The sequence below is a fragment of the Heteronotia binoei genome, chromosome 5, assembly GCF_032191835.1.
Source record: "Heteronotia binoei isolate CCM8104 ecotype False Entrance Well chromosome 5, APGP_CSIRO_Hbin_v1, whole genome shotgun sequence".
Classification (NCBI taxonomy): domain Eukaryota; kingdom Metazoa; phylum Chordata; class Lepidosauria; order Squamata; family Gekkonidae; genus Heteronotia; species Heteronotia binoei.
The window spans coordinates 3,662,436-3,769,529 of NC_083227.1; the positions used below are offsets into that span (position 1 = coordinate 3,662,436).

Consider the following 107,094-nt stretch of genomic DNA (forward strand, 5'->3'; position numbering starts at 1 on the left):
AGATTCCGGAGAGCGTTAAAAACGACTTGAAAGAAAAAGTCAGGAATCAAGGCAGCCCTACCAGAACGAAAGGGAGTCGTATAGTTGAGAAGAGAGATGGAAGACTGAGTAAGGAATATTTGCCAAAGGACAGGATAATGAATGCGAATAAATTGGTTCCGTGTGGAAAGTACATCAGAAATAGATCACACCTCGTCATGCACCAAAAAAAGCATAGAAATGAGGAACCATTTGGATGCTTGGTGTGTGGAAAGAAATTCAGTTGGAACGGCAATCTTAGGGAGCATCTAAAAATCCACACCGGGGAGAAACCTTTTGAATGCATGGAGTGCGGAAAGAGATTCAGTCAGAGTGGGAAGCTTCAACTCCATCAAAGAAACCACACAGGGGAGAAACCTTTTGAATGTTCTGAGTGTGGAAAGAGCTTCAGTCAGAGTTGGAGTCTTCAAATGCATCAGAGAACCCACACAGGGGAGAAACCATTTGAATGTTCAGAGTGTGGAAAGAGATTCACTCAGAGTTGGAGTCTTCAAATGCATCAGAGAACCCACACAGGGGAGAAACCATTTGAATGTTCAGAGTGTGGAAAGAGATTCAGTCAGAGTGGCAGTCTTCAAATGCATCAGAGAACCCACACAGGGGAGAAACCTTTTGAATGTTCAGAGTGCGGAAAGAGATTCAGTCAGAGTGTCAGTCTTCAAATGCATCAGAGAACCCATACAGGGGAGAAACCATTTGAATGTTCAGAGTGTGGAAAGAGATTCAGTCAGATTGGCGGTCTTCAACAGCATCGAAGAAATCACACAGGGGAGAGACCTTTTGAATGCTCAGAGTGTGGGAAAAGATTCAGTCGGAAAGTCACCCTTCAATATCATCAGAGAACCCACACAGGGGAGAAACCATTTGAATGTTCAGAGTGTGGAAAGAGATTCCGTCGAAGTGACAATCTTAAACTACATCAGAGCAACCACACAGGGGAAAAAGGTTTTGAATGCATGGAGTGTGGAAAGAGATTCAGTCAGAGTGGCAATCTTCTACAACATCAGAGAACACATGCTGGGGAGAAACCTTTTGAGTGCTCAGAGTGTGGAAAGAGATTCAGTCAAAGTGGCCATCTCCAGCATCATCAGAGAAACCACACTGGGGAGAAACCTTTTGAATGCTTAGAGTGTGGAAAGAGATTCAGTCGGAATGACAGTCTTCAAGAGCATCAGAGAACCCACACAGGGGAGAAACCTTTTGTGTGCTCAGAGTGTGGAAAGCGATTCAGTCAGCGTAAGACACTTAAACGCCATCGAAGAACCCACACAGGGGAGAAACCATTTGAATGTTCAGAGTGTGGAAAGAGATTCATTCATAGAGGCACTCTTCAACATCATCAGAGAACCCACACAGGGGAGAAGCCTTTTGAATGCTCAGAGTGTGGGAAGAGATTCAGTATGAGTGGCCATCTTCAGAATCATCAGAGAACCCACACAGGGGAGAAACTTTTTGAATGCTCAGAGTGTGGAAAGAGATTCAGTAGGAGTGGCCATCTTCAATATCATCAGAGAACCCACATGGGGGAGAAACCATTTGAATGCTCAGAGTGTGGAAAGAGATTTACTCCGAGTAGCAATCTTCAACATCATCAGAGAGTTCACATGGGAGAAACATTTTGAATGTTCATAGTGTGGAAAGAGATTCAGTTGGCGTGGCCAGCTTCAAATAAATCAATGTACCCACACAGGGGAGAAACTGTTTGTTTGTGTGCTCAGAGTATGGAGAGAGATTCAGTACACGTTATAGTCTTCAAAGACATCATAGAACCCACACAGACAAGAAACCTTTTGAGTGCTCAGAGTGTGGAAAGAGATTCAAGTTGTAGTGGTTATCTTCAACTCCATTGAAGAACGCACACTGAGGAGAAACTTTCTGAATGGAGAATCTTTTGAACTCTGAGTGTTCAGGTTCAGCTTGTCAGTGGCCCGAAGAAAAGCTTTTTGGCACAAATTTTAATGAAACCTCAAAAAGATTCCACAGAGAAGGAAACAAGGGTGGGCAGTGGTATCTCCAGGTCAAAGATTCTGCTGATCTCTCTATTAGAATCGAAGAGTCCACCCAAGGGAGGAATCTCATCAATTCTCTGTATGTGGGAAGAGCCGTAGGTGCAAATCTAACTTCCATGTTCTTCAGAGAATCCATTGAAGGGTGAAACTTCCTTATATCTGGTTCTGATGAGGTTCTTCAAAGGATCTGGCGTTGGAAGTTCAGAAAAGCTGAGAACATAGTTAAACAAGAAGGACACTTTAATGCTTGTCCCCCTCTGTGAAACTTGCTACTTCAGGTTATCTGCCAGCTTGTCTGACATCTTCAAAACTGACAAAAGGAATAGTGAAGCAAGGAATAGTGAAGCAATTGTGACAAACAACTACAACCTCTCTACTGCTGGCATATATATGTCATGACCAGTGTTCCCTCTAATTGAGTTAGTGTGAGCTAGCTCACAGATTTTTAGCCTCCAGCTCACACATTTTTGTCCTAGCTCAGGAAGGATGACCCCAGAGCAAACTAATTTATGCGGTAGCTCACAGCTTTAATGCCAGTAGTGTCAGCAAAGGGTTCATTGAAGTTTCAAAAATGATCAGACTTGTCTTTGTTCAAAAAACTAAGTTTCATTTATTGATTACAACAATGTTACTCTCTACATGGATTCATTGAAACTGATAACGGATAGCTCAAACCATTGGTATTTATGAATACACTTCAAAGACAGGAGCTTTAAACTATTTCTCATAATAAAACTACAATCGGCCCTGCAAGTGATACTTTCACACGCTGCTTATCTCCCACCGGGGACGGCTACATTTCCCTCCTGGTGATGTCCTTGCTCTTGCCTGGGAGTCACCAGAGCGGCTGGCTGAGTGCTTTGCACTTCAAAGACTTCACGGGCCTTTGGAGTTTTGGCAACCTCCATTCCCACCCCTCCTTCCTCTGCTGCAGGGCACAGGTATTAGTACACTAGCATATTATTCAGCAATGGGGTTGGTAGGCATGGATTAAACACAATTACAAATCATAACTGACTTCAATGAAACATTGCCTGACAAGTAGCTCACAACTTTAATGCCAGTAGCTCACAGCTTTAATCAGTAGCGCACAAAGGAGAATTTTTGCTCGTGACTAGCCAGCATCCTTAATTCACAAACATTTTTATCTGAGAAGCAGTTCTAGAGAGGCAGTTCTCAACCCTGATCCCTCCCTAGTCCAGCCTGCTGTGAGCCTTTTGGCCCTGCAGCGCTTTCTGGCAGTAGGATTAATTGGGCTGGAAGGAAAAGGTTGTGTCCCCTAGCCCAACAGGTCAGTAAGTTCTAAGGGGTCAGGGCACCCCTCCCCCACAACATCCAGTATCGTGGAAATGGACCAGTATTCATGGGGTTGGCAGGGGGAACTTGATCTCGCTTGTCCTCCTCACCCCACCTGATTCTCCCAGAGAAAGGGAGAAGTAAGATTCCCTCCTCCTGTTCTGAACACCACCACCTCTGCCGCCACCCCTTTCTGTGAGTTGGAAATGACCAAGACTAAGATCTGGAAGAAGCCTTACTCCACACATCTTCCTTGATTATTAAGTATCACAATGCCCCTGTATAAATCGATGGTGCGGTCTCATTTGGAACACTGTGCACAATTCTGGTCACCGCACCTCAAAAAAGGATATTATAGCATTGGAAAAAGTCCAGAAAAGGGCAACTAGAATGATTAAAGGGTTGGAACACTTTCCCTATGAAGAAAGGGAAAGAGCTTGGGGCTCTTTAGCTTGGAGAAACACCTACTGTGGGGTGACATGATAGAGGTTTACAAGATTATGCATGGGATGGAGAAGGTAGAGAAAGAAGTACTTTTCTCCCTTTCTCACAATACAAGAACTTGTGGGCATTCAATGAAATTGCTGAGCAGTCAGGTTAAAACGGATAAAAGGAAGTCCTTCTTCACCCAAAGGGTGATTAACATGTGGAATTCACTGCCACAGGAGGTGGTGGTGGCTACAAGCATAGCCAGCTTCAAGAGGGGTTTGGATAAAAATATGGAGCAGAGGTCCATCAGTGGCTATTAGCCACAGTGTGTGTGTGTGTGTGTATACACACACACACACACATATTGGCCACTGTGTGACACAGAGTGTTGGACTGGATGGGCCATTGGCCTGGTCCAACATGGCTTCTCTTATGTTCCTCCACAGAGCCCCTTTTAAACTCCTCTATTGAGAGTGTGTCTTTATGACTCAAACTGAGAATATTCTCCCTTTCATCTCCCATGTATCTGCATTAGAGTTGGTAACAACAGGCCCAAAATATCCTGTCTCATTCCCAGACAGTGTGTTGAAATGTGGATCTGAAGAGATGCAAAGCATCCCATAATGCCCCTGTTGAAAGGACAGCACACTTTTTCCCACCAGGTGCTTGGCAACCCTAGATTAAGTATTTATGAGTCAGACAAAACAAAACTTAGCTGAGGAAGATTCATAGCTCATTCAAGCTATTATTGTTTGTATCAGGTAAATCAGTCTTTGTGTTTTCTGTGCTTTCAGGGGTTTTTAATGAGTTGGGCTTCATTAAATGTGTCAAAGGTTAGCGCAGCGTGTATTTTTTAATTAAACATTTTTATTGAAAGATATATTGCAATATTACAAAGCAGAATCCTGGCCACAGTTTGTTTAAAATTAGAGACCATCTTTCTAACAAATTGGCTTGTGTCTGATTGTTCTCGGTTCTTGCAATGCAAACTGAAATCTTATCCAGAATACATTATTCTTTGAATTTGTGAAGCCACAGTTTTAAGGCACTATAGTAGAAAGCCAAAAGAACACTAAGTAAAAACCATCAAGCAGCATTAATTTAGTTAAACTAGCAACATTACAGAGTTTTTAGTAATCAGTTTGGTGTAGTGATTAAGTGCACGGACTCTTATCTGGGAGAACCGGGTTTGATTCCCAACTCCTCCACTTGCAGCTGCTCGAATGGCCTTGGGTCAGCCAGAGCTCTTATCTGGGAGAACCGGGTTTGATTCCTCACTCCTACGTTTGCAGCTGCTAGAATGTCCTTGGGTCAGCCATAGCTCTCTTATCTGGGAGAACCAGGGTTGATTCCCCACTCCTCCACTGGTACCTGCTGGAATGCCCTTGGGTCAGCCATAGCTCTCTTATCTGGGAGAACCGGGTTTGATTCTCCACTCCTCCGCTTGCAGCTGCTGGAATGGCCTTGGGTCAGCAAGAGCTCTCTTATCTGGGAGAACCGGGTATGATTCCCCACTCCTCCACTTGCAGCTGCTGGAATGGCCTTGGGTCAGCCAGAGCTCTCTTATCTGGGAGAACCGGGTTTGATTCCCCACTCCTCCACTTGCAGCTGCTGGAATGGCCTTGGGTCAGCCATAGCTCTCTTATCTGGGAGAACCGGGTTCGATTCCCCACTCCTCCTCTTGCAGCTGCTGCAATGGCCTTGGGTCAGCCATAGCTCTCTTATCTGGGAGAACCGGGTTTGATTCCCCTCTCCTCCACTTGCAGCTGCTGGAATGGCCTTGGGTCAGCCATAGCTCTCTTATCTGGGAGAACCGGGTTCGATTCCCCACTCCTGCACTTGCAGCTGCTGGAATGGCCTTGGGTCAGCCATAGCTCTTTTGTCTGGGAGAACCGGGTTCGATTCCCCACTCCTCCACTTGCAGCTGCTGGAATGGCCTTGGGTCAGCCAGAGTTCTCTTATCTGGGAGAACCGGGTTTGATTCCCCACTCCTCCACTTGCAGCTGCTGGAATGGCCTTGGGTCAGCCAGAGCTCTCTTATTTGGGAGAACCGGGATTGATTCCCCACTCGTCCCCTTGCAGCTGCTAGCATGGCCTTGGGTCAGCCATAGCTCTGGCAGAGGTCATCCTTGAAAGGGTAGCTGCTGTGAGAGCTCTCAGCCCCACCCACCTCACAGGGTGTCTGTTGTGGGGGGGGGGAGGGAACAGAGATTGTGAGCCGCTCTGAGACTCTTTGGAGGGGAGGGCGGGATATAAATCCAATATCTTCATCTACCTCACAGGGTGTCTGTTGTGGGGGAGGAAGGGGAAGGAGATTGTGAGCCACTGTGAAACTCTTTGGAGTGGAGGGCGGGATATAAATCCAATATCTTCATCTACCTCACAGGGTCTCTGTTGTGGGGGAGGAAGGGAAAGGAGATTGTGAGCCGCTCTGAGACTCTTCGGAGTGGAGGGCGGGATTTAAATCCAATATCTTCATCTACCTCACAGGGTGTCTGTGGTGGGGGAGGAAGGGAAAGGAGATTGTGAGCCGCTCTGAGACTCTTCGGAGTGGAGGGCGGGATATAAATCCAATATCTTCATCTACCTCACAGGGTGTCTGTGGTGGGGGAGGAAGGGAAAGGAGATTGTGAGCCGCTCTGAGACTCTTTGGAGTGGAGGGTGGGATATAAATCCAATATCTTCATCTACCTCACAGGGTGTCTGTTGTGGGGGAGGAAGGGAAAGGAGATTGTAGGCCGCTCTGAGCCTCTGTCCTTGAAAAGGCAGCTGCTGTGAGAGCCCTCTCCAGCCCCACCCACCTCACAGGGTGTCTGTTGTGGGGGAGGAAGGGAAAGGAGATTGTGAGCCACTGTGAAACTCTTTGGAGTGGAGGGCGGGATATAAATCCAATATCTTCTTATTTTCTTTTTTCCCCGGGGCCAGCCCTTCCACGCAGGACAGATCTACATGTTTTTTGAGGGGGGGGGGGCAAAATTAAAAAATTACGCCCCCTTATGGGCCCATTCTCTCTTATGGGCCCATAGACTAGAATGGACTCCATGACCAATTTGGCAACCCCCCTCTGCCTCCCACCCCTAGATTTGGCCCCGCTTCCACTGGGAAGTGTGGGGGGAGAGACACAGAGCAGCAAATGCAACTTTGGAGAGGCGAGCAAAATAGCAAGCCCACACCCACCCCGCCTTTGCCTAAAGTAGACAAAAGCCACAGCAACCCGCAACTCCCCCCCCCCCCCTTTCCCGCTCCAGGACGCTGCAGGCTCCTATAGCCCCCCCTCCCCTTTGGACTGAAGTCTCGCCCCCCCTGGATCACGTGTCGGGGAGTGCAGCGAATAGCATTGCTCTTCCGTACACGTGTCTTCCCTCTGCGTGCAATCTGCAGCCGGGCTCCCTTCCTTGGAGCGCGTCATTTCTGGCCCCTCGGCTGAGTAAGGTGGGGGGGGGCGGGGATCGCCATGGGGGGAGGAGGGGGGAGAGTTTGCATGCCGCCTCCTGGGCTGGGAGGAGCCAGGGAAGCCCCGCCTAGATTGCTTGGGGCGGGGATTTGGGTTCCCTTCGCCCCTTTGCTGGCGCTTCTTTGCAGCATTTGGGCAGCGCTGGGGGTGCGCTTCTTGCAGGGGCTGGGCTGGAGACCCGGGAGGGGGGGGATGGCTGGAGGAGGAGGGTTGGGGGACTTACCACTGTTTTCTTCTGCCTCGGTCGGGACAGGATTGCCAACCTTCAGGGAGGGCCTGGAGACCTGCCCTAGCAACGGTGCATCTCCAGACTGCAGAGATCAGCCCCCCACCCCGTAGGAAAGGGCGACTTCAGAGAGGGGGACTCAGGGGGCATCGATATCCCCACTGGAAAAAAAGGAAAGGTCCCCTGTGCAAGCACCAGTCGTTTCAGACTCTGGGGTGACGTTGCTTTCACAACGTTTTCAAGGCAGACTTTATACGGGGTGGTTTGCCGTTGCCTTCCCCAGTCATTTACGCTTTCCCTCCAGCTAGCTGGGTCGTCATTTTACCGACCTCGGACGGATGGAAGGCTGCGTCAACCTGGAGCCGGCTACCTGGAAACCCAGCTTCCGCCGGGGATCGAACTCAGGTCGTGAGCAGAGCTTAGGACTGCAGTACTGCAGCTTTAACACTCTGAGCCACGGGGCTCTTCTTTCCCCACTGACCCCTTCCCAAAATCCCACCCCTTCTACTGCTCCATCCCCCAGATCTTCAGGATGTTCCCAGCTGCAGCAGAGGGAGATCTTCAGAAGGGCCCTGAGAATACCTGTCCGTGTGTGTGTGTGTGTGTGTGTGTGTGACTGGTCCACCTTGCAAGGTGGGTGGTTGGTTGAGAGAAGACGGAAGGGCCCCAAGTGAACCTCTTGGTAGATGGGTGGGGTGGAAATGGGAATGGCTAGAAGATATTGGATTTATACCCCGCCCTATACTCCGAATCTCAGAGTCTCAGAGCAGCTCACAATCTCCTTTACCTTCCCCCCCACAGAAGGCACCCTGTGTGGTGGGTGGGGCTGAGAGAGCTCTCACAGAAGCTGCCCTTTCAAGGACAACTCCTACAAAAGCTATGGCTGACCCAAGGCCATTCCAGCAAGTGCAAGTGTGGAGGAGTGGGGAATCAAACCCAGTTCTTCCAGATAAGAGCCCATGTACTTAATCACTACACCAAACTGGGTCTCCTGAGTTAACTCTGAGTTGGGATATTTCTGAGCAGGGGAGGTAGATCTCCAGGCCCCGCCAGGAAGTTGGCAAGCCTAGCAGAGATCCTGCAGGAGGAGAACCACTATCCAGCCAGCCTGTGGTTCCTTGGCAGGGATAATCCTTAACCTTTGGTCACACTGTCCCCTCCCAGTTGAAAGCAAAATGTTAGCACATCCCAGTAGCATTCCAGACTGTACTTCTGGACCATTCCTTAAGGTTTTGAGGAATTCATTTTCAGACTTTAGAAAATGGAGGAAAGGAAAAGGGAAAGGTCCCCTGTGCAGGTGCAAGTGGAGGAGTGGGGAATCAAACCCGTTTCCAACTCTGGGGTGACATTGCTTTCACAACGTTTTCACGGCAGACTTTTTATGGGGTGGTTTGCCGTTGCCTTCCCCAGGAAGGGTCCCGGAAGTAGAGTGTCCAGATCACGTGATGTGATGGTATCGCTTTACTCTGCTCTGGTAAGACCTCACCTGGGGTCTTGTGTTCAGTTTTGGGTACCACATTTTAAGAAGGATATAGACAAGCTGGAACGGGTCCAGAGGAGGGCGACGAAGATGGTGAGGAGTCTGGAGACCGAGTCCTGTGAGGAAAGGTTGAAGGAGCTGGGGATGTTTATCCTGTAGAGGAGGCGGCTGAGAGGTGATAGGATCACCATCTTCAAGTACTTGAAGGGCTGTCCTATAGAGGATGGTGTGGAATTGTTTTTCTGTGGCCCCGGAAGGTAGGACCAGAACCAGTGGGTTGAAATTAAATCAGAAGAGTTTCCGGCTCAACATTAGGAAGAACTTCCTGATCGTTAGACCAATTCCTCAGTGGGACAGGCTTCCTTGGGGGGCGGTGGGCTCTCCTTCCTTGGAGGTTTTTCAACAGAGGCTAGATGGCCACCTGCCAGCAATGAAGATCTGTGAATTTAGGGGGAGTTTCCTGCACTGTGCAGGGGGTTGGACTAGATGACCAGGGAGCCCCATGGATATGAGTTCGAGCACCCACCTGCAACAGCGTTTTGCAAAGTGGACTCAGAGGGAGAGAACAGGGCCATTCCAACCGCATCACCCCTGCCCCATCCCTCCGCAGCTTGCTTGGCAGAGGCAGCCATAAGACAAGTATTCTTATCCACTTTATTTCCTCTCTTAAATCTTCGTTCGCGAAGTCAAGCCGAGAGAGAGAGAGAGAGAGAGAGAGAGATTTCCTCTCTGACCCGCTGCTGTTCCTCTGTGTCACCTCAGGGAGAAGCTTTGCTTCATGGCCAAGTGAATGAAGGCAACTTTTGAAAGACAAAGGTGGCCCAAGAGAAGGGGAAGGAGGTGGAAGAGCAGGGCCTAGAAGGACCTGGAAGAGAGCAAGGAAGAGCCCCCATCCCATCCAACCTGGAAGTGGTGTTGCATTCTGGGAAAGGGCTGTGCCAGAGTCCCTAGAAAAGGACAGCATGACCTCAGACTTACATTACCAATGTTTCCGGCAGTTCCGCTACCATGAGGCTGATGGGCCCCGAGAGGTTTGCAGCCGGCTCCATGGACTTTGCAGCCAGTGGCTGAAGCCGGAGAGGCACACCAAGAAGCAGATCCTGGACCTGGTGATCCTGGAGCAGTTCCTGACTCTCCTGCCCCAGGAAATGCAGGGCTGGGTCAGAGGATGCAGGCCGGAGACCAGTTCCCAGGCGGTGGCCCTGGCCGAAGGTTTCCTCCTGAGTCAGGCAGAGGAGAAGAGGCAGGCAACACAGGTGAGGTGATTCTCTCTGTATGTCTAATTCAAGCAACTAAATCTGACCTTATCTTAAAGTTTCCTTGCCAGATAATTGCACAGAGCTTCTTCTGCTAGAGGATTTCTGATCCCTGCAGGTACCTCACCATCTCTGCTGAGAGAAGGGTGCAGAATCTGGGAGTGGGGCAGGATCCATTCCTTGGTCTTTTTTCCATTCCATCTCTTACCCCTCTCCCTTGCTGCTGTTTCAGATGCAGGGACCACCTTTGGAGATGGAAGCTGCAATCCCTGAGGCGGAAGGGACTTCCTTGGAGCAGGGGCAGAGGGTGCAGGCGGTGGAGCGTGCCCAAGATGCCCTCCCCTGTGGTAAGGACTCCTTGTGCCTGGGTGCAGTTGGGGCAGCCTGTGAATGTGGTGGGTAGAGAGTTCGGGGGGGGGGGGGGAATATGTATTTCTACAGACAAAACTGGTGGCACTCAATGTCTACAAGCTGTGATGCCTCCAAAAGGAGATTAGTCAAATTCCTGGAGGTCAGTTTCTCTCATTATATTAAAAAAAAATCACATCTCACCTTCCTTCCATCAGAGTCTCAACTTGCCAAGGTGGGGCAGGGGGTAGATCAGTCTCAGCAGATCTCTTCAGCCTGGTGAATAAAGGGAACCTCCACCTTCTGGGGCAGCCGAACTCTGAAAACTTGTCCCTGGGGGCAAATAATAATGGGGAACTGTGGCTTCTGTGCTTGTGCTTGAAGGGTCACCTGGGGGGCTGCTGTGGGCAGCAGGGGGGTGGCAGGCGATGGCCCAGCACTGCCAGGGACTTTGGCGAGGGTCTTGGGGTGGGACTTGGGACAGATGTAATATCATTGGAGTCACATCTGGCTGCAAACCTGGTTGTGAAGTTAGCATGCCCAGAGGACGCTCTGAAAACTCATTCATGCTACCCTCAAGTCTCCAAAATTCCTCGAGTCACATCTCGTCCAAAGTGACAGTTAGCTTTCATGCTTATTGCATTTCTACTCCGTATTTCCCTCCCTGTAGAGCAAATGCAAGTCTCACAGCCGTCTGAAACACATTGGCAGCATTTGGAATCCCTGAGGCTCATCGGTCCCTGGTGCTTCTCTTCTGCCTCTCCTAGAATGTAGTTAAAAGTGTTTTAAAAATGTGTTGAATGTACATAGGGCAAGGTTTCACAACCCTGGGAAGAGTGCATATGTGAAGCAGGGAATAAATAAGTAGTAGAAGAAGAAGAAATTGGATTTATATCCCGCCCTCCACTCTGAAGAGTCTCAGAGCGCCCTACAGTCTCCTTTCCCTTCCTCCCCCACAACAGACACCCTGTGAGGTAGATGCAGATATTGGATTTATATCCCGCCCTCCACTCCGAAGAGTCTCAGAGCAGCTCACAATCTCCTTTGCCTTCCTCCCCCACAACAGACACCCTGTGAGGTAGATGAAGATATTGGATTTATATCCCACCCTCCACTCCGAAGAGTCTCAGAGCGCCCTACAATCTCCTTTCCCTTCCTCTCCCACAACAGACACCCTGTGAGGTGGGTGGGGCTGGAGAGGGCTCTCCCAGAAGCTGCCCTTTCAAGGACAGAGTCCCAGAGCGGCTCACAATCTCCTTTACCTTCCTCCCCCACAACAGACACCCTGTGAAATAGATGAAGATATTGGATTTATATCTCGCCCTCCACTCTGAAGAGTCTCAGAGCGCCCTACAATCTCCTTTCCCTTCCTCCCCCACAACAGACACCCTGTGAAATAGATGAAGATATTGGATTTATATCCCGCCCTCCACTCCGAAGAGTCTCAGAACGGCTCACAATCTCCTTTACCTTCCTCCCCCCCCACAACAGACACCTTGTGAGGTAGATGAAGATATTGGAATTATATCCCGCCCTCCACTCCGAAGAGTCTCAGCAGCTCACAATCTCCTTTGCCTTCCTCCCCCACAACAGACACCCTGTGAGGTAGATGAAGATATTGGATTTATATCCCGCCCTCCACTCCGAAGAGTCTCAGAGCGCCCTACAATCTCCTTTCCCTTCCTCTCCCACAACAGACACCCTGTGAGGTGGGTGGGGCTGGAGAGGGCTCTCCCAGAAGCTGCCCTTTCAAGGACAGAGTCCCAGAGCGGCTCACGATCTCCTTTACCTTCCTCCCCCACAGCAGACACCTGTGAGGTGGGTGGGGCTGGAGAGGGCTCTCCCAGAAGCTGCCCTTTCAAGGACAGAGTCCCAGAGCGGCTCACAATCTCCTTTACCTTCCTCCCCCACAACAGACACCCTGTGAAATAGATGAAGATATTGGATTTATATCCCGCCCTCCACTCTGAAGAGTCTCAGAGCAGCTCACAATCTCCTTTGCCTTCTTCCCCCACAACAGACACCCTGTGAGGTAGATGAAGATATTGGATTTATATCCCGCCCTCCACTCCGAAGAGTCTCAGAGCAACCTACAATCTCCTTTCCCTTCCTCCCCCACAACAGACCCGCCCTGTGAGGTGGGTGGGGCTGAGAGGGCTCTCACAGGAGCTGCGCTTTCAAGGACAACCTCTGCCAGAGCTATGGCTGACCCAAGGCCATTCCAGCAGCTGCAAGTGGAGGAGTGGGGAATCAAACCCGGTTCTCCCAGATAAGACAGCTCTGGCTGACCCAGGGCCTTTCCAGCAGCTGCAAGTGGAAGAGTGGGGAATCAAACCCGGTTCTCCCAGATAAGAGAGCTCTGGCTGACCCAAGGCCATTCCAGCAGCTGAAAGTGGAAGAGTGGGGAATCAAACCCGGTTCTCCCAGATAAGAGAGCTGTGGCTGACCCAAGGCCATTCCAGCATCTGCAAGTGGAGGAGTGGGGAATCAAACCCAGTTCTCCCAGATAAGAGAGCTATGGCTGACCCAAGGCCATTCCAGCAGGTGCAAGTGAAGGAGTGGGAATCAAACCCGGTTCTCCCAGATAAGAGAGCTCTGGCTGACCCAAGGCCATTCCAGCAGCTGCAAGTGGAAGAGTGGGGAATCAAACCCGGTTCTCCCAGATAAGAGAGCTATGGCTGACCCAGGGCCATTCCAGCAGCTGCAAGTGAAGGAGTGGGAATCAAACCCGGTTCTCCCAGATAAGAGAGCTCTGGCTGACCCAAGGCCATTCCAGCAGCTGCAAGTGGAAGAGTGGGGAATCAAACCCGGTTCTCCCAGATAAGAGAGCTATGGCTGACCCAAGGCCATTCCAGCAGGTGCAAGTGGAGGAGTGGGGAATCAAACCCAGTTCTCCCAGATAAGAGAGCTATGGCTGACCCAAGGCCATTCCAGCAGGTGCAAGCGGAGGAGTGGGGAATCAAACCCAGTTCTCCCATATAAGAGAGCTATGGCTGACCCAAGGCCATTCCAGCAGGTGCAAGTGGAGGAGTGGGGAATCAAACCCAGTTCTCCCAGATAAGAGAGCTATGGCTGACCCAAGGCCATTCCAGCAGCTGCAAGTGGAGGAGTGGGGAATCAAACCCAGTTCTCCCAGATAAGAGAGCTATGGCTGACCCAAGGCCATTGCAGCAGGTGCAAGTGGAGGAGTGGAGAATCAAACCCAGTTCTCCCAGATAAGGGAGCTATGGCTGACCCAAGGCCATTCCAGCAGCTGCAAGTGGAGGAGTGGGGAATCAAACCCAGTTCTCCCAGATAAGAGAGCTCTGGCTGACCCAAGGCCATTCCAGCAGGTGCAAGTGGAGGAGTGGAGAATCAAACCCAGTTCTCCCAGATAAGGGAGCTCTGGCTGACGCAAGGCCATTCCAGCAGCTGCAAGTGGAGGAGTGGGGAATCCAACCCGGTTCTCCCAGAGAAGAGAGCTCTGGCTGACCCAAGGCCATTCCAGCAGGTGCAAGTGGAGGAGTGGAGAATCAAACCCAGTTCTCCCAGATAAGAGAGCTATGGCTGACCCAAGGCCATTCCAGCAGCTGCAAGTGGAGGAGTGGGGAATCAAAACCAGTTCTCCCAGATAAGAGAGCTATGGCTGACCTAAGGCCATTCCAGCAGGTGCAAGTGGAGGAGTGGAGAATCAAACCCAGTTCTCCCAGATAAGAGAGCTATGGCTGACCCAAGGCCATTCCAGCAGCTGCAAGTGGAGGAGTGGGGAATCAAAACCAGTTCTCCCAGATAAGAGAGCTATGGCTGACCCAAGGCCATTCCAGCAGGTGCAAGTGGAGGAGTGGGGGGAATCAAACCCAGTTCTCCCAGATAAGGGAGCTCTGGCTGATGCAAGGCCATTCCAGCAGCTGCAAGTGGAGGAGTGGGGAATCCAACCCGGTTCTCCCAGAGAAGAGAGCTCTGGCTGACCCAAGGCCATTCCAGCAGGTGCAAGTGGAGGAGTGGAGAATCAAACCCAGTTCTCCCAGATAAGAGAGCTATGGCTGACCCAAGGCCATTCCAGCAGCTGCAAGTGGAGGAGTGGGGAATCAAGCCCGGTTCTCCCAGAAAAGAGAGCTATGGCTGACCCAAGGCCATTCCAGCAGGTGCAAGTGGAGGAGTGGGGAATCAAGCCCGGTTCTCCCAGAAAAGAGAGCTATGGCTGACCCAAGGCCATTCCAGCAGCTGCAAGTGGAGGAGTGGGCGAATCAAACCCGGTTCTCCCAGATAAGAGTCCACACAATTCACCACTACACCAAACTAAACACCTTTCTTTCCTCCCTTGTCTCAGGAACAGGCCGTGAAGAGATGCTGTTCAGCTGTTGCCTTTTCCAAGGTGTGGGAACAACTGCAGCACCTCCAGTCCAGGTAGGAAAGATGAGCAGAGGGGGCACAGCCTGGGTCCCTCCTCCTTTCTCAGGAGAGATTTCGCTCCTTCAGTTTCTACAAGGGGTCCTTGGGAGAGATCCTTTGAATGCTTTTCCATTTGCCTATCCCAAGCCTAAAATTTTGTACTTTCCCAGATTACTCCCTTCCTCTGCCTGGCATGATATCTGAAGAGGGGGGAATCTGCTTTTTATTTCAGGGTCCCTTTTCCTTTGAGGAGGTGTCCATCTCTTTCACGGAAGCAGAGTGGGCCTTGCTGGATCCGGGACAAAGAGCTCTGCACAGGGAAGTCATGCTGGAGAACTATGAGAATGTGGCCTTTCTGGGTAAGGACCCTAGGTGCCAAAGATGAAAATTGCTGCCAAATATTGAACGGCAATGCATCATTTTGAGGCCTTTCCCATCACTAGGAGAGGGGCTGTGGCTCCCTGGCAGAGCATCTCCTTGGCATTCAGAAGGTCCCAGGTTCAATCCCCAGCATCTCCAAAAAAAGGATCAGGTAGGAGGTGAAGGGAAAGACTGCCTGAGATCCTGGAGAGCCGGTGCTGGACTGAGTAGACCAAGGGACCAAGGGTCTGGTTTAATATAAGGAAACTTCACATGTTCATAGAATCATAGAATTGGAACTGACCTCCAGGGTCATCTACTCCAACCCCCTGCAAAATGCAAGGAATTCAGGACTACCCTTGTTGCATGCCCAGAGGATGGCAAAACAAACCCCTCCAGAAACCTTGACTAAAGTTTCCTGGAGGAAGCTGCTTCCTGACCCCAAAGTGGCAATCACATTTCCTCGGGCATGTAAGAAAGCAGCACGAGAACAAAGCACTGATTCAACCCTTCCTTTCTACCCTCGCGTTGTCCACCCTCGGAGTTCACAGAATCAGCGTCGGTGTCAGATGGCCATCCAGCCGCTGTTAGAATAATGGGATCACAGAGTTGGAAGGGGCCACATCTAGTCCAACCCCCTGCTCAATGCAGGATCACCCTGAACGTAGAATCCCTAACACAAACAGGCATAAGAAAAGGCCTGCATGGTTAACAAACAAAGTAATGGATGATGTAAAAGGTAAGAAGGACTCCTTTAAGCGGTGGAAAACCAGTCCAAGTGAGATTAGTAACAGGGAACACAGGCTGTGGCAAATCAAATGCAAGACTGTGATCAGGCAGGCAAAAAGGGACTATGAGGAGCATATTGCAAAAAACATAAAGACCAACAATAAAAATTTCTTCAAATATATTAGAAGTAGGAAACCAGCCAGGGAGGCAGTAGGGCCGTTGGATGACCATGGTGTAAAAGGATTACTGAAGGAGGATAGGGAAATGGCTGAGAAGCTGAATGCATTTTTTGCCTCCGTCTTCACTGTGGAAGATGAGAACTTTTTGCCCGCCCCTGAACCACTAATTTTGGAAGGGGTGTTGAAAGACCTGAGACTGACCAAGAGAGAGATCTTGGGGTCGTGGTAGATAACTCACTGAAAATGTCAAGACAGTGTGCGTTTGCAATAACAAAGGCCAACGCCATGCTGGGAATTATTAGGAAGGGAATTGAAAACAAATCAGCCAGTATCATAATGCCCCTGTATAAATCGATGGTGCGGTCTCATTTGGAGTGCTGTGTGCAGTTCTGGTCGCCACACCTCAAAAAGGATATTATAGCACTGGAGAAAGTCCAGAAAAGGGCAACTAGAATGATTAAAGGGCTGGAACACTTTCCCTATGAAGAAAGGTTGAAACGCTTGGGACTCTTTAGCTTGGAGAAACGTCGACTGCGGGGTGACATGATAGAGGTTTACAAGATAATGCATGGGATGGAGAAAGTAGAGAAAGAAGTACTTTTCTCCCTTTCTCACAATACAAGAACTCGTGGGCATTCGTTGAAATTGCTGAGCAGCCAGGTTAAAACGGATAAAAGGAAGTACTTCTTCACCCAAAGGGTGATTAACATGTGGAATTCACTGCCACAGGAGGTGGTGGCAGCCACAAGCATAGCCACCTTCAAGAGGGGTTTAGATAAAAATATGGAGCAGAGGTCCATCAGTGGCTATTAGCCACAGTGTGTTTATGTATAAAAAATTTTGCCACTGTGTGACACAGAGTGTTGGACTGGATGGGCCATTGGCCTGATCCAACATGCCTTCTCTTATGTTCTTATGTTATGTTCTTATGCTTCAAGACGGCCGGGGAGGGGAAACTCACCACATCTTCCCTAGGGAGCTGGTTCCACAGTAGAACAAATCTTTGGGGAGGGATGGTGGCTCAGTGGTAGAGCATCTGCTTGGTAAGCAGAAGGTCCCAGGTTCAATCCTCGGCATCTCCAACTAAAAAGGGTCCAGGCAACTAGGGGTGAAAAACTTCAGCTTGAGACCCTGGAGAGCCATGAATGGGTCTGTGGCTCAGGGGTAGAGCATCTGCTTGGTAAGGTTCAATCCCCAGCATCTCCAACTAAAAAGAGTTCAGGCAAGTAGGCTTGAAGAACCTCAGCTGGAGACCCTGGAGAGCCATGAATAGGGCTGTGGCTCAGGGGTAGTGCATCTGCTTGGTAAGCAGAAGGTCCCAGGTTCAATCCCCAGCATCTCCAACTAAAAAGGGTCCAGGCAACTAGGGGTGAAAAACTTCAGCTTGAGACCCTGGAGAGCCATGAATGGGGCTGTGGCTCAGTGGTAGAGCCTCTGCTTGGGAAGCAGAAGGTCCCAGGTTCAATCCTTGGCATCTCCAAAAAAGGGTCCAGGCAAATAGGTGTGAAAAGCCTCTGACCGTTAGAGCGATTCCTCAGTGGAACAGGCTTCCTCCTTGGGAGGTGGTGGGCTCTCCTTCCTTGGAGGTTTTTCAACAGAGGCTAGATGGACATCTGACAGCAGTGAAGATCCTGCAAATTGAGGGGGAGGCGTTTGTGAGTTTCCTGCATTGCGCAGGGGGTTGGACTAGATGACCCTGGAGGACCCTTCCAACTCTATGATTCTATCTGCTCTGCCTGTGATCTGGAAATGATCCTCTCAAGAACCAAAGCCCGGGTCCCCCTGAGTCACTGCTCTTTGTTCTTCAGCAACACCCAGTTCACTGGGTTCTTACAAATAAAGCAGACCCCTTTTAAAAAATAAAGTATATTAAGGATTTAGACATAAGACATCACAAAACAGCACGGATTCTGCAGCTCAGCAACAGTAAAACAAGAAAACGTGACTGTTCTCCTTAAGATAGGAAGCACCCAAATGGTATTGCGGCTATAGCCTACGTTACTCTAGAGAGAAGGATTCATCGTGATGCAGCAAGGAAATATCAAAGCGCGCTAGCGTGGCACGAGCAATAAAGCCTGTCTTCCTTCTCGTCCATACCCGTATTATAGTTTCTGCCTCTCTAGGGTCAGGTGGTCCGAATGACCCAATCAAGGGTCCTGCTGGATGGAATTTTCCAGAGACTCTCAGCAGCATCCTCATCCCCTCCCCCTCCTGTTTGCAGAACCGGATAAAGGTTCTCACAGTTAACCAGGGACCACATTCTGGGATCTGGCCTTGAAAGAAATGATGATGTTAGCTGCAGGCAGACTCAAATTACGAACACCCACAAGTCCCACCAGACCACTTCATAATCCATGTAACCCTTGGAGGAACTAGGGTTCTTTGCCTCACAGATCCATTCCGCATATACTGGTTCAGATTCTGGGCTTTGATCTGGACTGTGGTGCTGACCTTCCAGCTGATTTTTTTTAGTCTTTTATTTATTTCTTTTCCCATGCAGGATTGATCACTATCTCTTTCTCTCCCTCTCTCTCTCTGCAAAAGAAGCCAGAAGTACAAGAGAGACTATGGTGGAGACAGAGAACGGCCTTGCATTCGAAGAAAGGTTGCAGAGTTCTCCTAGAGGATCCCAAGACTATATGTCCTTCCCAAATGAGTTGGTTCTAAGTGAGTGACCTTCACTGTTATGTCAAAAGAACAGGCCACAAATAACCATACGAGATTCCTGATTCCCTTCTGAGTCACATTTGGTTTGGTACAATCATACAGGCTGGTGGGTAAGGAGGGAGGGAGGCCTTAATCTGGCAGCTCAGAAGCTCCTTCTGGGCGAGAGTTAAGCTGAAGTTCTTCATGGGTGGGGGAGGTATCCTTAAATACTAGATATTCTTGGGGAAAGGTGGAGGGGTGGTTAAGATCAGTCCAGCTGGATGAAGCCAAAGGGCCATCAATCCTTTCTTCCTGCAGTCACATAGATGCCTTTGGATCATACCAGCCAAGTGCTGAGAGTCTCTCTCTCTTTATTCCAGCAGAGGATGATCAGAGGAATGAGGAGGGAGAGAAACTTCATCCGCAAATGCCAGATAGAGTTAAAAATGGAGACTTGAATGAAAACGTGCAGAATCAAAGCAGAAGGAAGAGAAGGAAAGGCGGCTGTACGGTTCAGAAGCGTGATGGAAGACAGAAGAATATACATATTCCAAAGCACAGGAAAACGAAAGCAAGTAAATCCATTCACTGCGGAAAGTATTTCAGAAATAGATCACAGCTTCTTGTGCACCAAAGAATAAAGAGAGAGGAGAAACCTGAATACTCAAAGGCCATACATAGATTCAGTCTCAGTGGTAATCTTCAACAGTATCAGAAAACCCACACAGGGGAGAAGCCTTTTGAATGCTCAGAGTGTGGAAAGAGATTCAGTCAGAGTGGCACTCTTCAACTTCATCAGAGGACCCACACAGGGGAAAAACCTTTTGAATGCTCAGAGTGTGGAAAGAGATTCAGCCGGAGTGCCAATCTTCAATATCATCAGAGAACCCACACAGGGGAGAAACCTTTTGAATGCTCAGAGTGTGGAAAGAGATTCAGTCAGAGTGGCATTCTTCAAAACCATCATAAAACCCACACAGGGGAAAGACCTTTTGAATGCTTGGAGTGTGGAAAAAGATTCAGTCAGAGAGGCACTCTTCAGAAGCATCAGAGAACCCACACAGGAGAGAAACCTTTTGGATGCTCAGAGTGTGGAAGGAGATTCAGTCTGAGGGAGAATCTTCAAAGGCATCAGAGAACCCACACAAGGGAGAAGCCTTTTGACTGCTCAGAGTGTGGAAAGAGATTCAGTCAGAGTGGCAGTCTTCAAAGGCATCAGAGAACCCACACAAGGGAGAAGCCTTTTGAATGCTCAGAGTGTGGAAAGAGATATAGTGAGAGGGGGAGTCTTCAATATCATCAGAGAACCCACACAGGAGAGAAGCATTTTGAATGCTCAGAATGTGGAAAGAGATTCAGTCTTTGGGGGAATCTTCAAAGGCATCAGAGAGACCACACAAGGCAGATGCATTTTGAATGCTCCGAGTGTGGAAAGAGATTCAGTAACAGGGGTAATCTTCAAAGGCATCAGAGAATCCACACAGGGGAAAAACCATTTGAATGTTCAGAGTGCGGAAAGAGATTCAATCGGAGTGGCAACCTTCAACTGCATCAAAGGACCCACACAGGGGAGAAGCCTTTTGAATGCTCAGAGTGTGGAAAGAGATACAGTGAGAGAGGGAGTCTTCAGAATCATCAGAGAACCCACAGAGGGGAGAAGTCTTTTGAATGCTCAGAGTGTGGAAAGACATTCATGTTGAGAAGCAATCTTCAAAAGCATCAGAGAATCCATACAAGGGAGAAGCCATTTGAATGCTTGGAGTGTGGAAAGAGATTAAGTCACAGTGGCAGTCTTCAGGTGCACCGAAGAACCCACACAGGGGAGAAGCCTTTTGATTGCTCCGACTGTGGAAAGAGATTCAGTGAGAGTGCCCATCTTCAACAGCACCAGAGAACCCACACAGGGGAGAAGCCTTTTGAATGCTCAGAGTGTGGAAAGAGATTCCGTACAAGTGGCCATCTTCAAAAGCACCAGAGAACCCACACAGGGGAGAAGCCTTTTGAATGCTCAGAGTGTGGAAAGAGATTCAGTGAGAGGGGAAATCTTCAGTATCATCAGAGAACCCACACAGGGGAGAAGCCTTTTGAATGCTCAGATTGTGAAAAGAGATTTCTGTTGAGCAGCTATCTGCAAAGGCATCAGAAAACCCACACAGGGGAGAAGCCTTTTGAATGCTTGGAGTGTAGAAAGAGATTCAGGGACAGTGGCAGTCTTCAAAAGCATCAGAGAACCCACACAGGGGAGAGACCTTTTGAATGCTCAGAGTGTGGAAAGAAATTCAGTCAGAGTGGCCATCTTCAACAGCACCAGAGAACCCACACAGGGGAGAAGCCTTTTGAATGCTCCGAGTGTGGAAAGGGATTCCGTTTGAGTGGCTATCTTCAACAGCACCAGAGAACCTGTCAGTATCCCTTGCCATGATGTATATATCGTTCAATACTTTTTGTACACTTTGTTATGCTTGCTCCTGTACACCTTATCAAACCGAAACTTATGCTCCCTCTGAGAAGAGGCTGGCCTCGAAGGCCATCCGTTTTCTCTTGGGAGTGTTTTGCTAATGGCTGCTAGAGTGTGAGAATCTTTTTACTCTGTAATGATTTCTGTTTAAACTAACCTCACGCCAAAGACTTAGGCGCGCCTATAACAGCCAAGGTAATCGTATCTAGCTAACCCACCTGCTTTAGTTTCGACACTGGCCAATCCAGTGTCTCGTCTGTTTTACAATAAAATGTTAACACTGATCAACGGGAGAGTTGCTATTATTGAAGATTATCCTAGACCTGACAGAACCTACACAGAAACCTTTTGAATGCTCTGGCCCAGCTCAACACACCTAAACTTGTATATGGCCCTTTGTCATGACACAAAGACACCATCCCGATGAATGAGACCACTCCCCCTTCCTCATTGTACTCACTGATGAGGTGTTGGCCCATCAACCTCTTTTACTGCAGTGGCAGCTGTCATCCCAGAGGACCCAATTTTTTATTTTTTATTTATTTACTTTCCATTTATATGCCGCCCATTCCAAACGGACTCAGGGCGGCTAACAATCATATAAAAACCAGCATCTCAATTTCAAATATAAAACAATAAGACAGTCAATTATAATTTAAAACAATGTAAAACAAAGTATTGGTGCTATACAGAGTATACAGTTTATCTGTTGGTGGCCCTTCTGGTGGAGTTGCCCAATAGCATAAAAGCGGCAGCCTTAAGAACATAAGAACATAAGAGAAGCCATGTTGGATCAGGCCAACGGCCCATCAATTCCAACACTCTGTGTCACACAGTGGCAAAAAATGTTATATACACACATACACTGTGGCTAATAGCCACTGATGGACCTCTGCTCCATATTTTTATCTAAACCCCTCTTGAAGGTGGCTATACTTGTGGCCGCCGCCACCTCCTGTGGCAGTGAATTCCACATGTTAATCACCCTTTGGGTGAAGAAGGACTTCCTTTTATCCGTTTTAACCTGGCTGCTCAGCAATTTCATCGAATGCCCACGAGTTCTTGTATTGTGAGAAAGGGAGAAAAGTACTTCTTTCTCTACTTTCTCCATCCCATGCATTATCTTGTAAACCTCTATCATGTCACCCCGCAGTCGACGTTTCTCCAAGCTAAAGAGTCCCAAGCGTTTCAACCTTTCTTCATAGGGAAAGTGCTCCAGCCCTTTAATCATTCTAGTTGCCCTTCTCTGCACCTTCTCTAAAGCTATAATATCCTTTTTGAGGTGCCTTCTCCCCTGGTTGTTATAAGCCTGTTTAAAAAGTTCAGTTTTAGAAGCTCTGCGGAATTGGGAGGGATCTTATGGCCTCAGGGAGCGCACTCCACACAGCATTTGTGCTGCCATTGAGAAGGCCCTAGCCCGTGTAACGCCCAGTCAGGCCTCCCTTGGTCTGGGGATGGAAAATAGATTTCTAGTTCCTGAACACGGTGATGGTAAGGGGAGCAGGTGATGGGACAGAACCCAGATGAAGCGAGGACAGACTAATGCATCGGAGAATCCAAACAGGAGAAACCTCTTGAGTGCTCAGAGTGCGGGAAAGGGCACTCTTCAACTGCATCGAAAAACCCACACACGGGGTGAAACTGTTTGAGTGCTCAGACTGCGAAAAGAGATTCTGACAGTGTGACAATTTTCAAATTGTCATGAACTCATACAGGGGAGAAGCCTTTTGAATTCTCAGACTGTGGAAAGAGATGCTTTGCAGACGTACTCTTTGATGGCAACTGAGATCCCGCACAGAGAAGACACAATATTAATGTTTGGAGCGTTGAAAGAGATTCAGTCAGTGGTATTCTTTTACTGTAGAATCATGGAGTTGAAAGGGACCTCCAGGGTTATCAAGTCCAACCCCCTACACAATTCAGGAAATGCACAAAGACCTCCCCCTAAATTCACAGAATCCTCATTGCTGTCAGATGGCCATCTAGCCTCTGCTTAAAAACCTCCAAGGAAGGAGAGCCCACCACCGCCCAAGGAGGAAGCCTGTTCCACTGTGTGTCAAGGAACCCACTTGAGGATCCATGTAACTGCTTAGCCCATAAAAAGAGCTTTCCCCCTAACGCACACCTAAAAGACAACCACAAATCATAAAAAGTATTGAAAATATGCCAACTCCTGTAAAAGGCTCAAATCTACAGAAGAGACCTTACCTTAATCAGAAAGAAATGTTATAAGTGCTCAAACTGTGCAAAGAGCATTAGCCGTATTGAAAATCCCAAAAAAGATCCCACAGAGAAGAAAACAAGGATGGGCAGTGGGATCTCCAGGTTAGAAAAACCAGCTGATCTATCTTTTAGTATCAAAGAATCCACCCAAGGGAGGAGTCTCATCAATGCTCTGTATGTGGAAAGAGCCTGGGGCACAAATCTAACCTTCATGTTCCTCAGAGAATCCATAAAAGGGTGAAACTTTCTTATAGCTGGTTCTGATGAGGTTCTTCAAAGGATCTGGTGTTGTTGGTTCAGGAAGGCTGAGAATGTAGTTACACAAAGAAGGGCGCTTTTTTCCGGTTCTCCTCCTCTGTGACACTCACGACTTCAAGTTGTCTGCCAGTCTGACCTCTTCAAAACTGGTGATAACAGTTCCTTTCCCAGATCCAATGAAGGAATAGATAGCTTGAGGGTACCAGACATCTACAGCCTCTCTGCTGCTGGAATAACCATAGTTTGACCAGCTGGCATCCTTAATTCAAGAAGAAGAAGAAGAAGATACTGGATTTATATCCCGCCCTCCACTCCGAAGAGTCTCAGAGCGGCTCACAATCTCCTTTCCCTTCCCCCCTTCCACAAAACAGACACCCTGTGAGTTAGATGAAGATATTGTATTTATATCCCGCCCTCCACTCAGAAGAGTCTCAAAGTGGCTCACAATCTCCTTTCCCTTCCTCCCCCACAACAGACACCCTGTGAGGTAGATGAAGATATTGGATTTATATCCCGCCCTCCACTCCGAAGAGTCTCAGAGCGGCTCACAATCTCCTTTCCCTTCCCCCCCCCCACAACAGACACCCTGTGAGGTAGATGAATATATTGGATTTATATACCGCCCTCCACTCCGAAGAAACTCAGAGCAGCTCACAATCTCCTTTCCCTTCCTCCCCCACAACAGACACCCTGTGAGGTAGATGAAGATATTGGATTTATATCCCGCCCTCCACTCCGAAGAGTCTCAGAGCGGCTCACCATCTCCTTTCCCTTCCTCCCCCATAACAGACACCCTGTGAGGTAGATGAAGATATTGGATTTATATCCCGCCCTCCACTCCGAAGAGTCTCAGAGCAGCTCACAATCTCCTTTCCCTTCCTCCCCCACAACAGACACCCTGTGAGGTAGATGAAGATATTGGATTTATATCCCGCCCTCCACTCTGAAGAGTCTCAGAGCAGCTCACAATCTCCTTTACCTTCCTCCCCCACAACAGACACCCTGTGAGGTGGGTGAGGCTGGAGAGAGCTCTCCCAGAAGCTGCCCTTTCAAGGACAACCTCTGCCAGAGCTATGGCTGACCCAAGGCCATGCTAGCAGGTGCAAGTGGAGGAGTGGGGAATCAAACCCAGTTCTCCCAGATAAGAGTACGCACACTTAACCACTACACAAACATTTCATCTGACAAGAAGCTCTGGAGAGGCATATCTGAACCCTAATGCCTCCCTAGTCCAGCCGGCTGTGAGCTTTTAGAGGTTTCACCTCTTTGAAGCCAAAAAACATTCCAGCACTATGATTAATTTGGGCTGAAAGAAACAAGTTGTGTTCCATAACCCAACAATTCATAGGGTACGGTGAAGGGGTTGTTTTTTAAGGCATTGGTACCATATTTGCTCCATCATGTGCCTTTCCTCAACCCCCCTCCCCTAATTTTATGAAAAGTTGAACCAGGAGTCCAGACTATGGAACCTAAAGAAAGAAGTGCCCTCTTCCTCCATTTTTCCCTATGGGGGAAGGGGAGGCACTGGAAGGGACTGTCCCTCTAAATCCTTTCCTTCTTCAAGCTGCACAACTCCGTGGCAAGGGAACTCTGAAGGCACAGTTCACTCACCCCAGAGACACATGGTTTGCAGAAGGCAGGCAGTAAGAGGAACAGTCCCTTTAAATTTGGATAACTGAATAAGCAGTTACATGGATCCTCCTTATGTGGGTTCCTCGACACACAATGGAACAGGCTTCCTCAGGAGATGGTGGGCTCTCCTTCCTTGGAGGTTTTTAAGCAGAGGATAGATGACCATCTGACAGCAATGAAGATCCTGTGAATTTAGGGGGAGGGGTTTGTGAGTTTCCTGCATGGTGCAGGGGTTGGACTAGATGACCCCAGAGGTCCCTTCCAACTCTAGAATTCTATTAGGAAGAATTTCCTAACAGAGCGATTCCTCGGTGGAACAGGCTTCCTCGGAAGGTGGTGAGCTCTCCTTCCTTGGAAGTTTTTAAACAGAGGCTAGATGGCCATCTGACAGCAATGAAGATCCTGTGAATTTAGGGGGAGGTATTTGTGAGTATCCTGCATTGTGCTTGGGGTTGGACTAGATGACCCTGGAGGTCCCTTCCAACTCTATGATTCTTCAGGAGGTGATGGGCTCTCCTTCCTTGGAGGTTTTTAAACAGAGGCTAGATGGCCATCTGACAGCAATGAAGATCCTGTAAATTTAGGGGGAGGTATCTGTGAGTTTCCTGCATTGTGCAGGGGGTTGGACTAGATGACCCTAGAGGTCCCTTCCAACTCTATGATTCTACAGTAAAAGAATACCATTGGCTGATTCAGCTGAATCAGAAGCATTCTCACAAGACCCACAAAGCTGATATTTAGGAACACTCAGCCTGATCCAACACTTTGGCCTGATCCAACAGATCATTGGACACAGAGAGTTGGACTGGATGGGCCACTGGTCTGATCCAACATGGCTTCTCTTATGTTCTTATGTGACACAGAGTGTTGGACTGGATGGGCCATTGGCCTGATCCAACATGGCTTCTCTTATGTTCTAATGTGACACAGAGTGTTGGACTGGATGGGCCATTGACCTGATCCAACATGGCTTCTCTTATGTTTTTATGTGACACAGAGAGTTGGACTGGATGGGCCACTGGCCTGATCTAACATGGCTTCTCTTATGTTCTTATGTGACACAGAGTGTTGGACTGGAGGGGCCATTGGCCTGATCCAACATGGCTTCTCTTATGTTCTTATGTGACACAGAGTGTTGGACTGGAGGGGCCATTGGCCTGATCCAACAGGGCTTCTCTTATGTTCTTATTTGACACAGAGTGTTGGACTGGAGGGGCCATTGGCCTGATCCAACGTGGCTTCTCTTATGTTCTTATGTGACTCAGAGTGTTGGACTGGATGGGCCTTTGGCCTGATCCAACATGGCTTCTCTTATGCTCTTATGTGACACAGAGAGTTGGACTGGATGGGCCACTGGCCTGATCCAACATGGCTTCTCTTATGTTTTTATGTGACACATGGAGTTGGACTGGATGGGCCACTGGTCTGATCCAACATGGCTTCTCTTATGTGACACAGAGTGTTGGACTGGATGGGCCATTGGCCTGATCCAACATGGCTTCTCTTATGTTCTTATGTGACTCAGAGTATTGGACTGGATGGGCCATTGGCCTGATCCAACATGGCTTCTCTTATGTTTTTATGTGACACAGAGAGTTGGACTGGATGGGCCACTGGCCTGATCTAACATGGCTTCTCTTATGTTCTTTTGTGACACAGAGTGTTGGACTGGAGGGGCCACTGGCCTGTTCCAACATGGCTTCTCTTATGTTCTTCTGTGACACAGAGTGTTGGACTGGATGGGCCATTGGCCTGATCCAACATGGCTTCTCTTATGTTCTTTTGTGACACAGAGTGTTGGACTCGAGGGGCCACTGGCCTGTTCCAACATGGCTTCTCTTATGTTCTTCTGTGACACAGAGTGTTGGACTGGATGGGCCATTGGCCTGATCCAACATGGCTTCTCTTAAGTTCTTATGTCCCTAGATCCACCCTTGAAAGTGGCCATTTACTCTGGGTAAATTCTGGAGATCAGTTCTTTCCCAGAGGACTCCAGCTCCCTGACAGCGGCCTTAATTCAGCACTGTGAGTTTCCTCCCAATCATTACTTCCTGTAATATATATATACCCTGCCGCCTTTCTCCCCAGTGGGGATTCAAACTGGCTCACAACGTTGTTCTCCCCTCCTTCATTTTTATCTTCACAACTTGTGAAGGTCAGTTAAGCTGACAGTGATTCTGGGTCTTAAGCATGTCTACTCAGAATCCTACTCTGGTCTATTCAATGGGACTTACTCCCAGGAAGGCTGGCACCATCAATGCACATATTCTCCATAGCAGCTGAAAGCCCTGCCTGTCTTTGTGCATTCTTCCCTCCTTTATTTATTTTTATTTACTGCAAGTGTGGAGTGGTGGTTAAGAGCGTCAAGCTAGGTTCTGGGAGGCCTGGGTTCAAATCTCTGCTCTTGCTGGGTGACTTTGGCTTGGCCCAGTTACACACACGTTCTCAGCCTAACCTACTTCACAAGATTGTTGTAAAGATAAAATGAAGAGAAGAATGATGTAAGTTGCTTTGGGTCTGTACTGGGGAGAAAGATGGGATAGAACTTAAGTAAACGGATGATACCAAAAATGTGTGAGCTTTTGAGGTTCACTGATGAAGAATTCTGGAGAAAGCTTGAGCAATATTGAGAGTCCTTCGGGTTGAACCTAATAAAAAGTATAATGTGGCTATTGTTTTTTGCATCCTAGATGAAGACTGTCACCTAGTTCAAAGATTCCTCCCTTCCTTCCTTCTTTTCTGTCTTGCAGCTCCCAACATCTGACATTCATGTCTTGTGGCTCTCAGACATCTGCCATTTATTCTATGTGGCTCTTCTGTTAAACAAGTTTGGCCACCCCTGCTTTATAGTCGTTAGTAGACCATGTTAAAAGGCTAGGAGTCCTGGTTAGCAGTGTGATGCTGAATATCTGAAAGACATCAGTCTCTGAATCCACATGCCATCAGTGTGCTTCTAAGATCAATATTGGTTAGTGTTGCCTTCCCTGAAAGTGACAGAGCTGGTAACCAGATGCTCATGAACTTTATCTGCACTGGCTCCGCTTCTGCGGAATAATAATAATAATACTTTTTATTTATATCCCGCCCTCCCCACTGAAGCAGGCTCAGGGTGGCTCACAACATATTAGTTCAATACAATACAATTCAATACAATAAAATATAATTCAACAAATACTACATTATAAAACCATCATTTAAATCGACGTTCCAAATAAAATTAACAGTTATGGTGCTAAATTACAGGTCTTTAATAAATTGATGGCTGAATACAACAGCAGCGAATCTATCATTTGCTCAGCATTCAGCGAAGGCCATCTTAAAGAGAGTGGTCTTGCAGGCCCTGCGGAATTGGTCAAGACTCCACAGGGCCCGCACTTCGTCCGGAAGTTGATTCCACAGGTGTGGAGCTGCGATAGATAAGGCTCATTCCCTTGTGTTCTTCAATAAGCTCTCTGTGGAGCTAATAAGGATCACATTGCTGTTGGTCTTCAGAAGGACAAAATTGTTTTGTTTCTGTGGACAATTTAAACAATGTTCAGTGCAGTTTCAGAGCACCTCCTTCCTAGAATATGTATACATGCTTACTTTTAAATAGTATGCATATTTGTTGAAAGTTATTTCTGCTTACAGTTGCAATCAGGGTAGTTAAAGAGTCACAAAATAGTTGATGCCCCCTCATCCACATTTACTTTCCAGTGCATGCCAGATATTTGGGTGAAGAAGGACTTCCTTTTATCCGTTTTAACCTGACTGCTCAGCAATTTCATCGAATGCCCACGAGTTCTTGCATTGTGAGAAAGGGAGAAAAGTACTTCTTTGTCCACCTTCTCTATCCCAGGCAGAATCTTGTAAACCTCTATCATGTCATCCCGCAGTCGACGTTTCTCCGAGCTAAAGAGCCCCAAGCGTTTCAACCTTTCTTCATAGCGTTCCAGCCCTTTAATCATTCTAGTTGCCCTTTTCTGGACTTTCTCCAATGCTATAATATCCTTTTTGAGGTGCAGCGACCAGAACTGCACACAGTACTCCAAATGAGACCGCACCATCGATTTATACAGGGGCATTATGATACTGGCTGATTTGTTATCAATTCCCTTCCTAATAATTCCCAGCATGGCGTTGGCCTTCTTTATTGCAATCGCACACTGTCTTGACATTTTCAGTGAGTTATCTACCACGACCCCAAGATCTCTCTCTTGGTCAGTCTCTGCCAGTTCACACCCCATCAACTTGTATTTGTAGCTAGGATTCTTAACCCCAATGTGCATTACTTTGCACTTGGCCACATCGAACCTCGTCTGCCACGTTGACGCCCACTCACCCAGCCTCAACAGATCCCTTTGGAGTGCCTCACAATCCTCTCTGGTTCTCACCACCCTGAACAATTTAGTGTCATCTGCAAATTTGGCCACTTCACTGCTTCCTCCCAACTCGAAATCATTTATGAAGAAGTTAAAGAGCATGGGACCCAGTACCGAGCCCTGCGGCACCCCACTGCTTACCGTCCTCCACTGCGAAGACTGCCCATTTATACTAAATCTCTGCTTCCTGTTAATTAGCCAGTTTTTGATCCACAAGAGGACCTGTCCTTTTACTCCATGACTCTTGAGCTTTCTAAGGAGCCTTTGATGAGGAACTTTATCAAAAGCTTTCTGGAAGTCAAGGTAAACAACATCTATTGGGTCTCCTTTGTCCACAAGTTTGTTCACCACCTCAAAGAAATGTAATATCTTAGTGAGACAAGATCTTCCCTTACAGAACCCATGCTGAGTCTTCCTCAATAACCCGTGTTCATCAATATGCCTACTCATTCTGTCCTTGATAATGGTTTCTACCAACTTTCCCGGTATTGAAGTCAGACTGACTGACCTGTAATTTCCCGCATCTCCTCTGGAACCCTTTTTAAAAATGGGGGTGACATTTGCTACGTTGCAGTCCTCAGGAACGGAGGCAGATTTCAATGAAAGATTACAGATTTTTGTCAGAAGATCCACAAGTTCAACTTTGAGCTCTTTCAGAACTCTCAGATGTATGCCATCCGGACCCAGTGACTTATTAGTTTTTAATTCGTCTATCAGTTGTAGGACCTCTTCTGTCACCTCGATCTGACTCAGGTCTTTCAACACCCCTTCCAAAATTAGTGTTCTGGAGCGGGCAAACACTTCTCATCTTCCACAGTGAAGACGGAGGCAAAAAATGCATTCAGCTTCTCAGCCATTTCCCTATCCTCCTTCAGTAATCCTTTGACCCCTTGGTCATCCAAGGGCCCCACTTCCTCCCTATCTGATTTCCTGCTTCTAATATATTTGAAGAAATATGTCATCCAAGGTCATCTAGTCCAACCCCCTGCACAAGGCAGGAAACTCACAAATACCTCCCCCTAAATTCACAGGATCCGCATTGCTGTCAGATGGCCATCTAGCCTCTGTTTAAAAACCTTCAAGGAAGGAGAGCCCACCACCTCCTGAGAAAGCCTGTTCCACTGAAGAACTGCTTTGTTAGGAAGTTCTTCCTAATGTTGAGATGGAAACTCTTTTGATTTAATTTCAACCCATTGGTTCTGGTCCTACCTTCTGGGGCCACAGAAAACAATTCTGCACCATCCTCTTTATGACAGGCCTTCATAAGAACATAAGAGAAGCCATGTTGGATCAGGCCAATGGCCCATCTAGTCCAACACTCTGTGTCACACAGTGGCCAATGTATACACACACACACACACTGTGGCTAATAGCTACTGATGGACCTCTGCTCCATATTTTTATCCAATCCCCTCTTGAAGCTGGCTATGCTTGTAGCTGCCACCACCTCCTGTGGCAGAGAATTCCACGTGTTAATCACCCTTTGGGTGAAGAAGGACTTCCTTTTATCCGTTTTAGCCCGACTGCTCAGCGATTTCATCAAATGCCCACGGGTTCTTGTATCCTATCACCTCTCAGCCGCCTCCTCTCCAGGCTAAACATCCCCAGCTCCTTCAGCCTTTCCTCATAGGACTTGGTCTCCGGACCCCTCACCATCTCCGTCGCCCTCCTCTGGACCTGTTCCAGCTTGCCTATATCCTTCTTAAAATGTAGTGCCCAAAACTGAACACAATACTCCAGGTGAGGTTTTCCCATAGCAGAGTAAAGCGATAACATCACATCACGTGATCTGGACACTATACTTCTGTTGATACAGCCCAAAATTGCATTTGCCTTTTTAGCCACTGGTCCCTGCAGGCTGCAATGGGATGGGTACTCCAACTCTTGAGATAACTTGAAAGGCCCCCCCCCCCAAGATTTCAACTGCCTAAGGGCCTCCGCAGGGTTTAATCCGGCACTTAGGCAGGGGGGGGAGCTCTGTGGAATCAAAGCTAAAGCCCACCTCCGCCCCCCCCCCAATCTCCAGGCATTTCCAACCTGGAGTTGGCAACCCCTGCAGAGGGAGGAGGTCTTCAGAAGGGCCCTGAGACGAGGTGGAGGTGAAGAATTCAGGTTTGCCCACAGCCTGGGGGAAGGTCTTTCGAACTTGACTCTCCTTTGGCCCAGCCTTCCCTCTGGGACTGGTCTACCTTGCAGGGTGGCTGGGCGGTGGAGAGAAGGGGGAAGGGCCCAATGGAGCTCCTGGAAGAAGGGTGGAGTGGAAAGGGCTGACTCTGAGTTGGGGAATTTCAGAGAAGGGCAGGATCCTCAGGGAGGTATAATGCACTAGAGACACGCCCCCCCATCCATTTCCTGCAAGGGAGCTGATCTCTGTAGCCTGGGGTAAATTGCAATCTGGAGAAATCTCCAGGCCCCGCCAGGAGGTTGGCCAGCCTAGCAGAGATCCTGCAGGAGGAGAACCCCTCCTTCCTCCAGCCTGGGGTCCCTGGGCAGGGATAATGGGTGTGTGTGTGTGTTAACCTTCACGCCCCACCAACTCTGCACCAAGGCCTGCCTGACCCCAAAGTGGCCGTCAGCATCTCCCTGGACATGCAAAGAAGGGCCAGGAGGCCCCACCAGGTTTTCTCTCCAGGGGAGCAACAGAAATGCTCAATGGTCTGTTGAAAGAACAGACTGATCTCGCCCGCCTTGAGTTTTAGGGTCCTTATTCTAGGAGAGGGAAGACTGTGGGGGGGGGGGGGGACCCAGCTGCAGCCCCCTGTTTGTGAGCTGGCTGAACAACGCGGGAGGAGCGCAGCCCCCTGCAGCAGAATTACTCCCGAGCAGCCCCTTTGAGCAGCACAAGGCGTGGCTGGCAGCTCCTCCAGGATATGTTTCTCCTTCCTCTGCAGCACGGAAAGGGTTAAAACCTCCGAGCTGCTTGCTAGAGAGGCCGAGCAAGGAGGGGGGGCAGGAGAGGAAAAGCGCTTTTCTTGGGGAGGGGTTTGCTTTTGCAGAACTAAAGAGCAGAGAAGCAGCAGGAGGGAAAAGGCCTGCAGCACCCGGATCCTGGGAAAGTTTACTTGGAAGTAAGTCTTAGAAGAGGGGAGGGGGGGGGAAATAAAATTTTAGGTGTTGGAGGGGAGGAAGGCGGGGATCATGCCAAACCGTGGCTGTCCTTGGTCAGCCAGCTCCCTGCCGTGCAACCATTTTCTCCCCGGAACTCATCTCTGTCTGCTGGAGGTGAGTTCTAATTCTGGGAGAACTTCAGGCCCCACCTGGAGGATACACACGGAGACAGCTGAAGCCACCGTAATCAGCTACTGTGTATACAAAACTAGCAAATATTGCTACAGTTCCAAATATCCCCGTATCTTTCATGAATATAACCGTTGAAGTTCCCAATATAATATACAGTGCCCGGAATGTCTCTTAAAGTGCAAGCAACTTCTCAGCCTCTCACAACAGCAAGCAAAAAGTGCTTGGGCTGATCCAGTGTTTCTTGAACAAAGAGCTTGCAAAAAGTATTGTCAGTTTCACATGTGGATTTCAGTGCAAAGTGGGGGCCTTCTGAGGATGGCCTGGATCAGTCTCTCAGGGATTTCTTTGGCACTTGTAGTGAAGTTTCTTGGCTATTTATTCAGGGTAGTTGATTCATTATTTTGGCTTCACCCCCTAGAGGTTGGTTACTCTGTTAGGCACCAGTTTTGTTCAGCTTTGTAAGCGGAGTTTGTCCGGGATAAGCGATAAGAAAAGTTAACTGTATGAAACTGACGTTCTCTTGCTGCTCTTTTTCATTCTGCAAACCAACAACCGAAGCAGGCCTTTTGGGGAGTGGGGTGAGTTAAGAAAGGGGTGGGGGCTGAGGGAACGGAAGTCCAGCCTGCACCAGAACCCACTGCAGCTCCATCCTAAGGCCCTGATGTGGGGCTAGTGTGGAGATGGGGGTGCCAGTCAGTGCCCAAGGCCCCCCAGCAGAGGAGATGATCATTTTAAATGCCTCTGTTGCCAAGGTGGAGAGCCCTTAGCAACCCCAAGGGTGCTCATGCAAACACCACCCACACCCACCAATGAGAGTATCAGGCGGCACCCCTGACAAGCACAGAGGGGTGGAGCTTGCTGATGTGGCCACGCCCCCAATGGATACAGGGTCTGGAGGAACAAAGGCCACACAAGAATCCACCACTGTAAACACACGGAGGAACTGCGCCTGCTCCAAACGCTGCGGCTCACTTTGGGGTGGGAGGACGGGCATCCTTTTGCCAGGCGAGAGAGGCACAGACCCCCAGGCAGCACAACAGGGAGGAACACCAGAGCACAGTCCCAGGAGGGGAGGGTTCAGATCTCCTTGAGGGAGATGCCGACAAGACTATGAAGCCTGCCTTTGGGGGCCCAGTAAGGAATCCCAGATGGGATCACATGTATGAATAATTCATGCTGATTGGCTTCTCACAATGGCAGGTATTTTGGCTGATCCTCCCCCCAACTTCCATCTCCACCACTGAGATAATTAGTAGCCATGCAAAGGTCTTCAGAGTCTTGGCATAGGCTTTATTCCAAATAGTCTGAATGGCAGGTATTTTGGCTGATCCTCCCCCCAACTTCCATCTCCACCACTGAGATAATTAGTAGCCATGCAAAGGTCTTCAGAGTCTTGGCATAGGCTTTATTCCAAATAGTCTGGACTCTGGAAAATGGCCCTTCTTTCAGGGTGAGCGGGAATACTGGGGCCGGGAGAGAACTGCGATAATTCTCTGGATGAAGGACATGTTATATTTCCTGCTTCTCTTGGGGAATGGAGGTTGTACTTATATGTGCATTTACGTGTCTGCAGGTTTGTGTGTGTGTATATTCCTTCTGACACACTCCTGTCTGTCTCTCTCCATCCCCTCAGGCAGAAGTCTCCCTTCATAGCCAAGTTAATAAAGGCAGCTTTTCAGAGACGGAGGTAATTCAAGAGAAGGGGAAGGAGATGGAAGAGCAAGACTCAGAAGGACCTGGAGCTGGCAAGAGAGCAAGGAAGAGTCCCCATCCCATCCCACCTGGAAATGGTGCTGAATTCTGGGAAAGAGCTGTACCAGAGGTCTTGTCTAAAGACACCACGACCTCAGATGTACACTGCCAACACTTCCGGCAGTTCTGCTACCATGAGGCCGATGGGCCCCGAGAGGTTTGCAGCCAGCTCCATGGACTTTGCAGCCAGTGGCTGAAGCCGGAGAGGCACACCAAGAAGCAGATCCTGGACCTGGTGATCCTGGAGCAGTTCCTGACTCTCCTGCCCCAGGAAATGCAGGGCTGGGTCAGAGGATGTGGGCCCGAGACCAGTTCCCAGGCAGTGGCCCTGGCCGAAGGTTTCCTCCTGAGCCAGGCAGAGGAGAAGAAGCAGCCAGAACAGGTGAGGGGATTTCCTCCAGATGTGTCCAATTTAAGCGACAATATCTGACCTTATCTTAAAGTTTCCTTGCCAGATAATTGCCCAGAGCTTCTTCTGCTACAGAATTTCTGACCCCTGCAGATAACTCACCAAATCTGCTGACAGAAGGGTGCAGAATCTGGGAGTGGGGCAGGATCCCTTCCTTGGTCTCTTTTCCATTCCATCTCTTACCCCTCTCCCTGGCTGCTGTTTCAGATGCGGGGACCACCTTTGGAGATGGAAGCTGCAATCCCTGAGGCGGAAGGAGCTTCCTTGGAGCAGGGGCAGAGGGTGCAGGCGGTGGAGCGTGCCCAAGATGCCCTCTCCTGTGGTAAGGACTCCTTGTGCCTGGGTGCAGTTGGGGCAGCCCGTGAATGTGGTGGGTAGAGAGTTCAGGTCGGGAATACGTATTTCTAGAGACAACACAGAGTTACTTGGTGGCACTGAATGTCCACAAACTGTGATGCCTCCAAAAGGAGACTAAAATAATTCCTGGAGGTGAGCGTCTCTCATATTTAAAAAAATCACATCTCACCTTCCTTCCATCAGAGTCTCACTCTCAACTTGCCAAGGATGGGGGGGGGGAGGTAGATCAGCCTCAGCAGAGCTCTTCAGCCTGGTCAATAAAGGGAACTTCCACCTTCTGGAGCAGCCAAACTCTGAAAACGTGTCCCTGGGGGCAAAGAATAATGTGGAACTGTGGCTTCTGTGCTTGTGCTTGAAGGGTCACCTGGGGGGCTGCTGTGGGCAGCAGGGGGTGGAGGAGGGTTAGCAGGTGATGGCCCAGCACTGCCAGGAACTTTGGGGAGGGTCTTGGGGTGGGACTTGGGACAGATGTGATATCTTGTTGAAGTTGCATCTGGCTGAAAATCTGGTTGTGAACTTAACATGCCCAGAGACACTCTGAAAACTCATTCTTATTTCCTTCAACTCTCCAGAACTGCTTGATTCACATCTGTTACATTGTGACGGTGAAGTTTCATGCTATGGCTTTTCCACCAACCCCTTTCCCTCTCCATAGAGCAGAGGTGGCCAACGTTAGCTCTCCATATGTTTTTTTGCCTACAACTCCCATCAGCCCCAGCCAGCATGGCCAATAGCTGGGGCTGATGGGAGTTGTAGGCAAAAAACATCTGGAGAGCTACCCTTGGCCACCCCTGCCATAGAGGAAACCCAAGTCTCACAGAAGTCTGAAATATTCTGGCAGCATTTATAATCCCTGAGGCTCATAGGTCTCTGCTGCTTCTCTTCTGCCTCTCCCAGAATGTAATAAATAGTATTTTAAAACTCTGAAGTCTGAAATATTTTGGCAGCATTTATAAGAACATAAGAGAAGCCATGTTGGATCAGGCCAACGGCCCATCAAGTCCAACACTCTGTGTCACACAGTGGCAAAAAATTTTATATACACACATACACTGTGGCTAATAGCCACCGATGGACCTGTGCTCCATATTTCTATCTAAACCCCTCTTGAAGGTGGCCATACTTGTGGCCGCCACCACCTCCTGTGACAGTGAATTCCACATGTTAATCACCCTTTGGGTGAAGAAGTACTTCCTTTTATCCGTTTTAACCTGTCTGCTCAGCACTTTCATCGAATCCCCACAAGTTCTTGTATTGTGAGAAAGGGAGAAAAGTACTTCTTTCTCTACTTTCTCCATCCCATGCATTATCTTGTAAACCTCTATCATGTCACCCCGCAGTCGACGTTTCTCCAAGCTAAAGAGTCCCAAGCGTTTCAACCTTTCTTCATAGGGAAAGTGCTCCAGCCCTTTAATCATTCTAGTTGCCCTTCTCTGGACTTTCTCCAATGCTATAATATCCTTTTTGAGGTGCGGCGACCAGAACTGCACACAGTACTCCAAATGAGACCGCACCACCGATTTATACAGGGGCATTATGATACTGGCTGATTTGTTTTCAATTCCCTTCCTAATAATTCCCAGCATGGCGTTGGCCTTTTTTATTGCAACCGCACACTGTCTTGACATTTTCAGTGAGTTATCTACCACGACCCCAAGATCTCTCTCTTGGTCAGTCTCTGCCAGTTCACACCCCATCAACTTGTATTTGTAGCTGGGATTCTTGGCCCCAATGTGCATTACTTTGCACTTGGCCACATTGAACCGCATCTTTATCAAAAGCTTTCTGGAAGTCAAGGGAAACAAAATCTATCAGGTCTCCTTTGTCCATATGTTTGTTCACCCCCTCAAAGAAATGTAACAGGTTAGTGAGGCAAGATCTTCCCTTGCAGAACCCATGCTGAGTCTTCCTCAATAACCCGTGTTCATCAATGTGCTTACTCATTCTGTCCTTGATAATGGTTTCTACCAACTTTCCCGGTATTGAAGTCAGACTGACTGGCCTGTAATTTCCCGGGTCTCCTCTGGAACCTTTTTTAAAGATGGGGGTGACATTTGCTACCTTCCAGTCCTTCAGTTGTAGGACCTCCTCTTTTTTCACCTCAATCTGACTCAGGTCTTTCAACACCCCTTCCAACATTAGTGGTTCAGGGGTGGGCAAAAAGTTCTCATCTTCCACAGTGAAGACGGAGGCAAAAAATTCATTTAGCTTCTCAGCCATTTCCCTATCCTCCTTCAGTAATCCTTTTACCCCATGGTCATCCAAGGGCCCCACTGCCTCCCTGGCTGGTTTCCTACTTTTAATATATTTGAAAAAAGTTTTATTGTTGGTCTTTATGTTTTTTGCAATATGCTCCTCATAGTCCCTTTTTGCCTGCCTGATCACAGTCTTGCATTTGATTTGCCACAGCCTGTGTTCCCTTTTACTAATCTCACTTGGACTGGTTTTCCACTGCTTAAAGGAGTCCTTCTTACCTTTTACAGCTTCCATTACTTTGTTTGTTAAACACGCAAACCTTTTCTTATGCCTGTTTGTGCCTTTCCTAACTTGTGGTATGTATTTTATCTGAGCTTCTAGCCTCTCTCTCTCTCGGCTTGGCTTCGCGAACGAAGATTTAAGAAGGGTGCAATAGTCCACGTTTGCTGCAGGCTCGCTGGTGGCTGACAAGACCAATGTGGGACAGGCAGGTCCGGCCACAGCGGCTGCAGGGAAAAGACTGATTTAGGGTTGGTCCTGTAGCAGTGCGATTCTTCCTCAATCTCCTTTTGTCCTCAAGACCAGCTATGCGTGTGTTCTCAAAGGAAGAGACAGCCTGGTGGATGGTGTGCCTCCATGCTTTGCGATCTGAGGCTAGGTCAGACCACTGGTGATGGTTGGTGTGACAGGTGCTAAGGGATTTCTTCAAGGAGTCCTTGTACCTCTTCTTTGGTGCCCCTCTATTTCGATGGCCGGTGGAGAGTTCGCCATACAGGGCAATCTTGGGAAGGCGGTGGTTTTCCATCCTAGAAATATGCCCTGCCCAGCGCAGCTGCGTCTTCAACAGCAGTGCCTCGATGCTGGTAACCTCTGCCCGCTTGAGGACTTCAGTGTTGGTCACAAAGTCACTCCAGTGGATGTTGAGGATGGTGCGAAGGCAGCGCTGATGAAAGCGCTCAAGGAGTCGCAGGTGATGACGGTATAAAACCCACGATTCGGAGCCATAGATGAGGGTTGTCATCACAAGCGCTTTGTAAACATTGATCTTTGTGCCTTTTTTCAGATGCTTGTTGCTCCACACTCTTTTGTGCAGTCGGCCAAATGCACGGTTTGCCTTTGCCAGCCTGTTGTCAATCTCCTTGTCGATCTTGGCATCTGAGGAGATGATGCACCCCAGGTAGCTGAACTGCTGGACTGTCTTCAGAACTGATTCACCCACAGTGATGCAGGGAGGGTGATAATCTTCCTGGGGTGCAGGCTGGTGGAGAACTTCTGTCTTCTTCAGACTAACTTCTAGGCCGAATAGCTTGGCAGCCTCTGCAAAGCAGGACGTCATATGCTGCAGAGCTGATACCGAGTGGGAGACAAGTGCAGCATCATCAGCAAACAGTAGCTCTCGGATGAGTTTTTCCATTGTCTTGGAGTGTGCCTTTAGTCGCCTCAGGTTGAACAGGCTGCCATCGGTGCGATAGCGGATGTAGACACCATCGTCCTCATCTAGATCTACTGCGGCTCTTTGAAGCATCATGCTAAAGAAGATTGTAAAGAGAGTTGGCGCGAGAACGCAGCCTTGCTTTACACCTGTGCCTATTGGGAAGGGCTCCGAGAGGTCGTTGCAGTGTCTGACTTGGCCTCGCTGGTCTTCGTGTAGCTGGATGATCATGCTGAGGAACCTTGGGGGACATCCTAAACGTTCCAAGATTTGCCACAGGCCTTTCCTGCTAACGGTATCGAAAGCTTTGGTAAGGTCGACAAAAGTCACATACAGACCCTTGTTCTGTTCCCTGCATTTCTCTTGGAGCTGCCTGAGAACAAATACCATGTCGGTGGTGCTCCTGTTAGCTCTGAAGCCGCACTGGCTCTCTGGGAGGAGTTCTTCTGCAATGGTGGGCACCAGTCTGTTCAGGAGTATTCTGGCAAGGATTTTGCCTGCGATGGAGAGCAGGGTTATCCCCCGGTAGTTGGAGCAGTCTGACTTTTCCCCTTTGTTCTTGTATAGGGTGATGATGATTGCATCGCGAAAGTCCTGTGGTAATTTGCCTTGTTCCCAGCAGGTGACAAGTACTTTGTGAAGTGAGCTATGTAGTACTGTGCCCCCATGCTTCCAGATCTCTGGTGGAATTCCATCAACTCCTGCTGCCTTGCCACTTTTCAGTTGCTTGATGGCTTTAACAGTCTCTTCTAGGGTGGGGATCTCATCCAACTCTGTTTTCACCGGTTGAAGTGGGGTGAGGTGGATTGCTGAATCTTGAACTACGCGGTTGGCACTGAAGAGAACCTGAAAATACTCCGACCACCGGTTCAGTATGGATGCCTTGTCTGTGAGGAGCACTTGGCCGTCTGCACTACGCAAGGGACTCTGAGCCTGATATGATGGACCATATACTGCCTTCAGGGCTTCGTAGAACCCTCTTAAATCACCAGTGTCTGCACACAGCTGGGTTCTCTCTGCAAGCTTGGTCCACCACTCGTTCTGAATGTCTCGAAGCTTGCGCTGGAGGTTGCTACATGCAGCGCGAAAGGTTGCTTTTTTCCCAGGACAGGAGGGCTGAGCAAGATGTGCTTGGTAGGCAGATCTCTTTTTTGCCAGTAATTCTTGGATCTCTTGATTGTTCTCATCAAACCAGTCCTTGTTCTTCCTTGTGGAGAACCCGAGGACTTCTTCAGAGATCTGTAGGACGGTAGTTTTTAGGTGTTCCCAGAGTGCTTCTGGAGAAGGGTCTGTGGGGCAACTGAGGTCCTCAATTCTTGACTGGAGTTTTGCCTGGAAGGCAGCTTTAACTTCGGCTGACTGGAGGCTGCCAACCTGAAACTTCCTCCAAGGGATACCTCCTCTCCTGGGTGTGGGTTTAAAGTGAAGACGGAGATTGCAGCGTACAAGACGATGATCCGTATGACATTCTGCGCTGGGCATTACTCGGGTGTGAGCTTCTAGCATTATAGTTTTAAATAGCATCCAAGCTTCCCCAAGGGTTTTGACCGTATGTACCTTTCCTTTCAGTTTCCTCCTCACATGCCTCCTCATCTCAGTGTATTTACCCCTTTTAAAGTTAAATGTGGTTGTGGCGGTCTTTTTGGACAACTCCCTATTTATACAAACGGTGAAATCAATAACATTATGGTCACTGCTCCCAAGTGGCGCAATCACTTTTACATCTCTCACCAAGTCTTGGGTATTACTTAGGACCAAATCCAGGATCGCCCCACCCCTCGTAGGTTCTGAGACCATCTGCTCCATAGCACAGTCATTGAGAGCATCAAGAAACTCAATCTCTTTCTCTCGACCAGAACACATATTGACCCAATCAATCTCTGGGTAGTTAAAATCACCTATTACGACACAGTTTTTACGTTTAGCTGCTATCTTTAAGCCTTCCATCATATTATAATCATCCTCTCTCTTTTGATTTGGTGGGCGATAACAAACTCCCATAGTTAAATTTCCTTTTGGGCCCTCTATTTCAACCCAAAGCGTTTCTAAAAGTGAATCTAATTCTCTGATCTCAGTCTTACTGGACTGTATATCCTCTCTGACATACAGAGCCACCCCACCTCCAACCCTTCCCTCCCTATCCTTCCGATATAGCTTATATCCAGGAATCACCGTGTCCCACTGATTCTCCTCATTCCACCAAGTTTCTGAAATGCCCACAATGTCTATGTTTTCTCCCAACACTAAACATTCCAATTCCCCAATTTTACTTCGGACACTTCTAGCATTTGCATACAAATATCTACAATTTCCCAGGCGAGCTAGGCCCACCACCTTCCTCCTGCCACCTCGAGACTCTGGCAGACAGTCCATATTGTTTGTCACCTTCACAGTGGACAACTCTGGTCCGTTACCCAGTAGAAAAATAGCAGCTAACCCTTCATCTCTTTGAGGCGAGTCCTCCCGAACCAGAGAGGCTCATAGGTCTCTGCTGCTTCTCTTCTGCCTCTCCCAGAATGTAATAAATAGTATTTTAAAACTCTGTAGAACAAAGGTAAGGATTCACAACCCCTGAAAGGAGGGGGTATCAAGGACAGAATGAGTAGGCACATTGATGAACACGGGTTATTGAGGAAGACTCAGCATGGGTTCTGTAAGGGAAGATCTTGCCTCACTAACCTGTTACATTTCTTTGAGGGGGTGAACAAACATGTGAACAAAGGAGACCCGATAGATGTTGTTTACCTTGACTTCCAGAAAGCTTTTGATAAAGTTCCTCATCAAAGGCTCCTTAGAAAGCTTGAGAGTCATGGTGTAAAAGGACAGGTCCTCTTGTGGATCAAAAACTAGCTGAGTAATAGGAAGCAGAGAGTGAGTATAAATGGGCAGTCTTCGCAGTGGAGGATGGTAAGCAGTGGGGTGCCACAGGGCTCGGTACTGGGTCCCATGCTCTTTAACTTCTTCATAAATGATTAAGAGTTGGGAGTGAGCAGTGAAGTGGCCAAGTTTGCGGATGACACTAAATTGTTCAGGGTGGTGAGAACCGGAGAGGATTGTGAGGAACTCCAAAGGGACCTGTTGAGGCTGGGTGAGTGGGCGTCAACGTAGCAGATGCAATTCAATGTGGCCAAGTACAAAGTAATGCACATTGGGGCCAAGAATCCCAGCTAAAAATACAAGTTGATGGGGTGTGAACTGGCAGAGACTGACCAAGACAAAGATATTGGGGTCGTGGTAGATAACTCACTGAAAATGTCAAGGCAGTGTGTGATTGCAATAAAAAAGGCCAACGCCCTGCTGGGAATTATTAGGAAGGGAATTGAAAACAAATCAGCCAGGATCATAATGCCCCTGTATAAATCAATGGTGCGGTCTCATTTGGAGTCCTGTGTGCAGTTCTGGTCGCCGCACCTCAAAAAGGATATTATAGCATTGGAGAAAGTCCAGAAAAGGGCAACTAGAATGATTAAAGGGCTGGAGCACTTTCCCTATGAAGAAAGGTTGAAACGCTTGGGGCTCTTTAGCTTGGAGAAACGTCAACTGCGGGGTGACATGATAGAGGTTTACAAGATAATGCATGGAATGGAGAAAGTAGAGAAAGAAGTACTTTTCTCTCTTCTTCACAATACAAGAACTTGTGGGCATTCGATGAAATTGCTGAGCAGACAGGTTAAAACAGATTAAAGGAAGTACTTCTTCACCCAAAGGGTGATTAACATGTGGAATTCACTGCCACAGGAGGTGGTGGCGGCCACAAGCATAGCCACCTTCAAGAGGGGTTTAGATAAAAGTATGGAGAGGTCTATCAGTGGCTATTAGCCACAGTGTGTGTATGTGTGTGTGTGTGTATATATATATATATATATAAAACCTTCCTTCCTCCCTTGTCTAAGGAACAGGTAGTGAAGAGATGTTGTTGAGCCTTCATCTTTTCAGAGGGGTGGAATCGGCTGCTGCACCTGCAATCCAGGTAGGAGAGATGGGGGGGGGGGGGGCGGGGAGAGGACAGCCAGAATCCCTCCTATTTTCTCAGAGGAGTTTTTGCTCCTTCTGTTTCTACAAGGAGTCTGTGTGAGAGATCCCTTGAATACTGTTCCATTTACCCATCCCAAGCCTTACTTTCCATACCTTCCCAGATGACTCCCTTTCAGTGTGCAACCTCTGCAAGGTGTGATCTCTGAAGAGGAGGGAATCTGCTTTTTCTTCCAGGGTCCCTTTTCCTTTGAGGAGGTGTCCGTCTCTTTCACGGAGGCAGAGTGGGCCCTGCTGGATCCGGGACAAAGAGCTCTGTACAGGGAAGTCATGCTGGAGAACTATGAGAATGTGGCCTCTTTGGGTAAGGATCTTTCATGGGTGCCATTCCGTTGTGATGAGGAATGAATCCAAATACTGAATAGCACTGCATCATTTTGAGGCACGTCCTACTACTAGGGGAAGGGCTGTGGCTCCCTGGCAGAGGACCTGTGTGGAATGAAAAGGTCCCCAGTTCAACCGGCAGCATCTCCAGAGAAAAGGATCAGGTAGGAGGTGAAATGAAAGACTCTGCCTGAGACCCTGGAGAGCCGATGCTGGACTGAGCAGATGATACTGACTCCAAGGGATCAAGGGTCTGATTCAGGATAAGGAAACTTCATGTATTCATAGCATTGGAACTGACCTCTGGGGTCATCTGGGGGACAGGGCAGAGATGCCCGTATGCAGCATGCAGCAACGCAAGGTGAGAGAACTGCCAACAGCATCCTAAAATTCTATCATGCAAAAGGGGCTCTTGATGTTCCAGGCACCCAAAAGGTATTTCAAGTGAAGGCAGTTGCAGAAGGGCTCTGTGGCGCTCTGATCGGCCCTTCCTCTTCCAGCTCTGCTGCTCTTCAGAGGGTTCAGACCAAATTCCTTAGAGCGAACTTCAGGTCCCCAGATGTGTCCCGAATGTACTGACATGACTAGAAACTGGCACTTTGAAAATGGAAGTCAAAATGGCTTCACTCCATTACTGGCTGGAAAGGGACTTTCAACCTGAGGGACTAGTCCGGGGTGGCCAAACCGTGGCTCTTTCACACAGATTGTGTGGCTCTCAAAGCTCCCACTGCCTTGTCGGCCAGCTTGGAGGAGGCAGTTTTCTTTAAATCACTTGTCCAAGCCAAGCCAGCTGGGAGCTTGGAGAATGCAGTAAAAGTTGATTTCTTTTCACCTCTCTCTCCCTCCTCCCTCCCCATCTATTTTCCTCCCTCCCTTCCTTCCACCCTTCCTCCCTTCCACCTTTCCTTCCTCCCTCCCTTCCTTCCTCCCACCCTTTCTTCCTTCCTCCCTTCCAACCTCCCTCCCTCCCTTCCTTTCTCCCTCCCTCCCTCTTTCCCTTCCTTCCTCCCTCCCTCCCTTCCAACCTCCCTCCTTTCCTTCCACCCGCCTTCCCTCCCTTCCACCATCCCTCCCTCCCTCCCTTCCTCCCTCCCTCCTTTCCTTCTTTCCTATCACCCTCCCTTCATCCCATCCTTTCTCCCTCCCTCCATTCCTTATTTATTTATTTCTTGAATTTATATCCCGCCCTCCCTGCCGAAGCAGGCTCAGGGCGGCTTCCTTCCCTTCCTCCCTCCCTCCCTCCTTCCTTTCCTCCCTCCCTTCCTCCCTCCCTCCCTTCCTCTTTTCCTTCCTCCCCTCCTTCCTTCTTTCCTCCCTTCCTCCCTCCCTCCCTTCCTCCCTCCCTTCCTTCTATCCTTCCTTTCATCGCTTCCTCCCTCCCTTCTTCCTTTTCCTCCCTCTCTTCCTTCCCTCCCTCCCTCCCTTCCTTCCACCATCCCTCCCTCCCTCGCACCCTCCCTCTCTTGCACCCTCTCTCCCTCCTTTCCTTCCTTCCACCCTCCCTCCCTCCTTTCCTCCCTCCCTTCCTTCCTTCCCTCCACCCTTCCTCCCTCCCTCCCACCCACCACCCCTCCCTTAATTCCACCCTCCCTCCTTTCCTCCCTTAATTCCACCCTCCCTTCATCCCATCCTTCCCCCCTCTCTCCCTCCCATCCACCCTCTCTTCCTTATTTATTTATTTCTCGAATTTATATCCTGCCCTCCCTGACGAAGCAGGCTCAGGGCGGCTTCCTTCCCTCCCTCCCTCCCTTCCTTCCTTCCTTCCTTCCTTCCTTCCTTCCTTCCTTCCTTCCTTCCTTCCTTCCTTCCTTCCTTCCTTCCTTCCTTCCTTCCTTCCTTAATAATAATAATAATAATAACTTTTAATTTCTATCCCGCCCTCCCCGCCAAAGCAGGCTCAGGGCGGCTTACAACATAAAATACATTATACATCAGATTACATGAATTGCAAATAAAATCCAAGTTAAGACAAATTACAAGTTAAAATTTACAAATTACAATGGTGCTAAAACATTCGATCTTCAATAATTCCATAAAATTCAGTAACCAAGAGCAATTTTTTAGAGGCATTTCCTAGTTTAACATTGGTTGAAGGCTAGTTTATAGAGGTGGGTCTTACAGGCCCCACGGAACTGTTCCAAACTCCGCAGGGCCCGCACCTCTACCGGGAGTTGATTCCACAGCAGTGGAGCAGCAATAGAGAAGGCCCTATCTCGGGTGGCCTTCAATCTGGCCTCCCTTGGCCCAGGGACGGTCAGCTGGTTTTTTCCAGCCGACCGCAATGCTCTTTGGGGCTTCCTTCCTTCCTTCCTTTCATCGCTTTCTTTCTCCCTCCCTTCCTTCATCCCTTCTTTCTTTTCCTGCCTCCCTCACTTCTTTTCCTCTTTTGCTTCCTCCCGCCTTCCCTTCCTTTCTTCTCTCAAACATCTGACATTCATTTCTTGCAACTCTCAAAACCCTAAAGTTTATTCTGTGTGGCTTTTACATTAAGCAAGTTTGGCAACTGCTGGACTAATCCATTTGCTATTATCTGATACTTTTCAAGCTAAATGGTTGAAATTGATGCATAACAAATCACAGTTACTTCAATTTTCCCCTCCCCAGGTGATTCTAGCCATGAGCTGGGCTCAGGCCAAGGTCGTTCTTAAACTGAGGATATAGAAAAACAAGCAGATCTTCATAGAATTCCAAATGCAGAGTGCACAGTCAAATTGGATATGGTTCAGTCTGAACAGCATATCGAACACACCTTGATGTAAAGAAAAATCAGAAAAGCCTTAACAGTGGCTAGATGTGAGGCTCTCCCCTCCATGGTGCTTGAGGGCAAATTCAGAATAGAAGAAGAAGAAGAAGATATTGGATTTATATCCTGCCCTCCCCTCCGAAGAGTCTCAGAGCAGCTCACAATCTCCTTTACCTTCCTCCCCCACAACAGACACCCTGTGAGGTGGGTGGGGCTGGAGAGGGCTCTCACAGCAGCTGCCCTTTCAAGGACTGCTCTGCCAGAGCTATGGCTTACCCAAGGCCATCTCAGCAGGTGCAAGTGGAGGAGTGGGGAATCAAACCCGGTTCTCCCAGATAAGAGTCCGCACACTTAACCACTACACCAAACTGGCTCTCCAGAATAGATCCTTTTGCACAGAGATTTTGTGAATGTGAGTCTAGGGAGACAGAAAATATTGAGCATCTGATGCTGAGATGTAAGTGGTATCATGAGGTTCGAGTTAGATTAATTCAACCTCTTATAAAAGAGATGCCTGGGCAGACAGACGGGTGGGGGAGGTATCCTTAAATATTAATTATTCTTGGGGAAAGGTGGATGTGTGGTTCAGATCAGCCAAACTTTCCTCGTATTGTCATATAGATGCTGTTAGATCTTACTCCCTTTCCAAGTGCTAAAAGCTTCTCTCTCTCTATTCCAGCAGAAGATGAGCAGAGGAATGTGGAGGGTGAGGAACTTCATCAGAAAATGCCACATAGAGTTAAAAATGAAAACATGAACAAAATTGTCAGGAATCAAGGCAAACCTAAGAGAAAGAAAGGTGGTGGTATGGTTGAGAAGCGTAATGGAAGAAAGCAGAATGTACATTTTCCAAAGCACAGGATAATGAAGTATTTCAGAAATACATCACAGCTCCTTGTTCACCAAACAATACAAAGAGAGGAGAAAACTTCTGAATTCTCAGAAATGAGTAATAAATTCAGTCAGAGTAGAATCTTTCAGCTGCACAAAAAAAGCCACAGAAGAGAGAGAACTTCTACGTGCCCAGAGACTGGAAAGAGATTAATTAAGAGTGGCAGTCTTCAACATCATCAGAGAACCCACACAGGGGAAAAACCTTATGAATGCTCAGAGTGTGGAAAGAGATTCAGTCAGAGTGGCCATCTTCAACATCATCAGAGAACCCACACAGGGGAGAAACCTTTTGAATGCTCAGAGTGTGGAAAGAAATTCAGTCGGAGTAGCACTCTTCAACGTCATCAGAGAACCCACACAGGGGAGAAACCTTTTGATTGCTCAGAGTGTGGAAAGAGATTCAGTCGGAATGGCCATCTTCAACTTCATCAGAGAACCCACACAGGGGAGAAACCTTTTGAATGCTCAGAGTGTGGAAAGAGATTCAGTCAGAGTAGCACTCTTCAACATCATCAGAGAACCCACACAGGGGAGAAACCTTTTGAATGCTCAGAGTGTGGAAAGAGATTCAGTCGGAGTAGCACTCTTCAACATCATCAGAGAACCCACACAGGGGAGAAACCTTTTGAATGCTCAGAGTGTGGAAAGAGATTCAATCGGAGTGCCTATCTTCAACATCATCAGAGAACCCACACAGGGGAGAAACCTTTTGAATGCTCAGAGTGTGGAAAGAGATTCAGTCGGAGTGGCCATCTTCAACGTCATCAGAGAACCCACACAGGGGAGAAACTTTATGAGTGCTCAGAGTGTGGAAAGAGATTCAGTCAGAGTAGCACTCTTCAACATCATCAGAGAACCCACACAGGGGAAAAACCTTTTGAATGCTCAGAGTGTGGAAAGAAATTCAGTCGGAGTAGCACTCTTCAACATCATCAGAGAACCCACACAGGGGAGAAACCTTTTGATTGCTCAGAGTGTGGAAAGAGATTCAGTCAAAGTGGCAGTCTTCAACATCATCAGAGAACCCACACAGGGGAGAAACCTTTTGATTGCTCAGAGTGTGGAAAGAGATTCAGTCAGAATGGCCATCTTCAACTTCATCAGAGAACCCACACAGGGGAGAAACCTTTTGAATGCTCAGAGTGTGGCAAGAAATTCAGTGAGAGTGGCACTCTTCAACGTTATCAGAGAACCCATACAGGGGAGAAACCTTTTGAATGCTCAGAGTGTGGAAAGAGATTCAGTCGGAGTGGCAGTCTTCAACTTCATCAGAGAACCCACACAGGGGAGAAACCTTTTGAATGCTCAGAGTGTGGAAAGAGATTCAGTCAGAGTGGCCATCTTCAACGTCATCAGAGAACCCACACAGGGGAGAAACTTTATGAGTGCTCAGAGTGTGGAAAGAGATTCAGTCAGAGTGGCACTCTTCAACATCATCAGAGAACCCACACAGGGGAGAAACCTTTTGATTGCTCAGAGTGTGGAAAGAGATTCAGTCACAGTGGCAGTCTTCAACATCATCAGAGAACCCACACAGGGGAGAAACCTTTTGAATGCTCAGAGTGTGGAAAGAAATTCAGTCGGAGTAGCACTCTTCAACATCATCAGAGAACCCACACAGGGGAGAAACCTTTTGATTGCTCAGAGTGTGGAAAGAGATTCAGTCACAGTGGCAGTCTTCAACATCATCAGAGAACCCACACAGGGGAGAAACCTTTTGATTGCTCAGAGTGTGGAAAGAGATTCAGTCAGAATGGCCATCTTCAACTTCATCAGAGAACCCACGCAGGGGAGAAACCTTTTGAATGCTCAGAGTGTGGCAAGAAATTCAGGGTGAGTGGCAGTCTTCAACGTTATCAAAGAACCCATACAGGGGAGAAACCTTTTGAATGCTCAGAGTGTGGAAAGAAATTCAGTGTGAGTGGCACTCTTCAACAACATCAGAGAACCCACACAGGGGAGAAACCTTTTGAATGCTCAGAGTTTGGAAAGAGATTCAGTGTGAGTGGCACTCTTCAATATCATCAGCAAACCCATACAGGGGAGAAACCTTTTGAATGCTCAGAGTGTGGGAAGAGATTCAGTCAGAGTAGCCATCTTCAATATCATCAGAGAACCCACACAGGGGAGAAACCTTTTGAGTGCTCAGAATGTGGAAAGAGATTCAATGAGAGGAGGAATCTTCAACGGCATCAGAGAATACACATAGGGGAGAATCTTTAGAATTCTTAATGTCCATCCCAATGAATGAGTGCACTCCCCCCACTTTGAACTTGCTGATAAGTCGTTTGTCCATCACCCTCCGTTACTGCAATGGCAGCTCTCATCCTGTAGGTTCCAATGAACGTAAGGGGAGCAGGAAATGGGAGAACAGAGTCATGCATCAGTGAATCCAAACAGGAGATACATTTCAGTGCTTAGAGTGTGAGAGAAGATTCAGTTAGAGTGGCACTCTTCAGCTGCATCGAAGATCCCACACATGGGGGAGGAAACTTTTGAGTGTGCAGATTATGAAAAGAGATTCAGTCAGCGTGACAATTCTCAAAAGCATATATGAACTCATAGAAGGGAGAAACCTTCTGAATTTGGAAAGAGATTCTGTTGCAGAAGCATTCTTCGATGGCAACTGAGAACCCGCACAGGGAAGACAAAATTTTAATGTTGGGCTCTTTGAAAGTGATTCAGTCAAAGCAGTTCTCTTCTGCTGTGTCAAGGAACCCACACAAGAGGGAACCATGCAACCTCTTAGCCCATAAAAGAGGATCCCCTCTATTTCATATTTAAAACAGAACCAAAGAGCACAAAAAGTATTAAAAAGATGCCAATTGCTGTAAAAGGCTGAAATTTACAAAAGAAACCTTATTCTAATCAGAAAGAAATGTTATAAGTGCTCGGGTAGGGTATAAATCTGCATTCTTTTTCTTCTTTTAGGGTTGTGTCCAGTGTCAGCTTGAGAACGAACAAAGTTTCATTTTGAGCTTTACCTTCCATGTGCAAGCACACTTCTTCAGATAGCGAAAGAGAACTTCCTCAAGCCTTCCATCTAGATAGGAACAGGTTGGGCGGAGGGTTAGTTGCCAGGAAAGGCTAGTTAGAGTCAAGATGCAGAATGAACTGGGCCCTGACTTGGATAGCCCTGGCAAGCCTGATCGTGTTATATCTCAGAACAAGTTGACTATCCCTGGGCCAAAGGAGGCGAAATTGCAGAACACCTGCACACGGGCCTTCTCCATCGTAGCTCCATGCCTATGGAACCAGCTCCCGGAAGAGGTGCCGGCCCTGCGGAGCCTTGACCAATTCTGCAGGGCCTGCAAGACCATCCTTTTTAGGTTGGCCTTTGCAGATGGCTGATCAAGGATCGCTTATTAATGGATCCGCCAAAGTGATTTGCCTCAGTGATCTTCGCCATCACACAAACTAACAGAATGGCGCCAGGAACATCATTGTTATAGTTAATTTATGTTAAATGTGAACTAGTATAGTTTTACGATTTTAAAGTTTTATATAATTATTGTGTTGTATAACTTTGTATGGATGTTGTTAGCCGCCCTGAGCCTGCCTCGGCGGGGAGGGCGGGATACAGCCTGGTAGGTGTCTGCCTTTGATTTAAGAAGAAAACAGAAACTGTACCTGCTATAATGGTCTTCTATACATAAACAGTATTTGGCCCCTCCGAGGCTTTTGGGAAATGGCCCGATCAGGTAAAAAAATACCACATCCAGGATTTCCTTAGTCTGGAAATTGCCAGGAGTTTTCACAGCGGTGGATTTAGACTTCACAGCCTTACAGATTTTACAGTCAATGTAGCATTTGCATGGCTTCAGCTTTACACCTGCTGACAGCAAAGTTTTCTTCACAGCCTGAAAATTTGCATGTCCAAGCCGTCTATGCCACATGTGGATGCATTCGTCATGGGGTGGTATGTCTGCATTCACTGCCTGCACACTCTTCTCCGTTCCTAGGAGATACAGGTCTCCTTGCCGTTTTGCTTTTACAGACAGTCCTTTAGCACTTATAATGCATTCAGTTGCTGTAAAAGAAACTGTTGCTGTAGTTTAGTCAAGGATGATACAGAGAGTAGGTTATAGTTTAGATTTGGTACATATAATATATTCAGTTCTTTTTCAAGGCTTGCTATATTAACAGTTCCTTTGCCAGTCACTTCTGCACAGACACCATCAGCTAGTGACACGCATTGGTTCTTCTCAGGAGTAAATGTCTCAAATATTTGCTTCTCCTTGGCAATATGCATAGTCGCGCCACTATCAGGAACTGGTGAGCACTACGGGAGGAATGTTCATTAATAATTACCTTCACATACCCACCTCCTGGGTAAGTGGGAGACTTCTTGCCCTTTTTTACAGTGCACTGTTTCCTTAAGTGCTTAGTGCTGCCACACGTGTAGCACTTTCTTACTGCATACACCCTTGCAGGGTCATGCTCATCCTTGGCCCCTTTAAAGCTCTCCAGGGCATTGTTATTACTTGCAGAATGAGCGGGAGTCTCCTGGAGTTGGGCGTTTTCCTTTCTCCTCATGGCCTCATTCAGCAAATATGCACACAGTTAATTCAGCCTTAGGTACGACACCCAAGTTCGAGACAAACTGATCATAACTGGCATCTAACGAGCACAAAACGATGTAGGCTTGCTGTAAGGGAGAAAATATTACCTCCTCCTGGAGCTCAGCCATAGTTCGTTTCATGAATTCCAAGTGAGTTTGCATATCTCCATGTGGCTGCAGACGGGCTCTTAATAGCTTTTTCATCAGGTAAATCTGGGAACCGACACTTTCCCACACATAAATTGCCTTTAAAGCGTCCCAGCAACCTTTGGCACTTTTGGCACCTTTAATGTGGACAAGTTGGGAATCTTCCAAGGTAAGCCCTATTAGAGAAAAGGCTTTATCATCGTCCCTGCGGAGTTTAATAATCCGTTCAGCGTCATCCACAGCATTAAGAGCTGCTATATCAGGCGGGTTAGCCACCGACTCCCACAGGCCTTGGAATTTTAATAACATGGTGACTTTCTCAGACCACGTACCATAATTGCCTCCATTCAGCCTGGTTATTAGAAAACCAGAGGCTTGAACACTGGACTCCATCGTGTAGACCTAGACAAGGATAAACTGCCACACCCACAGCTGCTGCTGCCTTAGTCACGAGTAAGCTTTCTCCACAGAACACTGAAGCACTGGAATAGCCAGGTATTACACCCAGGTAGGACACTCTGGGCCCATAACCGATGACAGAGTAGTAGTGGAAGCGTCCCTCAGCGCCACTCTGGTCAGACCAGTCTTAGTTGTTGCTCTAATGAAGACACTCAAAAAGACAGCCAGTTCAACAAAGTTGTATTAGGGTCAGGCAGATATCATAGTCAAGAATCAGTCCAAGAATCATACACTTACAATCAGTCCAGCCAGACAAAGGTACGGATACACAGTCCAAATAGAATAGTCAAGTCACAGTCCATCAATCATCAATCCCTTATCAGTCCAACAGTATTCCACGTTCTATCCGTCTGTTCCTACCACACACAGCACAGATGTTAGGCTACTGTATTTGTATTCCTCTTAACTAATCCCATACTTCATTGGTTAATGACATTCACATGCTATCACATGCTAACTCTTAAACACCTGTATGCAAGGGTTACACAATCCTTTGGCAGTTCCAATATGTCTTAAAGATATAAGGTACTGACAAGTGTTACTTGTATCCTAGCAGTGTGAGAATGTAGAATTGTTTAGAAATCCTTTGATGTATACTGTTTAAAGCATTCCTTTTCCCGCCAACGGGCATCAGTTCCAATGCTCCTTTGTCCAGAACCTTGAGATATCAAACGCCTTAACATTGTAACAAATGGAAGTACATTTACTTTGAGCCTCCATCATCTGACAGGTACTATCCATAATGGCTTTCTTTCATCACCATATCTCTTATATTTCACCCAAGTATTTAACAAATTGTTCCTTATATAATGGTAAGAAAAAAGACCATTCAACTTTTTCTTCTCATAATACATGTACGCGTGCCAGCCAAATTTATTTCCATAACTTTCCAACGTTTGTTTATTTATTTATTTATTTATTTATTCTATAACTTATATCCCGCCCTTCCATAAAATGGCTCAGGGCGGCTCATAGCAAACGATAAAACAATAAACAAAGTGCAGAGTTATTACATTCAAAAGTCAAAGCATTTAAAAAACCTAAAAACCTTAAAATCTTAACATTAAAACTATACAGTATAATTCACAGAGATCTAATAAGCTACATTTATCCAGTCAGGCGTAGGCTAAAACGTTATAAGTTTTTTATTCAACAGCATCATCCAATCTTTTATCCACAATAAGCAAACTGCATCATGATACAGTCTTAAGTCTGGTAGTTGAAAACCACCTCTTTCTTTAGCATCCGTTAATACTTTCATTTTGATCCTTGGTTTCTTCCCAGCCCATACAAATTCAGAAATCTTCCTTGCCATTTACTAAATTGTTTACTATCCTTCACAATCGGAATAGTTTGAAACAAGTACATTATTCTCGGCAAAATATTCATCTTAATTGCAGCTATTCTTCCAAGCAATGACAAATTAAGATTATTCCATTTTATCATGTCCTCATCCATTTTACGCCACAGCTTCTCATAATTATTTTTGAACAGATCAACATTTTTCATTGTAATTTCCACCTTCAAATATTTTACTTTAGGGGTTACTTCACATCCAGTTAATTTCTGCAGCTACTTTTGTTTATTCACTGGCATATTTTTACATAAAAGCTTTGATTTCTCTTTATTAATATAAAGTCCCGCCAGTTCTCCATATTCTTGTATTTTATCTAGCAACAAAGGTGTTACTTGCAAAGGATTTTCATTTATGAACATAATATCATCTGCAAATGCTCTGTATTTATAAGAAAGTCCTTTAACTCTCAGTCCTTCTATCTGTTTATCATCTTGTATTTGCATCAAAAGAATTTCAAGTCATTATAAACAACAGTGGCGACAATGGACATCTTTGTCTTGTATCTTTGCTAATTATCATTTCATCTGTAAGATCTGCATTTACACATAATCTCGCACGTTGCTCAGTATATACTGCTTTTATCATTCTTATGAAGTCTTCCCCTAATTTTATTTTCTCCATTACTGCAAACATAAAGTCCCAGTTCAAATTATCAAAGGCTTTCTCTGCATCCACAAAGAATAATGCAACTTCTTTCTCTGGACATCTCTCATAATATTCTACAACATTTACAACAGTTCAAATATTGTCTCTAATTTGCCTTTTTGGGAGAAATCCTGTTTGGTCTTCTTTTATGAAGTTGATCAGATATTGTTTAAGTCTTTCTGCTAAAATTCTTGTATATATCTTATAATCATTATTTAGAAATGAAATTGGTCTGTAATTCTTTACATTCGTGACATCTCTGTCTTCTTTAGGAATCAACAAAATCACAGCTTCCTTCCATGTATTTGGTATTTTCCCTTCCGTTCTTATCATATTCATCAATTTTTGAAGTCTCGGTACTAATTCTGTTTTAAAGGTTTTAAAAATTTTTGCTGTATATCCATCTGGCCCCTGTGCTTTCCCAATTTTCATTGCATTAATTGCTGCCTCTATTTCTGTCTGTTCAAATGGATCATTGTTCAATTGGGGAGGGACGGTGGCTCAGTGGTAGAGCATCTCCTTGGGAAGCATAAGGTCCCAGGTTCAATCCCCGGCATCTCCCAAAAAGGGTCCAGGCAAATAGGCGTGAAAAACCTCAGCTTGAGACCCTGGAGAGCCGCTGCCAGTCTGAGTAGACAATACTGACTTTGATGGACCAAAGGTCTGATTCAGTATAAGGCAGCTTCATATGTTCATCATTCAAAATTTTCTTCATATATTCCGTTAAGGGTGCTATTTTGACCTTTTGCAAATATGCTTCCATCTTTCCTTTATCTACATTCACACTCTTAAATAGTTTGGCATAACATTTGAAAAATTATCTCTTTATTCCTTCTTGATCTACTTTCTCTCCTCCTTCCACCACAATTTTATTAATTATTTTACTTTCTCTCCTTTTCTTCAGTTGCCAAGCTAAAAATTTTCCAGGTTTGTTCGCACCTTCAAAGGATTTCTGTTGTAGTTTTTTCAAGTTCCATTCCAACTCCTTGTTTAACAAATGTCTCATTTGTGCTTGCATTATTGCAATCTCTCTTATAATTTTCTTTTTCCCTGGTCTTTTCCTCAGTTCCCCTTCTTTTTTCTTTATTTCATTTTGAATGTCCAACATCTGCTTTTCTTTTCGTTTTTTATCTTTATTATTTAGTGTAATCAGTATCCCTCTCATTACAGCTTTGTACGTATCCCACACCGTCTGGAAAGCTATATCACACTTATCATTTATTTGAAAGAAAGCTTTAGTTTCATTTTCCAGAGATGTCACTGTCTCTTTTTTTTTTTAGTAAATCTTCATTTAATCTCCATCTTTTTAGTTTTCTAGATAGTTTTGTAATCCACAATATTGGGTTGTGATCTGCACCTACCTTCAGCAAGATCTCCATTTTCTTTGTTATAAGGCTTAAGTCTTTAGTGCCCCATATCATATCAATTCTGGAAAAAGTATTATGTCTTGCAGAAAAGAAGGTATAGTCTCTTACAACTGGATTGAGCTTCCTCCATATATCTTCTAAGTTTTCTTGTTTTATCAGTTCAAAAAACGATTTTGGCAATTTCCCTTCTTTATTGTTGTTCTTCTTCCCAGATCTATCTAATGAGTTCTGGATTGTTCCATTAAAGTCTCCCATCATCAAAATTTGCTCATAGGTCACTTCATCGAGATGATGTAAAATATTTTTTTTAAAAAATGTCTTTAGCCCCATTAGGAGCATATCTTCCCAACAATAAAGTTTTTTTAGTGTTCAATGTAATTTCCACCACTATATATCTTCCATCTTTGTCTTTAAATACCAATTTCGGTTCTAATTCTTGTTTAATATAAAAAATTACACCTCTCTTCTGCTCAGCCAATGCACAAAATTCTAGTCCCAATTGTTTATTCCATAAAAATTTGTAATCCTTTTGTCTAATATGCACTTCTTGTAAACAAACTATATGACAATTTTGTTTTTTAAGCCAATGAAACGTTGCCCTTTTTTGTGGTGAATTTAGTCTGTTCACATTCCAAGAAATCAATTTGTAATCCATCATGGTGCAAATTCCTTATTCTCTCTATAAAATTTATGCAGTTATTCTGTACTTGTAATTGTGAATCTTTTCCCTTGAAATTCAAAGCTCAAGCCTTCAGGTATTATCCATCTATATCTCATTCCCTTGTCACGCAGTTTTTCTGTTAATTTTTTGTATTCCTTCCTTGCAGTCAGAACTTGTCTTGGCAGTTCTTTCATCATTCTGACTCTGCTGCCTCCTACAATCAAATTTTTCCTGTAACCTTTATTCAAAATCCTCCCCACCATTTCTCTTGTATTGAACCTTATAACCACATCTCTTGGCAGATTATTCTTTTGTGCATAGAGCGAATTTACTCTATACATAGAGTCATACATATTTCTATTTTCTTCGGGATCCTCCTCCAAGAATTCTGCAATTATTCTTATTATATATCCTTTTAGGTCATTTTCTTCATCTTCAGGTACACCTCTCAAACGAATCTGTGTCTCCATCAATCTGCAGTCATGCATAATCACCTTTTCTTGTAGTTTTAGCAAGGTGGAATCATGTATTTTCACTTTCTCCTCCACGTCATGCACAATTTTTGTTATTGCCACAGTCTCATTTCTAATACTCTCCATTTCTTTTTTCAATTCTTGTTTAGAGTCCTCAATATCTTTCTTTATTTCTTTTTTAGAAGCATTAATCACCTTCATTATCCTGGCTTCCATCGCCTCTAATTGAGCCTGCATTTTATCTGTTGAAGCAGCATGGGTTAATCTTGGCTCTGACATGAAAAAAAACTCAAAAAAAATGTTTATCACCCCAATTTAATCCTGAACCATCAAACTCAATACAATAGAGCGTGCTCTTCACAATAAGCCCAGTTTCACCATTCTACAAGCCTCCCAGGCTCAGATATTAATTTTTAAAAATTTTATTCTCCCCAAAAAGGCAATTGTGACTTACTTCTTCTCCTTTGAGTATTTCCAGCTCTCTCTGCCACAGTCTAACTTGCAATGTTTTAGAATGTCCACTCCCCCAGTTCCTACTATTTGTAATGCTCCTATCACTTTAAAAACTTAATTGAAATTTAGTCCTCCCAGCAATGTCCACCAATGTTTCTTCATGGTATTAAATCCTAGAGTAGGCTTTTTTAAAGAGTCTGTAGTTCCCTTCTTCTTCCTCCAATACTTCCTGCTTATCTGGCCACCAACTCCTGTTTCACTGGTAAGAAGTTCTAACGATGTCTGACGTACTTCCTGTGATAATTGGGTGTTTTGCATCTCCATGGATCTGGCACAGCTTCAGTGACCACCGATAGACTAAACAAAAAATTCCTTTCTCATTTCCACTCTCTCTTCCAGATTTACAAAGTTCACATTTCACCCCTTCTGTTCTTCTCCTTTTAAACTTACAGTCTTTACAACTCCCACCTTTTTCTTCCTTTTAATCAGCTTTAATTAGCTCTGGAGTGAATAGATAGTGATCAGTACCTTCATTTTGTAGCTTACTTCAATCCGCATCAGCCTTTTGAAGTTTAGTTGTTTATAGTTGTCAAAGAGGGTTCGGATCCTGCCAAGGTGCCCTCTCCAGGACTCTTTTTCAGCCAAGGTAAATCTTCTAAAAGCTTCTATGCTAGTCTTGGACTTTTCTCTGACTGAGAAAAGTAGGCAGAAGGCATTGATTTGCCTTTTACTACTCTGAACAGATGTGCCAGCCTGCCCTCATTAAGGAAGGCACTTCAGCTCGCCATTTCCGATCCCTGGAAATCCCCAAAAGAGAAAGGAGTACTTTTCTCCCTTTCTCACAGTACAAGAACTTGTGGGCATTCAATGAAATTGCTCTGGTTAGAACGGATAAAAGGAGGTACTTCTTCACCCAAAGTGTGATTAACATGTGGAATTCACTGCCACAGGAGGTGGCGGCGGCTACAAGCATAGCCAGCTTCAAGAGGGGATTAGATGAAAATATGGAGCAGAGGTCCATCAGTGGCTATTAGCCACAGAGTGTGTGTGTGTGTGTGTGTATATATATATATATATATTAAAAAAAATTGGCCACTGTGTGATACAGAGTGTTGGACTGGATGGGCCATTGGTCTTACTCTCAAGTAAGCTTACTTAGCACTGGGACCACAGTCAGCCTCTGAGCACTTGCCCATAGATAGGTAGATATTTCCACAGAGTGTGAAGGGGGGAAGGAGGGGGAAATAGGCAGGCTTCCAAGCGCTTTTCCTCCACCACACAGGTCACCCAGGGACCTAGAGCTGGGTTCCCCCCTTAGTTTCATAGCTCTTGGAGGAGCTGTATTTAGGAACATAGGATTCATGGCAAAGAGAGATACATAATGATGCAAACGGAGGTTAGAGATTTATGTAATGCTTGTGTGTTTCCTTCTCCCACTGGTGCCAAAAAATAATTCCCTAACCTTTTCCTATGATGTTCTTATGGGGACTGTTAAACAGAACTTTGACAATATCACTGCGTTTAGCATACATCTATTCAAATGGAGATCTTAGTAACAAATTTTGCACAACATTCCCAAAGGAGTCCCTGCACAGCAAACTTCAGAAGAGCAGATGCCATGCTATGGCTTTCATCAGTATGAAGCAGAATCCTTGTCTGGGCCGGCCCTAGAAGCGCTGCACCCCCGGCAGGCCTGCACCCCATCGCCTGCACAGCAAGGGAGGAGAGACGGAGGTGGGGAGGGCGGCAGGAGAGTGGGGAAGCTGGAGTGAGAGCAGGGAAGGGGGCAGGAGAGCAAGAAAGCCAGCCTAGAGTGGGGAAGGCAGTGCAAGAGCAGGGAAGGCAGCCTAAGAGTGAAAAAGCTGGAGTGAGAGCAGGGAAGGGTGCAGGCGAGCAAGAAGCCAGCCAAGAATGGGGAAGGCAGTGCGAGAGCAGGGAAGGCGGCCTGAGAGTGAGAAAGCTGGAGTGAAAGCAAGAAAGCTGGCGTGAGAGCAGGGAAGGCCTCTGTGAGTTACCGGGCGGGGGGGGGGGCTCCACTTGGGCACCCCCCCGGGGCTGCGCCCTAGGCAAATGCTTAATGCCTCATGGAAGGGCCGACCCTGATCCGTGTTCCTTCTAGATAGTTTCTGATGTACGTGAAAAATCCATTCATATGATATTCCTACAATATTCATAATGCCATAATTTGGAAAAAAGTAAAAGTTGGATCTACACGGATCATTATCAGTTCTTATGATTTTTACATTGAAATGAAAGAGAACCACCATTATACAATAGACCATGTCTTAGACTATAGGCAGCACCACCAAAATCGCTCCTCCGTGGATTCGTGGCGACACCATGCTGCAAAAACATGGTTCCAAAGCCTGGATCCTCGTGAATTCATTTGATTTTTTTTTTTTTTGCCGAAATGAAATAAAGCTGCCAGCACAGTGTAGGGCAGGTGTTAGAGCAGAGGTGTCAAACTCATTCGTTACGAGGGCTGGATCCGACATAAAGGAGACGTTGCTGGGCCGGGCCATGTCAGACTGGGTCATGCGTGCGCCTATTTCAGATTAAATGGCATAGATGTAAATTTTATAAAGGACACAGACAAACACAATTAAAGATTATATGTTGTTGAAGGCTTTCACCGCTGGAGTCCATTGGTGGTTGCAGATTTTTCAGGCTGTGCGGTCACGGTTTTGGCATTGTGAGAGGTGATGGTTCTCCAGCAACTGTGACAGGCATCCTCAGAGGTATAACCCAGAAAAATGGATTTCTTCCTGACCCAGAGAGAAGTTGTTTTCTGAGTTATACTTCTGAGGATGCCTGTCACGGCTGCTGGCGAAATGTCAGATCTTGCAATGCCAAGACCATGGCTACACATTTATTATATTTTTTAAAAAAGCATAAAACATGCATAAAACATTCACACTCTGGTTTTAAAGGTGCTTTCTTTGTTTTTCTCCAATGGGATCCAGGGAACTGGCCAAAGGAAGCTCTGGAGAGCCAGTTTGGTGTAGTGGTTAAGTGTGCAGACTCTTATCTGGGAAAACCGGGTTTGATTCCCTACTCCTTCACTTGCAGCTGCTGGAATGGCCTTGGGTCAGCCATAGCTCTGGCAGAGGTTGTCCTTGAAAGGGCAGCTGCTGTGAGAGCCCTCTCCAGCCCCACCCACCTCACAGGGTGTCTGTTGTGGGGGAGGAAGGTAAAGGAGATTGTGAGCCGCTCTGAGACTCTTCGGAGTGAAGGGCGGGATATAAATCCAATATCTTCTTCTTCTTCTTCTTCTTTACTTCCTTCCCCAGGGGACCAGGAAGGGTGGAGCCTCAGCCAACAGAAGTAAGAGAGGCTTAGCTCAGTAGCTCTGCTGTGCGATTGAGAGAGCTTGGCAAAGCAAACTCCTCCTCCCCCCCCCTCCCACCCCAAGGGAGCCTCAGTCAATGGCGAAAATAGAGGGTTTGCTCTCTAGCTCCTGTGCGATTGAGCAAGCCTTGCAAAGCATGCAGAAGGAATTAAGAGAGCAGGAGAAGGAAGCAGATGACATGGGGGGGGCTAATAGGAGCCCTCCGCAGCCTGATTCGGCCCTTGGGACGCATGTCTGACACCCCTGTGTTAGACTATCAGCAACACCACAAACTCATGCATCCATGAATTTGTGGCGCCACAACAGAGCCAGTTTGGTGTAGTGGTTAAGTGTGCGGACTCTTTTTTTTTTTTTTTTTTGTAGAGACAATTTTATTTGGAGGGAGGTGGTCTTCAGAAGGGCCCGGAGAAGAGGCGGAGGTGAAGAGTTCAGGTTTGCCCAGAGCCTGGAGGAAGGTCTGAGTTCGAACTTGACTCTCCTTTGGCCCAGCCTTCGCTCTGGGACTGGTCTACCTTGCAGGGTGGGTGGGCGGTGGAGAGGAGAGGGAAGGGCCGGTGGGGCTCCTGGAAGATGGGTGGAGTGGAAAGGGCTAACTCTGAGTTGGGGAATTTCGGAGGAGGAGAGAGTCCTCGGGAAGCTATATTGCCCTAGAGATTGCCCTCGGGAAGCTATATTGCCCCCCCCTCTAAAACAGCCATTTCCTGCAAGGGAACTGACCTCTATAGCCTGGGAATAAATTGTAATCTGGAGAGATCTCCAGGCCCCGCCTGGAGGTTGGCCAGCCTAGCAGAGACCCTGCGGGAGGAGAACCCCCCTTCCTCCAGCCTGGGGTCCCTGGGCAGGGATAATCCAGGGCGGGGGTCCTTCCCCTTCAGCCCCCTGCCCCCCCACCAGCTGTGCACCACTGCCTGCCTGACCCCCAAGTGGCCGTCAGCATCTCCCTGGACGTGCAAGGAAGGGCCAAGAAGTCCCACCAGGTTTTCTCTACAGGGGGGCAACAAAAGCGCTCAGTGATTTCTTGAAAGAAGACCCTGATCTCATCAGCACTAAACGCCCCTTTTGCCCCCGCCTTGAGTTTGACGGTCCTCATTCTAGGAGGGGGAGGACTCAGGAGGGGGGGGCACCCCGGGAGGAGCGCAGCCTGTTGCAAAGTTACTCCCGAGCAGCCCTATTGAGCAGCGCAAGGCGTGGCTGACGGCAGCCTACATGAAGCTCCTGTGCAGCACTGGAAGGGTTAAGACCGCCGAGCTGCTTGCTAGAGAGGCCGATCAAGTGGGCGGGGCAGGAGAGGAAGGGGTCTTTTCCTGGGGGAGGGGTTTGCTCTTGCAGGGCAGAAGAGGAAGGCATATATCTATTGCACAGTTCACAGCATACGGTGCCCTAAACGTCTGTGCAATCGTCTGCTCAGCCTCTCTCAAGAGAATGCAAAAAGTGCTTCTGCTGAGCCTGAGGTTTGCAGCCGGCTCCATGGACTTTGCAGCCAGTGGCTGAAGCCGGAGAGGCACACCAAGAAGCAGATCGTGGACCTGGTGATCCTGGAGCAGTTCCTGACTCTCCTGCCCCAGGAAATGCAGGGCTGGGTCAGAGGATGTGGGCCGGAGACCAGTTCCCAGGCGGTGGCCCTGGCCGAAGGTTTCCTCCTGAGCCAGGCAGAGAAGAGGCAGGCAGAACAGGTGAGGGGATTCCCTCCAGGTGTGTCAAATTCAAGCAACAATATCTCACCTTATCTTAAAGTTTCCTTGCCAGATAATTGCCTAGAGCTTCTTCTGCTAGAGAATTTCTGACCCCTGCAGATAACTCCCCAAATCTGCTGAGAGAAGGGTGCAGAATCTGGGAGTGGGGCAGGAGCCCTTCCTTGGTCTCTTTTCCATTCCATCTCTTACCCCTCTCCCTGGCTGCTGTTTCAGATGCGGGGACCACCTTTGGAGACGGAAGCTGCAATCCCTGAGGCAGAAGGAGCTTCCTTGGAGCAGGGGCAGAGGGTGCAGGCTGTGGAGCGTGCCCAAGATGCCCTCTCCTGTGGTAAGGACTCCTTGTGCCTGGGTGCAGTTGGGGCAGCCTGTGAATGTGTTGGGTAGAGAGTTCAGGTTAGGGACAAATGAAGCAACTCAGAGTTAATTGGTGGCATTCAATGTCCACAAATTGTGATGCCTCTAAAATGAGACTAGACAAATTCCTTGGGTCAGTTTCTGTCATTAATTAAAATATATATATATATATATTCCTATCACCTTCTTTCCATGAAGGTCTTGAATTGCCGAGGGGGGAGGGGAATGCAGACAAGCCTCAGCAGAGCCCTTCAGCCTGGGGAATCAAGGGAGCCTCCACCTTCTGGGGCAGCAGAGCTCTGGAAAGCACTTCCTAGGGGCCAATAATCCTGGGGAAATGTGGCTTCGGTGCTTGTGCTTGAAGGGTCATCTGGGGGGCTGCTGTGGGCAGCAGGGGGTGGGGGGCTGCAGCTTGGCCCACCCAGGAGCTGTGGGGAGGGTCTTGGGGTGGGGGTTGGGACAGATGTGATGCCATGTTGAAGTTGCTTCTGGCTGAAAACCTGACTGTGAAGTTAGCATGCCCCGAGACACTCTGGAAACTCATTCTTATGACCTTCAAGTCCCCATAGAGGACTTGCAGAAATGCACTGTGGCACTCTGATTGGCCCTTCCTCTTCCAGCTCTGCCCCTCATTGGCCCTTCCTCTTCCAGCTCTGCCCCTCAGACCAAATTCCTTAGAGCAGTCTTTCAGGTCCCCAGATGTGTCCCGAATGTACTAACATGACAAGAAATTGGCACACTGAAGATGGAAGCCAAACGTTATTTTAGCTTCACTCCATTACTGGCTTAAAAGGAACTTTCAACCTGAGGGACCAGTCCATCTGTTATTATCGGATGCTTTTCAAACTAAATGGTTGAAATGGGTGCATAACAAATTACAATTACTTGGATTCTCCCACCAGTGATTCAGGCCAAGGTAGGTCTTAATAATAATAATAATAATAATTTTTTATTTCTATCCCGCCCTCCCCGCCAAAGCAGGCTCAGGGCGGCTCACAGCATAAAATACACATTACATCAGTTTACATTATAAAAACATGGTTAAAACAGTTATAAATTATTAAAATTAACATAACAATATGCCGTTAGAAACATTAGATTTCATAAACATCAGATAATAAAAACATTTCCAGCAGCATACCTAGCTTTGTTACTAATTCTATCGCTAGTTGAAGGCCACCTTGAAAAGGTGGGTCTTACAGGCCCTACGAAATTGATCTAAACATCTTAGGGCCCTCACCTCCTCGGGGAGTTGATTCCACAATAATGGAGCGACGACAGAGAAGGCCCGATCCCGGGTGGCCTTCAGTCTGGCCTCCCTTGGCCCAGGGATATTCAACTGCTTTTTCCCAGATGACCTCAGTGCCCTCTGGGGCTCATATGGGGAGAGACGGTCCCTCAGGTAGGTAGGTCCTCGGCCATATAGGGCTTTAAAGGTGATAACCAGCACTTTGTAGCGAACTTGGTATACCACTGGCAGCCAGTGCAGCCCGCGCAGCCCCGGCTGCATGTGCTCCCACCTTAAGCAGAGGATATAGAGAGACAAACAGATCTTGAGCGATATCCCAAATGCAGAGTGCCCAGTCAAATTAGATACTGTTTGATCCCAATGGCACATCTAACACACCTTGATGTAAATAAACTCAGGAAAGCCTTCACACTAGCTAGATGTGAGGCTTTCCCCTATGCGGTGCTAGAGGGCAGATTCAAAAGAGTTCCTTTTGCGCAGAGACTTTGTGAATGTGAGTCTGGGGAGACAGAATCTATCGAGCATTCTGATGCTGAGATGTTAGTGGTATAATGAGGTTCAAGTTAGATTAATTCAGCCTCGTATAAAAGAGATGGCTGGGCAGACAGACTTGGAGTGGTGTAATAAGCAGTTATCCGATGGAAATCATTTTATTATTAAGACTGTGGCTAAATTTGGGGTGGCACAGGGTTGCATTCAAAAGGTACAGTTTAATTTGTAAAGCTGTAAATCTTTTTTTGTTTTCTCAGTTTCTTATATATTTCCTATTTGTATACTGTATATTCATTTTGGTACCCCTTGTTGAAGCGTGGAATTGTTAGAATTGTTCTTGCTGGTGGCTGTAATAAAATTCGATTCCTATTACCTTTGCTGCATGCCCAGAAGATGGCAAAAAAACCCAGGCCTGGAGGAACCTTTTCTAAACTGGCCTGGAAGAATTTGTTTCCTGATCCCAAAGCGGGAGTCGCATTTCCCAGGGCATGTAAGAAAGTGTCACAAGACCTAAGCACCAATGCAACCCTTCCTTTCCACCCTCTCATTGTCTACCTAACTTCACAGAATCACCATTGGTGTCAGATGGCCTCAGTTGCCCTTCTGCAAGTACACACACATGAACAACGCAAGAAGGTGCTATGTAATGAATCAGTCCCTTGGTCCTCTATTAGAATAATCGGATCACAGAGCTGGAAGGCGCCACAGAGGCCATCTAGTCCAACCCCCTGCTCAATGCAGGATGAACCTAGAGCACCCCTGACAAGTGTTTGTCCGGCTGCTGCTTACAGACCGCCAGGGAGGGAGAACTCTCCTCTTCCCTAGATAGCTGATTCCACAATAGAACAACTCTTACTATAGAAAGTTTTTCCTAATATGTAGCTGGTATCTTCCTGCCCTTAATGTAAAGCCATTATTACGAGTCTTCTCCCCTTTTTAAAAACCTCCAAAGAAGGAGAGCTCAGCACCTCCCAAGGAAGGTCCCAGGCCCAACCCCCAGAATCTCCAGGGAAAAGGATCAGGTAGGAGGTGGTTGAAAAACATCTGCCTGAGACCCTGGAAAACCACTGCTGGACTGAGCAGACTGACCCCAGCGGTTCAAAGATCGGATTCAGTATAAGAGAGGCAGTTTGGTGTGGCGGTTAAGTGTGCAGACTCTTATCTGGGAGCACGGGGTTTGATTCCCCACTCCTCCACTTGCAGCTGCTGGAATGGCCTTGGGTCAGCCATAGCTCTCTTATGTGGGAGAACCGGGTTTGATTCACCACTCCTCCACTTGCAGCTGCTGGAATGGCCTTGGGTCAGCCATAGCTCTCTTATGTGGGAGAGCCGGGTTTGATTCACCACTCCTCCACTTGCAGCTGCTGGAATGGCGGGTCAGCCATAGCTCTCTTATCTGGGATAACCACGTTTGATTCCCCACTCCTCCACTTGCACCTGCTGGCATGGCCTTGGGTCAGCCATAGCTCTCTTATTTGGGAGAACCGGGTTTGATTCCCCACTCCTCCCCTTTCAGCTGTTGGAATGGCCTTGGGTCAGCCAGAGCTCTCTTATCTGGGAGAACTGGGTTTGATTCACCACTCCTCCACTTGTGGCTGCTGGAATGGCCTTGGGTCAGCCAGAGCTCTCTTATCTGGGAGAATGGGGTTTGATTCCCCACTCTTCCCCTTTCAGCTGTTGGAATGGCCTTGGGTCAGCCAGAGCTCTCTTATCTGGGAGAACCGGGTTTGATTTCCCACTCCTCCACTTGCAGCTGCTGGAACGGCTTTGGGTCAGCCATAGCTCTGGCAGAGGTTGTCCTTGAAAGGGCAGCTGCTGGGAGAGCCCTCTCAGCCCCACCCACCTCAGAGGGTGTCTGTTGTGGGGGGAGAAGATATGGGAGATTGTAAGTTTCTCTGTGTCTCTGATTCAGAGAGAAGGGTGGGGTACAAATCTGCAGTTCTTCTTCTTTCAGGGTCCGTTTTCCTTTGAGGAGGTGTCCGTCTCTGTTAGGTCTTACCAGCTTTCCCAAGTGCTAACAGTTTCTCTCTCTCTATTCCAGCAGAGGATGATCGAAGGGATGAGGAGGGGGAGGAACTTCATCAGCAAATGCCTGAAGACTTGAATGAAAATATCAGGAATCGAGGCAGACCTAAAAGAAAGAAAGGCGGTGAGAAGCGTGATGGAAGAAAGCGGAATGTACATTTTTTAAAGCAAAGGATAATGAAGGCAAGGAAATCCATTCAGTGTGGAAAGTATTTAAGAAATAGATCACAGCTCTTTGTAAACCAAAGAATACACAAAAAAGAGACACCTTTTGAATATTTAGAGATGAGAAATGAATTCAGTAGCTTTCTTCGGGTTCAGCAAAAAACTCACAAACGAGAGAAACCTTTTAACTGCCAAGAGGGTGGAAAGAGATTCAGTCAGAGAGGCAGTCTTCAACATCATCAGAGAACCCACACAGGCGAGAAACCTTTTAACTGCTCAGAGTGTGGAAAGAGATTCAGCACAAGTGGCAGTCTTCAATGTCATCAGAGAACCCACAGAGGGGAGAAGCCTTTTGAATGCTCAGAGTGTGGAAAGAGATTTAATACAAGTGGCCATCTTCAATATCATCAGAGAATCCACACAGGGGAGAAGCCTTTTGAATGCTCAGAGTGTGGAAAGAGATTCAGTATGAGTGGCAGTCTTAAGTGTCATCAGAGAACCCACACAGGGGAGAGACCTTTTGAATGCTCAGAGTGTGGAAAGAGATTTAATGTGAATGACAGTCTTCAAAAGCATCAGAGAACCCACACAGGGGAGAAACCTTTTGAATGCTCAGAGTGCGGAAAGAGATTTAGCATGATTAGCAGTCTTCAACGTCATCAGAGAATCCACACAGGGGAGAAGCCTTTTGAATGCTCAGAGTGTGGAAAGAGATTCAGTACAAGTGGCAGTCTTCAAAGGCATCAGAGAACCCACAGAGGGGATAAGCCTTTTGAATGCTCAGAGTGTGGAAAGAGATTCAGTACAAGTGGCAGTCTTCAAAGGCATCAGAGAACCCACAGAGGGGATAAGCCTTTTGAATGCTCAGAGTGTGGAAAGAGATTCAGTCAGAGTAGTCAACTTCAGTATCATCAGAGAAGCCACACAGGAGAGAAACCTTTTGAATGCTCAGAATGTGGAAAGAGATTTAATGTGAATGACAGTCTTCAAAAGCACCAGAGAAAACACACAGGGGAGAAACCTTTTGAATGCTCAGAATGTGGAAAGAGTTTTAATGTGAATGACAGTCTTCAAAAGCATCAGAGAACCCACACAGGGGAGAAGCCTTTTGAATGCTCTGAGTGTGGAAAGAGATTCAGTACAAGTGGCAGTCTTCAGCGTCATCAGAGAACCCACACAGGGGAGAAACCTTTTGAATGCTCACAGTGTGGAAAGAGATTCAGTCAGAGTAGCCAACTTAAATATCATCAGAGAATCCACACAGGGGAGAAACCTTTTGAATGCTCAGAGTGTGGAAAGAGATTCAGACAGAGTGGCCATTTTCAAGATCATCAGAGAACCCACACAGGGGAGAAACCTTTTGAATGCTCAGAGTGTGGAAAGAGGTTTAGTATGAGTCGCAGTCTTCAACGTCATCAGAGAGTCCACACAGGGGAGAAACCTTTTGAATGCTCAGAATGTGGAAAGAGATTTAATGTGAATGACAGTCTTCAAAAGCATCAGAGAACCCACACAAGGGAGAAGCCTTTTGAATGCTCCGAGTGTGGAAAGAGATTCAGTACAAGTGGCAGTCTTCAACGTCATCAGAGAACCCAGACAGGGGAGAGACCTTTTGAATGCTGAGTGTCAAAAGAGATTCAGTCAAAGTAGCCAACTTATCATCAGAGAACCCACACAAGGGAGAAACTTTTTGAATGCTCAGTGTGTGCAAAGAGAGTTATTGTGAATTTCAGTCTTCAGCATCATCAGAGAATCCACACAGGGGAGAAAGGTTTTGAATGCTCAGAGTGTGGAAAGAGATTCAGTTAAGGGGGAATCTTTAGGAGCATCAGAGGGGAGACCCTTTTGAAGGGTCAGTGTCCTGCCCTGCTTGCCATACGCAGACTCATGAATGGCTGCAAGGGGGGCTTTCATGACAGAGGGACACCATCCCGATGATTGGGAGCCGTCCCCCTCCCCATTGAACCCACTGATGAGGTGTTGACCCCTCACCCTCTGTTACCGCGGTAGCAGCTCTTATCCCAAAGCGCCCAATGAGGGTACGGGGAGCAGGTGATGGGACAGGCCCCAGATGAAGCAGAGACAGACTAATGCATCAGAGAATCCAAATGGGAGAAACCATGTTGCATGCCCAGAGGATGGCAAAAAAAAAAAACCCCTCCACAAACTTTGGCTAAAGTTGCCTGGAGGAAGTTTCTTCCTGACCCCAAAGTGGCAGTCGCATTTTTTTGGGGATGTGTCATGATCCTGGGCCTAGTGAGGCCTGCAGGCCCCAGGGAAGCCTGCTTAGGAGTTACTGGGAAGAGCCTATATTTCCCAGGATCCCTCCTATCCTTCTGATTGGGTGGCCAGCTTTTAGAGGGAAACAGGCTCAGAGAGGGGTGGGGCCTGCGAGGACAAGATAAAAGGGCCAAGTCCATGCAGGGGGTGTTCTTTTCCTGGAAAGCTGAGCTGGAGGCAGACTGTAGCCTGGTGAGCTTGAAGCAGGGGAAAGACCCTTACCCAGGGGGTGAGTGTTGGCATTAGTTTAGGGACTGTATAGATAGACGTGTTAGGACATTTGTTTATTTTCCCTTCACCCTTTTACTGGTTAATGCACCTTTACTTTATTTGATTTATATCCCTCCCTCCCTGCCGAAGCAGGCTCAGGGCTGCTCACAACACAAAAACAAAACAACAAATTAAAAGTTGTTAATTTATATTGCAATAAAAGTAACCTTTTTGTTGTTGTTCACTCTGCCGTGTCTTCACGCCTATTGTTTGGCCTAAGCTACAGGAGGCCTGAAGGGCTTGGGAGGGGACTCTGGGCCTTCTCAAGGGGAACCTTTAACCCAGAGTGGTGGCAGCAATTGCTAAGACCCCCGAGTCGTGACAGCATGCAAGAAAGCACCATGAGAACTAAGTACTGATGCAACCGTTCCTTTCCACCTTCTCGTTGTCTACCTTATGTTCTTACCTAAGTTCACAGAATCAGCATTGTTGTCAAATGGCCCTCTAGCCACTGTTAAAACCAGGAATCACGGAAGGGGCCATAGAGGCCATCTAGTCCAGTGTTTCCCAAAGTGGGCAATATTGCCCCCTGGGGAGTGCTGGCATGACCCAGGTGGGTGGTAGTGGCTTTGGGAGCAATTGGGGGGCGGTGAATAAAAATAAGGGGGCGGTGGAAGCATAAAAGAAGAAGAGAAGAGCAGAGGGTGGTAGGTGTCAAAAAATCACGTTTCTGAGAGGTATCCAGAATTTCTAATTTAGAGAAAAATTCCCATTAACAAAAATAGAGGGATCGTTTTTGTCTGCTAAAAAGGTGAAAGTAGTCCCCTGTGCGAGCACTAGTTGTTTTCGGCTCTGAGGTGACGTTGCTTTCACAACGTTTTCACAGCAGACTTTTTACGGGGTGGTTTGTCATTGCCTTCCCCAGTCATCTACACTTTCCCCACAGCAAGCTGGGTACTCATTTTACCGACCTCAGAAGGATGGAAGGCTGAGTCAACCTGGAGCCAGCTACCTGAACCAGCTTCCCCTGGAATCGAACTCAGGTTGTGAGCAGAGAGTTCCAACTGCAGTACTGCAGCTTTACCACTCTGCACCGTGGGGCTGTAGTAAAGGTAGTCCCCAGTGCAAGCACCAGTTGTGTCCGACTCTGGGGTGACGTTGCTTTCACAACGTTTTCACGGCAGACTTTTGATGGGGTGGTTTGCCATTGCTTTCCCCAGTCATCTACACTTTCCCCCCAGCAAGCTGGGGACTCATTTGACCGACCTCGGAAGGATGGAAGGCTGAGTCAACCTGAGCCGGCTACCTGAACCCAGTTTCCGCTGCGATCGAACTCAGGTCATCAGCAGAGAGTTCAGACTGCAGTACTGCAGCTTTACCACTCTGCGCCACGGGGCTTGCTGGGGGGAAAGTGTAGATGACTAGGGAAGTCAATGGCAAACCACCCCGTAAGAAGTCTGCTGTGAAAATGTTGTGAAAGCAATGTCACCCCAGAGTCGGAAACGACTGGCGCTTGCACAGGGGACCTTTCCTTTGTCTGCTACTTAGTGCAAATTCACTCAATTAGACTAGTAATGAGGACCAGAACTTCTTCCACTTAAAATATAAGAAGAATGCAGTTTATTTACAAGACAGAATAAAAAAACAGAGGTGTTCAGGCAAACAAGAAACACATAAACAAAAAAACATTACTAGCTATCCTAGCCAATGTTTGCTACAGCTAGCAGTTTCTCAAGGTTGCTTGCAGTTTCTCTCTCAGCAATATAGCTCAAGTCAAGACAGTGGAAGCACTGAGGCAATTGCACAAACTTCTCCGAAGAGTTCCAACTTGCAGCTTTCTCCTCGCAGGGTTTTCTGCATAGTATCGTGTCTCTTACAGCCCTCTGGTTACCAGGTGGTTGCTTCTGTTGATCTTAGCCAACCGCAATGCCCCAGACACAAGAGTGTCTTCTGCAGGGGCAGCGCGTGGGAGTAGGCAGGGTAGGCGACCACCTAGGGTGCCACCCTCCCAGGGGATGCTGCTGGGTGCCCCCTTACTCCCCCTTCACATGTGGCATGATCTCACCAGCCAGCAGGCAAGCCTCCAAAGAGAGCCCCATTTTACTGCTGCCAACCCTCCCCGCCCCCACTGAACTTGCTGAAGAGCTTTTGGCCCATCAGCCTCCCTTACTGCAGTGGCAGGTGTTGTCCCCAAGGGTCTGAGGAGGGTACGAAGAGCAGGCTATGGGGCAGGCCCCAGAAGGCCAGATTACTGCATTGAAGAATCCAAGTGCTTTTAAGTGCAAGGAGGGTGACAGAAGTTTCAGTTAGAGTGGCACTTTTCAACTGCATTAATGATCCCACACTGTAATAGACTCAGGCAGTTAGCCTGGAGGCTGGGAACAGCTTGCAACGATTGGCTGGGCTGCAGCCATGGTAACAGAGAATGTATCGAATTGAAAGAGGCTTGCAGGAGGGAAAAACGCCTCAGAGTTTTCAGTTTTCAGTTGGAGCTTGAGTACTGGAGCAGTGGAGTGAAGACTGTCCTGAAGCTCATCAGGTGTTGTGTGAAGCAACTGGAAAGGAGCTGAGAATACCAGCAGTGGGGAAGCAGAGGCAGGCTTTATTTAGCTACCTCCCTGAATATACTCCTGGCACCCACCAGGGGACAGTCACTAGAGGTCATCATGGCCTTCAGATGCACACACACGCACAAACACACACGAAAATACAAAAGAAGAAGAAGATGCATCTTTCACTGGCCATAAATACAGCTGAGATTGGACTAAAACAGCTGGTAAAACCTAAGCCAGGGGTGTCCAAACTGTGGCTAAGGAGCCACATGTGGCTCTTTCACGCATATTGTGCAGCTCCTGGAGGTCAAGGAGGAACTTAATGCAGGTTTATTCTCAAGTAAGCTTACTTAGCACTGGGACCACAGCTTCTGAGCACTTCCCATAGATAGGCAGATATTTCCACAGTGTGTGAAGGGGGGAAGAAGGGGGAAATAGGGAGGCTTGCAAGCACTTCACCACCACACAGGTCACGCAGGGACTTAAGAGTGGGGAAGGCCAGTGCAAGAGCTGACAGAGCCCCTGGAAGAAGGGATGGGGCAGTGCCGGGTTCCCCCCTTAGTTTCATAGTTCTTGGAGGAGCTGCATTTACTAACCTAAATTTCATGGCAAAGAGATACATAATGATGCCAACGGAGATGAGAGATTTATATAGTGCCTGTTGTGGGGAGAGAAAAAAAAAATAGAATTGAGGTTTGGGTCAAACATCAAACCATCAGAGTCATATTAATTTGCTATTCACCTGTTGCAGTAAAAAGGCCGAGGCCATGAAGCATTTTTTTCTTTCTGCTTGACGAAACGGCCAGGAAGCTCCTTTCCACTCACCCCCCCCCCCCATATCACATAGTCTGGTCCCAACGCCAGAAGACAAAAGGGGGAGGCATCGACACAGATAAAAATCTGCAATTCACAGAAAATGACCTTAGAATGATGGAATTGGAAGGGACCTCCAGGGTCATCTAGTCCAACCCCCTGCAGAAATACCTCCCCCTAAATTCACAGGATCTTCATTGCTATCAGATGGCCATCTAGCCTCTGTTTAAAAACCTCCAAGGAAGGAGAGCCCACCACCTACCGAGAAAGCCTGTTCCACTGAGGAACTGCTCAGTTTGATGTAGCCAGTTTGATGGAGTGGTTAAGTGTGTGGACTCTTATCTGGGAGAACCAGGTTCGATTCCCCACTCCTTTACTTGCAGCTGCTGGAATGGCCTTGAATCAGCCATAGCTCTGACCGAGGTTGTCCTTGAAAGAGCAGCTGCTGTGAGAGCCCTCTCAGATCCACCCACCTCACAGGGTGTCTGTTGTGGGGAAGGAAGGTAAAGGAGATTGTGAGCCGCTCTGAGACTCTGAGATTTGGAGTGGAGGGCAGGATATAAATCCAGTATCATCTTCTTCTAACAGTCAGGACGTTCTTCCTAATGTTGAGCTGGAAACTCTTGTTGTAATTGCAGCACATTAGTTCTGGTCCTACCTTCTCAGGCCACAGAAAACAATTCCACATCATCCTCTATATGACAGCCCTTCAAGTACTTGAAGGTGGTGATCATATCACCTCTCAGCCGCCGCCTCTCCAGGCTAAACATGCCCAGCTCCTTCAACCTTTCTTCATAGGAATTGGTCTCCAGACCCCTCACCATCTTTGTTGCTCTCCTCTGGACCCGTTCCAGCTTGTCTATATCCTTCTTAAAATGTGGCGCCCAAAACTATATAATAATAATAAACTTTCATTTATATCCTGCCCTCCCCGCCGAGGCAGGCTCAGGGCGGCTCACAAGACATGGAGTGTACCATGATTATAATAAATACAATTATACAATAAAATACAGTTAAAACACATTAGATAAATTAATTAATTAATTAAAACCACTACAAATTAAAGGTGCTATAGTACAGTACATATATATATATCACTTTCAGGATTCCATCTTATAAGCCAGTTGAAAAAGGACAGTTTTACAAGCCCTGCGGAACTGATTGAAGTCCCGCAGAGCTCTCACCTCCTCTGGTAATTGAATCCACCAATGGGGAGCCATTATTGAGAAGGCCTGCTCCCTCGTTGTTTTCAGTTTGGCCTCCCTTGGTCCAGGGATTTTTAGAAGATTTTGAGAACTAGATCTCAGTGCTCTCTGGGGGATATATGGAGAGAGGCGGTCCCTAAGGTAGGCAGGTCCTCGGCCATATAGGGCTTTAAAGGTAAAAACCAGCACCTTGTAATGAACTCGGAACACAATTGGCAGCCAGTGCAGCTCCCACAGCCTAGGCTGTACATGTTCCCACCGAGGAAATCCCACTAACAGCCTGGCTGCCGCATTCTGCACTAGCTGCAGTTTCTGAGTTTGGTACAGGGGCAGCCCCATGTAGAGGGCATTACAGTAGTCCAACCTCGAGGTGATAGTTGCATGGATCACTGTTGCCAGGTCTCTACGTTCCAGGAAGGGGGCCAACTGCTTCCATCTCCTAAGGTGGAAAAAGGCGGATTTAGCAGTGGCTGCTATCTGTGCCTCCATTGTCAAGGAAGGCTCCAGTAGCACTCCCAGGCTCCTGACCCTGCGCACTGGTATCAGCGACGCACCGTCAAAGGCTGGTAGGGAGATCTCCTCTCCTAGCCCGCCGCAACCCACGCAAAGGACCTCTGTCTTCGCTGGATTCAGCTTCAGCCCACTCCGCTTGATCTGCCACGGCTTGCCAACCTGCCATGGCTTGCAGCGCCCGGTCCAGATTTACAGGGATGTCGCCAGTCCGGCCGCCCATCAATAGATAGAGCTGGGTGTCATCAGCGTACTGGTGGCAACCCAGCCCATGCCTTCGGGCAATCTGGGCAAGGGGTCGCATGTAGATGTTAAACAACATTGGGGAGAGAAGTGCCCCCTGAGGCACCCCACAATTAAGTAAGCGCCTCTGGGACAGCTCTCCTCCAATTGCCACCCTTTGTCCCCAACCCTCAAGGAAGGAGGAGAGCCACTGTAAGGCTAGCCCCCAAATTCCTGCATCAGCGAGGCGGTTGGTCAGCAGCCGATGGTCGACCATATCGAACGCAGCTGATAGGTCTAACAACAGCAATACTGCCGAGCCGCCTCGATCCAGATGTCGCCGGAGGTCATCCATGAGGGCGACCAACACTGTCTCCATCCCGTGGCCTGGGTGGAAGCCGGACTGGTATGGGTCTAAGGTGGAAGCGTCATCCAGAAAGCCCTGTAACTGCAGCGCCACAGCTCTCTCAATGATTTTGCCCAAAAAGGGCAAATTTGACACCGGCCGATAGTGAGCCAATTCGGCCGGATCAGATGTAACCTTTTTCAAGAGAGGGCAGACCACTGCCTCCTTCAGGGGCATTGGAAAAGAGCCCTCCGAAAGAGATCTATTTATGATGTCCCATATAGGACATTTTAGCTCCTCCCGATAGGCCTTGATAAGCCAGGAGGGGCATGGGTCCAGATCACAAGTAGTTGGGTGTGCAGTGACAAGGATTCTGTCGACTTCCTCCAAGCTGAGTGGGTTGAAGAAGTCCAGGATCAAACCAGAAGACACGCACGGGGCCTTGAGTTCACTTACTGTATCTAATATGGCAGGGCAGTCGTGGCGGAGCGACTGGACCTTGTCTGCAAAAAAATTCTCAAAAGCCTCACAGCCTATCTCCAATTCCTTAACATTTGGCTTGCCTTGTGGCAATGTGGTAAAATTCTGAATTATCCTAAATAATTGTGCCGGGCGCGAATTTGCAGACGCAATCTTAGCTGCAAAGTATGTTTTCTTTGTGGCCTTGACTGCCATCTCATAGGACCTCATAAGCTCCCTATATGATGTTCTAGTCGCTTCGTCACGGGTATGCCGCCATTGCCTCTCTAGCCGTCTGAGACCTTGTTTCAGCTGGTGTAGCATCGGGGTGTACCATGGAGCCAGCCTAGTCCGAGGTCGTAGAGGGCGTCGAGGTGCGATCTCATCAATGGCCCTAGAGAGCCGGCTATTCCAGGTCTCAACCAGGCCATCGAGGGGGTCGCCAGAGGATCAGGGATCCCACAGAGCCGTTTGGAACCGTTCCGGGTCCATCTGGCTCCGCGGGCGAGCCATAATAGGCTCGTCGCCTAAACAGGTTTGGGGTGGCATATCTACACTAGCCTTAAGGGCAAGGTGGTCCGACCATGGCACCACTTCGGTGGTTATATCGTCCACCATAACCCCGGCCGCAAAGATCAAGTCTAACATGTGTCCGGCCTGGTGAGTGGGGGCTGTGACAAATTGAGAGAGTCCTAGTGTCGCCATGGATGACACTAGGTCTGCCGCCTGACTAGAGGCTGGGTCATCAGCATGGACGTTGAAGTCACCCAGGATTATCAGCCTTGGGTGCTCCAGTGCCCAGCCTGTCGCCGCCTCAAGTAGGAATGGTAAGGCGCTGGCTGTTGCGTTAGGCGTACGGTATACCAGCCAGACCGCCAACCCCTCTCCAGCCTCCCATGCCAGACCGGCACATTTAATATCCTCAATCCTTGGGGCTGGGAGCGCCCTAAAGGAGTAAGCCTCTCGTATAAATAACACCACTCCTCCCCCCCATCCGCTAGTCCGCGATTGGTGAAAGACCGAATAACCTGGGGGAGCTGTTTGTGAGAGGGCCACTGTATCTCCCTCTCGAACCCAGATTTTGGTCACGCATGCCAGGTCCATGTCCTGTTCGAGTATAAACTCTCAAAGGACTGAGGTCTTATTGTTAATGGACCTGGCATTGCATAACACCAATGACGGAGACGAGTTGTTCAACCTGACCCTACTACCTGTCACCGTTGGGATGGGACACAGATTGGAGGGTGAACGAGCACTAACTTGTCTCGGTCTCCCTCCCTTATGTCGTCTGCTCCCACCGCCATACCTCCCCCTCCACAGGAGCACTGGAATCCCTAGACCAGCCATTCCCCACTGGTAGTAGCTGCTATCTTAGCCACTACCAGTACACAGCAATCACTAATACTCTCCAGTCCACTCCGCCCTACTAGGTCCCAACAATCAAATCAATCCAATAAAACCCAACCCTCAATTTCTCTTATATATTAATTCATCAAATAAATAATTTAAATCTGATGGCAGTAATTAATTGTAAATCCCACCCTATTGATTATCTTCAATTTAATTCGCCAATAATATTTATATAAATTCAGACCCAATAAATACAATAAACAAATAAAATGAGTTAATTAAAAATCAATTTACACTAGTAGTTCATGAATGTGGAGGTAAGATGTTGTTAAAGTGCAGTGTAAGTTCTTCCAGATTAAAGTAAGTGCAAGGAAGGGTGCTGAGTGTGGTATAATGTGAGGTAGGATGTTAAGAGTGGTAAAGTGCAAGTCAGTGGCGTCGAGGCAGAGCCGTGCCAAGAGCTGGCGTCGAGGCAGTGCCGTGCCAGATGTGACGCTGAGAGCTGCAGTCGCCCTACCAGGTGCAGGATCCCACAGCCAAGGGTCCAGGTCTGGTGCTCTCCACGTAACCTGGCGAGCCCGGGGATGGCAGAGACCCCCCTCATGTTTCCCTGTCACGTAGCGAAGCTCCACTGTTCTTCTTGTGGAGATAACCAGTCCACTCAAAGCCCCTGCTTTGTCCGTGCACCTGGCTGCTTTCGTCATAGGCTCTCCTCTTCGGCAGCGGCACCCCGGCTTCGACTGCCGACACCCCCGAGCTTCCTCCGGCGGTGCGCCTCTCCTGGCGCCTGGCCACGTCAGCAGCTCAGCGCCTCGGTCGCTGCGTCCGCCTTGCAAACATCTCTGGCCCCACTCGTCTCCGGCCCCACTCGCCCTGCAGGCGTCGATTCCACCGCCCGGCCGCCTCACTCCACCCAGCGACGCCAGCCCTGTTCGTCGTCTGATCGGCCGCCTCCCAGTCCACGCCACTGCCTCGGCCACTTCCGCGCCCGCGGCAGGCCCCACTCGTAGTTCGGTGGCAAGCCCAGCTGCGTCCACACCAACGGACACCACAAGACCCTCCAGTGCCTCACCTCCCTCTCTATGACGAGGGGTTAACCCGTCCGGATTTTGTATCATTTTTAGGTGGCTAGTGAGCAAAACTGAACACAATGCTCCAGGTGAGGTCTTACCAGAGCAGAGTAAAGCGTGATCTGGACACTATACTTCTGCTGATACAGCCCAAAATTGCATTTGCCTTTTTAGCCACTGCATCACACTGTTGACTCATGTTCAGCATATGGTCCACCTTATGGCTCCAAAGTGCCTAATTGAGATTGGAAGAGAGCATCCTTCTCTTGATTGTCTGAATAGATTACAGGAAGAACGAGTTATCAGAGCCAAGCAAGTTGGAACAGTAAATAAATTGTGTGCATCATAAATCGTTTTATTACACTCTATACCGGTAAGAGTAAACATTCTTCTAAGCACATCCTCTACGCACAGGATTACATCTGTCTGAAGTCATCAAAGGTGGAAATTATGACAATGTAAAAATGTTGGAGCCATTGATCTCAAGAGTATAATTTGTTTGTAAGCCGAAAACTCAGGTCTCTCTGCCATGTCCTGAAGACACAGCTTGTCACAGTAGATCACTGAGAGATCAGAAGTCTCTAGTGGGGGGTGGGAAAGAAACGTGGACTTTAGCTATTGTTATGAATACTTACAAACGGGGTATTTAATCATTGTAACTGTTATGATTATATATGTCTCCAGAGAACGATGCTCTGTTGGCTGCCGTCCGAGAGTTTAGTTGGTTCTTTGTTATCATTATTTTTAAATAAAGGAAGTTTTGGGTTTTCACGCTTATCGTGTTCTTGGGTAACTTATTTCATATTGTTAGTTAGGTTTGTATTTCAAGGATTCCAGCACAGGCCCTTGGTAAAGGCCTACAGGGAGGAAAAGAACTGACACCCCCATGGGTGCAAGGGGCCCCTGTGTTGGCTCCCCCCCCCAAGGAATTCCAACATCCGTGTGTTTCCTTCTCCCACAGGTGCCAAAAAATAATTCCCTAACCTTTCCCTATGATGGTTTTACGAGGACTGTTAATCCCAGGTTTTGTTTTTTAAGACGTGTATAATGTTTCTTCATGTATTGCATCTCTCAAACATCTGACATATAATCTATTTGGCTCTTATCTTAAGTTCGGCCACCTTTGACCTAAGCAGTTAAAGTGGCAGTTCCAAACAACAACAGAATAGTAAAAAGGCTCTTGAGTTGTGCCTATGAAACAACGGAACAGAGATTATTTTTCCACCTGTGAAACTGAAATGCTGCCATCTGACCCAGAGAGAACTTCAGTTTTCTGGGTTATACCTCTGAGGATGCCTGTCACAGTTGCTGGTGAAACGTCAGGTCTCGCAGTGCCAAGACCACGGCTACACAGCCTGGGAAATCTACAACAAACAGGGTTTTTTTTAAAAAAAATGCTTAGAACATTAGCATTCATTAGTCTTAAATGTGCTCTCTTTGTATTTCTCCCATGGGATCCAGAGAACTGGACAAAGGAAGCTCTGGCCTTTTCCTTCCTTCCTTCCTTCCTTCCTTCCTTCCTTCCTTCCTTCCTTCCTTCCTTCCTTCCTTCCTTCCTTCCTTCCTTCCTTCCTAATAATAATATAATAATAATAAATTTATTCTTATATCCCGCCCTCCCCCGCCAAAGCGGGCTCAGGGCGGCTTCCTTCCTTCCTTCCTTCCTTCCTTCCTTCCTTCCTTCCTTCCTTCCTTCCTTCCTTCCTTCCTTCCTTCCTTCCTTCCTTCCCCAGGGACCGGGAAGTGGTGGAGTCTCAGCTAATAGAAGGAAGAGAGGCTTGACTCAGTAGCTCTGCTGTGTGATTGAGAGAGCCTGGCAAAGCAAGTTCTTCCTCCCCAAGGAAGGAGCCTCAGCAAATGGCGAAAATAGAGGGTTTGCTCTCCAGCTCCTGTGCAATTGAGCAAGCCTTGCAAAGCATGCAGAAGGAATTAAGAGAGAAGGAAGCAGATGGCAGCCATCTGCTGGAGGGCCTGATTCGACCCCTGGGCTGCATGTTTGACACCCTTGTGTTAGACTATCAGCAACACCGCAAAAATCATGCATCCACGTATTTGTGGCACCACTACACAGCCCATTTGGTGTAACCGTTAAGTGTGCAGACTCTTATCTGGAAGAACTGGGTTTGATTCCCCACTCCTCCACTTGCAGCTGCTGGAATGGCTTTGGGTCAGCCATAGCTCTTGTAGGAGTTGTCCTTGAAAGGGCAGCTTCTGGGAGAGCTATCTCGGCCCCACCTACCTCACAGGGTGTCTGTTGTGGGGGAGAAAGATAAGGAGATTGTGAGCCTCTCTGAGACTAATTCGGAGAGAAGGACGGGGTATACATCTACTTAAAAAGCATGAATCCAGGGCACGGACCCACATGGATCGTCAGGGTTTTTGCTTGGGGTCCCCCCAACATCACCACATATCATGTCCAGAGACACTGCTTGCACGAGAAAAATCGCGCATCCATGGCTTCATGACAACACCATGCTGCAATAATAGGGTTCAAAACCATGAATCCTCACGGCTCCTCATAGTTTTTGCGTCTGATCCCCCCAAATGCAGCATCAAATCGCACATGATATACCAGGCCACAGGTGACACCACAGAAGTAATGTATCCACAGCTTCATGGCAACACCATGCAGTAAAATTCTAATAGAGGCTGCCAAAAGCTCTGATCAGAAGATGGCAAACGGATCGCTCTCTTTAATATGCAAATAGTGACTGTAAAATCCATTCCAGCTATTTCTTAAAGAGAGTTTCCATCGAAACTACATATCTGAAGACCCTAAACTTTGCAAAAACTTGATTTTGCAAAATCAAGAAAAGGCCAGCCTAATTTGGCGGGGGGAGTCCAGCTCACCCCCCCCCTCTCTTTTTGGTGCTGGTTTGCTTTTGTGCACTGCTGGGGTTGTGTCCCCGGCAGGGCCTGGGCAGGAGACCAGGGAAGGAGGGGAACTGGAAAAGACTGAGGTGGGAGGATTGGGGGTGGCGGCTGGGGATTTGTGCCTCACTTGGTACAGGATTGCCAACCTCTAGGGAGGGCCTGGGGCTCTGGAAGAGAATTAAGAAGGGAATTGAGAACAAATCAGCCAGTATCATAATGCCCCTGTATAAATCAATGGTACGGTCTTATTTGGAATACTGTGTACAATTCTGGTTACTGCGCCTCAAAAAAGATATTATAGCATTGGAAAAAGTCCAGAAAAGGGAACGAGAATGATTAAAGGGTTGGAACACTTTCCCTACGAAGAAAGGTTAACAGGCTTGGGGCTCTTTAGCTTGGAGAAACGTCGACTGCAGGATGACATGAGAGAGGTTTACAAGATCATGATTGGGATGGAGAAGGTAGAGAAAGAAGTTCTTTTCTCATAAGAACATAAGAGAAGCCATGTTGGATCAGGCCAACGGCCCATCAAGTCCAACACTCTGTGTCACACAGTGGCAAAAAATGTTATATACACACATACACTGTGGCTAATAGCCACTGATGGACCTGTGCTCCATATTTTTATCTAAACCCCTCTTGAAGGTGGCTATACTTGTGGCCGCCACCACCTCCTGTGGCAGTGAATTCCACATGTTAATCACCCTTTGGGTGAAGAAGTACTTCCTTTTATCCGTTTTAACCTGTCTGCTCAGCAATTTCATCGAATGCCCACGAGTTCTTGTATTGTGAGAAAGGGAGAAAAGTACTTCTTTCTCTACTTTCTCCATTCCATGCATTATCTTGTAAACCTCTATCATGTCACCCCGCAGTCGACGTTTCTCCAAGCTAAAGAGTCCCAAGTGTTTCAACCTTTCTTCATAGGGAAAGTGCTCCAGCCCTTTAATCATTCTAGTTGCCCTTCTCTGCACCTTCTCTAATGCTATAATATCCTTTTTGAGGTGCGGCGACCAGAACTGCACACAGTACTCCAAATGAGACCGCACCATCGATTTATACAGGGGCATTATGATACTGGCTGATTTGTTTTCAATTCCCTTCCTAATAATTCCCAGCATGGCGTTGGCCTTTTTTATTGCAAACGCACACTGTCTTGACACTTTCAGTGAGTTATCTATCATGACCCCAAGATCTCTCTCTTGGTCAGTCTCTGCCAGTTCACACCCCATCAACTTGTATTTGTAGCTGGGATTCTTAGCCCCAATGTGCATTACTTTGCACTTGGCCACATTGAACCGCATCTGCCACGTTGACACCCACTCACCCAGCCTCAACAGATCCCTTTGGAGTTCCTCACAATCCTCTCTGGTTCTCCCTTTCTCACAGTGCAAGAACTCGTGGGCATTCAATGGAATTGCTGAGCAGTTGGGTTAGAATGTATAAAAGCAAGTCCTTCTTCACCCAAAGGGTGATTAACTCATGGAATTCACTGCCACAGGAGGTGGTGGAAGCTACAAGCATAGCCAGCTTCAAGAGGGGATTGGATCAACATATGGAGCAGGGGTTCATCAGTGGCTATTAGTCACAGCGTTTTGTTGGAACTCTCTGTCTGGGGCAGTGATGCTCTGTATTCTTGGTACTTGGCGGGGGGGCACAGTGGAAGGGCTTCTAGCCCCACTTGTGAACCTCCTTATGGCACCTTGGGGGGGGGCACTGTGTGACACAGAGTGTTGGACTGGATTGGCCATTGACCTGATCCAACAGGGCTTCTCTTATGTTCTTATGGAATACCAGTGCTTGTCTCCAGAAACCACAGAGATCAGCTCCCCCCCCCCCCCCCGCCCCATTTGGGAAAGGGCAACTGCAGAGTGTGGCTCAGAGAGGCTCTCCAATCTCCTATCAAAGCCCTATTGGTCCCACCAGTTTTTCTCGGGGGGGGGGGGCACAGAAACGCTCAATGGTCTTTTTAAAAAAGACTCATCTCATCATCAAAAAAACCCCTTTCGCCCCTCATTGAATTTTAGATCTTTATTCTAGGAGGGGGATGAGTAAGGGGTGGGGGGACCCAGCTTCAGTCTTCTTTCCTGAGCTGGCTGAACAGCACTGAATGGCCTTGGGTCAGCTGTAGCTCTGGCAGAGGTTGTCCTTGAAACGGCAGCTTCTGGGAGAGTCCTCTCAGCCCCACCCACCTCACAGGGTGTCTGTTGTGGGGGAGGAAGGGAAAGGCGATTGTGGGCAGCTCTGAGCCTCTGTCCTTGAAAGGGCAGCTGCTGTGAGAGCCCTCTCAGCCCCACCCACCTCACAGGGTGTCTGTTGTGGGGGAGGAAGGGAAAGGAGATTGTGAGCCGCTCCGAGATTCGGAGTGGAGGGCGGGATATAAATGCAGTATCTTCTTCTTTCACAACGTTTTCACGGCAGACTGGGGAGAGCGATGAATTCTTGATACTGAATCAGCATCAGAAATAAATCATTTCATATTTAAACACTTGAATATAGATTACTGATCATGTGAACCCGAGCAGCCCCATTGAGCAGCACAAGGCGTGGCTGGCGGCAGCAAGACACGTTTCTGCTTCCTCTGCAGCACGGAAGGGGTTAAAACCACGGAGCTGCTTGCTAGACAGGCCGAGCAAGAGGGTGGGGGCAGGAGAGGAAAAGGGCTTTTCCTGGGGAGGGGTTTGCTTTTGCAGAACTCAGGAGAACTGGGGTGGGGCTTGCAGAGAAGCTGCAGCAGGAGGGAAAAGGCCTGCAGCAGCCGGATCCCGAGAAAGTTTACTTGCAAGTAAGTCTTGGAGGAGGAGGAGGAGAAGGGGGGGGGGGGGGAGGGAATTAAACTTTTAGGTTCTGGAGGGGAGGAAGGCGGGGATCCTGGCAATCCGTGGCTGTCCTTGGTCAGCCAGCTCCCTCCCGTGCAGCCATTGTCTCCCCCGGAACTCATCTCTGCCTGCTGGACGTGGGTTCTAATTCTGGGAGAACTTCAGGCCCCACCGGGAGGTTACACACGGAAACAGCTGAAGCCACCGCAATCGACTTCTGTGAATTCATCACTAACACATTTTGCTACAGTTCCAAATATTATTTCTTATGTTCAGTGATTAATACAACGGTTCCCATCTCTTTCTTGCATATAGCCGTTGCACAGTTCCCAGTATAATATACAGTGCTCGAAATGTCTCTTAAATTGCAAGCGTCTTCTCAACTTCTCCCAAGAGCAGGGGAAAAGTGCTTGGGCTGATCCTGTCTCTCTCGGCTTGGCTTCGCGAACGAAGATTTAAGAAGGGTGCAATAGTCCACGTTTGCTGCAGGCTCGCTGGTGGCTGACAAGACCAATGTGGGACAGGCAGGTCCGGCCACAGCGGCTGCAGGGAAAAGTCTGATTTAGGGTTGGTCCTGTAGCAGTGCGATTCTTCCTCAGTCTCCGTTTGTCCTCAAGACCAGCTATGCGTGCGTTCTCAAAGGAAGAGACAGCCTGGTGGATGGTGTGCCTCCATGCTTTGCGATCTGAGGCTAGGTCAGACCACTGGTGATGGTTGATGTGACAGGTGCTAAGGGATTTCTTCAAGGAGCTGATCCTGTATTTCTTGAATAAAGGGCTTGCAAAGTGGGAGCCTTCTGAGGATGGCCTGGATCAATCTCTCAGGGATTTCTTTGGTACTGTAGTAAACTTTCTTCCTTATCTATTCAAAGTAGTTGATTGATTATTTTGGCTTCAGCCCCCTAGAGGTTGGTTATTCTGTCAGGCACCAGTTTTGTTCAGCTTTGTAAGCGGAGTTTGTCGGGGATAAGCGATAATCAGTGTAAGAAAAGTTAACTGTATGAAACTGATATGAAAACGAAGCTGGTCATTTTCATTCTGCAAACCAACAACCCAAGCTGGCCTTTTGGGGAGTGGGATGAGTTAAGAAAGGGGTGTGGGCTGGGGGAAGGGAAGTCCAGCCTGCACTGGCTGCAACCCCATCCTAATCTCCCTATGTGGGGCCAGTGTGGGGCTGGGGCTGCCCAGCAGAGGAGAGGAACATTTGAAATACCCCTGTTGCCAAGGAGGAGAGCGCTTAGCAACCCCATTGGTGCTCATGCAAACACAACCCATGCCCACCAATCAGAGCATTAGGCGACTCCCCTGACAGGCAGAGAGGGGTGGAGCTTGCTGATGTGGCCACGCCCCCAATATATGCAGGGCCTGGAGGAACAAAGGCCACACAAAAATCCACCCCTGTGAGGAACATGGCATGTAAACACACGGAGGAACCGCGCCTGCTCCAAACGCATCGCCCTGCCCCATTTCACCTGTGGGGAAGGAAAGGGATCTCTTTGCCAGGTGAGAGAGGCACAGACCCCCAGGCAGCACAACAGGGAGGAACGCCAGGGCACAGTCCCAGGAGGGGAGGGTTCAGATCTCGTTAAGGGAGATGCCAACAAGACTATGAAGCCTGCCTTTGGGGGGCCCAGTAAGGAATCCCAGATGGGATCACATGTATGAATCATTCATGCTGATTGGCTTCTCGCAATGGCAGGTATTTTGGCTGACCCTCCCCACAACTACCATCTCCACCACTGAGATAATTAGTAGCCATGCAAAGGTCTTCAGAGTCTTGGCATAGAATTTATTCCAAATAGTCTGGCTCTGGAAAATGGCCCTTCTTTCAGGGTGAGCGGGAATACTGGGGCCGGGAGAGAACTGCAATAATTCTCTGGATGAAGGACTTGTGTTTTATTGCCTGCTTCTTTTGGGGAACGGAGGTTGTACTTATATGTGCATCTCTGTGTCTGCAGGTTTGTGTGTGTGTATATTCCTTTTGACACATTCCTGTCTGTCTCTCTCTTTCCCCTCAGGGAGAAGCCTCCCTTCATAGCCAAGTTAATAAAGGCAGCTTTTCATAGACGGAGGTGACTCAAGAGAAGGAGATGGAAGAGGAGGACCCAGAAGGACCTGGAGCTGGCAAGAGAGCAAAGAAGATTCCCCATCCCATCTCAGCTGGAAGTGGTGCTGAATTCTGGGAAAGAGCTGTGCCAGAGGCCCTGGCTAAAGACACCACGACCTCAGATGTACACTGCCAACACTTCCGGCAGTTCCGCTACCATGAGGCCAATGGGCCCCGAGAGGTTTGCAGCCGGCTCCATGGACTTTGCAGCCAGTGGCTGAAGCCAGAGAGGCACACCAAGAAGCAGATCCTGGACCTGGTGATCCTGGAGCAGTTCCTGACTCTCCTGCCCCAGGAAATGCAGGGCTGGGTGAGAGGATGTGGGCCGGAGACCAGTTCCCAGGCGGTGGCCCTGGCCGAAGGTTTCCTCCTGAGTCAGGCAGAGGTGAAGAGGCAGGCAGAACACGTGAGGGGATTCTCTCCTGTATGTCTAATTCAAGCAACTAAATCATAAGAACATAAGAGAAACCATGTTGGATCAGGCCAATGGCCCATCCAGTCCTACACTCTGTCACACAGTGGCCAATATATATATACACACACACACACGCACATATATACACAGTGTGGCTAATACCCATTGATGGACCTCTGCTCCATATTTTTATCTAACCCCCTCTTGAAGCTGTCTATGCTTGTAGATGCCACCACCTCCTGTGGTGACCTTAAATCTGACCTTATCTTAAAGTTTCCTTGCCAGATAATAGCCCAGAGCTTCTTCTGCTAGAAGATTTCTGATCCCTGCAGGTACCTTACCATCTCTGCTGAGAGAAGGGTGCAGAGTCTGGGAGTGGGGCAGGATCCCTTCCTTGGTCTCTTTTCCATTCCATCTCTTACCCCTCTCCCTTGCTGCTGTTTCAGATGCGGGGACCACCTTTGGAGATGGAAGCTGCAATCCCTGAGGCAGAAGGAGCTTCCTTGGAGCAGGGGCAGAGGGTGCCGGCGATGGAGCGTGCCCAAGATGCCCTCTCCTGTGGTAAGGACTCCTTGTGCCTGGGTGCAGTTGGGGCAGCCTGTGATTGTGGAGGGTAGAGAGTTCAGGTCAGGGGGGTGGGGATACGTATTCCTACAGACAACACAGAGTTAATTGGTGGCACTCAATGTCCGCAAACTGTGATGCCTCCAAAAGGAGATTAGACAAATTCCTGGAGGTCAGTGTCTCACATTATATTAAAAAAAAAATCACATCTCACCTTCCTTCCATCAGAGTCTCAACTTGCCAAGGTGGGGGGGAAGGTAGATCAGCCTCAGCAGAGCTCTTCAGCCTGGTGAATAAAGGGAACCTCCACCTTCTGGGGCAGCCGAACTCTGAAAATGTGTCCCTAGGGGCAAATAAGAATGGGGAACTGTGGCTTCTGTGCTTGGCTTGAAGGGTCACCTGGGGGGGGCTGCTTGAATATATATCCAAGAAAGTTCACTACAGTGCCAAAGAAATCCCTGAGAGATTGATCCAGGCCTTCCTCAGAATACTCCCACTTTGCACTGAAATCGACATGTGAAACTGGCAATATTTTTTGCAAGCACTTTTTCCCTGCTCTTGTGAGAGGCTGAGAAGATGTTTGCGCTTTAAGAGACATTTCGGGCACTGTATATTATATCGGGAACTGTGCAACGGATATATTCATGAAAGATACGGGGACCAATTTATTGATCACTGAAGATAAGAAATAATATTTGGAACCGGTTGTGAACTTAGCATGCCCAGAGACACTCTGGAAAATCATTCTTGTTACCTTCAACTCTCCAGAACTTCTTGATTCACATCTGGTACATAGAGCAGGGGTGGCCAATGGTAGATCTCCAGATGTTTTTACCTACAACTCCCATCAGCCCCAGCAAGCATGGCCAATAGCTGGGGCTGATGGGAGCTGTAGGCAAAAAACATCTGGAGAGCTACCGTTGGCCACCCCTGACATAGAGAAAACCCAAGTCTCACAGAAGTCTGAAATATTCTGGCAGCATTTATAATCCCCGAGGCTCATAGGTCCCTGGTGCTTCTCTTCTGCCTCTCCAGAATGTAATAAAAAGGGTAAGGTTTCACAACCCCAGAAAGGAGGTGTGTGAAGCAGGGAACAAATAAGCCAGCAAACTTCCTTCCTCCCTTGTCTCAGGAACAGGCAGTGAAGAGATGCTGTTGAGCCTTCATCTTTTCAGAGGGGTGGAAACGGCTGCTGAACCTGTAATCCAGGTAGGAGAGATGGGGGGGGGGGCACAGCCCAAGTCCCTCCTATTTTCTCAGAGGCGTTTTTGCTCCTTCTGTTTCTACAAAGGGTCTGTGTGAGAGATCCCTTGAATACTATTCCATTTACCCATCCCAAGCCTTCCTTTCCATATCTTCCCAGACAACTCCCTTCCAGCGTGCCATCTCTGCCTGGCGTGATCTCTGAAGAGGAGGGAATCTGTTTTTTCTTCCAGGGTCCCTTTTCCTTGGAGGAGGTGTCCGTCTCTTTCACGGAGGCAGAGTGGGCCCTGTTGAATCCAGGCCAAAGAGCTCTGTACAGGGAAGTCATGCTGGAGAACTATGAGAATGTGGCCTCTCTGGGTAAGGATCTTTCATGGGTGCCATTCCGTTGTGATGAGGAATGAATCCAAATGCTGAATAGCACTGCATCATTCTGAGGCACGTCCTACCACTAGGGGAGGGGCTGTGGCTCCCTGGCAGAGGATCTGTGGGGAATGAAACGGTCCCCAGTTCAATTGGCAGCATCTCCAGAGAAAAGGATCAGGTAGGAGGTGAAATGAAAGACTCTGCCTGGACCCTGGAGAGCCGATGCTGGACTGAGCAGATGATACTGACTCCAAGGGATCAAGGGTCTGATTCAGGATAAGGAAACTTCACGTATTCCTAGAATTGGAACTGACCTCTGGGGTCATCTGGGGGAGCGGGCAGAGATGCCCGTATGCAGCAACGCAAGGTGAAAGAACTGCCAACAGCATCCTTAAATTCTATCATGCAAAAGCGGCTCTTGATGTTCTAGCCACCCAAAAGTTATTTCACGTGAAGGCAGTTGCAGAAAGGCTCCGTTGCGCTCTGATCGGCTGTTCCTCTTCCAGATCTGCTCCTCTTCAGAGGGTTCAGACCAAATTCCTTAGAGCGAACCTGCAGGTCCCCAGATGTGTCCCAAATGTACTGACATGACCAGAAACTGGCACTTTGAAAATGGAAGCCAAAATGGCTTCACTCCATTACTGGCTGGAAAAGGACTTTCAACCTGAGGGACTAGTCCAGGGTGGCCAAACCGTGGCTATTTCACATAGCTTGGAGGAGGCAGTTCTCATTAAATCACTTTTCCAAGCCAAGCCAGCTGGGAGCTTGGAGAATGCAGTAAAAGTTAATTTCTTTTCACCTTTCTTTCCCTCCTCCATCCCCATGTTTTCGTTCCTTCCTTCCTCCCTCCTTTCCTTCCTCCTTCCCTCCCTTTCTTCCTTCCTCCCTCCCTTTCTTCCTTCCACCCTCCTTTCCATCCTTGCACCCACCCTCCATTTTTCCCTCCCTTCCTCTCTTCCTTCCACCCTCCCTCCATCGCTTCCTTCCTTGCACCCTCCTTCCGTTCCTCCCTTCCTTGCACCCTCCCTCCGTTCCTCCCTTCCATCCTCCCTCCCTTCCATCCTCCCTCCCTCCCTTCCTTCCTTCCTCCCTCCCTCCTTTCCTTCCTTCCTTCCACCCTCTCTCGCTTCCTTCCTCCCTCCTTTCCAGCTTCCCTCCCTCCTTTCCTTCCTTGCTTCCACCCTCCCTCGCTTCCTTCCTCCCTTCCACCATCTGTCCCTCCTTTCCTTCCTTCCTTCCTTCCTTCCTTCCTTCCTTCCTTCCTTCCTTCCTTCCTTCCTTCCTTCCTTCCTTCCTTCCTTCCTTCCCTCCCTCCCACCCTCCCTATCAGCTTTCCTCCCTCCCTTCCACCTTCCTTCCTTCCTTCCTTCCTTCCTTCCTTCCTTCCTTCCTTCCTTCCTTCCTTCCTTCCTTCCTTCCTTCCTTCCTTCCTTCCCTCCTTCCCTCCTTCCTCCCTCCCTCCCTCCCTCCCTTCCACCATCCCTCCCTCCCTCCCTCCCTTCTTTCCTTCCTTCCTTCCTTCCTTCCTTCCTTCCTTCCTTCCTTCCTTCCTTCCTTCCTTCCTTCCTTCCTTCCTTCCTTCCTTCCTTCCTTCCTTCCTTCCTTCCTTCCTTCCTTCCTTCCTTCCTTCCTTCCTTCCTTCATCCCATCCTTCCTCCCTTCCACCCTCCCTCCCTCAAACATCTGACATTCATGTCTTGCAGATCCCAAAATTCCATGTGGCTTTTACGTGAAGCAATCTTGGCCACCCCTGGACTAATCCATTTGCTATTATCCTTTTGAAGCTAAATGGTTGAAATTGGTGCATAACAAATCACAGTTACTTGGATTTCCCCCTCCCCAGGTGATTCTAGCCATGAGCTGGGCTCAGGCCAAGGTCGTTCTTAAACTGAGGATGTAGAGAGACAAGCAGATCTTCATAGATATCCCAAATGCAGAGTGCCCAGTCAAATTGGACATGGTTCAGTATGAATAGCATATCGAACACACCTTGATGTAAAGAAAAACCAGATAAGCCTTCACAGTGGCTAGATGTGAGGCTCTCCTCTCTGTGGTGCTTGAGGCAAATTCAGAAGAGATCCAAATTCTGAAGAGAGACTTTGTGAATGTGAGTCTGGGGAGACAGAAAATATTGAGCATCTGATGCTGAGAAGTTAGTGGTATCATGAGGTTCGAGTTAGATTAATTCAGCCTCTTATAAAAGCGATGCCTGGGCAGACAGATGGGAGGGGGACGTATTTTTAAATATGAATTATTCTTGTGGAAAGGTGGATGTGTCGTTCAGATGAGCCAAACTTTCCTCCTATAGTCATATAGATGCTGTTAGATCTTACTCCCTTTCCAAGTGCTAACAGTTTCTTTCTCTCTATCCCAGCAGAAGATGAGCAGAGGAATGTGGAGGGTGAGGAACTTTATCAGAAAATGCCACATAGAGTTAAAAATGAAAACTTGAACAAAATTGTCAGGAATCAAGGCAAAACTAAAATAAAGAAAGATGGTGGTATGGTTGAGAAGCATTATAGAAAAAAGCAGAATGTACATTTTCCAAAGCACAGGATAATGAAGGCAAGAAAATCCATTCAGTGTGGAAAGTATTTCAGAAATACATCACAGCTCCTTGTACACCAAACAATACAGAGAGAGGAGAAACCTTCTGAATTCTCAGAAATGAGTAATAAATTCAGTCAGAGTAGAATCTTTCAGCTGCAGCAAAAAACCCACAGAGGAGAGAGAACTTTTACATGCCCAGAGAGTGCAAAGAGATTAATTAAGAGTGTCAGTCTTCAACGTCATCAGAGAACCCACACAGGGGAGAAACCTTTTGAATGCTCAGAGTGTGGAAAGAGATTCAGTCGGAGTGGCCATCTTCAATGTCATCAGAGAACCCACACAGGGGAGAAACCTTTTGAATGCTCAAAGCGTGGAAAGAGATTCAGTCGGAGTGGCCATCTTCAATGTCATCAGAGAACCCACACAGGGGAGAAACCTTTTGAATGCTCAGAGTGTGGAAAGAGATTCAGTTGTACTGGCAATCTTCAACGTCATCAGAGAACCCACACAGGGGAGAAACCTTTTGAATGCTCAGTGTGTGGAAAGAGATTCCGTTGGAGTGACAATCTTCAATATCATCGTAGAACTCACACAGGGGGAAAAACTTTCGAATGCTCAGTATGTGGGAAGAGATTCATTCAGAGTAGCGATCTTAAAAAGCATCAGAGAACTCATACAGGGGAGAAACCTTTTGAATGCTCAGTGTGTGGAAAGAAATTCAGTGAGAGTGGCAATCTTCAACATCATCAGAGAACCCACACAGGGGAGAAACCTTTTGAATGCTCAGAGTGTGGAAAGAGATTCATTCAGAGTAGCGATCTTAAAAAGCATCAGAGAACTCATACAGGGGAGAAACCTTTTGAATGCTCAGAGTGTGGAAAGAGATTCAGTGCGAGTGGCCATCTTCAACGTCATCAGAGAACCCACACAGGGGAGAAACCTTTTGAATGCTCAGAGTGTGGAAAGAGATTCAGTCAGAGTGGCCATCTTCAACGTCATCAGAGAACCCACACAGAGGAGAAACCTTTTGAATGCTCAGAGTGTGGAAAGAGATTCAGTCAGAGTGGCACTCTTCAACATCATCAGAGAACCCACACAGGGGAAAAACCTTTTGAATGCTCAGAGTGTGGAAAGAGATTCAGTCGGAGTGGCCATCTTCAATGTCATCAGAGAACCCACACAGGGGAGAAACCTTTTGAATGCTCAAAGCGTGGAAAGAGATTCAGTCGGAGTGGCCATCTTCAATGTCATCAGAGAACCCACACAGGGGAGAAACCTTTTGAATGCTCAGAGTGTGGAAAGAGATTCAGTTGTACTGGCAATCTTCAACGTCATCAGAGAACCCACACAGGGGAGAAACCTTTTGAATGCTCAGTGTGTGGAAAGAGATTCCGTCGGAGTGACAATCTTCAATATCATCGTAGAACTCACACAGGGGGAAAAACTTTCGAATGCTCAGTATGTGGGAAGAGATTCATTCAGAGTAGCGATCTTAAAAAGCATCAGAGAACTCATACAGGGGAGAAACCTTTTGAATGCTCAGTGTGTGGAAAGAAATTCAGTGAGAGTGCCAATCTTCAACATCATCAGAGAACCCACACAGGGGAGAAACCTTTTGAATGCTCAGAGTGTGGAAAGAGATTCATTCAGAGTAGCGATCTTAAAAAGCATCAGAGAACTCATACAGGGGAGAAACCTTTTGAATGCTCAGAGTGTGGAAAGAGATTCAGTGCGAGTGGCCATCTTCAACGTCATCAGAGAACCCACACAGGGGAGAAACCTTTTGAATGCTCAGAGTGTGGAAAGAGATTCAGTCAGAGTGGCCATCTTCAATGTCATCAGAGAACCCACACAGAGGAGAAACCTTTTGAATGCTCAGAGTGTGGAAAGAGATTCAGTCAGAGTGGCACTCTTCAACATCATCAGAGAACCCACACAGGGGAAAAACCTTTTGAATGCTCAGAGTGTGGAAAGAGATTCAGTCGGAGTGGCCATCTTCAATGTCATCAGAGAACCCACACAGGGGAGAAGCCTTTTGAATGCTCAAAGCGTGGAAAGAGATTCAGTCGGAGTGGCCATCTTCAATGTCATCAGAGAACCCACACAGGGGAGAAACCTTTTGAATGCTCAGAGTGTGGAAAGAGATTCAGTCGGAATGGCAGTCTTCAACTTCATCAGAGAACCCACACAGAGGAGAAACCTTTTGAATGCTCAGAGTGTGGAAAGAAATTCATTGACAGTGGCACTCTTCAGTGTCATCAGAGAACCCACACAGGGGAGAAACCTTTTGAATGCTCAGAGTGTGGAAAGAGATTCAGTCAGAGTGGCACTCTTCAACGTCATCAGAAAACCCACACAGGGGAAAAAGCTTTCGAATGCTCAGTATGTGGGAAGAGATTCATTCAGAGTAGCGATCTTAAAAAGCATCAGAGAACTCACACAGGGGAGAAACCTTTTGAATGGTCATAGTGTGGAAAGAGATTCAGTGAGAGGAGGAGTCTTGAACAGCATCAGAGAACACACATAGGGGGGAATTGTTAGAATTCTCAATGTCCATCCGCGGCTTACCACACCTGGACTCGTTAATGACCCCAACGGATGCTTTGATGTTGGAGAGACAGCATCCCAATGAATGAGACCACTCCCCACCCCCCCTTGAACTTGCTGATAAACTCCAAACACGAGAAACCTTTTCAGTGCTTAGAGTGTGAGAGAAGATTCAGTTTGAGTGGCACTCTTCAGGTGCATCAAAGTACCCACACATGGGGAGAAATGTCACTATTATGTGTAAAGAGACAGCTTATAGCATGTGCTGCAGAACTGCAAGTAGATCTGAAGGCTTAGATGATCTACATGACAGCAGGTGGCTGGCTGCCAGAAGTCTTGCATCAGCCAGCAGAGTCAGCATGACAAGTTGCTGATTGGCTGTCCCATGTATAAATGTACAGAGCAATTGTGGTGATTGTGGGTTAAAGGAGTTGGAGTGCAGCGGAGCATATTGTCAGTCAGGAGAGTGAGTGGTATTGTAAATAAATGTATATAGTGGTTTTACAGATACTGTGTACAGCCTTCATTCTTGCGTCGCTAAGAATCACCCTCTTGGTCTCTGAGCGCATCGACAAGAAAACCTTTGAGTGTGCAGATTCAGTCAGTGTGACAATTTTCAAAAGCATATATGAACTCTTATAAGGGAGAAGCCTTTTGGCTTTTCAGACTGTGGAAAGAGATTCTGTTGAAGAAGCACTCCTTGATGGCAACTGAGACCCCACACAGGGAAGACACAATTTTAATGTTGGGAGCTTTGAAAGTGATTCAGTCGAAGAAGTTCTCTGCTACTGTGTCGAGGAACCCGCACAAGAAGGATCCATGTAACCTCTTAGCCCATAAAAAGAGCTTTCCCCCTTTTTCATATGTAAAAGACAACCACAGACCACCAAAAGTATTGATGCCACTTGCTTATAAGGCTCTAATCTGCAGAAGAAACCTTACTCTAATCAGAAAGAAATGTTATAAAGTGCGTGGGCAGGGTTTTTGTTGTTCATTCACACAGTTGACGCCAACTCTTTGTGACCCCACAGACAAAATCACGCCAGGCCCTCCTGTCTTCCACCAACCTCCAAAGTCTGCTCAAATTAATGTTAGTTACATAAATAACGCTGCCCAGCCGTCTCATCCTTTGCCATCCCCTTCTTCTTTTGCCTTCTGTCTTTCCCAGCATCAGGGTCTTCTCCAGGGAGTGCTCCCTTCTCATTTGGTAGCCAAAGTATTTGAGCTTTAGCTTCAGCGCCCGACCTTGCAGGGAACAGTCTGGGTGGATTTCCCTTAGGACTGACTGATTGGATCTTCCTGCACTTCAAGGGACTCTCAAGATTCTTCTCTAGCACCACAGCTCAAAAGCATCTATTCTTCTGTGCTCGGCCTTCCTTATGGTCCAGCTCTCACAGCCATACATTACTACTGGGAATACTGTCGCTTTGACTGTACAGACTTTTGTTGGCAGGGTGATGTCTCTGCCTTTTATTACACTGCTCAGGTTTGCCATAGCTGTCCTCCCAAGGAGCAAACATCTTTTAATTTCATGGCTACAGTCACCATCTGCAGTGATCTTGGATCCCAGAAATGTGAAGTCTGTCGCTACTTCTATGTGTTCCCCTTCTATTTGCCAAGGTGTGATGGGGCCGGATGCCATAATCTTAGTTTTTTTGATGTTGAGTTTCAAGCCTACTTTTGTGTTCTCCTCTTCCACCCTCAACAAGAAGTCCTTTAGGTCCTCCTCACTTTCTGCCATTACAGTGGTGTCATCTGAATATCTGAGGTTGTTGCTGTTTTTACTGGCAATCTTAATTCCGGCTTGTGCTTTATTCAGGCCAGCATTCCGCACGATGTACTCTGCATATAAATTAAATAAGCAGGGTGACAATATCCATCCTTGTCAAACCCCCTTTCCTAGTCTAAACCAATCAGTTGCTCCATATCCCATTCTGACAGTTGCTTCTTGACCCTTATACAGGTTTCTCAGGAGACGTGGGAGGTGGGCTGGTACTCCCATCTCTTTAAGGACTTGCCACACATCTGCATTGTTTTTTTCCTTCTTCTTTTAGGGAAAAGGTTGTGTCCAATGTCAGCTTGAGGACCAACAAAGTTTTATTCTGAGTAGAAGCTTCGTTGTGGAAGCACACTTCTTCAGAGACAGGGAAAGAGAACTTCCTCAAGCCCCCTGCCATCTAGGTAGGAAGAGGGTGGGCGGAGGGTTAGTTGCCAGGCAGGGCTAGTTAGAGTCAAGATGCAGAAGCAACTGGGCCCTGACTGGGAGAGACCAGGCAAGCCTGATCTTGTCATATCTCAGAAGCTGCGCAGGGTGGACTCTGGCAAGAGCTTGGATGGGAGATCTCCTTGGAATACCAGCCGTGGGGAAGCAGAGGCAGGCTTTATTTAGCTGCCTCCCTGAAGACCCTTCCAGGCCCCCAGCAGGGGTCAGTCACCAGAGGTCGTTATGGCCTTCAGATGCACACACACACCAAAAAACAAAAAAGATGATGCATCAGTCACTGGTCATAAGTACAGCTGAGACTGGACTAAAGCAGCTGGTAAAACCTAAGCCAGTGAGAGTGGCCATCTTCAACGTCATCAGAGAACCCACACAGGGGAGAAACCTTTTGAATGCTCAGAGTGTGGAAAGAGATTCAGTGAGAGTGGCAGTCTTCAACGTAATCAGAGAACCAACACAGGGGAGAAACCTTTTGAATGTTCAGAGTATGGAAAGAGATTCAGTCGGAGTAGCACTCTTCAACAGCACCAAAGAACCCACACAGGGGAGAAACCTTTTGAATGCTCAGTGTGTCAAAAGAAATTCAGTGAGAGTGTCCATCTTCAACATCATCAGAGAACCCACACAGGGGAGAAACCTTTTGAATGCTCAGAGTGTGGAAAGAGATTCAGTGAGAGTGGCAATCTTCAACGTCATCAGAGAACCCACACAGGGGAGAAACCTTTTGAATGCTAAGTGTGTCAAAAGAAATTCAGTGAGAGTGGCCCTCTTCAACGTCATCAGAGAACCCACACAGGGGAGAAACCTTTTGAATGCTCAGAGTGTGGAAAGAGATTCAGTCAGAGTGGCCATCTTCAATGTCATCAGAGAACCCACACAGGGGAGAAACCTTTTGAATGCTCAGAGTGTGGAAAGAGATTCAGTCGGAGTGGCCATCTTCAATGTCATCAGAGAACCCACACAGGGGAGAAACCTTTTGAATGCTCAGAGTGTGGAAAGATATTCAGTCGGAGCGGCAGTCTTCAACTTCATTACAGAACTCACACAGGGGAGAAACCTTTTGAATGGTCATAGTGTGGAAAGAGATTCAGTGAAAGGAGGAGTCTTGAACAGCATCAGAGAACACACAGAGGGGGGAATTGTTAGAATTCTCAATGTCCGGCCGCGGCTTGCCACACCTGAACTCGTTAATGACCCCAACGGATGCTTTGATGTTGGATGTATGGCCCTTGGCAGAAAAAAGGTTCCCCACCCCTGCTCTATGCACAGGATTACATCTGTCTGAAGTCATCAAAGGTGTAAATTATGACAATGCAAAAATGTTGTTGCCATTGATCTCAAGAGTATAAATTGGTTGTAAGCCGAAGACTCGGAGTCTCTCTAGCCATGTCCTAAAGACGCAGCTTTTGTCTCTGGAGTTTGCTGAGAGATCCGAGAGCTCTAGTGGGGGGTGGGGAAGAAACGTGGGCTTTAGCTATTGTTATGAATACTTACAAATGGGGGATTTAATTGTTGTAACTGTTATGCTTTTATGTCTCCTGAGAACTGTGCCCCGTTGGCTGCCGTCCCAGAGCTTAGAAGGCGATTCGTTACCATTATTGATAAATAAAGGAAGTTTTTGGTTTTCACGCTTAGAGTGTACTTGGGTAGGTAATTTTATATTATTAGATAAGTTTTTATTTCAAGGACTCCAGCGCAGACCCTTGGTAAAGACCTACAAGGAGGAAAAGAACCACGCCCTCTGTGAGTGCGAGGGGGCCCCATGTTGGATCCCCCCCACAAGGAATTCCACCAACATCTGTGTGTTTCCTTCTACCACTAGTGCCAAAAAATAATTCCCTAATCTTTCCCTACGATGGTTTTACGAGGACTGTTATTCCCAGGTTTTGTTTTTTTAAGACATGTGTATTATGTTTGGTCATGTCTTGCGCCTCTCAAACTTCTGACATATAACCTATTTGGCTCTTATGTTTAGCAAGTTTGGCCACCTTTGACCTAAGCAGTTAAAGTGGCAGTTCCAAACAACAACAGAATAGTAAAAAGGCTCTTGACTTGTGCCTATGAAACAACGAAACAGAGATTATTTTTCCACCTGTGAAACTGAAATGCGCAATTCCTGCAAAGGACACAAACACGCAGGCAGACACATAAGAATGTAAAAATACAAAAAGGGGGGGGGGTTGAATAAGCCCGTCCTTAGGCCAAAGTACACAATAGTCGCAATATCCTTCCCACAAGACCCCCCATTTTCCCTCCAGGATGCTCCAGGCTTCTATGGTCTCCTCCTCCCAAGGAACGAACCCCCTCCTCTTTCTACAGAAGGTCTCCCCCACCAGCAATCCCATGTCAGAGAGTGCAGCCAATGCCATTGCTCTTCCACACATATTTTTCCCACCCACCCCCTCCCGCAAATGCATCTATGGGAGGGGTATATTTATTGATTGATTTGAGTTTTAGCCCGCACTTCCCGTAGAACAGGCTCAGGGTGGATTGCATCATAGAAACAACCTAATAGAAGGAAGAGAGGCTTGACTCAGTAGCTCTGCTGTGCGATTGAGAGAGCCTGGCAAAGCAAGCTCTTCCCCCCCCAAGGAAGGAGCCTCAGCCAATGGTGAAAATAGAGGATTTGCTCTCCAGCTCCTGTGCAATTGAGCAAGCCTTGCAAAGCATGCAGAAGGAATTAAGAGAGGAGAAAGAAACAGATGGCAGCCATCTGCTGGGGGGCCTAATAGGAGTCCTCTGGGGGCCGGATTTGGCCCCTGGGCTGCATGTTTGACACCCTTGTGTTAAACTATCAGCAACAATCATGCATCCATGTATTTGTGGCACCACTACACAGCCCATTTGGTGTAGCGGTTAAGTGTGCAGACTCTTATATTTGATTTCCCACTCGTTCACTTGCAGCTGCTGGAATGGCCTTGGGTCAGCCATAGCTCTCACAGAGCTGTCCTTGAAAGAGCAGCTTCTGGGAGAGCTCTCTCAGCCCCACCCACCTCACAGGGTGTCTGTTGTGGGGAAAGAAGTTAAAGGAGATTGTGAGCTGTTCTGAGACTCTTGATTCAGAGAGAAGGGCAGGGTATAAATCTATGGTCGTCTTCTTCAAAAACATGAATCCAAGGCACAGATCCACATGGATCGTCAGGGTTTTTGCTTGGGGTCCCCTCAACATCACCGTCAATCACATATCATTTCCAGGGACACTGCTTGCACCACAAAAATCAGGCATCCATGGCTTCGTGGCAACGCCATGCTGCAAAGATATGGTTGAAAACCACAAATTCTCATGGATCCTCATAGTTTTTGCATCAGATCATCCCAAATTCAGCATCAAATCCCACATTATTAACATGGCCACAGGTGACGCCACAGAAATCATACATCCACAGCTTCATGGCAACACCATGCAACAGAAACATGATTCCGAAGCACGGAGCTTCATAAATTCATATGTTTTTGTTTTGTTTGTTTGTTGCTGAAATGAAATCAAAGCACCATCACACTGTAGGGCATCTCTTGGTCTGTAGGAAGCACCACAAAAATCATTCATCCGTGGAGTTGTGGTGCCACATGAGCACAAAATCATGGTTTGGAAGCACAGCCGCATGGATCCTCAGGGTTTTTGACTTGGATCACCCTGAATTCACCATCAAATCCCATATTATGTCCATGGCCACAAAAGTCAGTTGTCAACAGCTTTGTGGCAACATCATGCTTCAAAAAACATGGGTTTGAGGGACGGATCCTCAGGGTTTCTGCTTGGGGTCACAACAATATCGCCGTCAATTCACTAATCATGCCCATGGGAAGAATTTGCAGCCCAGCAATCATGGGTCCATGACTTTGTGGCAACACCATGCAAGAAAAATGTGATTCCAAAGCACGGATCCTCATGGATCCTTATGAGTTATGCTTTGGATTTCCCCAAACTCATCATCAAATCATATATCATGTCCTTGGACAGAGTTTACAGCACAGAAATCGTGGATCCATGGCTTTGTGGCAACACCATAATGAAAAAACATGGTATTGAAGGGGGAGCTTAGGGTGATCCAAAACAAGAACCAAAAGATCCTTTTGGATCGGTGGTCTGGAGCCATGTTTTCGCTGCATGGTGATGCCAGAAAGGTGTGGAACTGTGATTTCCAGGGTGCAAGCCCTGCCCATGGACATGACAGATGATCTTTCTTCATGGTGAGCTTGAGCGGATCCAAAGCAAAGAAATCATGAAGCTTCATGAGGATACCTGCTTTGGAGTCATCGTTTTCTTGCATGGTGTTTCCACAGGGCCGTGAATCCGCGATTTCTGGGGTGCAAGCTCTGCCCAGGGACATGATATCTGATTTGATGATGAGCTTGGGGTGACTCAATGCAGAAATCATGAAGGTCCATGGGGATTCCTGCTTCAAAAGCATGTTTTTGTGAAACGGTGTCTCCACGAAGCTGTAGAGCTGTGATTTGTGGGGTTCACGCTCTCCCTATGGTCACAGTATGTGATTGGATGGTTAGCTTGGGGTCAGAAATCATGAGGATCTGTGCTTTAGAAATATGTTTTTCCACTATTGTGGTGCCACAAATCCATGGAGGCATGATCTTTGTGGTGCTGCCTACAGTCTAAGACATGGTCTACAGCATTATGGTGCGCTGATTTCATTTCAGTGTAAAAACCATGTGAATTCATGAGGATCTGTGCGTTGGAACCATGTTTTTGCAGTGCTGTGGCACCACCAATCTGCGGAGGTGTGATTTTTGAGGTGGTACCTATAGTCGAAGACACATTCTACTGTAGGATGGTGATTTTATTTTGATTCAATGCAAAAAACATGCGAATTCATGAAGGTCCGTTTAGATCCGACTTTTACCCGGACCCTCTCCAGAGACCACAGAGACCAGCCCCCCCCCATGGGAAAGGGTGACTGCAGAGAGTGGGGGGGGGGGTCTTTGTGGAATCAAAGCCAATCTCCATCACCTGCAGTTGGCAACCCTCACAGAGTGAGGCGGTCTTCAGAAACCCTGAGAAGAGGCGGAGGTGAAGAATTCAGGTTTGCCCACAGCCTGGAGGAAGGTCTGAGTTCGAACTTGACTCTCCTTCGGCCCAGCCTTCCCTCTGGGACTGGTCTACCTTGCAGGGTGGGTGGGTGGTGGAGAGAAGGGGGAAGGGCCGGTGGAGCTCCTGGAAGATAAGTGGAGTGGGAAAGGCTAACTCTGAGTTGGGAATTTTGGAGGAGGGGAGGAATAATGCCCTAGAGACCCCTCCCCCTTCTCTAAAACAGCCATTTTCTGCAAGGAACTGACCTCTGTAGCCTGGGGCTAAATTGTCATCTGGAGAGATCTCCAGGCCCCGCCAGGAGGTTGGCCAGCCTAGCAGAGACCCTGCAGGAGCAGAACCCCCCTTCCTCCAGCCTGGGGTCCCTGGGCAGGGATAGTCCAGAGCGAGGGTCCTTCCCCTTCAGCCCCCTGCCCCTCAACAGCTGTGCACCGCTGCCTGCCTGACCCCAAAGTGGCTCTCAGCATCTCCCTGGACGTGCAAGGAAGGGCCAGGAGGTCCCACCAAGTTTTCTTTCCAGGGGGGCAACAGAAATGCTCAGTGGTCTCTTGAAGGAAGACCCTCATCTCATCAGCACTAGCCCCCCCCTTCGCCCTCCCCTAGAGTTTGACGCTCCTTCTTCTAGGAGGGGGGGATTAAGGAGGGGGACCAGCTGCAGCCTTCTTTTCCTGAGCTGCCACAACAGCACCGGATACTCCTGGCCCGGGAGGAGCGCAGCCCCCTGCTGCAAAGTTACTCCCCAGCAGCCCCATTGAGCAGCACAAGGCGTGGCTGAGGGCAGCCCTCTTGAAGCTCCTCTGCAGCACTGGAAGGGTTAAGACCGCCGAGCTGCTTGCTAGAGGGGCCCAGCCAGCAGTGGAGGGGGGCAGGAGAGGAAGGGGCTTTTCCTGGGGGAGGAGGTTGCAGGGGGAAGGGGGAAGCCTGCAAAGAAGCTGCAGCAGGGGGGAAACGTTTTGCAGCAGCCGGATCCCGGAAATGTTTACTTGAAAGTAAGTGGGGGTGGGAATAAGTATTTAGATTTAGGGAGGGAAGAAGGCGGGGATCATTGCAAGCCGTGGCTGTCCTGCGTCCCGGGGAACTGATCGGTCTGCTGGAGGTGGGTTCTAATTCTGGGAGAACTTCAAGCCCCACCTGGAGGGTACAAACTGAGAGAAATATTGGGGAGGGTCTTGGGGCAGACGTGATGCCATGTTGAAATTGCAAACCTGGTTGTGAAGTTAGCATGCCCAGAGACACTCTGAAAACTCATTCATATTACCTTCAGGTTTCCAGAACTGCTTGATTCATGTCTGGTCCAATGTGACAGTGATGTTTAATGCTATAGCACGGTGTTTCCCACTGGCAGGGTCGCAACCCGGCCCGGGTCATGGATCTCTGGACACCGGGTCGTGGGGAGACAGCTAAGGCAGTTCCCAGGTTCTCCTCCCCATTGAAAAACTCACTGGGTGGGGTATTTTAATGGGGGTTGGGGCAGATCGCCAGCCTTTGCCCTCTCCCTGCCAGGTGGGGAGACATCATTTCCTGTCTCCCGGCTCCACCCCCAAAGTCTCCTGGCTCCATCCCCAGATTTTAGTGGGCCAGGAAGGAGCAGCGTAGACATAACCGGGCCACAGGGGGGGAATTTTGGGAAACCCTGCATAGCACTTCCACCACTCCCTTTCCCTCTCCATGGAGGAAACCAAAGTCTCACAGAAGCCTGATATTGCAGACAGCATTTACAATCCCTGAGGCTCAGAGGTCCCTGGTGCTTCTCTTCTGTCTCTCTCATAATGTAGGAAAAAGTATTTTTAAAATCTGTTGAACATACATAGGGCAAGGTTTCCCAACCCTGGGAAGGAGGTGTGCGAAGCAGGGAAGAAACAAGCAAACACCCTTCCTTCCTCCCTTGTCTCAGGAACAGGCAGTGAAAAGATGCTGTTGAACCTTCGCCTTTTCAGAGGGGTGGAAACGGCTGCTGCACCTGCAATCCAGGTAGGAGAGATGAACGGAGGGGGTGGGGAACAGCAAGAGACCCTTTGAATGCTGTTGCATTTATTCATCCCAAGCCTTCCTTTCTGTACCTTCCCAGACTACTCCTTTCCAGGGTATAATCTCTGCCTGGCGTGATCTCTGAAGAGGGGGGAATCTTCTTGTTCTTCCAGGGTCCCTTTTCCTTGGAGGAGGTGTCCGTCTCTTTCACGGAGGCAGAGTGGGCCCTGCTGGATCCGGGACAAAGAGCTCTGTACAGGGAAGTCATGCTGGAGAATTATGGGAACGTGGCCTCTCTGGGTAAGGATCTTTTAGAGCAACTTGCTGCCACTGAGGTGAGGAATGAATTCAGATATCGAATAGCAGTGCATCATTTTGAGGCCTGTCCCACCACTTGGGGAGGGGCTGTAGCTCCCTGGTAGAGAATCTGCTTGGAAAAGGTCCCCAGTTCAGTCGCCAGCATCTCCAGAGAAAAGGATCAGGTAGGAGGTAGCGATACAAGTTGGACGAACTGCCAATAACATCCTTAAATTCTATCATACAAAAGCAGCTCTTTCTGTTCCAGCCACCCAAAAACTATGCTCAATGGCAGGGGTGGCCAGCGGTAGCTCTCAGATGTGTTTTGCCTACAACTCCCATCCACCCCAGCCAGCATGGCCAATGGCTGGGGCTGAAGGGAGTTGTAGGCAAAAAACATCTGGAGAGCTACTGTTGGCCACCCCTGCTCTGTGGCACCTTAATTGGCCCTTCCGCTTCCAGCTTTGCCTCTAAGAACATCAAAGAAGCCATGTTGGATCAGGCCAGTGGCCCATCCAGTCCAACACTCTGTGTCACATAAGAACATAAGAGAAGCCACGTTGGATCAGGCCAGTGGCCCCTCCAGTCCAACACTCTGTGTCACATAAGAACATAAGAGAAGTCATGTTGGATTAGGCCAATGGCCCATCCAGTCCAACACTCTGAGTCACATAAGAACATAAGAGAAGCCATGTTGGATCAGGCCAATGGCCCATCCAGTCCAACACTCTGTGTCACATAAGAACATAAGAGAAGTCATGTTGGATTAGGCCAATGGCCCATCCAGTCCAACACTCTGAGTCACATAAGAACATAAGAGAAGCCATGTTGGATCAGGCCAATGGCCCATCCAGTCCAACACTCTGTGTCACATAAGAACATAAGAGAAGCCATGTTGGATCAGGCCAATGGCCCATCCAGTCCAACACTCTGAGTCACATAAGAACATAAGAGAAGCTCTGTTGGATCAGGCCAGTGGCCCATCCAGTCCAACACTCTGAGTCACATAAGAACATAAGAGAAGCCATGTTGGATCAGGCCAATGGCCCATCCAGTCCAACACTCTGTGTCACATAAGAACATAAGAGAAGTCATGTTGGATCAGGCCAATGGCCCATCCAGTCCAACACTCTGTGTCACACAGTGGCCAAGAAAAAACCAGATACCATCAGGAGGACCAACAGTGGGGCCAGGACAGTAGAAGCCCTCCCACTCTTGCCCCCCCCCAAACACACCAAGAATACAGAGCATCACTGCCCCAGACAGAGAGTTCCAATAATACGCTGTGGCTAATAGCCACAGATGGACCTCTCCTCCAGAAGTTGATCCAATCCCCTCTTGAAGCTTTCTATGATTGTAGCCGCCACCACCTCCTGTGGCAGTGAATTCCACATGTTAATCACCCTTTGGGTGAAGAAGTACTTCCTTTTATCCCTTCTAGCCTGACTGCTCAGCAATTTCATTGAATGCCCATGAGTTCTTGTATTGTGAGAAAGGGAGAAAAGGACTTTTTTCTCTACTTTCTCCATCCCATGCATAATCTGGTAAACCTCTGTGATGTCACCCCTCAGTCGATGTTTCTCCAAGCTAAAGAACCACAAGCGTTTTAATCTTTCTTCATAGGGAAAGTATTCCAAACCTTAATCATTCTAGTTGCCCTTTTCTGCACTTTTCCTAATGCTTTATATCATTTTTGAGCTTTGGTGACCAGAATTGTACACAGTACTCCAAATGAGGCCGCAGCATTGATCTATACAGGGGCATCTATACATTGATCTAAGCAGAGAGCCAGTTTGGTGCAGTTGTTAAGCGTGCAGACTCTTATCTTGGAGAACCGGGTTTGATTCCCCGTTCCTCCACTTGCACCTGCTGGAATGGCCTTGGGTCAGCCATAGCTCTGGCAGAGGTTGTCCTTGAAAGGGCAGCTGCTGTGAGAGTCCTCTCAGCCCCACTCACCTCACAGGCTGTCTGTTGTGGGGGAGGAAGGTAAAAGATTGTGAGCTGCTCTGACACTCTGAGATTTGGAGTGGAGGGCGGGATATAAATCCAGTATCTTCTTCATAATGATCAATGTTCCCTCTAAGCTACAGAGACTTTTGAGCAAAAATAATCCCCAGGATCGTGTTGGCCTTTTGTTTTGCACTTTTGCATCACACTGTCTCGACATTTTAAGTGAGTTATCTACCGTGACCCCAAATTCTACTTTGTGAGCTATTGGCATTAAAGTTGTGAGCTACTGGCATTAAAATTGGGAGCTACTGCATAAATTAGTTTGCTTTGGGGTCATCCTTCCTGAGCTAAGGCAAAAATCTGTGAGCTGGAGACTAAAAATCTTTGAGCTACCTCACGCTAACTCAGAGAAACACTGATTATGATACTAGCTGGTTTGTTTTCAATTCCCATGAGGCTCTCCCCTGGTGGTGGCTGTGGGTAGCTTCTTGAGTAGTTTGTGTGTGTGTACTTGCAGAAGGGCAACTGAGGCCAGTGTTGTGGCCATTCCCTAGGCCAGAGAAGTTGTCTTGGCCTAAGACAAAGTGGACGAGAGCCCCTCAGATACACTCCAGAAAGGGTCATAAGAACATAAGAGAAGCCATGTTGGATCAGGCCAATGGCCCATCCAGTCCAACACTCTGTGTCACACAGTGGCCACACACTCTGTTACACAGTGGTCAGGTTCTGATTTCTCTGTTGGCAGCCTTTCCACCACACCCTCCCCTCTGGTTGGGATTATAGACATCTGCTCTACCATTGAGCTGGAAATGTTCCTGTCAAGAACCGAAGCCTGGTGTCGGGGAATTGCTTTTTATATTCTCTTATGATTACACAGACACTTTCCTTTACCATTGTTTCTCACAACAAAACTTTCTCCCAGCGTCTAATCCATGAGACAGAAAGTCAGTGTTCCACACACAAATCTGAGAAGACTTTTTATTTTTCAGCAATCCCTAAAGACAGCATATTCAGGTTACTTGTATAAGAAACAAAACAACTTCCAATTATAGATAACAAAACTTACACGCTATGGTTTTAGTACTCTTGGAACAGTTTCCACCTGGGTCCCCCTGCGGCACTGCTCTCGTTACCTCAGCAACACCCTGTTCAGTGGGTACCCGAGGACACCGTAGAGGAATAAAGCAGACCCCTTTTAAAATATATATAAAATTTGATTCAGGATTTAAAACTAAGATGTCACAAAACAGCAGGTTCTGCAGTTCAGCCACAGTAAAAGAAGAAAAGGTAACTGTTCTATCTAAGATGAAGTACTTAGAAGGCACCTTTTGTTGCAGCATAAGAATTTCAACTGTAGCCTAAATGACTCTAGAGAGAACTATTCATCATGATGCAGCAAGAAAGCATCAAGGTGTACTAGCATGCCATGAGCATCAAGTTAGCCCGGCTTCCCTCTTATCCATCCCTGTATTGTAGTGTCTACCTCTCAAGGGTCAGGTGGTCCTAATGACCCAATCAAGGGTCCAGCTTGATGGAATTTTCTAGGGTCTGTCAGCACCTTCCTCATCCCCTCACCCTCCTGTTTACAGAACTGGATACAGATCCTCATGGTTAACCAATGACCACATTCTGGGATCTGGCCTTGAAAAAGATCTTGGTGTTAGCTGCAGGCAGACTCAAATTATGAACACCAAGGAGTCACACCAGGCCGCTTAGTAATCTCTGTAACCTTTGGGGGAACTTGGGTTCTTTGCCTCGCAGATCTATCCCCCTTATACTGGTTCAGATTCTGGGCTTTGATCTGGACTGTGGTGCTGTCCTTCAAGAAGAACTTTTAATCCTCCATTTCTTTATTTCCTCATGTAACAGTGATCACTTTCTCTCTCTATGGCTCCCTTTCTCTCTACAAAAGAATCCAGAAGTACAAAACAGACCACGATGGAGACAGAGAACAGCCTTTCATTCAAAGAGAGGCTGGAGAGGTCTTCTAGGTTCATCCCAGGAGCATATTTTCTTCCCCAATGACCTCGCTGATGTCAGCTCTGGGACTGTCCTCAATTAAAGAAAGCTTCCAGTGTGATCAGAAAGCTGGCTTTATTGATAGAGAGAAACAGTAGTGAGAAATGTCTGTCAGAACTGGCTCACCTTTGGGGTGGTCAGTCCTTTGTACCTTATCTGGGCCGTTATGCAGCCTGCCAAAATAACAGTGCAAAAGCCCGCTCAAAACAGTACAAACTGGTTCTCACTAACACCTTTGCTCATTAAACATTTAGCAGTTTGAGCTGTCTCTGAGAAGAGATAAAGCGTCCTTGAGACGGAGGCTTCACTCCCTTCTGCAGGGCAGAAACGGATACTTGCGATTGTTACAATGGACAGAGCAAAGAAGAAGACCGTATATTTATACCCCACTCTTCTCTCCGAATCAGAATCTCAGAGTGGCTTAAAATCTTCTTTATCTTCCTCCCCCACAACAGACACCCTGTGAGGTAGATGCGGCTGAGAGAGCTCTCATAGAAGCTGCCCATTCAAAGACAACCTCTGCGAAAGCTATGGCTGACCCAAGGCCATTCCA

General features: G+C 47.7%; 4 protein-coding genes across 4 annotated transcripts in view; all 4 read left to right on the forward strand.

Annotated features, from left to right (window-relative positions):
• The window catches only part of LOC132571559 (zinc finger protein OZF-like), a gene marked incomplete at its 3' end in the record, with an annotated part of 4,244 nt that extends 2,631 nt beyond the window's left edge, over positions 1–1,613 (forward strand). The window contains exon 2 of the mRNA XM_060238358.1: positions 1–1,613. This exon is cut by the window's left edge and continues 45 nt beyond it. Within this exon, the coding sequence (XP_060094341.1) occupies positions 1–1,613 (1,613 nt within the window).
• Positions 1,614–20,596: 18,983 nt separating this feature from the next.
• Positions 20,597–21,244, forward strand: LOC132571560 (gastrula zinc finger protein XlCGF17.1-like; the record flags this gene model as incomplete). Its single annotated transcript, XM_060238359.1, has 1 exon — positions 20,597–21,244. A coding segment is annotated over one exon (648 nt), but the record flags the coding sequence as incomplete, so codon positions are not given.
• A 22,591-nt stretch (positions 21,245–43,835) lies between these two features.
• LOC132571561 (zinc finger protein 850-like) lies at positions 43,836–77,617 on the forward strand. The gene is made up of 5 exons (XM_060238361.1): positions 43,836–43,857; positions 46,919–49,353; positions 61,701–61,877; positions 66,816–68,099; positions 77,153–77,617. The coding sequence occupies exons 1-5, from the start codon at positions 43,836–43,838 to the stop codon at positions 77,615–77,617; spliced, it is 4,383 nt and encodes a 1,460-aa protein (XP_060094344.1).
• Positions 77,618–85,456: 7,839 nt separating this feature from the next.
• LOC132571562 (zinc finger protein 709-like) lies at positions 85,457–92,949 on the forward strand (the record flags this gene model as incomplete). The annotated part of the gene is made up of 6 exons (XM_060238362.1): positions 85,457–85,803; positions 86,259–86,373; positions 87,509–87,585; positions 87,813–87,939; positions 90,320–90,480; positions 90,583–92,949. Coding segments are annotated over exons 1-6 (2,955 nt in total), but the record flags the coding sequence as incomplete, so codon positions are not given.
• Between the last annotated feature and the right edge of the window lie 14,145 nt (positions 92,950–107,094).

Excerpts from the sequence above, each read along its gene's own strand:
- LOC132571561 (XM_060238361.1), top strand. The coding sequence starts at position 43,836 with ATGCAGCATGCAGCAACGCAAG. Across the intron at positions 43,858-46,918 it reads GCAGCATGCAGCAACGCAAG|CAGAAGATGAGCAGAGGAAT; the intron begins GTGAGAGAACTG and ends TCTCTATTCCAG. Across the intron at positions 68,100-77,152 it reads AGCATCAGAGAACCCACACA|CGAAGCTCCACTGTTCTTCT; the intron begins AGGGAGAAGCCT and ends CCTGTCACGTAG.